A 131,395-nucleotide genomic window follows, 5' to 3' on the forward strand; every position below is an offset into this window, starting at 1 on the left:
TAGCCAGATTGCAAGATTTGAGGGTACAGTCCCCAAGACTTCTGACATCAATTGCAAGTTTGGAGGAGGGTCTCCCAAGCCACCCTCAGGTTTGATAATTTGCTAGAAGGACTCAGAGAGCTCACTGAGATCTGTTTTACTCATGGTTATGGTTTACGAATGTCAGCCAAGGGACGAAGTGCACAGGGCAAAGTCTGGAGAGCTCCAGATGTGACCCTCCCAGCACTGGAGTGTGGCAGTATCCATGGAGTGTTGTCAACCAGGGCAGCTCCTCTGGCATTCAGAGTTTATACTGGGGCTTCATTATTAGGCATGATTGATTGATTGCCCATGTGGCTAAAGGCAGAGTCCAGGTCAGCTGATAATGCATGACAGAAGACTTCCACCTAAATCACATGACTGGTCTTTCTGGCATGACCACCCTAAAATCCAGTTTGGCCAGCCCTCATCTAAACAAGGACACTTCTATCAGGTCTGAGATAGAATAACTCCAAGAAGCCAACGGCAAAGGCCAGACCTTCTCCTGGGGCAAGGCCATCCATCCAAAGCTCTTCTACAACAAAACAAATATATGCCTAACATTTGAAGGAGGCAGTGTGGAGTAGGGGGTTCTTAATTCAATTTCCCAACAGATTTGACCATCAATATCAGTACTGCAATCTTGCTGCTAAGACGATGCCAGTGTTACATCATATCGAGGTGTGAGTAGTAAACAGAACCTGAAAAATAAGAGTCAAAAGATAGCAGCACATTTGCTAGAGTTTCACTCAGTCATCAACAACTGGTCAAGCTTAGCATATCATTCAATCAAAATGTCTCCCAAAGCAATGCCACTCAGGTTTGCAAGTTTCCATCCGACTCTATGCGTTTCCCAAAACAGGAGTGATCTTCACCCATCCAGACATCTTCTAATTGAGCTCTCTTCAGAGACTGTATCATCTCTTGCTCAAGGCATTTATGTAGCTTTGGATTTTCCTTGTCACATAATCTGTTTATTCATTCCTTTCCCCTTGGCTACCAATTCTCCTTCTATTTGTGATTTACTTTTACTCAAACTTTTCCCCGTTGGAAAGGATATTATGTTCAGCCTAGCACTCTGCTGTTCTGGACTGCTGGCACGAACACTAGTCCAGCAAAATCCTCCTCTCAGTCCACTCCTACCCATCATATAGGGCAGGGTGACACAGGCACACAGCGAGTGGGCTTTGCCAACCACTAGGCAATACAGCTGCATTCATGATCAATCCCAACTGTGTCAGGTAGAGTGAAGGCATAATTCACTCATCAGCCCCTTAGGAATTCTGGTGTAAAGGTTTAAAAGTATAGTTACAATTTCTTGCTTGGGGATCATCCCTGATTCCAGCATCCACAGTTGGAGCCCTGGTGCTTGAGACCACTGCATCAGGCACAAAAATAAGAAAGTTGAGGCAATGTGGAGAAAAGAGAGAAAAGTGTAGCCGTACCACCATCTTGCTTCCACGGAAAGAACTGCAGAGGCATAGCAGCATTCTCCCCCACCCCTTCGCCTCTGGAACCCCCAGAAAAGTGGAGAAATCTACCTACTGGGGACCCTTTCTTGGTTTTCCTCATGGTAAGTGTCAGCACACACTCATGAAGGCATGTAAATCTGCCCCTCCGCCCCCATTTGAGACTACAAACCTTTCAATTGCCTGTTCCAATTCTCTATTAGACCTTTACTCTGAGGATGGTGCACAACCTGGTACATCCATCTGATGTGATAGCTCCTTGCCCATCGTTGGACATTATGGGCTTATTTTTACTTTTTTTTCCATTAAAAACATTTTAAAATTTATTTTATTTTATTGGACACTATGGGTTTAGTATAAAGTGTGTTCTTTGATCTGAAGAAATGTAACTTGGAAGTCCAAATTCATGCAATATCTTCTGGTCCAGTCCTTTCATAGTATTTTGAGCATTTGCGTCTACCTCTGGGCATGCAAAGCCCAGTCCAGAGTATGTCTATCCCTGTCAAGACCCATCTGTAGCCTTCCAGGGCTACCAGCATCAGTCCAAACACCAGCTCTGTGTTGAGCCTTCCCCCCTGGGGAATCTGCCCCATAGCCATCTGCAGCCCCTGCCATTCTTGTTGGCAGATAAAAAAAAAGTTCTTGGCATTTTGTGCCCCAGAGGGTACACGAGGACAAGGTCTAGATTCAGCCCATCTTTGGGCTGCAGGCCCCCATACCCACTCTTTTCAGGTACTCAGGTGGCCACCTCAAGTGGGCACACCAGGATATCCACTTGCTGGTTCCAATCACCTTCTGATCCTAGAAGGAGGTTCTTCTAACGAACAGTGACATGCTCTACTTTAACATACCCCTTGAACTCCCATAGTGATTTCCCCAGGGCCGTGCCCCCTATAGGCATCTCTTTAATAGGCCAGTTTTCTGTTGCCCTCCTACCCAGCCACATGGACAGGACGTTAGCCGCTGCCTATGCGTTGGTTTGAAAACCCAAATCTAGGGACTCACAGCAGGTAACTCAGCCCACCAAGCTGATGTTTTCATCTTTTCCAATCAGAGTTGTAGCCTTTCCAACGCGATGCTGTCTGCTCACCTCGAAACTGCCATCCATAAACAAAACAGCTCCTTTTTGGTCAACACAGAGCTACTCAGACGGCACTGCCCAGGTAACTACAGGTTCAGCAATTCCTCAAGTGGTTCCAAAGTCGGTCCTAGGGCAAAAGAGTCTACCTGCTTTGAACACATGTGCACCTCTCTGCATTTCCCTGGGCCGTGTGCCTGCAAAACCGGTTCCATTTTCTAATGGAACCCTTCTGGGCACTGTCTTCTCCATTAGAGTGCTTCTTTAACATCACCCAAGACAACATGTGTATTTCAGGTTTCAAGATTATTTTTATGTACTTCAGTCATTGGGGCAGTTTCCATTAATGTCCAATAGCAAGCTAGTAATTGCCCCTTAAATGGCAATTCTCTGGTCTAAAATCTCAGCAGCCATTGACAGGTGGCGCTCACAGCCTTTTGCCATAAGCCCCAGTCTGAGTAAAGATTCCAGGATTTCTTTCAAATGGTTTTATGGAGAAGATCTAGCAACATTTCCAGATGAGGAAATATATGCACCTCCAAAATTCAAATAAACCAACTAGACACCGTTCTTATAACATGTTTTGTCAACCAGGTAACCCATACTGGTTGTTTTTTTTTTTTTTTTTTGAGGGGGGGTGCCCCACGAGACTTGTAGAATCTTAGTTCCCAGACCAGGGATCGAACCTGGGCCACCGGCAGTAGAAGCACGGGGTCCTAAACACTGGACCGCCAGGGAATTCCTTCCCATACTGTTTACAATTAACAGCCTGTGTGGGCGCAGGCAATGTTATTGGTTCCCATTTAGCCTGGTCAATCAATATTGAAGGGCAGAATCACCTGCCTTCTGATTTACAGTGCGAGGTAGGGGAAGCTTTCCCCAATCAGACACAAAATCCATCCCCAGAGTACATTCACGTAAAGGAGACACAACCACTTCACACAGAGTCTGCCCCAACATTCCAATTTTCATCCAACCTTTCACCTTAATTCTGTCAACCTCTGTAGCCCCAGCACCTCTCACCCGAACTGTAGAACTGTAGTCCGTGTTGGGACTTCACCAACAGGTTTTAGAACCACCTAAATGTCCATCAATGAATGAATGGATGAAGAAAATGCAGTAAATGTATAAAATGGAATATTAGTCAGTCTTAAAAAATAAGGACATCCTGCCAGTTGTGATAACATGAATGAACCTGGAGGACATTACACCAAGTGATATATGAAAACATTTCACAGAAACTTTGCGACGCAGAAAGACCAATATTACATGGTCTCACGTATACATGGAATCTAAAAGAAAAAAAAATCCAAACTCAAAGTAATAGAGAACAAAATGGTGGTTACCAGAGTCTGGATGTGGGGGAAAGGGGAGATTAAAATTTTTTTAAAAAGAAAAAGAAAAGAGAGACAGTAGAACGCTGGTTTCCAGGGGCTGGGGGAGGAGCCATGGAGAGTCACGGTTTCATGGGTACAGAGTTTCAGTTGTGCAAGATTAAAAGAATTCTGGAAATGAAGATGGTGATGGTTGCACAGCAATATGAATATACTTCATACCACCAAACCGTTCACTTAAAAATGATTGGTAGTAAATTTCATGTTAGGTGTATTTTATCACCATAAAAAAATTTGGAAAAAGACAGTTCTCCCCAGACTGATATACTGTCTCAATGTACTTCCTATCAAAATCCCAGCAAGATTTGTTTTTGTAGCTATAGACAAGATTATTCTAAAATTTATATAAAAAGGCAAAGAAACTAGAATAGCTAAAGCATAAAAAAAAAAAAAGTGGGAGGAATCAGTCTACCTGACTTCAAGACTTATTATTTAGCTACAGTAATAAAGACAGTGTGGTATTGGCAGAGGGGGATATACAGAGGTCAATGGAAGCCACACTAATACACCCAACTGGTTTGTGACAAAGGTGCAAAAGCAGTTTGATGGAGGAAAGGTAGCCTTTTCAAGAAATAGTGCTGGCAGGGAGATCAGCTCGGTGCTTTGTGACCACCTAGAGGGGTGGGATAGGGAGGGTGGGAGGGAGACGCAAGAGGGAGGGGATACGGGGATATATGTATATGTATGGCTGATTCACTTTGTTATACAGTAGCAACTAACACAACAATGTAAAGCAATTATACTCCAATAAAGATGTTTAAAAAAAAAAGGAATGGTGCTGGGAAAATTGGACATCCATCGACAAAGAAAGGAAACTCAACCTCAACTTTACACCTTCTGCAAAAATTAACTCAGGTGGTGTGATGGTTAGTTTTATGTGTTGGCTTGATTGGACCACCAGGTGCCCAGATATTTGGTCAAAAGTTATTCTGGGAACTTCTGGGAGAGTGTATTTAATGAGACAAACATTTAAATCAGTAAACTGAGTAAAGCAGATGGCCCTCCCCAATGGGGGTGGGTCTCATCCAATCCGTTGAAGGCCTAGATAGAACCAAAAGGCTGATCCTACCCCAAGGAAGAGATCATTATTCCTGTCTGATGACCTTTGAACTGGAACATTGCCTATTTTTCTTGCCTTTGGACTTGAGTTGAAACACTGGCTCTTCTTAGGTCTCCAGCTTGCCAACTCACCCTGCAGATCTTGGGATTTGCCAGCCTCCATAAACACGGGAGCCAACTTCTTATATTTTATATACATGTACATGTATATACATATCTTCTATCTGTTCTGTTTCTCTGGAGAGCCCTAATACAGAAGGGATAATGAACTTAAATGTAGAACTATAGAAAAGAAACATTGGATTTAAAAGAATGAAGATTTTGGTCAATTAGGAAAAAAAAAAAATCAGGTCATTTGTTTAAAAAGGAAATCAGGCTAGTTTCAGATTTCTCCACAGTGACACTGAACATGAGAGAACACTGATACATCTATAAGATCCTCAAGGAAGGAATGTTTTCTATCCAGCTAATCTGTATTTCACCCGTTGAACATGTAATCATTAAGGAAATATTTTTCCCATCAGTGCTTCTTGAGAAAAGTATTAAGGCTATTATTTTAGTCTGTTTGGGCAGCTATAACAGAATACCATAGACTGGGTGGCTTATAAACAACAGAAATCTATTTCTCACATTTCTAGAAGTTGGCAAGTCCAAGATCAAGGCACTGGCAGATTGAGTGCTTGATAAGAGCTCACTTCCTGGTTCACAGATGTGTCTTTTCACCGTGTCCTCACCTGGAGGAAGGGGGAAGGGAACTCTCTAGGGTGTCTTCAGTGAGGGCCCTTATCCCGTTCATGAGGCCAAAATCACCTCTCAAAGACCCCACCTTCAAATACCATCATGTTGGGCCTTAGGATTTAACACATGAGTCTGGGAGACGCAAACATTCAGCTTATAGCAGGAACTTCAACTGGTCAAAAGATGACTGAGAAAAGTATAGTAAAAGGACTGTCTTTTGAGAATTCGGCAAATGAATATGTTTAACTGTAGAACAAAGACTAAAACAAATGTAGGGTCTAGGGTAAAGATGGTATATAAATGTTATACACCTTAAAAATGTAGAAATAATAAAAGAAACATGTTTTGGGAGGGGAAGGAGGAAACACGTGGAAGGTAGGGTGACTTTACTAATTGCCTCATTTATACCTGACTTCCAAATATACTGGTTAAAATAGACAAATCAAGTAATAGAAGTATAAATATTTACCACTATAAATGTAAACATTAAAAAATATATTATTGACTCAAATCAGGTGAGTTGGGTAGGAAGAAGTATATAAATTTTATCGTTGCTTATGGTGAAGGATTAACAGATCCTATCAAAGGAAGCAGATATGGGGCTAAGTAAGGTCTAATCATAGAGGCAAACAACTATATTAGAAACTATCCTAATGAGAGGTTCTTTACAAAGGCAGAGGGAAAATAACACTACCACTCTTCATAGATGAGGATTACGTTCTCTGCTGCCTTCCACAGCAAGTGCTGTTTCCGAGTCTTGAGAATTCCCCGTGTTATGCAGGACCGATTGGCAAACATCAGGCAGTACTGCCCTTTTCACTCTTAGTTGAGAGCAGTGCTTCTCAAATTGTGTTGAATGTCCAGGTTCCTTTTTTATTTCCTTTCCGTTGCAAACCAGTTAGAAAAATGAAATGAAAACAAACCAAAACAAAGACATGCAAAATATAACCTTTAACGATTTACTATTAAAGTCAACAGACTTAAAAATACATTAAATAAATATTATCTGAACAAACATAGAGAAAAAGAATGACACACTGTATAGGCTGTTCATAGAAAGTATGCATAGGGGCTTCCCTGGGTTGAGAATCTGCCTGCCAATGCAGGCGACACGGGTTCGAGCCCTGGTCAAGGAAGACCCCACATGCCGTGGATCAACAAAGCCCGTGCGCCACGACTGTTGAGCCTGGGCTCTAGAGCCCGTGAGCCACAACTACTGAAGCCCATGTGCCTAGAGTCCATGTTCCGCAACAATGAGAAGTAGGTGCACCGCATGGAAGGGTAGCCCCTGCTCACTACAACTAGAGAAAGCCTGCAAGCAGCAACGAAGACCCAACGCGGCCAAAAATAAATCTATAAAAATTATTAAAAAAAAGAAAGTATGCATAAAAGTGGTTAATATAGAGAATTATTTTTGCAACAAACTATATTTTCCAAAGACGGCTGCCATGATATCTCCAATCCATATGTTCTTTTATAATGTGACCTTGATGCTCATTCCACTGAGTGGTGGGGTCTACGTCCCCTTCCCTTGAACCTGGGTGGACCTTTGCGACCGCCTTGACCAATGGACTGTGGCAGAGGTGACACTGCGGGCCTTATAATTATAGCTTTGAAAAGGCCGTGTAGCGTCTCCCTGGTTTTCTTGGGACAGTAGCCCTTGCATTTGATCCATTGTCCTTGAGTAAACTCAAGCAGTCTGTGGATGGGTCCATGTAAACAAGAACTGAGGCCTCCGGCCCACAGTCCAGTTGACTCCCAGCCAGTAGCTGACGCCAACTTTACAGCCATGTGAATAAGCCATTTTCAAAGTGCATCCTCCGTCCCCCAGTGACAATGCATGGAGCCCTATCCATATGGCAGATTCAAGAGCAAAAGAAATGGTTGCCGTTATTTTGAATCACTGAGTTGTGGAGTTATAACTGGTGACAGAAGTAACAGAACTGAAACACTATTACACTGGCAGCTTTCTATTAGTTTGCTTTGATAACAAAATTGAGTGAAATAGCAGTGACTCACATTACATGCCTATAATCACACTAGGTAGCATTTTTATCGTGAGAAATGAGCTTTCTTCTTTCTTGTTAACTTATCTAATGTATTATAGGTTGAGTTACCAACAATGCAGCTCATAAGGGATAATGTTTACCAAAGCTATTTGAAGGTTTTGTTTTAATACATGCTGCATTAATAAGCTAGATACTAAAGGGCAAATGTTGTAGATTCCGTTTATACGAGATACTTAAAATAGGCAAATTCACAGAGAAAGAAAATAGAATAGTGGTTATTAGGGGCTGGAGGGAGGAGAGAATGGGGAGTTATTATTAATGGGCAGAGAGTCTGTTTGGGTGGAAAGTTCTGGAAACAGTGTTGATGGTTCTGCAACATTGTGAATGTACTTAATGCCACTGAATTGTACACCTAAAAATACCAAAAAATGGTAAATTTTATGTTATGTATATTTTACCACAATAAAAAAACGCTCACTTCATAAAACTTAGAAAATAAGAAAATAAAGAAAAAATGTTTAATTAGTAATTCTACAACTCAGAGAGAGTTGTTCTTAGCTCTAGACTTTCCTCAAGACGCCTTCTTGGGATGACCTCACAATACGTGGCAGGGTTATTAAGATAATTTTTTTCTATTTTCTCTTCCCTTGTTCGAAGATAGAGGGCTTTCTTTGTATTTTGTAAACAGGCAAAACATAATCTCCTGTACAATATTTTCCTTTCTTCTGGCTCCCCCTACCAACAAATCCTAATCTCTCATGTCACTAAAGAGATTAAGCGAAATACCTTTGAGTGCAACGGGAGAAAAAGGAGATTTTGCAGGCTACCGGCAGGAACGGGGACAGATTTTTCACCTCACATCTGAGGGTTGGAGTGAAAGGCTCCCCCCAGTGGCCAAACTTCAAACAGGGCGTGGCACTAAGATTTTCAGCTTCAGCGAAGATTCTCTCCTGCGTCACTGGTGCGGAAGGGGATAGCAGAGGGACGTCTATGGACTTGAATAATAAAAATGTCAGCAACACTGTTGGACTGGGGATTTATCTCCTGTTCTGAGCACTATGTAAGCCTTTTGGACTTTAGTACAAGCCTTGGAGGAAGAGGTCTAATAAAGACTAACAGTGATTTTCCTGACAGCACAGCAGATTTAGGTTTGATTTAATGATAATGTAGAAATATGATATTTTAGTCTACTGGAGTTTGTGAACGGAAATTTAGACTCGCCATTAGCGAGTTCCCATAATTTCAACATCCCCTAAAGTAACAGGAAAAATTGTTAACGTGTTTTCTCTACTTTGTAGCCAAACCTATAGCAGAAGGAATCTGTGAGAACTAATGTTCTGCCTCTTAGAGGAAAGGGGTGTGTGTGTGTGTGTGTGTGTGTGTGTGTGTGTGTGTGTGTGTGTGTGTACTTTTATTTAGATTCTAGACATATTGCCTTGGAGATTAACGGCTGTTGAGAGCAGACAGCCATGCTGATTGGCCAGGGCTGTGCCCACAATATACCCGTTGTTAACCATTTTTATCATCGCCCTTCCCACTTCCATGTGGCTGCTACCAATTTCTTCCATTTTCAGTTTTAAAGTTTTTATTTCATAACCTAGAGTTCCTTTGATACTTTGTAATCACTTTTTAATATGGAATGTTTAAAGGCTTCTATAAAATTGTCAGTGGATTCTTAAAGGAATTATTTACGGCCTAAGACATCATACGTTGCAACATTAAAAGGCTTTCGTGTACTTAATTGCAACGTATGATGTCTTAGGCCGTAAATAATTCTTTTAAGAATCCACTGACAATTTTATAGAAGTCTTTGGGAAAATAGGATATAAGTCTTAAGAGTTTTGGCAACTTTCCAAGATACAACTATTCCCATATCAAGAATACCTACATTCAAATGCTTAATCATTTCAGCCAGAATGGTGATCACTTGTATACAATAAGCACGGTTTCATGACCTTGTTCATAGATAATTCGTGGGTCTGTGTTAAGTGCTTGGGAAATATCAAGATCAGTCAGTGATGGATTCTACCACTACATGTTTTTAAAGTTGGCTCTTAAATTTCATCTCCTCCAGAAATGACCTTTAATCCTTCAGTCCTAGTTATTTACTTAGTCACATTTGCTTTTTGTGGGGCTGTGAATGTGTGTATGTGCAATTTCAAAGTAAGTTGCAGACATCATGGGACTCTTGTCTCTCATCCCTGTATGTCCATAATTCAGGACATATCACCTGAAAATAAGGGCCCCAGAAACACCCACAATAACCACAATACCATTATCACACCCAAGACAATAGCAATTCCATATTATCTGATATCTAGTTTGTATTCATATTTCTTCAATTATATCCAAATTGTTTTTTTACAGCTGTTTTTTCAGGTTCTCATATTGCATTAAGTTATTGGGTTATGTGTCTTCAGTTTCTTTTAATCCAGGAAAAGTCCTTCAACCTTTTAATCTTATTTATTTTTTGTTTAACGACATTGACTTTTTGGAGAGACCAGACCAGTTGTCTAGCAGATGTTCCACATTCTCTTTGGACTGATTGGTTCCTCATGATGTTATTTATTTCTCTCTCCCCTGAATTTTCTGTAACCAGCAGTTAGGTCTGTGGTTTGACTGGATTCAGATTACATATTTTTGGTAGGAGCACTTCCTAAGTGTATTTGGTATTGCATCCCACCAGGCAGTGCAGTCAGGTTGCCCACACTCAATTTGATTTCTTGGGTAAGGTGGTGACAACCGTATATCTCCTGGTAAAGATCATGTTCCCCTCTGCAATGAGCAAGTACTCTGGGAGGGACACTTGGAAATGTTGGTAGATTGCCACCACCAACCCCTCCCATTCCTATTTGCAATTCCTCTACCCCCGACAAGAGGTAGAATCTATTTCTCATCCCTTGAAGCCGGATTGGCCTTGTAACTTGGTTTGACAAATATAATGTGATAGAAGAGGTATTTCTTTATTTCTGGTCCTAGGCTTTAAGAGGCCTTGAAGCTCCTTTTGCCCTCTCGGGATTAAGCCACCAAGTAAAGGAACTCAGGGTGGACTCTGAATGATGAGGGACCACATGAAGGGGAGAGGCCCAGCCAGCCCAGCTGGAGGCACCAGACGTGAGTGGAGCCATCTGGATCCCTGCGCCCTGGTCAAGCCGCCCCCGCCAAACACCACGTGCAGCAGAGGCAAGCCCTCTTCAGGGAGCTCTGCTAAACTGCAGTCATGAGAAATAAGACGGTGTTTTAAGGCACTGTGATTTTGAATGATTTGTCTTATAGGAAACAGATCTCATGTAAATATTCTTTCATTCAATAGTTTTAGCATCATCGATGATCCTTGCCTGGATCGACTATGTCATTGGGGTTGCCAGAGGCTAGTTTAAAATCTGTTATTCTCTGTACATTCATTAGCTGGCTTGTTTTATTGAGAGAGAGAGTGAGTGAGCAGGGGGAGAGGGGAGAACGCCAGCTTTCCCTCATTGACTAGGTATAAACTAACTGTACTGTACTTTCTGAAATGAGGGTAAATGCTTACTCTTTCCCATTAGCTATTAGTTTCAGAATTAAAAGTTCATGTAATATTTACCTCCAAGGATGATAAATCACGTTCTCTCCAATTCTTTTCCTCTGGTCTTCTTTAGATGTCTCTCCTCCATAGCCACATGGCACCCTATGTATCGCTCTGTCACTGAACTCCAAGTGTTGCAGTGTATTCACCTGTCTATCCTGTTAACTGGACTGGAAGTTTCATTGTTTTTCTTTTCTGGCTGCGCCATGTGGCATGTGGGATCTTAGTTCCCCGACCGGGGATCGAACCCAGGCCCCCTGAAGTGGAAGCGGGGAGTCCTAACCACTGGACTGCCAGGGAATTCCCTGGACTGTAAGTTTCTTGAGAGCAGGAACATTGGAGGCTCAGACTCAAGTACACACAAAGTTCTCATTGAAACTAGATTTCTGCCGTACTTCTACTTTCAGTTTTTTCTTCATGCATATATCTTGCATAATTTAGATAATAATTTATAATTTTTTTATCCTGCAACTGTTTTTGTCTTGGTTATCTAGATTTATTGACCTTAGACATGATTCTGTTTCCTATTTGATAGATGAGCCCTTAGCTCACTTACATTAACCCTTCTCTTCTCCCTCCCAATTTTTGATAGTAAATATCACCATTTAGAATTCTTTTATTAGTTACATTTGAAACTTTTAATATTTTAAAACCACTATTTCTTCATCAATTTTTGAAACCTTGCATTTCTACCCATTTTTTAAGATTAAGCTTATATAATGTCTCCATCCTTTTTTTAAAAAGGATTTAAGATATGGGGATATATGTATAGCTGATTCACTTTGTTATAAAGCAGAAAGTAATACACCATTGCAAAGCAATTATACTCCAATGAAGATGTTAAAAAAAAGGATTTAACTTTTCTTTTTTTAAAATATTTTATTTTATTATTATTTTCTTGGCCGCCCCATGCAGCTTGTGGGATCTTAGCTCCCCACCACGGATTGAACCCGGGCCCTCAGCAGTGAAAGTGCGGAGTCCTAACCAGTGGATCACCAGGGAATTCCTGTCTATATCCTTTTTAACACACCTCTTTCAATACTCAACGATCTCAGATGTATCTTAATGAAATATTAGGCAAATAGAAGAACATAAATATGTAGGCCCTGATACTCTCTAAAACTCACTTTTCTGCAGTCCATCCTGAGGAGTTAAATGGGTCCCTGGTAGATGACACCACACAGCATCTTCCATGTTCTGAATAGTGGCACGAATTGGTGTGATTTCTCCTAGGTCTGTAAATACTGCTTTACTGCTTTTTCAGGAGGGGGGCGTTCCAGGGGCCCTTCTTTTCCCATTAACCTTCACTCCTGGGGCCGGGGAGCTGCTGTGGTGAGGATACTTGTGCAGAGTTCCACTGGGCCTGCTGTGGTGCAGACTCCAGTCAAAACTCCACCCCACTTATCACTTGCCTCCCATAGATGCTCTCTTGAATAGTGGACCACAATGACTTTTTGATTCTCTGGTAAAGAATATTAGCTCAGGGACTTCCCTGGCGGTCCAGTGGTTAAGACTCCGTGCTTCCAATGCAGGGGGCATGGGTTCGATCCCTGGTCGGGGAAGATTCCACATGCCGCATGGCACATCCAAAAAAAAAAAGACCACAAAGAATATTAGTTCAGAGCCAGTGTTCAATAATCCTGTGAGTATTCCCTTTCTTTATTTCACGGTAGCCTTAAGCAGCATCAGACCCTTTGGGGAAAGCTGAAGGGAAGCTCCCAGTGCACCTGAGATGTTCCTGTAGGATCCTTCCTCAACAATACAGAGTCTCCACTTCTTTCAAGTGGTGTAGAGTCTATGACCGGATTGTGGTCTGGAAATTGAGTGGGGTGCTCCATCATGATGGGAAGACCTCTGCTTACCAGCTTTTTGGTTATACCAACACAGCAGCCCTTAGTGAAGATCCTAAGGACCCTGCCACCCTTGAATCACTGGTCAAGATCTCTGCAGGAAAGACCACGCTGATTATCATGCCAGCCCTGCAGCCTAATGTGGTGACCAAGTCCACCCGGCTTGTGCTGGCTAATTGCCACTACTTGGCTTCTGCAACCAAAAGATCGTTTCCAGCTCCAATGAAATCAAGGACCCAAAAAACCACTCTGAAATGCCTTCATCTATCAGTGCCTTGGTCAAGGGGCTGGGTTCTGGGTCTTCTCCAGGAACTTGTGGCTTTGTGAGTGATTCTCATGTGATATATCCACTCCAGCATTTCTCCTCCTAGATACTGGGTTCTTTCTTTCACATCATCTTAACTGGAGTTCAGAGTGGTCGACTGTCAAGTTCAGTTTCTTCAACCAGTAAAGCAAACAATTAAAATCACTCTTGGCTGCTCAAACGAAAATTCTAAATTCAGAATCTGTGTTGACTGAACCCATACTGATAGATTCAATCATATCTGAAGTCAGACGCTTTTCTTGGCTGATCGCCGACATAATCCATTCCCACACATAGTTCTCGAGATACTGCCTGATACTCAGAATCCCCCAAGCTCTCACAAATATACATATTTCGATAGTATGGATCCTACTCTACTAAATTTCCTTACGTTCACATAAAATAATCTTGGTGAACCTGTGAATTCCACTGATATAATTTGGCAACCTGCAGGATCAAATACTGAGTTTTGCTTTTGATTACTTTAGTACTCTGAATACAACAAATGTTTCTTTTAGCACAGTCACGGAGGATCCCTGGGTTTCCAATTAGCAGTCCTTGAAGTTCTCATGCCTTCATTTTGTTGTACAGCAGCTGCAAAGTAGTTCCCCAATGTCTTGTCCTCACTGGACACTTCATTCCATGAGGCCACAGACAACGACGTAATTAGCCGTTTCACCATCCGGTCAGATGCTATTGATGCCGCTGCGGTCCTGTTCTTAACGTCCTGCCATCTTCGTGGTGCTCAAGATTGAAGGGCCTGGGTGGCAGCACCTGACAAACCAAGGCTAGTCAAGGGCCCACATGACGTCTGCCACCTAATGAAGAAAAGTAGGATCTCCCCACTTTGGTTCCTATAGCAGGAAGCCAGGGCCAGTCCCAAAACCAGGTAGGTGATTTAGATGAACATTCCTCCAAAGAACATTTGTTTGATGAATATCTTTTCTGTTCTTCCTGACAGGGAAATAGGATTTACCGGCGGGCAGGAGTAAGGAGGGCATGGCGTCAAGGCGCTCAGGAGCGCAGGGCCCACCATGTGTCCAGGGCCACGACTAGGGCTGTGTTCGACCCCACAGTCTTCCAGGGTCATGAGCTGCTTTTCGGCCACCATGTTTTCAAATTCATCCACATGAACCTTAGTATATCCCCGCTTCTTGGAGGTGTGGATCTTCTGGTGGCCAGGGAACTTGAACTTGGCCCTGTGGAGGGCCTCAATCACATGCTCCTTGTTCTGCAGCTTGGTGCGGACGCACATTATGACTTGGCCAACGTGGACCCTGGCCCCTGTGCCCTCGGGCTTTCCAAAGGCCCCGTGCATACTTGTCTGGAGCCTAGACTGGGGACAGCATGCTAGTCATGAATGTCGACTGGAAAGGGCTGTCTTCAAGGTACCTTAGGGTAACCTGTACAGGCAACAGGCTGCACACACTACCGAGGAGGCTGTTTGCAGCTACTGCACACTGGGCGCCCATGGGGAAAAGAGCACAGTCGGCTGAATTGGCTGCAAATGCTGTCCTTTTTTCTTCTCTCTTTCTCTTCTTAAAGCCTCTTCTGTTATTTCATAGAGTTCCAGAGGAGACAAATTCCTGTGATCAGTTGTCAAGCTGACTGCAATTCTTACTTAAAAACTTTTACTTTAATTTTTGGAAATTAAAGTATTTAAAGATATAAACAAAGAAAAAAATAAGTATCCATATTTCTATCATGCAGATTTAGCCACTGTTAATTTCTTGATGTATCTGTCTTCATTCCTAATTTTCTTCTCTTTTAAAAGAAATAAAAATTGCAGGGTAACAGGGAGAGAGGCAAAAACTATACATGCTCATTGTAAAGTATTCAGACTTAGAAAAAATACAAAGACTCATTCACTCAAATATTTATTGAGCACCCATCAGGCACCAATACTGTTCCAGACACTGAAGGTACAGGCGACAATAAAAGACAATAAAATCCCAGCTTTCATGGAATATACATGTTAGGAGGAAAAATTACAAATAAGAAAAGTAGTAAATTATATAGTACGTTGGACGATGATAAGTGCTACAGAGAAAAATAAAGCAGGGATTGGGGTATAAGGAGAGTCAGGACGAATTGTCATTTTAAGTAGGATGACCAGGGAAGGTCTCAGTGGAATCTGAAAATAAAGGACCTGAAAGGGTGAAGAAAGGAAAAAAATCAAGCCAAATCTCACTACCCATAAATAACATAATGAACGTAAGGTGAAAGTAATTCCAGATATCTTTCTATGTATATGTACAGATATCTGGATGAATGGTTATGATGAATGTACAGAAAGATACAGCTGGGAGAAATATACTGTTATAAAAAATGAATTCACACTATAAAAGATTTCTTTTCAATCATCAATAATCTGTTTATTAAGCACCTATTTTTGTTTCCAGAGACATACATATCTACATACATATATCTGTATCACCCAGATGTGGGTTTGGGATTGCATTAAATCTAGAATCAATTTGGTTAGAAATGATATATATATATATTTTAAAAATTACTTATTTATTTATGGCCTGCAGGACCATAGTTCCCCAACCAGGGACTGAACCCAGATCCCTGGCAGTGGAAACACGGAGTCTTAACCACTGGACTACCAGGGAAGTCCCAGAAATGATATTTTTCTAAGTCTTCCAACTCATGAATGGGTCCCACCACTCCATTTATTCAGGTCTTCTTTAGTTTCTTGTGGTAATGTTTCATAATTTTCTATGCTGAGGTCTTACACATCTTTCAGATTTATTTGAAGGTATCTGATGCTTTCTGATGTTACTGCAATCAGGATTGTTTTTTTCATCAGTACTGTTTTAATTTCAATTTCTAATTATTGCTAGAATATAAAAATACAATTATTTTTATGTATTAGCCTGTATCCTGTAATCTTCTTAAATTCAGATTCTTTTTTTATTAATTTGGATTTTCTACATACACAATCATGTCACCTGAGAATAACAATTTTGTTTCTTCCTTTTTAACACTGGCTAGAATCTCCTGCACAAAACTGAAAAGGAGTGGTGACAGCAGGCACCTTTGTCTTCTTCCTGATCTCTGGGGAGTTAAAGTTTTCAATAATTCACAATTAAGTATGATGTTTGTTAGAATTTTTTTGTTTCTTTAGTGGATGCTCTTTATTAAATTCAGAAGCTCTCTTCAATTCCTAGTTTGAGTTAAAAAAAAAAATCACAAACAGGTGCTGGATTTTATTAAATGCTTTTTATGACTCTATGAAGATAACTTTTCCCTTTTATTCCTGTAAATGTGGTAAATATTAATTTTTCAATTCTAAGCTACAGTCCTTGCTTTGCGTTGCAGCATGTAAACGGAAACTTGCTGGTTTCTGTGGCGTAAATCACTTCCACCATGGCAGGTTTCAAGCTGCCAATGAGGTGACTGAAGAGGTGGGCAGCAATGTGTAAAAATGGTTCTTGTGAGCCAGTATGAGCCAGCTCTGGCACACCTCTGATTTCAGTTCCCAGTGACGAAAATGTACAACTTCACTAGACCAGCAGGAACAAAGCAACTTCAAATTACCTATTTTATTAAAAGCCTCAGAGACAATCTAGGAAGTAGATAAAATATGGATATAACTCCCTTAGTTTTTTCAAGTCTTTATTAAGTACCTAATAAACAGTGTCTAGAACTATGCTAATGCAAAGGAAAACATAACTATTTGAAGAGCTTACAATCTGAACGATCTAAACAAAATTAACAGAGTGTGCTTGACACTTGGAGAAAAATCTTAAGATAGTCACAACTCGGTGCTAAAGAAATCCAAAGGTTGGATGGGGTAGTCTAGGAATTCTTCCTGGAAGAGGTTAGATGGGTCATGAGCTAGGTCTTAATGGAAATCACGGGATTTGGACTAGCAGAGGAAAGAAGAAAGGAGGCAGGAGAGCACCCGGTACCTGTGGGAGCTCACAAAGCTGGGCGACATTCCCAGCACTGTGCTGGGAAGGTGTGCCTCCATTTTCCACCTGTGCAGCTGCAAGTGGCTAAATGATACTTCACATTAGTAATCAAATACACTCATTCTGTCTTTCTGCATGTTGATGACAGTAAACTCAAAAACCAATTTTCTACTGAAATACTTTTATAATTAAGGTCCCTATAGAGTTTTCAGACTGAGACCAAAAAATGTTCTTAAACATCCAGGGAATAGCTAGCTCATAGAGTTGCTCAAGTAGGGTTTACTTGGTGGCTCAGAAAACATCTACCCAAAATCAGAATGGCCAAGGTCCAGACAGAGCCCGAACATTGTTTCCTCTTGAGTATTTATCTGCCCATAAAGAACACATGGAAATGACCTATGCTCTACCATTCTAAAATAAGTCTAAAATTATTAGATTCTAGAAAGAGTTTTAAAAGCAGAAATGTGGAAAATGGAGCTATGGCTAGAAGTGACATGGATACTGAGGCACGGTTCTCAGAGCATGTGTAAGAACTGAGTGATGAAGTATCCACTCATCATCAACACTGGACTTACTACTTGGCCAATTTAAGTAAAATACTTCCTCAAAACAAACTTTGGATTCACAAAAACATCTGGATTTCAGCTATTAGTTATAATAATATAGTTATGTTAATTATCCTAATGATATGATTAATAGCAATACTGTATGATTCTGAGGTGGATAAAGTAAAATGTCTCGTAAGACATCTGCAAAGAACTCGGTGTTGGTGTGCCAAGTTAATTCCCAACTCTCACACAGTAGTTACTGAAAAATAGAATTTTCATGCATACATCCTTAATTAATAATTTTTAATGATTTCTTTGTATCTAATCAATTTAGATAATATTTTCTCCTATACGGAAGATCCCAAAATAAAGAAGCACACACAGAATATAGCCAATAGTAGGTTGTATCAATTTACTTCACGTAAGAACAGCATATTTCAGGCCTACGACTTCCATTTAATATCAACGAAAACAATCTGTACAGAAAACCCAAAGGCAACCATATAGCACAATATGTAAAATGTGCAAATATACTTTAAAATGCAAGTTATCCTATAGCATTTTCAAGGCAGAACTTTATAGTAAATTAAGGAATTTACCTCATTCTAGCTGACTTAATAACCCTTTGCATGTAGAGCCAATGCAAATGTACAAGGCACAACTTAGTGTTGGTGCTCAAGTATATAACCCACACCCTCAGATTATTTATTTGAAGATATTAAAATAATACAATATCATGTTTGTATTTTATTATTTAAGGAGACATCAGCTCATTTCTAAAGCTTCATGAAACATTACACTGATAACATACGTGTGGCCAGGACAAGCTGTTCCCTGAACTTAAAAGGTAAAAGACAAGACTCTAGCTAACCTATATTAAAAAAAATTTATATATATGTACACACACACCACCCCCATCACACACAAGAAACTTCCCATAATCCAAAGGGAGGCTGTTCCTTTTAGCAAAGGTTCCCATTACAGTATTTCATGGCAGAATTATTTAAAAGGTACACATTTATTAACCACCTGTTTTGGTCAATCTTGCTACAAAAAGACACTGAAATAGACAATTTTCTTCTTTAAGATACAGACAATGCCTAATTTAGAGAGTCTTTCTCTTGAGATTGCACAGTAAAAGGTATTACTTAGTTAAATATAAAAAAGCTTGCTGCTTTTATAGAAATTATTTAAATCTACATGGAGAAAAAAGCCAACCTATCAAAAAACCAGTAAAAGCCTTGGCTAGAACACAATTCAAAACCTTTCAAACCCAATCAGTGCTCTTTGCTGTTTTACTGCCCATCCCTGAGAGTAAATCATTTTTAATTTTTTTAATAAAGTAAATAAATTTCATATTGAAAAGAATGATGCTTAAGTTTTTTTTCAAAATATGAAATAAGCCCCACTTCATTTTAGTTAAAAAAAAATGAATGCTCTTTGCAAAGACCACTATTTATAACAATTTAAAATATTTGTATCTCAATCAATTTTAATCTTCTTTTTACTAGGTAATTTCTATGTTTTTGCTATTTATGTCACTCATTTGCTTATAACCCATTATTTTATAATTTTTGTTAACAGGAGGATTTAATTGGTAATGGAGCAAAAGTACATATAAAACTTAAATGAATGCTGAAGTGAGATCTCTATTTTCCTGCAGTAAAAGAGTTTTACTGGAAATAATCTGACTGCCATCCAAGAAAGGCAAAAATACCTATGAAAGAGAGAACACACATGGTAAACGTCTTCCTTGTTGTCTTTGGTCTAGCCTTCTTGGCCAAAATCTTCTGTAAACTTCTTTAATTTCAACAAGTCATGCTCATTGACTGTGGGCTTTGTGCTACATAGTGACCGTAACATATCCGACTGTCAGGAAAAAGAAGGGGGGAAGTATTAGGAATAGATTTAATGGAATAAAAAACATTTCATTATCAACATTCCTAACTTTTGCCTAAGGTTAAACCTGAAAATCTGCATCATGCCATAAACTACTGACAATAAACTCTCTTGTTTTCCTGAAGGACATCTTTGACCAAGTTATTCCTTTGCTTATAAACTTTCAGTTGCTTGCCTTGTCACGATCACAACTTTCAAAGGCTCCTCAGCACCCTAAGGAAGTACAGTCCTCTTAGCCAGATGATCAAGGCCTCCAGAATTAAGTCCCCGATCGCTTTTCTGGCCGTATCTGTTTATTCTTAAACAAGAGAGCAGTTGTCCAAGTGCAACTCAAAAGGAATACAGTCATTCACTTATACTTATGTGAAACAGAATAATACCATTTAATCAGAATCAACTAATCAAAAATTTTAACTGTTAGTTAAAATTACAATCAAAATGGTAAGAAAATATACAAATATCAAGGATTCATTAAGAAATTAACTTCTAAGCCATGTCTCCTGTAAAACAGTATGGCAAACAGTCAAAAGAACCAAAACTTTAAAAAATAAACCAAGGATTGCAACAAAAAAGGATTTCTGAATAATTTCTCAGATAAGCATTGTGGTTGATTAACACATAAATATATCTATGTTTACAGATATATTTCTCTCTATATATGCATACAAACTTATATACATATATGTACATATTTGTCTATATATCTAGGTCTACACATCATGTGAAAGTTTCCCCTTTGAAAGTTACTGCTAATTTTGACATATAGATTTGAAAATCTATAACTAAAGCAGAAGATTTTTAAAAATGACTGTTTATCAATAAGAAAACATAAACATAATAAATGTACCTTTTCAATCACAGTAAGTTCACTAAAATTAATATGGCTTACAAAATAATAAAGTCTTATGAATTATTTTATTTCTTCCAATAGAAACTACAGCAATGTAATTTTTACGAATATTTTAATTCCTCTAATATAAACAGAAATGTAATTTTTTATAATAAAAATTTTGTTTTCAGAACTTTTTAAAAGAGTAGTGCATTATTTAAACTTTCTATGAAGCTCTGAGAAGTAAAACAGGAAAATACTATTATGAATACTATGATTCACGCATTAGCGTTTCTGGATATTTTACAAAATCTGAGATTCAGGGGAAAAAATTTTAACCAATCCCACCATTTTGGTGATAATATCCCAGCTATAAGACCTATAATGTCAGAAACCTGTATGTTTTTAAAAATAGCTTATTCACTTAAAATTTCCTCGAAGCCCAAGAAAACATTTTAAAGATAATTATTTTTTATATTTTACATTCAACTAATCTTTAAAACTTTTTAAGCAGTTAGTATTAACCTTTCTGAACTAATTTTACAAAACTGAAAATTTTATCTGACAAATTATAAAATATAATTTTTTTCTGGCTGCACGGTGCAGCATGTGAGAGGTTTAGTTCCCCAACCAGGACTCGAACCCGTGCCCCCTTCACTGGAAGCATGGAGTCTTAACCTTAACCACTGGACTGCCAGGGAAGTCCCCATAAAATATAACATTTTAAAATTTTTCTTAAAAGCAAACAAAATGTCAAACCATGCAAACAATTGGCTCCAAAAGTTTATCCCCAGGGACATCCATCCACGTCATCTCAATGGCACCAGGATCACCTGGAGAACAGGGCGTTAGCAGATCATCTACTATGTTGTTAGGATCAGCTTGTGAAGGTCCGCAAACCTGGAATAAACAGTACAACAACAGAACAAATTAAATAAACATTAAGATTTAGACCAGGGCTTCCCTGGTGGCGCAGTGGTTGAGTCTGCCTGCTGATGCAGGGGACACGGGTTCGTGCCCCGGTCCGGAAAGATCCCGCATGCCGCGGAGTGGCTGGGCCTGTGAGCCATGGCCGCTGAGCCTGCGCATCTGGAGCCTGTGCTCCGCAATGGGAGAGGCCACGGCAGTGAGAGGCCCGCATACCGCAAAAAAAAAAAAAAAAAAAAAAAAAAAGATTTAGACCATTATCAGGAAATCTGAAAATGTACTATTATTTTATGTTTTGTTAAAATGCTTACTTCTGAAAATAAACAGAAGCGTATATAACAAAAAGTGCAATTAGCTCTGGGTGATGGGATAGATTTTGCTTGATTTTAATTTTTTTCTTGGATGATTTTCCATATTTGAAATTTCCTACAATAAATTACTTAGATGATCATAGGGAGAAAATAAGTTAAAATAAAGAAACAATTACCTGTAGCTAAAATTTTCTTTTTTTTTTCCTAATGATTATTAGGTGGTCATAATCCTAGAGACCAAAAATAGACTTACTTAACACACTGCTATATTTAAAATAGATAACCAACAAGGACCTACTGTATAACACAGGGAACTCCACTCAATACTCTGTAATAACCTAAATGGGAAAAGAATTCGAAAAAGGATACATGTATAACAATCACTTTGCTGTACGAAACTACCACAGCAATGTTAATCAACTATACTCCAAAAAAAAAAAAAAAAAGACCTACTTAAAAATTCCTTTAAGTTACTCTGTTTTCCATAGCCAAGAAATTTCTGTGATCTTTGGAAGGTTTATTATTGTGAAATCACTGAATCTTTGTCTTTCCCCACAAAAACTCCTTCTTCAAATATAAGTACAAAATTAAATGCTGAATGTAATTTCAGTGCTATCTTACAATTCATAACTGATTTAAAAGAAAAAGTTTTAATAACATCCAGAAAAAGAAACTTTGTGACATAGAGTCACATATAGTATTTAGAAGGCAACACACTTGTATCAAACCAGGGACTGCTTTCATACTTAATACTTGTTTTACAATGATCAATCTTAAATACTGTCTCAGGATTGGGGCAGGGGTAGAGAAATAAATATTTTCACTTTGCTATGTGTATTTTATTGTCTGTCTTTGCTCACAACAATTTCAGTGGCAGGGATTTTTGTGTTTTTTAACTATTGTACTCTGACTTACCTCTGGGCCCAGATTAGTACTTATACATTTAATAAATAAAATACACAGGCAAACTTGTTCTTGCTAATTGAAAAATGGAGAAGATGGAGCCACAGAAAGATCTACTATAGTTGGTGATACAAACGGCCTGATGTTAAAAGAGATTTGCCTGGGACTTCCCCAGCGGTCCAGTGGTTAGGACTCGCTGCTTTCACTGCCGGGTTCAATCCCTGGTCCGGGAACTAAGATCCTGCAAGCTGTGCAGCACAGCCAAAAAACAAAAAGAGAAAGAAAGAAAGAAAGAAAAACGAAATTTGGCTGCTTCAACTCTATCCTCCTAACAAGGGCCTGGCTTTAGGGTCATACAAGCCATCCCTAGTAGTTATACAGAGAACTGAACGGAAAGTTCTGAGTATGAAAGGACTGAGTTCCTTCTAAATGGCCAAGAGAATTTAAGAAAAAACACAACGGTTGTGGCATAAACTTGATTCTGAGCTAACCATATTTCTCTCAGTAATGAAATGGCTGAAGAAGAGATGAGTAATATTTACTGGGCTATTCAGGTACCATGACAGCTGTTTTATGAATATTCCTTCATTTCATTTTCATAAGAGCATTTCAAAGTAGTAATTATCATCCTTACTTAAGAGATGATAAAAACTGAGACTTAAAAAGGTAATGCAATTTGGTCAAGGAGATAAAACAAGTAAATTGTAGAGTCAGACTTCAAATTCAGGTTTTAATTCAAGCTCCTCATTTAAAAAAAAAATTTTTACTGTGGTATATAACAGACATATATGTGTATCAGAGTCATGACATATTAGTTTGTCATATACCGATGGATTAGGTTTGCTAACAGTGTTTCAGGATTTTCATATCTACGTTCATGAGCATACTGGAGACTGCTGTCCTCAGCAGGAGAGCTGGTCCAAATTACCTAGTCTACTGTTACTTAAATTGAATATCCCAAGACTACAGTCTTTTCACAAAATTCTCTCTCAAACCATATACACTCAAGTCATTCATGCAGACCAAACAGTGCATGGGAGGAGCAGGAGAGAAGAATGGTTGAGGCTTCTGAAGTACACCTTACCTAGAGAAAAACCACACCTCCAATCCTCTCTAGCTGTACCTTGGCAAACTGTTAAAAACATCCAAGTCCCAGTTTAATCATGTTAGTCTAGGACTAACCATCAACAGGTGGCTATATGTACCTTTTGTAGAGCTTCCGTGAGGACCAAATGAAATAGGAAGATGATGGAGCAAACACAGTGCTGGGCACGTGAATATTTAAACAATATTAGCTATTATTATTTTTACTTTATTGATGAGGTGTAAACGTACCAGATTCTGCTCGAGGACAGTCTAGTTACATCAGAGACAATCATAGATTTAAGTTTCTATATTTACATCAAAATAATACTTCAAAAATCACTGCATACAAAGTTTTAAAACACTTTGGGAGAGCTTATTTTCAATGAAATGGAAACATAATCTTTTATGTAAATCTACTTATTTATTATACAAAACTGAAATCTTCCTAAAATTCTTCAAAGACAAGTCAATCATGGTCTCAAAGCTTGATTTTAAAAATATATGAAAAGATGGATAAAAGTTCCTTACCTTTTTAAAATGAGTAGCTGACTGTACTTTCCTAACTGGCTGCATAAGTGCATCACGTACAATGACACTTATGTCTGCCCCTGAATAGCCTTCAGTTTTCTTCCCAAGTTCCCGGACATCTGCTTCTGTTAGACTGTTCTGAGTGGTCCCCAAGTGCAGTTTAAACATTGCTGCTCGGGCATGGGCCTCAGGCAAAGGAATATAAATTCGTTTCTCAAATCTTAAGATGAAAAAAAAAATTACATCAAGAATATTACTATATAATACTGTTTAATTTCTATTAAAAATTAGTTTTTCAAGAAGAAACAAGGTATTTAGATATTCTCATTTATACAAAGTTAAGCTGAATAAATTAAGTGGGCCCATATCCATCAGAGTTACAGACACATATTTAGGTTAATAAAGGGGAAATATCCAGAACACATTAACAAAAAACAAATAAAACCAAAATAGCCAGTTTTTCTCACATGATTTTTGAATTATTTTGGCCAGAGTGTTCACATGTCTGGAACTCATGACATGACATGTCCTACAGGATTACAATTTCCTGTAGAATGACACTCTGAACTCCTGATCAAGGGATTAATATGATTAAAAGTGTGAAATAAGAGATGACAAAAGAATTACCTAAATTCTAAGGAGTAAAATCACTCAAAATCTTATAATTTTGCTTGCCTTCTTAGAATTTCAGCATTTGGAGATAAGGAGGAAGCAATGGGGGACAATTTAAATGGGTCTGTGAAGACATTTTCTTCTCCAGGTAATTATTCTCTGTGGCAATAAGAGGAATTTTAAAAGTTTCCACCACCTCTAGAGATGGGTTTAGAATTAGGCCATTTTTCAAAAATAACCAGCACATTTCCTTTCTTGATACTGGATGGTAATCTAACATTCTGGCAAACCATCAAGTGAATGGGGTAAAAGCAGCAAAAACTGAAGTGTTCATTTTTACCATGCACAATTAAATCAATGCGATAGGGAACTGTGAAGCAGTGAAAAGCAAGGAGTCTGTATACCTTTCCTGTAGCTCAAGTTTCATATTCAGTTAAAAAATTATAGACAGAATTTTTTAAACTGAAACTATATCTTTCTTAGCATACTTTAACTTGTAGAATTGTCATTTTGCTAAAATTTTATATTTAGCAAAATGGAAAAACCTTCAATGGAAGGTTTTTCCATTGAAATATCAAACTGTATATATAAATTTCTGAAGCATCAGTGCACCTACTAAGCTTAATTAGAACTAAAGTAAGCATTAGGTAACATACTTTCAGACGTGAAAGATTCCAGTAGGTGTTAAATCTTGGATCTCTAACACAGCAGGCAAACAAACAAGTGCCTGCCTCTCTTCCCCAAGGCAGGGGTCAATAGGGTTCGAGCACATTAAAAAACATTCTGAAGTTATCAGAATGCCTCCTCAACTAGAGAGAATGGGAATTAATATTCACTTATTATATTGTAATTAGAAATAAGGTATTTACTGTATTGTCATACCTTCGCCTAATGGCAGAATCCAGAACCCAGGGTATATTTGTAGCTCCCAGAACCAAAATTCCATCGTTGTCCACACCAACCCCTGCATCAAAATAGGTAACGTTTTAAATAATTTGTCATTTCAAGTGTTCTTTGAACATCATATGTTCTCTTATGAACGTGGTACTTTAATGTTAAAATGCCTCATCTTGAGACTTTCTCTCTGAAAAAAACTGTATTTAACCACATTTCTTATTACTAGAATATGATGCAAATATTCCCTAGAATCTCCTAAACTGTGGGAAAATACTATTAATATTCTTTTCAAAATATTTCTTGAAAGATTTAATTTGAAGTTTATATATTCCTTTTATTGATATTGTTTCTGGCATGTTATAAGTGAATATATTAATCTCTTCACTATTTATACCAACGAGATGATTACAACTGGGTAAAAATTATGTATGCATGTGGATCAGAACGAGACATGGCATAAGACTTGGACTATAAGAACGGAGAAATTCTGCTTGAAATTTTTTCCATTACTATCATAATAATGATTATACAATAAAGAGAAACTATTTTAAAAAATCAGTAACACTACCTTGCATTTGAACTAGGAACTCTGTCTTAATTCTACGTGCAGCTTCACTTTCATTTTCACTTCTTGAACCACACAGAGAATCAATTTCATCAATGAAGATAATGGAAGGTTTATTCTCTCTGGCAAGTTGGAATAAGTACTTAACTTGCCTAAAAATAAATAAAGGTTTCAATTTCTAAAAAAAATAGTAAATGACACATGACAATGAAAAACCTAAAACAAAACTATATACCAATAGTATAGGAACTCTACAGATTAAAAAGTCTCATCACGTTTTGATCTCTAAAATAAGATTACTACATTTGGATAATTCATTTTATGATTTACTAAACCATACACATATCATATATGCTATCTTCTCCCTATGAAATAAATTCCAAACTAGGGACTAATCTAACAGAAATGAATACCACCTGTATTTATAATAGCACTTTTTTTGAATGTCTATTAATGATATAAGAAACCTATTACTTTATAGACTGAAATAGTGACTACCAGGCAAGGAAAAACTTAAAAAAAAAAAAAATCAATTTACTACTTACTTTTCACTTTCACCTAGCCACTTAGAAACAAGGTCAGACGAAGATATTGAGAAAAATGTTGAGTTGTTTGCTTCTGTTGCTACAGCTTTGGCCAAATAGGATTTTCCTGTTCCAGGTGGCCCAAATAACAGGATTCCCCTCCAAGGTGTTCTCTTGCCTAAAATTTGCATTAGAAAAATAACATGAGACTTTCAAGACTGTTGACTTCAGTTACCAGAGACATCATCCACAGTGAAGAATACCGTGAGGAGGTTTCCACTCTAAAGCTAGCCGTAGAATAAAACAACATTTAAATAAATCAATCTAAGGTAAGTATGTCCTAAGTGTACTTTGCTTTTTCTAGAGACCACTGTGTCAAAACTGTGTTTATATAGCTATAATCCTTCTAAGAGGAAGTTTATTTGCTTGCTCACTCATTCAACCACTACGAATTGAAACCATGACATGTAGGCAGAGAACTATGAATACAAGGATGTCTGCCTTCCAAGGCCTTCCAGTCTATTAAAGAGAAAAGAATTCAGTTAAAAGGTACTTCCTGATCATCTACTACGTGCACTGCTCAACATCAGAATATTGTAGGAGAAACTATACTCACAGGGGAAGGGCAGCTGGAAATATTCTTTTAAAAATATTTATGACCTTTGGAGGAGTGAAACTAACACAGTTTGGATGACTGGTGAAGTTCTGCTCAATTCCTGATTCCACAAGGAAGCACAGGTTATTTCAGGTGGCAGATTCCCATTCCAGTGCTTGGGTAATGATAAGCAGACTCTACCTTAAATACTAGTTTTGCCAAAATATAATAGCAAGTGAACAAGTAAATTCTTTGTATCTCAATTCTGCTAATGAGAAATTATAATGCTGCCTTAAATAAACCAGGCTGGGTTACAACTGGCAATAAAATATCAAATACACATTAAAAAAAACCTACTAGGTGTAAACTCTGGGTGGACACATGGTGTCTGTAAAAGAATGATATACAGATGACTGATGGCAAAACTAAATATCATGTTTATTGTTATGAAAGCCTCAACTTTTACTTGAATTCTATGTGCCTATTTTAAATGTCTGCAATTATAAATCAGTGTTCCCTTAAGTGTGGTACATATACCACTGGTGGCAATGAGATGCTTTTAGGTGGTATACAAATACTTTTCAATTAAGTAATTTTTAAAATGCATTCTATAAAAACACTAATTTTTCCATTTATAGAGATACAAAGAAGTCTTCTAAAATAAAGTTACTAAGTAAAAACAAGTGAGCAAAACAATCTATGGTATTAGAAGTCAAAAGCGTGATTACCTCTGGGGAGGAAAGAGGCAGAGAGGGATTTCTAGGTTACCAGCAGTACTTTTTTATCTGGGTGATGATTATACAGGTGTACTCTGATAATTTATGAAGCTGAATACTTATGGGTTCCTGCATGTCTTTGTATATTATGTTACAGTTTAATAAAAAGTCTGCTCTAAAAGTGAGTGATTTAAAGAAAAATATTTAAAAAATAATGGTACACATATATGGAAAAATTCATGAAGATGACACATATAGGACTCATGTTTGGGAAACACTGGTGTAAGTAACACAACATAAAATGAGTTCAACCGTATTTTTGTACCTTTATAGGATTATGATGTCAACTTTTACACTGTTAGTTTCATATTCCTGAAGTGAGGTTGTGAGTCGTACCTCGAAGCTAGGTGGACAACGGGTGGCCCACGGGTCCTTGCTCTTCATCACTGCTCTATACGACATCACTGTCTGGACCTGTTCAGTTTGAGGCCAATATCACAGATTTGCTCTCTACATAAACCAGCTTGCTTTTAAAAGGAAAAACCTCTGTTTCACTGTTAGACTGTGGGTATAGCCATATCACAAACACAGGCTATCAGTCAAAAAAAGGACAATGTGAAGGAACGGTTCAGCACAGACAAACCACCTACTGCTGGAGCTGTAACTTCAACTGTACCCAGATGGTGGGTTAGCAATATTCTCCTAGCAGTGATAAAGAGCTACTAGAGGATACGTGCTTCATATGAAACTGTTCAATAATTTTAACTCCTCTGTTTAAGAAATGGAAATACTCTTATAAGACTAGTACATGCCCACTGCAAAAAAATTCAGATCAAAGTCAAAGGAGAAAGTAAAAATCACCCATAATCTCATCTCCTAGACATACATTAACATTTTTATGTCAATCTTTCTACACCTATTTCTCAGCACACACATTTATTTAACAACGTGGAATCATACTATACATACTATGTAACTTGCTTTTTGATCTTTACAATATAGGTGGACATTCTTCTATGTCAATTATAATGTAGATCTAAATTTCTTAATGTAGATGGTATCCTATACTCTAATGAGTGCACAGTATTCTACTGTATGTTCATGATTTACCCTATGCCCTACTGTTTGACATTTAGGTTTTTTTGCAATAAATATATTACAAATATGTATATGCATATGAAATAAGTATCTGTGTAAAGGTATATCACTGCCTTACAACAGAATTAAGGTAACAACTCGTGATATAATGACAAGAATTCACAATACTTTACTTCAGTCATCAACACATTTAAAAAAAAAATCATCAAAAGTAATTATTTAAAAGTCATCTCACCTGTAAAGAGATGAGGAAATTTGATAGGCAATATCACAGCCTCTTTCAGTGCTTCTTTGGCTCCTTCGAGACCGGCAACATCGCTCCATTTCACATTTGGTCGCTCTATAACAATGGCGCCTACAAAAAATTAGGTCATCTTTAAAGAGGACTATTCCATCACATTTAGAAGACAACAAGAAATAATGATGAAATACAGAAATGCATTATAACTTTGTCTGGAAAAGTTCTATGTATTAAAAACATTTCTGAAAGTGTGTGATGAGGACGAAGTTGTTAGGGAGTAGTGAGGGGGAGTCAGGACCTGGGGTGGGGAGCCAGATAACCTGGGGTAAAGTCACTTAACGTTTCTACCTCCACTTCCTCATGGTGAAATAAAAACAATACCATCTGCCCAAACTACTTAGGTTAGTAGAAAGATCAAATGACGTAATGAACATTAGAGTGCTAGGAAGAGCACCAAACGTTACAAAAAGTAGTTGTAATGTTTGAGTACGTTGATTCTGGAATAGCTCCTATTTCTCTTTTTTTTTTTGCGGTACGCGGGCCTCTCACCGCTGTGGCTTCTCCCGTTGCGGAGCACAGGCTCCGGACGTGCAGGCTCAGCGGCCATGGCTCACGCGCCCAGCCGCTCCACGGACCGGGGCACGAACCCGTGTCCCCTGCATCGGCAGGCGGACTCTCAACCACTGCGCCACCAGGGAAGCCCTATTTCTCCTTTTAATCAAAAGAAGCGGTGATCTAATGCTCTCCTTAACTACAGAAAGAAAATATACTTAACGACTTTAACTGAAGATAGGCAGATGGATGGATGGACAGATAGAGGGAGAGGGGAAGGGAGGGGCGAGGAAGGGACAGGGATGATGGAGAGGAGAAGGTGTACTCTTACAGACATGCAATACTTTCCCAAGGTTTGCCAAATTTTCTATCCGGCTTCTAAATAGACCTATTTACAATTTTTGTACATTAACAAAGTCATTCAAATGATTTAGTTTTTGGACACAATATATTCAAAAGCCATAGCAAACTGTTGCAGTAAGGAGAAGTAAAAATCAGTAAGAGTCCACAAAAGATTTCTCTTACTATAGCGTGCTGGCAAAACTTTCCAGATCTCTTATCAAAATCTTTCCCAATTTTCAGTATATAGAAATTGCTCAACTACAAACTACAAAGTAGCCTGTTCAAAGGTGATGTGTAATTGTTTTAAGTATAATATCACCACTCACACAATCTACTGATTACCTATGATATTAGTTTTATGGGTATTTTTTCTTGTTTTGAAAGATCATCTATTATTCTAAGAATGCTATACTCTGCAACTTACTTCCCTAAATTATGAAAATCTTTAGCTATACATTAAAATGAAATGAGGGACTTCCCTGGTGGCACAATGGTTAAGAATCCGCCTGCCAATGCAGGGGACATGGGTTCGAGCCCTGGTCCGGAAAGATCCCACATGCCACGGAGCAACTAAGCCCATGTGCCACAAACTACTGAGCCTGCGCTCTAGAGCCTGCAAGCCACAACTACTGAGCCCACGAGCCACAACTACTGAGCCCGCACACCTAGAGCCCGTGCTCTGGAACAAAAGAAGCCACCGCAATGAGAAGCCCGGGCACAGCAAGGAAGAGTAGCCCCCGCTCGCCACAACTAGAGAAAGCCCGCGCACAGCAACAAAGACCCAACACAGACGAAAATAAATAAGTTTATGAAAAAAAAAAAGAAATGAAACCATAAACACTTTTAGCATTCTAAAAGTTCAGACTAAGTATAAATTAAGAAAAATAGCCAATTCACTTTTTTTCTATGTCCCATACAGATTAGTAACCCTACATGAGGAAAATATTACATCATCTGATAGAATTTTGTGTCAGTTAAACAAAAGTAAATTTATATATAAGCATTATCTGGTCAACTAAAATTTTTTGTTATGAATTTTCTAAATGTGTCATAATTTATCTTCACATTTAACTAATACTTTTCTCTTTAAAAATTTAAGCTAGGTGACTTTGGAATGTTCAGTGATAAAAGACTATTTAGACAAAAGTAGTATCAATTATTAGACACTGATTAACGATTTTTAAAATTAAAAGAGAGGGATTATTAGAAAATAAAAGCCAAATCATTTGATAATTCCCAATTGTACAAATTTATCCATTCTTTTGATTATACCATTTATTATACTAATATGTTATTTAACCTCAAAGTCACTGAATATCAAAATTAACAGAAAATTCAAATCATGAACTTTAATTTTAATAATAAAATATTACACTTAATGTCATAACCTAAAACAGAAGTAAAAAGATTTGGAAAATTGTTTCAGAAAAAATGAGGAAAGATTCAAAAAAGGATATTATACGATGAAATCCATCAGCAAACCATGAAACTAAAAGATGGAGAAAAAGGATTCTCAGATACGAAAGGCTAGGACTCCTTCATATTCTATTTCATCCTGAAATTCCAAATAAATTTCCTCATTTAAATGTTTTAAGCATCTGTATTTTTATACATCCTTGGGCCTTATCATCACTCATAGGAAATGTAAAAAAAAATTCCTTATTAAAAATTGTACCTTTTTCAAAATTAAAGATACAATCCAATTTTTACTTCCGTGGGGCAGAGCCAGAGAGAGGAGGAACAAAACCAAAAGGACAGATAGAAAAAAGCTTTTTGCCTTACAAGTAAAATAAAGCCACTTGGCATGGACCACTGGGTTGCCCAAAAATACTTACTGAGGATGAAGTATGACCACACTGCTCGAGGCAGTGGAAACTCAGTTACTGCCCTTGGACTACTCCCACCACTGACGCTGGAGTGTAAAAATACTCTCGTTAACTGTAGTGTTTTCAAAATACTATCCTTATAGTATTACCCTATACACCCCAGAGGGGTCGGTAAGACAGAAATATTACCAAAATGGAGATCAGAATGGCAAGATTAAAGGTCTGGCCTTAATGGATATCTCTCCCAGATATGTGTGCTATTCAGCAAGATTCAAATGAATAAAATACATGTTACCAGTGACTGAGCATAAAATTCAACTTGAAAAATCATTAGATAACATATCAAAGAACAATCAAGTCTCAGTAGCTAAAGAAGCCAGCAATTAAACAGATGCCTTTTTAGATACACAGAGCTACTATTTACTGAGTCCCTCGTACTGTCAGATGTAATATTAGGCAGTTTTTACATTGTCATTAACCTTTTAATTGCCCTGAAAGTATTCTTAACTTCCACTTTAGAGGTGGGTCTCAGACTCTGAGAGGTTAGGGAATTGCCCAAGACTAGACAGATTTAGGCAGCAGATCCCGGAGTAGAATCCAGATGTGAACGCAGCTACAATCTATGCCCTCTGGATCATGCCACTTCACCACAGTAGGGAGAAAGGGCTTTTATAGGTGTGGAAGGTAAAAAACTGAAAGCCAAAAGAGGGAAATGTAAATGGGAATGCTGAAATGGGATAAAAAAGCAGATTAGGAAGAGCAGGTAGGAAACATGAAAAAAATAGCATCAACGAATAAGCTACAGCAACAGCAATAAAAGCCAAGTGTGAGTCCTAATGCATTCTGTTCCTCTGACAGGAAATTTCAACACCATCAGATTTTATAGTAAGCTAATAGTATAACTGCTACCCTCTCTAAAAGGGGGCAAATAAGACAAAATGAAAGAGAGTAAGCTTTTTAAGGCAGATATAAAATGAAACAATACTTTTACTGCATGGAAAAAAACCAACCCATTAGAGACCCTATAGAGCAAATCTTATAAAAATGTTCTCAACAAAGCCAGCATGTGACCACTGGGAACCAAAGCCAGTTCTTGAACCTCATTTAAATACAGGTGGGAAAAAAACCCAATTCAAATAGACAATTCACTATGAGCTTTTTAAAAATAAAATAGTACATTTAAAAATGAAATCTAAAGCAACCTTGAAGTTGACTCTGTAGTTTCTTTTTTTCAGGGTCATCAGATTCTCCTTCCCCATCACTGTCATTCCTAATAAAAAGAATTTAATATATTCAAATGATCACTCATTGCTATCAAAGTAAGGCAAAAAATAAAGGAAAAGATTAACCTGAAATATCCGTAATTTAAGTGGCAAAGTAAGACATTCACATTAAAAGTTAAGCTTATTTTTACTTTTCAGAATATACTAAATAAAATAGTAAGCAGGCATATTACCCATCAAAATGGAATCATGAACAGGAAATGGACAAAACGACCAGAATGAAGTCAGGAACTAGCTCCAAATTCCCACGACATACCTATTTATGTACTGATATTAATTCATAAATGCATGATCCACACCTCATTCCACAAAAGATTTAAGATGAATTACAGGAGTGTTGTAAACAATCAACAATAAAAAAAAATCAGGACCAGGCAAACTATATATTAGAACAAGAAGCCATAACTAGGAGGAAAAAACCCCCCAAAATATCAACTATTTAAGGTACAAAGGTGCATAACCCTTAGCCTAGGGGTTCCAAAGGATGGATGAAGCTTTTGATGAAAATGAACCGACCCCAAAGAACAAGGAGATCAATGCACACATTTCATATCTAGGGATTTATTCTAAGGAAACAATTTTAAATGAGTTCAAGGATTTGACTACAAGGATAATCATGCCCATATTGTTTGCAATAGGGAAAAAAACAGAAATAATGTATATTCAATTATAAGGATTAGCATGTGACAGAATACACTGCAATCTTCAAAGCAAAAAATATGGCATTACATTATTTTTCATATATAAGACATAAAGGGGAGTAAAAAGATTGACAGGTTTTATCTCAGAATGGGCTTGCTTGGTTATCACAGGGTGGTGGGGTTATTTATGGGTAAGGTGGAGACTGCAAACTGATTCACCTTGACATTCACTCCAACCTTCTCCTACTGCGTTTTCTTGTACAGTAAAGACTGTACTTGTTATAAAACTGCCCTTCCCAGGCTCCCCTGCAGCTGAGGCTCCACAGGAGACCAAAGTCCTGCTGGAAGGCAGAAGCAAGCAACTGAGGTAGGGGCTGCATGCGAGGAGACGCCTGTAGGTGAAAGCACTGCTTTGCTGAGGGCGCTGTGGCAGGGCCTACTGCCCACTCCCCGGCACCGGAATGCGGGGCAAGGGAGCTGGCAGCAGTGGGATCCCTGCTGGAACTACCCTGGTGGAGGGGGGCATTTCTCCTAGCCATGCGGAATCCAAACTTGACTCCCTGGCCCTCGAATTCTGTAAGGGAATGCACTACAGGGATCCCTGCTTTCCCAAAGTTTGCTTTATGCCACTTTGCTTTTACAAAAGACCTACATTAGTACCTGTTTTCAGTAACTGAAAGATATCCAAAGACGATCATCGCTTTAATGAAGGCAAAAAACGAAAATAGCATTTAGCATTTGTTTTACAGTGCGCTCTTATGAGGCAGCACGCACCCTGAGCAGTGAGAGAGGCCCCGCCAAGAGCCTTCCGAAAACCACACTCCATCTCATCACCAAGCTGAACTGTGTCAGCTTTGAACTGTGTCTGTGAGCATCTGTGCTTTATCTCCATTTATTTTTGTGCATCCATTAGCAAGAGGTAATTGTTTCTTTGCTTTACCCCATTTCAGCTTAAAGTGGGTCCCGCCATCCAACACAGAACTGGTATCCCCCTGCTAGGCAGACATCTTAGGAGGGACATTACACGGTCTCCAGGCAAGACCAGGAGAGGCTCAACTCCCGGGGGAGAGGACGTTTCTGCGGGCCAGGGGGTCTCAGCGAGATCTGGGGGTCCAGGTACTTGAGGTCAACTGATCCTTCCCAACAGCTTTCATTTCATTTTCATCTGGAGTCCCAGTCTTACAATACATGCCCCAACTTTCACACAAGAAACCCAGGGAGGTTCAACTGATTTTGAAATCCAATAAGCTATGAGATCAGCTGGGGTCTAATTTTTGTCATGCCAATGCTAGAGCTATAAGATAAAATATTCTTAGGGTATCAAAGGAACTCTCCGGTTCCCCGACCATGTCTTGAACAGAGAATATAAAACCTTGAGCTTCTATGTTTTTTCAAACTCTCCCATGTAATTTGAGGCAGGCTGTCAACTCTAGTTCTCAAAATGGCCTTTCGTAGTAGCCACAAAGCCCCCAAAGCACTGCCTCCAGGGCACTCCATGCCTGGTGACCACAGGGGTTATCTAAGTTGCTTGTACCACTGCTTACCATGAACTGTAAGTATTACATCCTATAATGCTAACCAGAATTTCCTGCCTTCATATCCAACGAGGCCAGATGACCCCACCCCAGAGTCTTGTTTTCTCCGAGTATGTTGTCACTTGGAACCACTTCTGGCTCCAATTAATAGAATGATCAGAGGATCTGGGTAGAATATGTTCCCACTGCTCAGCACAGAGCCTGACATGCACACATTAGGTGTTGAATATATAAATTCTGCATCTGTAAGTGATATATCCCCCATCTAGGAAGACATTTCAAAAATGAGTTTTGATGTTTATATAAATTATGCTGTGTCGCTTTCTTTACAATGATAAAGTAAAGCAAATCTGATGCGAATCCACATCAAAAAACTTATATATCCAAAATTTGTTTTACATTACCAGAGTTGTTTTTCATTTTGTCCATGTGCTTAGTACTAAGTCAATGCTACTAGTCAAAGATTCAATTCACAGATTACTCCTACAATTTTAAACTTCATTACATAATGGGCAGAGGGTAAAGAATTGAGTAGCATTCCTACCAAATGTTTTTTCTACTACTACCAGGCAGTCAAGGAGAGCAATTTGAGGTATATCACCCCTGAAGCTTGGTAAACTAGGGGTCCACAAACTTTTTCTGTAAACGACAAGACAGTAAATATTTTAGATTTTGTAGGCCATACGGTTCCTTGTCACAACTACTCAGCTTTGCTGGTACAGCACAAAAACAGCCACAGACAACAGGTAAGTGAAGGCATGAGGCCGTGTTCCAATAAAACTTTAGTTACGAAAGCAGGCAGCAGGTCAGATTTGGCCCATGAGTCACGGTTTGCCAACACCTAGTTCAAACAAAGGAAATTTCCTTCACAAATTAAATTAAATTTTATCCTATAATTCGATACAATACAATCTCACTCTAAAATACATACCCCTTCTCATCAGCTGGACTTGGCTGTCCCTCTTTCACTGGCTTCTGTGGTTTTTTCTCCTTCTTCTTCAGGTACTCCTTCAGTTTTTCTGCTCTATCAAGATACTCTGTACACTTAGCCCTGATACTTTGCTTGGCTTTATCACCCTGTGCTTCATCTATTGAAGGGAAACGAGAAAGATTTTTCCTTTAGTATTCTTTACAGACAGGTATAAAACTCCTAGACATACTTTTCCAAAAAGGAAAATCTATTTTGGAGGAGAGAGAAAAGATCATCTCTAGCTCATCATAATCCATGATTATCAATCTTTTCTATTCCTTCCTCCAGCAGGGTTGGGGGCCAACAGTGAGCGTGAGTCAGAAAGAGTTCTGAGCAAGACACTAGGATATCTTAAGTTAATGTTAAATAATAAGAAGAAATTATTTAATATTCTGTGGGCTTCATACTCTTCCCTTACATTCTGTGCAGACAGCTAAAAGCTGCTTATCTCATACAAAACCAATTATAAGACAAATAGAAGTAAAGCAATATTAACCATTTCCATCAATGTCTACATAAGCTTTATTTCAGAGTATAAAAAGTGACAGAAATCCCATATATTATGAGTACCACCAGTACAGTAATTTTACTAAAGGCCCCTGTGAGAGCTGTTTGAAAAGGAGACTTCAGCAATATACGCAGTGTATGGGATTAGCCCCACCTATCTTATATGTTATGATTAATTCTTAGTTTCACTTTAATGTGACAGAAAAACCTCAAAATTAAACAGGGAAGCTCAAAAGAAAATCCTAAATTATCCAACTGCTAAAATTTTTATTTAAAAAAAACCCGAAGTTTGCCAGAAAGACACTTTTTCAATGTCTTATTTCACATATGTTCAGCATTAGGTTTAAGATCCATGAAGGCAGGGGTCGTTATCCATTTCTTCCTCACTGCTGTATCTCAGTGCCTAGAACAGAAGCTGGCAGGTGGTAAACACTGAATACATATTTGGAAATACACAAAATGTCTCCCAACCTATTTTTGTTTGTTTCTGTTTTGGCTGCGCAGCACAGCATGTGGGATCTTAGTTTCCCCACCAGGGATCGAACCCGCGCCCCCTGCAGTGGAAGCGTGGAGTCTTAACCACTGGACCACCAGGAAAGTCCCCCAACCTATTTTTAAAACATCTATTTTCAAAGAGATGTTTAGAAAATGAGTAGGTCCAGATTACATAATCTGGGTACATAACCAGTAAAACGAAAACTTTTTCCCACTGACTATATGGCATTTTAATATGTTTAGGTGTACAAAGTAATAACTATGACAGCTGTGCACATTTGTTGGTTGAGTACTTAAATACTACTAAGAAGCTAGTGGGACTCTTTTGCAAATTGATGGTTTATAATTTTCTGGCATTGTACTTCAATTTTTATAAATGAAATAGAATAATCTTTTTAGTGTTTTTAAATAAAAAAACAAATGATGACCTTACATTTAACTACATGGAGAAAATACTGTACAGCGTGTTGGTAGAGTTGAAGGGCTTCCTCGTAGTTCCCAGCTTTGTCTTCCTGGGCTGCTTTGCTAGCAAGATCTATCGCTTTCTGTTTGAAGGGAGGCAAAACTATACCATCAAAATCAAAGCATAGCATAAGTTTGAAATAAATAATCACGTTGAATGTTTTCTTTAAAAATGAAAGCAACCTTAAAACAAATCTACCTTTTTTTTCTAAATCACAACTGTATTGTATTATAAATTATAATTATTTATAAAATGCAAATTACATTTCTTCTATAGGTAAATGCTATCTGAACACCTCTTTATCTAGTACCAATCACTGAGATTCTCACATAATTTTTCACTCAACAAAAGTCAAGCTCAGGGCTAGTAAGGAATAATCAAGTAACATGAAAATTCAAGTTAAAAGCATTTATGGAAATTCTCAAAAATCAAATGTCTAAAGCATATGACAACAGTAAAATTTAAATGGGGTAAAACCCCTTCAGAAGCAATAGCGCAATGAAATACCAAGAGTCTGAAAAATACCCAAATCTTTTAACTCAGGAATTAACTAAAAGGTTCACTGAGCAAAGACAAACCAGAGAGGTCTTTTGAAAAAACAAAAACAAAACTTGAAAACTTAAATTTTAAATAGCGAAAAGATGCCACACAATATAAAAAGTAGAATTGTTAAATATTAAGCAGTATTTGTAATATGGAAAAATGAATAATGGAAGTTTTTAAAAAGCATTATACAATTTTTACATATAGCATGAGATCAAGTATTTGAAACAACAGCAAACAAACAAATAAATAAACTTTTAAAAAGCACAGAAGAAAGATGGGAAGGAAATTTCACAGAGCTTATCTTTGATAAGACTCAATTTTTTTCATTTTCTACTTCTTCACATCTTCCAGAAATTCCATAATGAAATGGGCAACTTTTGTAGTACTTTTTTTTTTAACTTTTTATTTTATATTGGAGTAGAGTTGATTAGCAATGCTATGTTAGTTTCAGGTGTGCAGCAAAGTGATTCAGTTGTACATATACACGTATCTATTCTTTTTCAAGTTCTTTTCCCATTTATGTTGTTACATAATATTGAGCAGAGTTCCCTGTACTATACAGTAGGTCCTGGTTGGTTATCCATTTTATTTTACTTTATTAAAACTTATTTTATTTTTTTAATTTTGGCTGCATTGGGTCTTTGTTGCCACGTGTGGGTTTTCTCTAGTTGTGGCGAGCGGGGGCTGCTCTGCGTTGCGGTACGTGTGCTTCTCACTGTGGTGTCTTCTCTTGTTGCGGAGCGCAGGCTCTAGGCTTGGGGGCTTCAGTAGTTGTGGTGCGTGCGGGCTCAGTAGTTGTGGCATGCGGGCTTCAGTAGTTGTGGCGTGCGGGCTCAGTAGGTGTGGCTCGCAGGCTCTAGAGCGCAGGCTCCGTAGTTGTGGCGCACGGGGCTTAGTTGCTCCGCAGCATGTGGGATCTTCCCACACCAGGGCTGGAACCCATGTCCCCTGCACTGGCAGGCGGATTCTTAGGCACTGCGCCACCAGGGAAGCCCAGATCCATTTTGAATACAGCAGTGTGGACATGTCATCCCAAACTTCCTAACTGTCCCTCCCCCACCCCTGCAACCATAAGTTTGTTCTCTAAGTCTGTGAGTCTGTTTCTGTTTTGTAAGTTCAAAAGTTGTAAATAACTTAAAAAAAAAACCCCACACACAACTACCAGAAATAGATCCATACAGCTACGTCCAACTGAATTTTGACAAAGATATAGAAAGGCAAGTTAATGGCAGAAAGATAGGTTTGTTTTTTTTTTGTGGTACACCGGCCTCTCACTGCTGTGGCCTCTCCCGTGCGGAGCACAGGCTCCGGACGCGCAGGCTCAACGGCCATGGCTCACGGGCCCAGCCGCTCCGATGTGGGATCTTCCCAGACCGGGGCACGAACCTGCGTCCCCTGCATCGGCAGGCAGACTCTCAACCACTGCGCCACCAGGGAAGCCCCAAGATAGGCTTTTAAAGAAATGGTTCCAGAGCAAATGAACATCCATAAGTCAAAAAAAAAAGAGAGGGAGAACACCTCAAACTAAACCTTGTACTCTGTACAAAAATTAACTTGAAATGGATCACGGACTTAAATATAAAATGTAGGGCTTCCCTGGTGGCGCAGTGGTTGAGAGTCCACCTGCCGATGCAGGGGACGCAGGTTCGTGCCCTGGTCCGGGAAGATCCCACATGTGGCGGAGCGGCTAGGCCCATGAGCCATGGCCGCTGAGCCTGCGCGTCTGGAGCCTGTGCTCTGCAACGGGAGAGGCCACGACAGTGAGAGGCCTGCGTATCACACACACACACAAAAAAGTAAAACTATAAAATCCTTAGAAAAAACAAAGAGTATCTTCACCATCTAGGGCTAGGCAAAGGGTTCTTAGACTTGACACCAAAAGCACAATATATAAAAAGAAAAAATAAAAACAGTATATTGGCATAAAAAAGACACATAGATCAATGGAACAGAAGAAAGAGCCCAGGAATAAACCAACACATATGTTCTCAATTAATTTACCACAAAGGAGCAAAGAATGTATGATGGGGAAAGAACAGTCTCTTCAATAAATGATGCTGGGAAAACTGGACAGCCAAATGCAAAAGAATGAAAATGAATACTATCTTATACAATACACAAAAATAACTCAAAATGGAGTAAAGATTTGAACATAAGACCTGAAACCATAAAACTCCTAGAAGAAAACACAGATGATAAGCTCCTTGACGTTGGTCTTGGTGATAATTTTTTGGATTTGATGCCACAAAGGCAACAAAAGCAAAAATAAGTGTGACTACATCAAACAAAAAAGCTTCTGCACAGCAAAGGAAATAATCAACAGAATGAAAGGTAACCTACTGAATGGGAGAAAATACTTGCAAATCATATATATCTGATAAGGGGTTAATATCAAAAAATATAAAATACTCATACAAATCAAGAGCAAAAACCAAAACAATTTGATCAAAAAATGGGCAGTGGATCTGAATAAACATTTTTCCAAAGAAGACACACAGATGGCCAACAGGTACATGAAAAGGTGCTCAACATCATTAATCATCAGGGAAATGCAGATCAAAACAACAATGCGTTATCACCTCACACCCATCAGAATGGCTATTATCAAAGAGACAAGAAATAAAAAGTGTTGGTGAGGATGTAGAGAACAGGGAACTCTAGTGTACTGTTGATGGAAGTATAAATTGGTGCAGTTACTATGGAAAATAGTACGGAGGTTCCTCAAAAAATTAAAAACAGAACTATCATATGAGCCAGCAATTCCACTCCTGGGTATTTATCTGAAGAAAATGAAAATATTAGCTTGAAAAGATATGTGCACCCCCATGTTCACTGCAGCATTATTTACAACAGCCAAGATATGGAAACACCTAAGTGTCCACCAAAGGATGACTGGATAAAGAAAAAATATATATATCAAATATTATTCAGCCATAAAAAAGGAAATCTTGCCATTTGCAAAAACATGGATGGAACCTGAGGGCATTATGCTAAGCAAAATAAGTCAGACCGAGAAAGACAAATACCATATGATCTTACTTATATGGGGAATCTTAAAAAAAAAACCCAAAAAACAAAAACAAAAAATGAGCTCACAAACAGAGAACAGACTGGTGGTTGCCACAGGTGGGGGGGTGGACGAAATGGGTGAAGGGGGTCCAAAGGTACAAACTTCCAGCATAAAGTAAATCAGTCATGGGGATGTCATGTGTAGCATGGTGACTATAATTAATAATACTCTCTTACGTATTTTTGAAAGTTGCCACAAGAAAAATATTTTGTTAACTATGTATGGTGACAGATGTTAACCAGATGTACTGTGGTGATCACCTCACAATATAAACAAATATCAAACCATGTTGCACACCTGAAACTAATATAACATTATATATCAATTACACCTCAAAGGAAAAAAAATAATGATAAATTGGACCTCATCAAACTTAAAAATTTTGGGTCTGTAAAACAGCCTGTTAAAAGGATGAAAAGACAAGCCAAAGAGTGGGAGAAATGTTTGCAAACCACATGTTTGGGAAAGGACTAGTACTTAGAATACAGAAAGAACTCTCAAAAATCAAGTTTAAAAACAACTGAAGTAGAAAATAAGCTAAAGACATAAATAGACATTTCACCAAAGAGGATATACAGATGGCAAATTAGCACATGAAAAGATGTTCAACACCACTAGCCATTAGGGAAATGCAAATTAAAACCACAGTGAGATATCACTAAACACGTATCAGAATGGCTAAAATAAAAAATAGTGACAATGCCAAACAGTGGTGAGGATACAGAGAACTGGATCACTTATACATTGCTGAGATGTAAAAAGGTACAGTCACTCTGGGAAACAGGTTTGTTTTTTTTACAAATCTAAACACGCAACCACCACATGAATCAGCAACTGCACTCCTGGGCATTTATCTCAGAGAAATAAAGACTACGTTCACATAAAAACTTCTTGTACTTGAACATTCCAGATGCCCTTCATGGTTAAACCGCGGTACACCCAGACCAGGGAGTACTACTCAGTAACAAAAAAGAATGAACTACTGATATACGCAACTTGGATGAATCTTGAGGGAATTAAGCTAGGTGAAAAGAACCAATCCCAAAAGGTTACATACTGCATGATTCCATTCATATAACCTCAAATGACAAAACCAGAGGTGAAGAGCCGTTTAGTATTGTCAGGAGACAGGAATGCGGGGGGAAGAGAAAGGGAAGTAACTGGTTATAAAAGGGCAGCGAGAGGGATCCTTCGGGAGAGGATCATGTATCATGATCTTCTGTATCATGACTACGGCAGGGGGATACAGGAATTAACTCGACGGAACTCTGTGTGCACAGACACACACACACACACACACTTAAGACTGGGGAAATGTGAGTAAGACAGTAGAATATATCAATGTCAACATCCGGGTTGTGATACTGTACTATATAGTTTTACAAGATGCTGCCATTGGGGACAACTGGGTGAAGGGTACACAGGCTCTCTCTGTATTATTCCTCCCAACTGCGTGTGAATCTACAATCATCTCAAAATAAAATTTTCATTAAGAAAACTATCTTTAATATTTTAAAATATGCACACACATACAAATTAAGAACAAGCATGATTTACTGAAACATTCCACCTGTATTAATTTAGGTCGTAAAACTATTCAACAGAAATAAGAGCCAGTAGAAAAAAATAATCATGGCTATGCTATATTAAAAATAAGCATACAATTAAGATAAGAAATTATTCAAATAATCCAAAAACTAATCATATGTTGAAAATATTGTATTTTGAAGCAGTTGCTCATGGACTGCATAGAGATGGGATAAATGGGAGGAAGAGGCCTTCCCTCTGCTGTGGCAGGAGGGAAGAAAAATAAATGGTGTGTCTCAGAACTGATAAAATGTAGCAGTACATGTTTCACAGTTCAAATAGCCTGAACTTGGAGCTAAATTTCCAAGTTTGGTAAACTCAGCAGGATATAAAGGGTGGAGTCACAGCACCTGGTCAACAGGTGGTTTGGTGTACCTGGTCTTATAAAAATTATCCAGAAGGCTCAGAGGCTAAGTCATGTAGCAGAAGTAAGTTCTTCCTTTTTCTGGCTATAATTTCCTTCTTACGCTATTTTGAATTGCTGTGCCACCCGCCTCTTCAGCTATGCATTCCCCTCATTTGCTGTCAGCCCTCTTTTAGGAGCCAAAATGACATTTGTTAAAACTCGTACAGTCAGTATTTAAAAATCTAGCTCCAAATATGGTACCAATCACTTTAAAGCAGCCTTTCTCTGATGATGGATGCATCTGTATTTGCACTGTCCAATACGGGAGCATATGGCTTTTGAAACTTTTGGCTAATGTGACTGAAGAGTTTTAAGTTTTATTTAAGTAAAATTTAAATTTAAATTGCCACATGTGGCTACCATACTGGACAGCACATGTTAAACCTTTAATCAAAGATGATGATTGGAGGATATGCATCTGTTTTTCCCCGGATGAATGCTCCACTTCACCCTTGTTTCTGTTAGCATTTTTCATTTGAAACAAAATTAACCATGTCTTGCATGGTTTGGGAGTGCCAATTATTCTTTCAGAATAGAACCCTGACTGTCTCCATCGCTACCACCCTAGCTCAATCCACTATCACATCTGTCAAACCTACCGCCTAGCCTCCTCTAAGCCGTCAGCCTGCTTCCACAGTTGATACGGAAGTCCACACAGCACCAGTGAAGGGCACCCTTTGATGGCTTCCCACTGCAAACAATAAATCCCAAATGCTGGGTCATGATCTACCTGGGCCCTGGCTCTGTCTGGGTCTCACCTGAAACCCTCTCGTCCTCCTTCACTCAGGCAGCCTGTGGACTAGGACCCCTCTGCCCACAATACTCTTCCCTGCTCTTTCCCCAGATGGATGCACAAGGGTCTCATTTTCAGTCACAGTTCACATGCCAGGTCCTCAGAGAGGCCCTCCCTCCTCTCCTATTTCAAAGGCTGCGCCCCACCCCTGATCTCAGCCCTCCCCTCACCCTGCACTTCTATCCCATTGCTGTGTTTATCATTGTTCCCCTGCATACTCACTTACTGGCCATCTCCTTTAGTGTACAGGGAAGCTCCACAAGGAAGGGGACTTGCACCGCAGGCATGCAAACAGCCCTCCTTCAGCTAGCCCTGACACTAAAACCCCCTTCAGGTTGGTTCTGCTTCTCTGCTACCTTCAGAACCCAAACCTCACCAGCGCAGTCTCTACTCTTTCCAGTTCCTTTTTTTCTCCTTCCCTTCAGCTGCCAATCTGGGCTTCTGTCCCTTATCTTATCAATAAATCTGCTCATATCAAGGTTCTCTGTGGTGCCAGATCCAAAGACCAGCTCTGCGTCCACCTCGATCTCTCTCGACAGTATTCTACAGCAGCATCACTTCCCTCTGGAGCGCTGCCCTCTGCCGAGCTCCCAAGCACCACTCTGCCCGCTTTCCTCCCGCCGCTGACAGCTCCTGCTCAGTTTCCTTTGCTGACTCTCCTTCTTGAACCTGACGCTGAAGTATCAGGGCTCCTCAGGGCTCAGGCGTCCTTCTCTTTCCTCCCTCCCTATGTGAGCTGTTCTCAATGACTGAAGCTGATTATCTTCAGGCTGATGATTTCCAAATTTATTCAATTTTAAAACACGCCACTCTTCTGTTTAAAATCCTTCCAGTGGCTTGTTTCTGTGCATGTAGGTTTTGTTTTGTTTTGGCCTGTCCTCTCCCACTAGAATATAAGCTCCATGAGGACAGGAGTCATGCCTGTTGTACTGGCTTTTTTATATTCTGGAGTCTTGCAAAGAGGCTGGCACAAGACTGACTGAATCTCAGGGTCAGCCAGGATCCTGTCATCAGTATGGAGGCACAAAGGCTGGGAACACCTGGGATTGTCCTTTTCAGATTAGGAGACCATGATGTGCCCACGCTAGAAAACCCTGGGAAACTGGGTAAATTCCAGACCCACCCATCTCAGGAGGAAAGCTGTCCCAGCCCCTGTCTTTCAAGGCTGATTCTTTCCCTGGTGCTCTGGAGCCCATTCCTACCTTCCTCCTCAGACATTCAGTCCCCTCGATTTTAACAGCTCAACTGTTCTCCCCAACCTAACCTTTCCCTTTTTGGGGGAGCATTCCTTAGCATAAAAATGTATGCAAGTTCTATCTTAGACTCATAGCTACAAAACACCAACGGAAACACACCAGCTCTCCCCAATTCTAAGGTTCCCATGTAGCTACCATCTTATTCAATACTTGCCTCTTCACCTCCACAGCAAAGCCCCAAAGAGAACCCGAAGTTCATCTCGGTTTCTTGATTCCTCCCATGGCAATGCTTCCTGCCCCTTGACTGTGAGATCTCTCACTTACCTAGTTATGGGTCACTAGGTGAGCACTTAGCCCTCGTAAGAGACACCTCACATGGCCTCCTTTGGCCATCAACGCACCATCCTCTCCAGGTTTGACTCTTGGCTATGTCACGATTCTTTTTCAGGCTCCCTTTTCTCTCTCCTTAAACGCTGACATTCCACTGGGTCTGTGCCTTGGTCCTTGTCTTTCCTCATTCTATACTTTCCAAGATGGCCACACCTCTCTACCATCCATATGCTACTAACTCCCAAATCCTTACTCCCAGCCTAGCCTAAGTTCTATACATATGTACCCAGCTGCTCAATGGACAGTTCTACCTGACTGTCCCCACAAGCATTTCAAGCCCCAGAAGGTCAGGACCACCCTGGCCCCAAATATGCCCCCTCTTCTTGTAATCCCCACTGTCAAGCTGTGCCCTGTACACACACAATGGTTTCATTCTAAAACAAAAACGTGAGCTTACTGCCTTCTCTGACTCCCCTCTGACAGCAGGATGGGGACCAATCACCTACATGCAGCACACACTGCTCCTTGTCATGTGGCTTAACTAGGCTTGACCCCTCACCTGGCACACTCCGTTCCCGTCACACCAAACTACAGGGACAACCCAGATGGCTCAGACTTCATACCCCCGTGTACAGTGTGCTCTCCACCTGGAATACCCTATCCCATTGTCCAACACTCAGCACAGTCACTGTGGTCCTCCAACTGCAAAGTCCTTCCCAGCACCCCCAGGAGGCCTAGCCTCTGCTTCCTCTAAATTTCCACTGCCTCTTGTACATCCTTCCAAAGGTCACAAAGTATCCTAGTAGTCCCTTTATGTCTGATGTTTTCACATCAGAATATAAGCCCTTGGAAATCAAGGATGATCCATTTCTTTTATGATTCCCCAACATGTAGCAAAATGCATGACATAGTAGACACTCAGAAAAGTAAATATTCAGGACTGAGTAAACTTTGAGTTCTATACACAATGAACCTGCAGTTTCTCCCAACCCTCTGCAAGGTTTATTACACTTCTAGACTGAGGCATATGTTGTTTTTCTCTGCTTCGAATGCATCCCACTTTCTTGTCCAAGAAGGCATGACTTCATAGTGAAAAAGCACAAACTTATAAGCAGATAGACCTGGATTCAAAACTAATCCAAGTCTTCAATACTAATTAACTGTATGTCTTTGGGCAAATCATAAACTTAATAAGCTTTGGTTTCTTATACTGTGAAACCGGAGTAATACCTTGAAGAGTTGTTTTGAGGACTAAATGAGGTCACATCAAACACCAGGCAGAAAATTAGTGTCAGTACCTTTCACTCTTATCTAAGCTCACATCATCTTCTCTGCGGAACATTTCTCATTTATCCTTGAAGAGTTACACAAGCCCTTCCTTTCTGCCCTCCCACACTAACGTTTAATTCTATTAGAGCATTACTGCATCTGGCTATGGGGATTTTGCCTTGTTCAGTGAGAAATCGATTCGTTAGTTGAATATTCTTCATCCAAATTTCCTACATTAGAAGGTGGAAAAGGTTGAATGAGAAAGCACATCTGTGACCCAACCACTGATAAAAGTATAACTCATTATCTCTCCCTCTGTTTAACACTATCAATTATGCCTTTAATATGGGTCAATCTCGAGCTGATTCACTGAAGAACATCCACAGTCCAATCCAAATATGACGCAAAGGATTACAGAATGAAACTGCAAATGTTGAAAAATAAAAATGATCAGTAAATAGATGAAAATTATATTGTAGAATGCCCAAATCACATGCAAACTCTTGACAAATAAAAGTTGGTGTACTATGTATAAAATAGATGAGCAACAAGGATATATCGTATAGCACAGGAAATTACAGCCATTATCTTGTATTAATTTTTAATGGAGTATAATCTGTAGAAATACTGAATCACTATGCTGTACACCTGAAACTAATATTGTAAATCAATAAAACTTCAATAAAAACATTTTTTAAAGATGATGGAATAAAACTATGCAGTTAACTGACAAACCAACAAGGATGAAAACAAGGCATTTCAAAAGAAATCACCTTTGATCCTCAAAGGAACAACAGTTTTATCAAATGACCAATACTTTTTCCAAGTACATTTACCAAAAAAACCCCTTCTGAATGGGGCTACAAAAAACTAATGTTAAGTGAAGATTGTTGCATCTTAGTTTAATGAAATCTTGTTGGAAAAAATACACATAAGTCAACACATGACTTATTCTTTATTCTAAGAAATAAGTCACGTTGCAATTATATTTTGTTAAAGACATAAAACATTTATTTTCATAATCTTTTGGGTTGATTTTCAAGATAAAAGTCCCAATCAAGTGCCCCACCTCCTTTTTGGTGAAAATTTGATCTCGATTTAAATCAGTCTACTTTCAGTGATTTTTCTTCAGGATCAATTATCCTGGGCTCAGTAGATCCTCTATTAATTATCCCAGGTGCCTATACCAGGCACTCAACAAAAGCCTTTTCAACTGCAAGATCAAGACAAAGATTCAATATAGGGATTCACGCTACTCTTTTGTCCCAAACTTGACTAGTGGACTGGAGCTCTCGAGGTTAAGTCATATTCTAAACTCCACTGAAGCCCCAGATCCATTCTAGGGATGGGAGACACTGTTTGAAAAATTTCTCATCTCCATGAATTCCATTCCACAGAGGTCTAACAATTAAGTCTAAAGTATCAAGATTACATGCTTTATGAACAAAACACTGAACTCACTGCGGTAGGGGTGGGAAAGTGAAGACACAAAGGAGTTTAAGAAAACTCCATGATCTTATTTATATACTATATTTTGGGAGCCATTAGCGTGCACCTGAACGTATAGCTCAATGAATTCACGGATTCCTCAGATTCTGAGACTGTGCTCACGTTTCTATTCACCCGACAGCTCGAAAAGAAAGGCTTTGCTACACCAGCTTGAGGAACTAGGAGAGAACTCGAATCACCCTACTTTCAACTAGTCCAGAGTAATGCACTGGATACATTATGTTCTTTCCTCTCTCCCTTACACTGACTGCAGCGTTCGTGCCTCTGTTCAAAGCTCTGCCCAGCTCGGTTCAAACTCGGCTGGTTTGAAAAGGAAAAAACAAATACAAAAGCCTCAACAAAAGTCAAAAGTCCCACAAAGCCAGTGGGCTTGGGAAACCCCGGAAGCATGCGGAAAGCGTCCGATTCTCCCACCTGCCTCTGGGCCGGCGCGCCACCGCTTCCTCCCTCTTCCCCGCCCCCCACTTCCCACCCCACGCCCAGCGCCTCCCCTTGGCTTGGGCTCTCCAGGGGGCGGGAGGATGGCGATACCTGGAGGTTGCTCGAGGTGGATGCCATGGCGGAGATACGAGGCGGTTCCTCGAGGAGGAACGGGGGCAGAGGAAACCTACAGTGGCAACGTCGAGTCGAGCCCGGAGCTGCCCCAAACGTGCGCAGGCCGGTGGCTCTTGGACCTCAAGCGGCGGCCTCCTTTCCGGAACTTGTTCCAAAACAACACTGCGTTTCAAAAGCCAGCGGCCCCCCCAAACCCTCACAAAACTTCCGTAACCCTGAGCCCCTCCGGGCTCTCGTCCGGCCTCTAGCCTCAGTACTTCCGCTTTCGTCATCACCACGCGCGCCACCCAGTCCAAGCCAGCCGAGGCCTGGCGGAAGTCAGGCTGGGCGCAGGCGTACTGCGGCTCCGGCCTAGGGGCCGGGAGACCGTTCGGGGTTGAGCGCTATACTCTTTTCTTCCTTTTACGGAAGTCTTATCCTTTGAGATGAGTTATTGTTTCTGGCTTCTTTCACTTGACGGAGAATGGAGAGTGCTCTGTCAATCTTGTGAAAAATGTTATCCCGTCTCCAAGACCCGCTGGTTGGGGACTTTGGGTCCGTTACCATTTACTCCTGTGTAAAGTGGGGGTAATTAAAGTACCTACCTCAGGGTTGTGGAGAATGCTAGTGCTGCGCGGTTAGGCGCACTGCAGAGTGATAAGCGAACACTTCATCCCGCAAGCATTTTCTCAATGGTTATTGTCATGGCTCTAGGAAGCCCCGAGAATTTCAATAAAAGTTATGTATGGCGCTGCCCTCAAGGAGATTATGGCAGTCTGGTGGGGATGCAGGCTTCTGAACACAAGTCTTGTGAAACTGTTAGATCAGATATTATTTATTCCAGTTAACGTTACAGGGAAGGTTAATGGCTTGAGCAGGTGAGTGCTTTATGCAGGACCACAGATGTCAGGGATTAGTGGCAGAACTAAAAGAAGACCTTTTTCCAGCATTCTGTTGTTTGCGGGCACAGTCCTCTTTTTTTTCTTCCTTTCATAGTTTAGCTTCTTAAAGGAAAGCGAAATAGATGTTTAATCACTCCAACGTTTTACTTCCCACTCATTCTTTCCAAACATCTGGTGTCTCCTAAATAGAGAACTTCCCTCCTTTGCTTCTTACTTAGTATTGTCAACTACCCAGTTCTTGAAATCTCTTCTGGATAGTGTCCTAATGTCCTTCCTCTAACCTCTTCACTTTCTCCCCTTCTTACTCTTAAGGGCAGAATTTCCTCAAGAGTCTGACATCCTCTTCTTTCTCACTACGCAAGCTCTGCTCATCTTATCCCCTTCCTGGGCTCCAGGTAGCAATAGAATAGAAATGGCTTCAAATTTAAATCTCTAGCCTGCCCTGTCCTCTGCCTAGCATTTATAGCTACCTCCCAGAGAGCTCCAAAAAACCATAGGGTTTTCCCACAAGAAAAATTCAACACGTTAAGAGCCATATTAATTATCTTAAACCCCAAACTTCCTTCTCTGATCTCTCCTTAGAATAATATATCACCAAATCTCCATCATGCAGGCTGAAAGCTAAAGCCCCCTCTCTGCCTGCATCTATCAATTCTCCTTCCTACCCACCCTATCCCCTTCCAGTTACTGATAAAATACTATAGGGACTCCAGCCCTTAGAATATCAGCACATAATAGACATTTAATAAATATTAAACTATTTAACTGAGCTGCTTAAAATAAGTCGCTGGTTCCTTAATGACTTTCAAGCTTGATTTTGCCTGAAGATACAAGCAGATTCCAATTAACCTTTCAATTCAATCCCTAAATGTTTACTGAACACCCACTGAAGACAAGTCTACTGGGCATTAAGAACCTACAAAGACAAATAAGGTGTGGTCTTTGCCATTTAGGATTTTACAATTTAGTGGAAGGCAAGACATGTAATAATGAAAAGAGAATTCATTTGAGTACCACAGTTGAGTACCACCATGTGCCAGGCTGTTTTAGGTGCTGGATATGAACCAAAGAGTCAAAATTTCCTCTTTTATCACCAATACAGTAATAAGTCCTGTTGATACCATGTGCTCCCTGATATGCAATGAGGAGAGTGTCACCTGCGGTATTTTAAAAGATCTATAACCTCAGTCTCATCATGAGAAAGTACCATACAAATACAAATTGAGTTTTTTTTTTTAACTTCTACAAAATACCTAACCAGTGCACTTCAAAAATGTCAAAGTCATGAAAAAACAAGGAAAGACTGAGAAACTTGTCACAGATTGCAGGAGACTGACAACTAAATGCAATATGGGATTCTGGACTGGATCCTGGAACAGAACAAGACAGTGGAAAAACTGATAAAATCTGAATAAAGTCTGTATTTTAGCTAATAGTATTATACCGATGCTAATTTCTTAGTTTTGATAAGTATACCATGGTTATTTAAGTTGTTAACAGTAGGGGATGTTGGGTGAAGCATATATGGGAATCCTCTATATCTTTGCAACTCTTTTGTAAATATTATTTTAAAATAAAATGCTTCCTTAAAAAGTCCTGTTCTTTGGGAGCTTACCTTCTAATGGAATAGAAACTTTTTACCTTTTACGTGTGTGAGATAAATAGAAAATATATATTGGTCTCTGCCCCTGGTTCCTGGCACAGAGCTCCTGAACCCTTGGAATTTCCTGGGTGATCAAAATGTCTTTTGTTCTAATGAGGTGATGCTGGGTGGGCTCCTGGATGAGGACTGTTCACCATAAAGTCCAGGCCATGATTAGAAACTTGGAATTTTCAGCCCCCCACCTCCATCCTCTTGAGAAGGCAGAAGGGCTGAAAATGGAGTTAATGATCAATCATGCCTATGTGATGTGATGAATCCTCCATAAAAATCCCCTAAGTATGAGGTTCAGGGAGCTTCTGGGTTGGTGAACGTAGAGGTGCTGGGAGAGTGATGGGCTCCGAGAGGGCATGGAAGCTCCTCGCCCCTTCCCAAATACCTCGCCCTATGCATCTCTTCTATCTGGATGTTCAACTGTATCCTTTATCGTAACCTTTTATAATAAACCAGTAAGAGCAAGTAAAATGTTTTTCTGAGTTCTGTGAGCTGCTCTAGCAAATTAATTGAAACTGAGGAGGGGGTCATCATAACCTCCGATCTATAGCCAGTTGGTCAGAAGCACAGGTAGCATCCCTGTCTTGTGACTGGCATCCGAGGACTGTGTGTGTGTGTGTGGCAGTCTTGTGGGACTGAGCCCTTAACTTGTGGGATCTGACACTCTCTCCAGGTAGATAGTGTCAGAATTGAATCAAATTGCAAACCACCCACCTGGTGTCGCAGAGAATTGCTTGGTGTGAGGAAAAGCCTTCAAGTATTTGGTGACCAGGAGTATCAGAAGTGAGGTACAGCATGTGTAGGTAAAAAAGACAGGCAGGGAAGAAAGACCTAGCAGGAAAGAACTGAGTTTTTCCAGTGTAACATGTTTAAATATGTAAATGTAAAAATGTTATATTCTCTATGGTTTACAAAGTATTTTCACATGTATTTTCTCATTTCCTAATTCTGTGAAGTAGATCATTCTGTGAAGTATCTCATTTTTACAGATGTGGAAACCAAGTCTGAGAGAGATAGAATTTCCCCAATCCATGTAGCTCTTAAGTGGCAGAGCTGGAGTTTGAACCCAGGGAACCTGACTTCGGGTCCAGTATCAGAAGATGGACAGTGACAAGTGCTAGAACAGAGGCAGGACACATCGTGGTGCCACAGAAGGGAGAATGCTGAATTTGGAAGGAGTGGTCAGGAATTTCTTAGGGAAGGGATCAGTTAAACTGAATCTTCAAATCTTAAAACTGATTTTGACAGAGGTTAGGCCATTTCAGGCAGAGGAAAAGCATGAATAAAGGCATGGAAGGGTGAAGTATATGACGTATTTGAGGGATGGCTGGAATGTAGGGGAGCTGCGGGGAAGGAGTGACCGGAGAGGAAGCTAAAAAGGCACCCGTGGGCACTGCCAGGTGTTCAAGGCTTTGGAGATAAGGAGTCTGGACTTTGTTCTGTAGGGAGTAAGGATTCATTGAAAAGTTCCCCGCCCCGCCTTTGTCCCTCCTTCCCTCCCTGCCTAACTTTGTTCCTTTTAGAAGAAAGTAGCTAGTAGAGTCCTGACTTGGTCAGATAACAAGTTTCCCCTGCTCTCTGAAAGCAGAGTGTTCCTATGAAAGCTTCATAAGCCAACACGGCATAAAGCAAAGAAACCATCACCTTAGGGCACATCTTGCTAACAGACACACAGAATAAATCGAGATAAAGCACAGGGGCTCACAGACACTGTTCAAAGCGATGGCGGCTCTATGCTGAGATGCTGAGCGTAGCTCCGGGGAAGGAGTTTGGCGGTGCTACTTTCCGTGGTGGTAACTCTGTAACTCACTGTGAAACAAACACTGAACTATATTTTTTCCTGATTTTTCCATAAAAGCAAAAATCCTCTTCAGATTTCTTTCAGTTAGCAAAAACAGGTACTAACTCAGGTCTTTCGTAAAAGCGAAGTGACACAAAGCAAATTTTCAAAAAGCGGGGGAGATCTGTATTGGTTTTAGGAAGATGAGTCTCGCAGTTGTTTTTGTAGGAGGGACCAGGGAGAGAGAGGAGGCAGGAAGATGAAGCAGGAGGCTACTGCGACAGTCTTAGCTTTTAGAAAACAGAGTCTGCAGAGCCAAACAGCATAGTCCCCGTTCCTGAAGCACAGCTGCAATTTGGACTTTAATTAATACATCCTCCTTCCCTCAATTGCTTTCACCAATTCAACCTGTTAAAATCATACCTATTCTTCTAGTGCCTGTTCCAATGTCGCTTGCTCAAGACACCTTCAGAACCTCTCTGAACTCATAGCACTGTGGGACCTTGAATTGTCCTGAGATAATGCAGGCTAAGTGCCTAATACGGTGCCTGGAGCATAACAGATACTCAGAAATTGTTAGCCTCACCCGAATAGTGTTCCTTCTTTCTAGACTGTAAGGTCACAAAGGCCTAAGACTTCATCTTATTCTTTTTTTTTTTTTTTTTTTTTTTTTGTGGTACGCGGGCCTCTCACTGTTGCGGCCTCTCCCGTTGCGGAGCACAGACTCCAGACGCGCAGGCTCAGCGGCCATGGCTCACGGGCCCAGCCATTTTGCGGCATGTGGGATCTTCCCAGACCGGGGCACGAACCCGTGTCCCCTGCATCGACAGGCAGACTCTCAACCACTGCGCCACCAGGGAAGCCCTCATCTTATTCATTTTTATAACCCCTCCCCCCACCCCATGCCCTCACTCTCCACATATACACACAGAGTATGTGCTTAAGGAGCCAAGGTGTGTTAAACAAAATGAAGTCTCCTCGTGAATGATCTTTGGCTGGTAGGTGGCATCTGTGGATTCATCTTTCCACAGGGTCTCACATCCAGCCCATTCAGGACCAAATCCATCTCAGACCATCTTAAAGGAAATGCATAATCTTGAAGGCCTCACAGCAGGAGTGGGCAACCTGCTCATGTCCACTCAGGAGTCAGGTCTCTGCTTGTTGTGTCACCAGCTCCCTCCCTGCCCTGGGACAGAGCAGTAAGGAAGGCAAAGCACTGACAGGGCTGATCATGTGAAGGAAGTGACTCATCGGGGATCTCAGGCAGAAAACCTGTTCTCCATATCAGGCAGCATACCATTCTGAATGTGCTGGTCACCTGGAGGCCCAGCCCTTTCCCACTTATTGTTGTTCCTTTTATTCATATGAAGCTACAGAGAGTCCCGGCTGGATAGGTGGGTGTGGGAACCGACCTATCAACATCAGTCAGCCCTCTGAGGATGGGCCTGTGGACTGAGGCATCCATTCTTCATCACGCGTTATCTAAGGTGAATATCCTCTAAGGCATCAGCTCAGAAGAAAAGGTGAGGTGCCTGCCCTCTAGAAGTTTGCAAGCTAAGTCATCATCCCCCAGACTGTGGGTCCTTGGACCACAGATAATGTACATATGTACAAACTGCTCAACACAAGTCTCTTCCTGAACGTTTTCTCCAAGAACGTCTCCTTTGCTCTTGTGCTGGATTCAGTATTCAAGTGATTTTGGCCGATAGTGTCTTACTTGTTGAAGGAAGGTGGAAAATATTTGATCTCTTCTCAAAACTCCCTTTTCCCTCTCAGAGTAGGAGCTATAGTTTTTTCAGCTTTCTCCCTCTCTCAAATTCCAATTAATTGATCTTTACCAATAGAATAGGAAACAGCATTTTATAGCCTTAGATATACTCTCTGATATATTTACAGATGAAATGACTTGCTTCATAAAAATGCAGTGTAGCAGTGGGTAGGTTGGTGGGGGGGAGGGAGAGTGTGTGCATGTGTTATGAGTGAAACAAGAGATGGTCTGTTGACCATTGTAGCTGTGAATAAGTGCAGAGTGTGAGGGGGTGTTCACTGGACCAATTTCTCTGCTTTTCTGTATATTTTAAATTCTCCACAAGAGATTTTTTAAAAATTGCATTTCACATTTGTGTCGAACTCCTATTTAAATTCTTTGTCCAATTTTCTACTGTAGTGTGCATCTTTTCATCTTTCTCTTACTGATTTATTAGTCTTTTGTATATTAAGGAATTTCATCTTTTGTGATATGTGTTGCAAATATTTTCCCATTTTATTCTTTCAGTTATTACCTGTTTTGGGTATGAGAATGTAAGTTTCAATATAGTCACATTTATCATTCTTTTTCTTTTTGCTATGTTTAGAAGAACCTTACTCACTACTAGGTTACCGGACACCACAGTATACCTGTGTGTTCTTCACGTACTTTCAAGGTTTCATTGTTTCATTTAAATCCTTGACCTCTCTGGAATTTATTTTGGTGTAACAATTAAGCTCAGGGTCTGGTTTTGTTGTTTTATTTTTATTTATTCCAAATGGGTGGTCAGTTCCCCCAATGTTATTTACATCCTTCTTTTCTCTACTCATTTGAATGGCTACCTTTATCATATACCAATTTCTCACAAGGATTTGTTTGTCTGAAACCTTGATTTTTAAAAATATTCCTTTTCACCACCTATTCTTATGCCAGAAAAACTGTTTTTATGACAGTAGCTTCGTAATACAGTATCTTGTGGAGCTGCCTGCCTGATTCACCCTAAGCAGAATGGAAAACTAGCCAAGGGCTCAGGCTCTGATGCTAGAAGGCTTGGTTCAAATCTTGGCTCCAGCAAGTGTCAGGCAATTACTTAATCTCTCTAAGCTCCTATTTTTGCATCTATAAAATGTGGAAATAATACTACCTGTCTAATGGGGGAATTAAATGAAACTAGCATATGGCAGAACTGGGCTTGGAACATGGTTAACACCCACTAAATGTTAGCTATCAATAATTTTCTAGGTAGTTAAGATTTTCTTATATTTACTTTTCCATGTTAACTTTAGTGTCATTTTGTCAAGGTCCACCTAAAAAGCTTATTGATTTTGTAACTGAATTGATAGATTAGTTTAAGGCAGTTGGGGATCTTTAAAATATTGAACTTCCTTCAGGTTTCAAAAACATGTGATGCCTTTTCTGTCTTCTTGTATGCTTCTTAGTAGAGTCTCATTTTTTTTCTTCAGATAGTTTCTGAACATTTCTTTTAGGCTTATTTCTAGGTGTTTTATTGTGCTATTGTTGCCATCATAAGTAGTATAGTTTCTTCTCATATTTTCTAGCTGGTTATGGTCTATAAGTAGGAAACCATGGGATTATATGTAGGTTAAATTGCCAGACATGTTGCTTCTAATAGATTATCAATATACTCTCTTGGAGTTTCTAGGTAAACAATGACAACATCTGTAAATAGCCATATCTTTGCCTCTTTCCCATACAATGTTGAAAGTGTCAAGAATAGTCATCCTTGACTTTTTCCTAACTTTAAAGGAAATGCTAGTAGTGCTTCATAAATAATCATTTTAAATGTTATTGTGTAAGTTTTCTATTGCTGTGTAACAAATTATCACAAACTCAGCAGCTTAAAACAACACATTTTTATTATGTCGCACTTTCTGTAGGTCAGAAGTCCAGGCATGTCCTAGCTGGGCTTTTGCTCTGGGTCTCACAAGGCTGAAATTAAGACGTAACCTGGGCTGTGTTCTCATCTGGAAGCTCAGCTAGGGAAGGATCTACTACTTTGAAGCTCCCTGAAGTTGTTGGCAGAATTCACGATAGCTCACTTCATCAAATCCAGGAACACACACACACACACACACACACACACACACACGAGTCTCGGCTGCTTCAAGTTTCTGACTCTAGGGAAGGGTCAGACCCTCTTTTAAAGGGCTTTCCTGATTAAGTCAGAACCACCCTGGATAACCTTCCTTTTGATTAACTCCAGGTCAGCTTATTAGGACCTTCATTATATCTGCAAAATCCCTTCACCTTTGCCATATTCTGTTGGTTTGAAGGAAGTCACAGTTTCTGTCTGTACTCAAGGGGAGGGGATTATACAAGGGTATGACTCATTGGGTGTCCCTTAGAGTATGTCCACCACAGTAATATTTTACAAGACATCTCTATAAGGGAGATAGGAAAAATTAATATTTTAACATAAGAGAAATATGTGAGATTTCATATTATAAATACTTTATAAAATTTTTGTTGGTTCTCTATCTATCTAATTTATGTTTTACAGGACTTTCATAAGTATTACATTCATTAAAATAGGTAATTAGAAAAATGGAGTGACTGACAGAGAAAGAAAAATACTGTATTTTATCACATATATGGAATCTAAAAAATAGAACAAATGAATGAATATAATAAAACAGAGGCAGACTCATAGATATAGAGAACAAACTAGTAGTTATTAGTGGGATGAGGGAAGGGGGAGGGGCAAGGTGGGGAAGGGGATTAAGAGGTACAAATTACTATGTATAAAATAAATAAACTACCAGGATACATTGTACAGCACAGGGAATATGGTCAATATTTTATAATAACTTTAAAGAGTATAATCTATAAAATTTTTGAGTCACTATGTTGTACATCTGAAACTAATATAATACTGTAAATCAACTATATCTCAACTAAAAAAAAGAAAAAAAGTGGAGTGGCTAAAGACAGAAGCATATAAATAAAGGCTTAATGAAATATCTATGGCTTGCAAAATTGTATGGAGTAGGGCATTTGGTTTAGAAAGAGGAATCACCTCTTTGTTCCTTAGAGAGATGCTGACCAATACATATTCTAGCAGCAAAATTGGTTTAGCTATAGAAGCTCTTATTGTCCACTGAGAGCTCCTTCTCCAGAATGACTTGTTCTTGTTGTCATTTGAGCAGGGAAAATCTCCCAAGATTGCTACCACCAAATCAACAGAGATCTGGGGTGAGATTGTGGGGATGGAATCATTTTTAGTTCAAAAATCAACCTCCATGTACTTCTCATGGACTAGTTTTAGGAGAAGGATTTAGGAGTGTTTAGGTTCCATTTCTAATAACACCCAGCATGGGATAGCACGATTTCCCAAATGACAACGTTAACGACATCAAGTAATGACTGTCTAGATTAGCAAAGGAATTTTGCCTGTCGCTACCTAAGCCAAGATTTTCCCAAGAATTACAGCCTAATTTAGTTGTTCATTGTCCCATTTGATTGCTAAATTAAGTCAACTCTACAACAAGATTAAGCAGAAAGAAAATGAATACACTATGAGAGTAGCAACTATGTGTTTTACAGGAGAGGACTCAAATATGATGTCTGTTTACTAGTGTTTTTTTTCTTCTTCTGAAAATAGTGGAATGCTCTCTTCACTCCTTTATAAACTCATTATTATCAACTTTAAGCAAATCTGTTGAGACCTTAAGCTTTGTTTCCATCTTCCTTTTCAAAGTGTGTAGACTTACATCTGCAGACATTTTCAAAGAGATATCATTGTGTCAGAAAAAAAAATTGGTTGTGGTTTTGTGTACGTGTCATGATTTAATTACTAGCTAAACAGTAAGTGGCACTATGGTAAATTTCTGAGTAATGATGAGCGTAATACTCTGGGTAGAGAGGGGTGTTGAGGCAGGATTGGGGACCCCTGAGTAAGAGGTCAACCTGACCACTGTAAGACAAAATAAACGGGGCTTCCCTGGTGGCGCAGTGGTTGGGAGTCCACCTGCCGATGCAGGGGACGCGGGTTCGCGCCCCGGTCCGTGAGGATCCCACATGCCGTGGAGCGGCTGGGTCCGTGAGCCATGGCCGCTGAGCCTGCGCGCCCGGAGCCTGTGCTCCGCAACGGGAGAGAGGCCACAACAGTGAGAGGCCCGCGTACAGCAAAAAAAAAAAAGCTGGCAACTTTCTTCCTTGTGATTTATCTGTAATTAAAAACAGATTTGAAAAGGATACATTTCAATGGTGAAATGAAAAACCAAGAATCGCCAAACCTAAAAAATGTTTTATGGGCAGCTGTTGTTTCAACGCATCTTGAGGTCAATATTTTAACTAGATAAGTCATTTAATACTCCTGTTTCTATTCTATTTGTAATTGTGTTGGTCTTGGGAATTAAAGTATGTGGGATGGAATTCTTATTTATATGTGTAAATAAATGTAAACCCTGGGATTTTAAGAGGAAACAATAGAATTGGTGATGTACCTATGTTTGAAACAATAGTACTTTTCAATCACTCAACCAGCTGGTACTGACTGAGCTCCTATTAAGTAGTCAGACCTGAATCTGATGTTTCAATGAATCCAAATGAGAAGTCAAACATGACCCTTTCTCCGCAAAACTTCTAATATAGTTGGAAAATCAGAGCAGTTACAATCAGGAAGCCGTCTTCACTGGGCAAAATGAATACTAAATACAATGTAGACCTTATGAGTGAAAAAAAAAAAAGTGGTGAGAAATGCTGTCTGCTGTGATCATAGAAAAGGTTGGGTCTGAATTGTGCCTAGAGAGGGCACTTTAGAAGCAATGGAGGAATTTACATTTGTTCATAAAAAACACTCTGTGGGGCTTCCCTGGTGGCGCAGTGGTTGAAAGTCCGCCTGCCGATGCAGGGGACACGGGTTCGTGCCCCGGTCCGGGAAGATCCCACATGCCGCAGAGTGGCTGGGCCCATGAGCCATGGCCGCTGAGCCTGCGCGTCCGGAGCCTGTGCTCTGCAACGGGAGAGGCCACAACAGAGAGAGGCCTGCGTACCGCAAAAAAAAAAAAAAAAAAAAAAAAAAAAAATTTAAAAAAACACTCTGTGCCACTGAGGAGGGTTGTCCTTTCTCATTATTCAAATTATAATCACAAAATGGAAGTCTTGAAAGCTCAAGTGTTTATTCACAGTCTTGGCCAGATTCCACCTTGGAAGAGTAAGCATAGGTTAAAAACCACAGCCAATTCAATTATTTAATTTCACTGTATTAAAGCTCAAGGTTGCCAAATGATCTCATTACCAAATTATATCCTAAGGTCATGCTGGGAAAATAAGCTATTCTACGCCAGACAAACTACTCCCAAGGGCAACTCCTGGGCAATGATATTTTTGAAGTTGCAAAATGGCTGTGTTTTTCATTGCAAAATTCCATCCTCCACCCCTGGTACTCTTGGAGGGTTCCTAGGCTTACCCAATCTAGTGAAACAAAGCGCTGGGCCAAACAGTTATTTAAAAGACACTCAGTAACACATGAGTGACAACTAGTAGCAATCTGAAAAGCAACTGTGTAATAGACTTTACAATTGGACAACTTAGGTCTGTAAAAATTAGAGGAGAAAGCAGCAAGTCGTAGCATTAATGCCAAGTACCTTCCACATATTGTTATGATCAGGTATTTACCGGTTGTTAAAACACTCTAGTAAGAGATGTCAAGCTAGGGGAAATTACAAATAAAGATGTGAAAAGACTGGAAAGTTCAGCTTTCATTCTTCTCGTTTTAGGACCTGTTTTTAAAATGGTGGGACTTTGTAGGAGCAAAAAGTTCAGGTTCCCTCTTAAAAGAGAAAGTATATACCCCTATCAAGGCAAGGAATACCCCCAAAGAAAGTGGTTTTATTGTGCCAGTGAGAAATTCCAGAAAAGGGATATTATAAGAGCCCCTAAGGAGTAGATTCAGGTCAGGGGAAATATATACCTTGGAGAGAGATGGAGACATTAACTTATTTAGAAGCTGGCTCTCTTCAAAGACCCCAGAGTGTAAAGTATCATGTAATTGATCCAAGTGGACAATATGTCAATCAACAAATCTAAATTGAGTTGACTATTATGTGAAAGGCATCTAACCCTCCAAGCTCCTTCTAAATTTTCCAAATGAAAAAGGCCAGCATTGTGCATTGATTGTCTAAGTAATGGGTATTACGACGCAAATGTGTTTGAGAAATGCCCGCAGAGATGTTGTAATTTTACTGTGTAGTGTCTGCACATTGTCGTGTGGTAGAAAGAGCTCCCTCTGGGCTTGAAGTCTTGATGTCCTAGGTTCTAATCCTGACTCTCCCACTCAACAGCTTCGTGGACTTTCTTAGAGAGTTAAGAGAAGAGTTTGGATGAAACTCGGTGTGATTTAATCAGAAGACCCCAGGTCTATACTCAGCTATGCAACTCCTTTGCTTTTTGACCTTAGGAAAGTCATTATTAGCTTCTGTTGTTTTTAGTTTGCTTGTTTGTGATGAGGATGAGCTAGATCATCTCTAAAATCTCTTATTGCTTTGCACCAACCTTTCAAAGTGTAGCATAATTATATTACTCAAAATTACTGTGGATGCTTAGAGATTTATCTCTGCTTTTATGCCAGATTTTTGAGGCACTGTGATATAACATTAAGTATTAGAGATTTTGAGGTGAGACCCAAGGACAGGCACTTAACTGCTCTGAAACCTAGTTTTCTTATCTTTAAAACTGGACTAATAATTCCTACTTTACAAGGTCTCTGCAAAGGTAAGAGATAATGAACTACAATGTCTGGCCCATTGTGGACATTCAATAAGTGGTGGTGTTTTTTATCTTCACCTCCGTGAACCACTTGATGCCAAAGTGTAGCATTATTCCTGTGGGAAAATAAAATAGACTTCATAACAATCTACAGTTTCTAGGGGAGCTTTGTGGTAGACAGCATAATACTATCTTTTGTAATGGAGATGGTGATCAGATATGAAATTTTAGGAAAACTTACTAATGGACTCCAGTAAGAGTCCATTACTTTACAAAGGTATTGGATGTTACCTCTGTAATACCTTTTACTCAGATCTTAGAGTTAATTCTGACACTTAATGCCCATGGTTTCCACCGGTAGTTAGCTCCAGCAGGCCCCAAATTAACTTAAAGGGCTACAGTGTGGACTGGATGAATCTTCTCACCATGGCATTTTTCTTTATTATTCTTTTCAGGCTTCTATTTTTTTGCCACCATTCCTGACATGTCGCTTCACCTCTGCTCTGTGCTTCTACATTTTAGCCACATCTGGATGCTTCCTCTTTCTCGCAGGCAAACACAGAACAGCAGGCAGGTTTCTGCCAACCTCGCCACTTCCCTTCATCGTGTTTGGAGCAATAGTGATCCTTGTAAGGTGCAAAGTGAGAAACGCTTCACATTTTACAGAGTGACGCTCGATTCTGGAATCAACTTTGAATTAATTAACTTATTCCACTTTTGAGCATCTGTCATTCTCTGTTCTTGAACCTGGGACTTCTTGTTGGTTCTCATAAGTAGGCACTGATTCGTACTTGCTTTGATTCTTTCGCTGGCAACCCCCTGTATAAGGCACGATCCCTGTTCTCAGAGTTTATAATCCATTGCAGTATGCGGAGATTAGGAGTAGACAGTCCCGAGAGACAAGTGTGAGCTGAGTGTTACAGGGAGCGGATGCTGCAGGCACGAGAAGAGATTGCTCTGGTCTGGACCGGGCTGCCTACTGAGATGCATGAACTCTTGAGCTGGTCCTTTGCAGCGGGAGAGGAGAGGCCCGGGCCAGGCGTGGGGGCAGGATGGTGCCAACCACATGGTTTGTGCACAGAAGTTTCACAGAAGGTTCTTATTATGCAATCAGTTCATAAGCTCATCTCTGCTGTGGACATTCTTCCTAGCCTAACACGGGAGAAAAGTGGGTGTCATGTACTGGATACGTGAACTTGGTTGGATGATACGTCCATGTAAAGTCCAATTTCTTCAACAGTTACAGCCAACATCGAGGGTTAGTGGCACGTTTCAGATGGAACACGTTACTGGGAGAGAGCAGCGCCTCAGTATATGTGAGGTGCCACCTCTCCCTCTGCTGCACGTAAATACACATATGCGACGGGTGGGTTTGGGGCATACTTATCTCTACAGCGTATTCATTTTATGTAAGAACTTATTCACTAATCAATTCTCCTACTTATGTGAATAAATCCAAATGTAGTAAATCTGTACATTTCCTGGCTGTTCGTTATTTCTGGAATATTCCTGTGATGGATTGGAAGACATTAAAAAATACTTGTAAAGAAACCTTGTCAGATGTCTAAGCACAGAAAGCAGGAGATTGAGTCTGGGGCTTCTGGCGATGCAGCTCCCAAGCTACTCGTTCTCGTTAAGGGGCTCCCGGTGTTTCAGTGTCCTGGTGCTGCTGTAGCCAACTAGCCCAGACTTGGTGGCTTCAAGCAGAAGAAATTCATTCTCTCGTCAGTTTGGAGGCTGGAAGTCCCCAGTCGAAGTGTTGGCAGAGGCCTGCTGCCTCTGAAGGCTCCAGAGGAGGATGCTTCCTTGCCTTTCTTAGTTTCTGGTGGTTGCCTGTAACCCTTGGCGTTCCTTGGTTGGTAGACAAATCACTCCAGTCTCTGACCCTGCTGTCACATCGTGTTCTCTTTTTTAATTTTAATTTTATATTTATTTATTTACTTATTTTTGGCTGCGTTGAGTCTTCATTGCTGCACGCGGACTTTCTCTAGTTGTGGCGAGCGGGGGCTGCTCTTCTTTGTGGTGCATGGGCTTCTCATTGCGGTGGCTTCTCTTGTTGCAGAGCACGGGCTCTAGGTGCATGGGCTTCGGTAGCTGTGGCACGCGGGCTCAGTAGTTGTGGCTCATGGGCTTAGTTGCTCCGCGGCATGTGGGATCTTCCTGGACCAGGGATTGAACCCATGTCCCCTGCATTGGCAGGCGGATTCTTAACCACTGCGCCATCAGGGAAGTCCCACATCATGTTCTCTTCATGTCTGAACCTCTGTGCCCAAATTTTGTTTTTCTTATAAAGACCAGCCATCTTGGATTTAGGGGCCACCCTAATCTATTAAGACTTCATCTTAATTTTTTAAAAAATTGAGATTTATTGACATATAACATTATACTAGTTTCTGGCACACAACATGATGATTTAATATTTGTGTATATTGAGAAATGATCATCACAGTAAGTATGGTTAACAGTTATCACCACACGTAGTTACAAATTTTTTTTTTCTGTGTACCTCATCTTAATCTGATTACACTTGTAAAGCCCCTATTTCCAAATAAGGTCACCTTCATGGGTACTGAAGGTTAGGACTTGAACACATCTATTTTGGGAGGACAAAATTTAACCAACAGCCTGCAGGTTGTCCAAGCAGAAGAGGGGGGCAGGGCCATGCTCCTCCACGTGGAGGTGGCTGGCGGGTAGGGGCACAGTCACCCTGGTGGACAGAGCATGTGAACTTACAAACTCAGCTTGGGCTTTCTTGTTTGAGTTTGGGATCCTAAGCAGGTGGCCCAAAGCAGCGAGGTCGGACTCCATAGACAGCCAGCTGTGGAGTGAGTGGCCCTGTGTGTAGCTATGGCACCCGGGTCGGTGACAGGGGGGTGGGGGCGTTTCTGGCCTCCTGTGGTTCCTGCTTAATTCCTGAGCTGAATTCTCTGGGCTTCCCTTCAGTTCTGTCATCGTCCTTATACCTTTTCACCTAATTCCCTCTCCTTTGTTTAAACTAGACAAAGTCAGTTTTTCCTGTTTGCAAGAAAGAACTCTGAGTAATAGCAATATCAAATTAATTTATTGTCCAAACATTACCAGAAGGTTCCAAGGGGCAGCAGAATCCGGAGACAATTAGCTTCAGAAGAGTAACTGCCATTAAGAACATTAATTGTGGCAGGACATTAAATATTGACTACCAGGTCACCCTTTTGTAGTAAATATTTTATATACAAATGACAAAGGACAAAGCCCCTTTATAAATAAAGGAGTTACATCAGGAAATTTCAGAATTTTACTCTTCAGTATCCAGAGGTCTGAAAGGGAAATGCAAATCATTTTAAAAATCGTAATTCTAAGAGTTTATGGAATCAGTTCCCCAATGGCAGGTCCATCTGCAAATTTTAAAGAAATTCTTCCACTCAATATGAATTAATTAATTTTCTTAGTTCAACCAATCTATCTGTTAATCAATTAACAATCTGTTAAAATAATTGATGCTCCAAACAGATTTCCCAGTTTTTCAGTCCTAAGTGTGGTAAGAGGTCCCTCTACTGGCTACTCACAGAAACTACAGCTCTCTACCCACGCGGCTGTAACACAGGAATTCAAAAGTAAGCAGTTTACCTTTTGTTGTAACCCCCTCGAAAATTGTCTGAGGTAGTAGCCTCAGGGCAGGAATAAGAAAAGGCACTGATTAGGAAGCCAGCTGTGAAGGAAATCTTGGCCTACAGCTCTCTGAAAAATGAAAATGAAAATGAAAAATGCATCCCTATAGAATAACGCTCTTCAGTAGAAAATATTGCAAAAGACACAAGTGTGAGCCATGTATTCATTTTTAAATTGCTTAGTGACCACATTAAAAAAAGAAGTAGGGCTTCCCTGGTGGCGCAGTGGTTGAGAATCTGCCTGCTAATGCAGGGGACACGGGTTCGAGCCCTGGTCTGGGAAGATCCCACATGTCGCGGAGCAACTGGGCCCGTGAGTCACAATTACTGAGCCTGCGTGTCTGGAGCCTGTGCTCCACAACAAGAGAGGCCGCGACAGTGAGAGACCCGCGCACCGCGATGAAGAGTGGTCCCCACTTGCCACAACTAGAGAAAGCCCACGCACAGAAACAAAGACCCAACACAGCCAAAATTAAATTAATTGATTAATTAAAAAAAAGAAGTAAAGCAAACAAAGTAAAATTCATTTTAATTATGTATTTTTATTTAACCCAATATACCCAAAATGTTATCACTTCAGCTTGTAATCCATATAAAAAATTAATGAGCTATCTTGCATTCTTTCGTTGCACTTAATTCTTTGAAATCTGGGCTGTACTTTCCACCTGTAGCACATCCCAGTTTGCACTAGCCACATTTCAGGTGCTCCATAGCCCTGTGGGGCTAGTGGTTGTTAATTAGACCGCATGGGACCAGGGAAACTCCAATAGCAAGGACAGGAACTCAAGAGATAAGATACTAGCTGTTTCATAATTTACAATTCATAGCTCAGGGTGACATCTCACAAGCTGTCCAAAACCCGTTTAGAAAAGGAACGTCAAAGATGAATAAACTGGCTGTCAAGAGCTTAAAGGTTCATGTTTTCTTTGTATCGCTGTTGGTGATACTTGGTACAAAGGGCTCTGCATAGTGGTTTGACATCATGTATCCGGAGCTTTCAAACATTCAGAACTTCCAGACCAGGGTTTACACCTGTGGGAATGGTAGCAGGGGAATGTGAGCACAAGCCGGCTCTGGGTATTAAGTTCCTGCTGGACAGTTGTTACGGCTCTTTGTCTTTCCATCTGGCACGTCTCTGTGGGCTCTCAGGATGGCTGCAGCCCTCAGTGGTAGAACTCTACCCATGACCTGCAGGAATAGCCTTGAGACTGCCCGCCATCACACTCTTGGCTGGCTTTCCTTCCCCCTTCTTGTGGGGTCTGAGGCTGGGTGGGCTAGCGAAAAGTAAGATGCATACATAAAATTAAACTGATGAATTAATGTATATAATTTAATTAATTAAAATAAGTATATAATTAAACTAATTAAATTTACTATTGATTATGAAAGTTTTTGTCCTCAAGGGCATTTTTGGTGGGTCCGATTAGAAGGAACCATGGGTTCCAGTGGAAGAGCATGGCTTTTCCAGTGGAGGTGGTCAGAGATGCACCGAGATTCCTGGATGAAGCTGTTCAACACGCCTGACGTTGTTAGGGAAAAATGGAAACAACTTATTCAACAATAGGCAATTACTTAACAATATATCTCCATAGAATGGATATTATGCAGCTTTCAAAGGAAGGTTTCAATGAATGCCTTTCCTCTTTATATTTATTTTTCGGTTTTGTCAGTGTTACCCAAGTTTTGTATGGTTTGTTGTGAAACTTCAGCCCCGCCCACCGTTTCTTTCCATTTTCCTCTTCCCACGAGGGAGAACAGGGGAAATTCACCTTCCACTAGAGAAGATTATAAGGGATGTGGTGTCAGTGGGTAAAAGGCAAATTCCAAGTAATTTAATGTATGGAGCTAGAACAGGCATACAAGGAAATGTTTGAAGATACAGGATAAATTATGCATGTGATGAGATGAATTATCAAAAATCAGACATTAAAATTGTAACTATTTTGACAACTGAATTTAGCTCTAAATATAGAGAAAAGAAAATACTCTGGCTTCTTATAAGTCAATTCAGCTACATTCAGTAATGTGGGGGGGACATTACTGATTTAAAACTTTGTCACACTCAGAACAAACTCAGGCACAGGCAGGGAGTATCCTGGGCACTCTTCCTTTCCCCAGGATAGATATTAGGCTGAGATGGCTTTGTATCACAGCTGTGTAAGGTCCCCGGAAGAGGGTGACCACGGCTTTTCAGATGCCCTCCTGTGCCTGCACACACTGTCGGACTGCCGTTTCCGCTGCAGGGATGCCACGAGCTGGTAACCCCAGCGAGAACCGCTCTGTGGGGCTTGCTGTATCCCTGGGCCTCCTCCAGGGTTTGAGGCCCCGGCCCTACCTGGCCCTGGATTCTGAAGCTTCGAGGGAGGTTTTATCTCCCTCTACCTCCAAACGACCCGCCACGGGCTAGAGAGCTTGTGGGGTTCCCAGGCTGAACGTGACCTGCTTGCTTCCTTTCCTGGCCCCCTCCTTCTTCCTCCCCAAATGAGAGGGTCTTCATTTTACTGGAGTAGGGGTAGGGCCTAAGGGACCTGCGTCTGCTCTATGATTTCTATTTTCACATCCTTTCTGCCTTACTCCTTTCAACCGCTTTGTTCTCTAGTTCAGGCCGTGCTGGGGCTGGTGGGAGGGCCAGAGAGTGTACCTGACAGATGCACATGAGCGTGGGAGCCACATGCAACGACATCTCGCAAATCTCCCCCTCCCCTCCTCTGTTCACCAAAGCGTAGGGATTCTGAAGTGGCCCTGTGTGGTAGGGTGGTGGTGGGTCAGGTGACATGGGTCTTGGGGAGCACTAGAGCTAGTCAGGACAGAGAGGCCAGCCTGGGAAGAAATAGGGGCAGAAGTCTGCACCCTCAGCGATGGCAGGTGTTGGAACTGAGTCAAGAGAAGCATCGTGGTAGGACAATTCAGAGTGGAAAGAACTTAACCTACGTTTATGGACCATTTGTCCCACGAGTCTAAAAGTTTATTTCTTCTTTTTCATTTATTTAACTTAGAAAGTGATGTGGTTGGAAACGGATTGCTTATTATATCTTGGGCATTAAAACTTACTTTCTTTTAACCCTGAGTAAATGCCTAGACACTTGAAAATGCAATAAATTAAAAGCATGTGGTGGCTTATAGAAATATTCTCTCTCTCTCTCTCTCTCTCTCTCTCGCTCACACACACACACACACACACACACGCACACGTGCACACACCCCCAGTATGTCTGAGCGGGTCAAGTTGAGGGAATGTCTCTCCAAAATGAGCTGTCTGAGGTGGTGATGATGTCACTCACTGGCAGTGAACTCATGGGGGCCGTCATCGAGGCTGACAGAAGTTAGAAAAACGAGTCCCCAGGGAAACACGTTGCTCCGCTTCTAGTTCCTTGGGATGTAAATATGTCTCCGAAAACGAATACGTCTATGCGTTCTCTCTTATCACCACATAAAAATGTATCCCTGAGGTGGAGTGAATGTCCTGATGGATCTGTGCACTCAGCGTTCCTTCCTCAAAGGTGCCGCTCGGCACCCTCATTCCTGGGGTGGCTGGGGACCTGAAATGTGATCTTTTTTTAAATGTATCCCCAAATTCCTTCCCCGCCCTTCTTTAAAGTGTGAGTTCACTGTGTTGAGCCAAGATTCAATAAAAAGTGGCTTGCCCCACACCCTGATGAAACGTTCTTTTTGAATGTGTAACAGAAATGCAATCATTTCTAGAAACTGGAAGCCGGTGATTCTCTTGTAGAGGCTTGCTGGGGTGATCCTTTATTGGAACAAACCTCACTGGGAACTGTGCCCAGTCCCTGGGCAGAAAAGCTGCCCGATCACACTTGCATCCCAAAGCCAAATATGTTGTCTTATCAGGAAATGAATGAGGTCTCCTAGACTTTTTATGGGAGCAGCAGAGGGGGTGGATTTGACCAAGGTGAGAGAGAGGAAGGAAGACTTGAAGAAAGAGAGGAGCAGATCCTCACTGGTTTAGAATTATCCAGAAAAAATTGAGTTTGGATAGGGAAAATTCTGAATTATGGAATACTTGAAACATACTTTAATGTTTTGAAACGCTGTGTATAACAAACTAAAATACCAATGGTTAGTAGTCAAGTAAATGAATAATGGACTTTTTGGAGTCCTACATCATATATTAATACATGCTAACTATAAAAAAATTATTTTTAACTTTTAAGCAAATATAATCACAGTACCGTATCTACATGAGAATAAGTTTCAAATTAGTGAAGTCAAAATCAATGGAGCTATTGGGCTTATTACTAATACTAAAGTGATTATTGCCTAATAATCAAAATGAGAACTGCTCTAAGGTCTTTGAAAAGACATTTGAGGGGTGTTCCCCTTTCCAATGGAACAATTTGAATTCAAAGGTCTGTAAGGATATACCCTATTGGTAACAGACTCAGATATCAGGAGTGCCGACTCATATGATAAGGGTAATTTTAGTGTTTGAAGAAACTACCACACTGTCCTCCAGAGTGGCTGTGCCGTTCTCCATTCCCGTTAGCAGTGTATGAGAGATCTACTTTTTTCCCATCCTCACCAGCATTTGATGTTGTCACTATGTTTTTCTTTTAGTTGCTCTAATATGTGTGCAGTTCCACTAAATCTTTTATAATGCAACAAAAACATTGTCCCACTGAAAATAAAGTTTGTGGGATCTGTGGAGAATAGGGAAACTTGACAAATTCAGGGAAAAAAATCTATAGGAATGTAATGTGATAGATGTCAGTCTGTAAATGTGAAATGCAAGCATTTCAACAGAAGCCCATGCTTCCAAGTGGAGCGCTTCCCTGAGATTTTCTTCTTCCTTCAGTGAATCTGGCACATCATACATTTCGCTTTCGAATCTCTTTAGCCTCCTGCACTGTGTAAACGGTCCTCGGTCCTCCTTAGTTTTCCTGACCTTGACACTTTTGAAGATGACAAGCCAGTTATTTGGTGGAATGTCTCTTAGCTTGGGTTTGTCTGATGTTTCCTTATGATTGGATTCAGACTTTCTTTTTTTGGCAGGAATATCACAGAAGTGATGCTGTGTTCTTCTCAGTGCATCCCACCAAGTGGTACATGTTTGTCCCATTACTGCTGATGTTAACTTTAACCCCTTGCTTAGGCCGATTTAAAAAAATATTTTTTAGAATGGTTTTCGTTTCACAGCAAAATTGAGAGGAAGGTGCAGAGATTTCCCACATACCCCGTCCCCACACATGCACAGCCTCCCTCGTTATCAACATCCTTCACTGAAATGGGACATTTGTTATACCTGATGAACCTACATTGACACATCGTAATCCCCCAAAGTCCAGAGTTTTACCTTAGGGTTCACTCTTAGTGCTGTACATTCTGTGGGTCTGGACAAATGTATAATGACATGTATCCATCATTATAACATCATAGAGGGTATTCCCACTGTCCTAAAAATACTCCATGCTCTGCCTATTCTTTCATTCGTCCTCCATCCCCCCACCCCCTGGAAACCACTGATCCTCTTACTGTGTCCACAGTTTTGCCTTTCCCAGAATATCACATAGTTAGAATCATACTGTATGTAGCCTTTTCAGATTGGCTTCTTTCACCTATTAATCTGCATTTACTTTCCTTCATGTCTTTTTGTGACCTGATAGCTCATTTCTTTTTAGCCCTGAATAATATTCCATTGTCCAGATGTACCACAGTTTATTTATCCATTCACCTGCTGAAGAACATTTTGGTGGCTTCCAAGTTTTGGCAATTGTGAACAAAGCCGCTATAAACCTCACATGCAGATTTTTGTGTGGACGTATCTTACCAAGAATACCAAGAAGCATGATTGCTAGATTGTATGGTAAGAGTGTGTTTAGTTTTGTCTGAAATTGGTCTGAAGTTTTCTTTTCTTGTAATATCTTTGTCTGGTTTTGGTATTAGAGTAACGTTTGCTTCACGGAATGAGTTAGCAAGTACTCCTTCTTCTTCTGTCTTCTGGAAGAGATTGTAGAAATTTGGTATAATTTCTTTCTTAAATATTTGGTAGAATTAATCAGTGAGCCCATTTGAGCTTGGTGCATACTGTTTTGGAAGATTATTCATTATTGATTCAATTTCTTTAATAGGTATAAACGTATTCAGATAGTCTATTTCTTCTTGTGTGAGTTTTGGCAGATGGTGTCTTTCTGGGAATTGGTCTATTTCATCCAGGTTATCAAATTTGTGGCCAGAGAGTCTCTTGGCCTCAGTAAACCCATCTGTAAAATGGGGAGGCAAATTGTTGCCTGCCTGGTTCATGAAGAGGGAGGATTGTGGATTAAGAGCATGGCCTTCTTACAGCAAAGGTGTTACATACATACAGGTCTTATTATCATTAGTGGTAACACTATGTGTTTTCTTTTCTTTCATTGACTTAACATGAAGATTAAAATTTGCTTCTCCCTTGTCTCGAAGAGTCCTGAGCTTAATAAGTCTTCACATGAGAGGTACTATGCGTATGGTGAATTGCAAATACTGGGATGCAAGAGAGTTAGATCCAGGCCTCCTTCCCCATTGTCGAGCTGTCTGCACTTGGACAGCTGCTTGATTTCTTTGGATCTCAATTTCCTCATCTGTAAAGTAAGGAAAATAAGATTTTCTCTACTTGAAGGTGGTGGCTGGTCCAGTCTATCTGTTTTTTTTTCTCTTCTATTTATATTTAATTACTGAAATATATTTAAAATCACATGTTATGCAAAACAACGTATTAATTTAGAAATATCGCATTTTTCCAAACACATTTTGGAGAGGATTTTATTCAAATTCCTGCACAGATCTTTACACTGACATCCTCTTCATCACTAGAGCCACTTCCCGAGTCACACAGACTGTCTGAAATGCAGGGTCTGTCTGAACTATGTTGAAGTGGTAGCTGGACTCCAAGCCCAAGGACCTGTTCACATGACTGACGAGCTTTTTCATCTGCTTTATACATATGGCAGCTGTGACCTCCACAACGTGACCGCCTATTTTATTGCTTACTTTTGAAATTTAATTTTCATTTTTATCAAAATAACACACAGGCATAGTTTAAAAAGTCAAATTGTATTCACATACTCACTAAAGAAAGTTCTTACTACCCAGAAGCAACTACTTTCAACTCTTTTTGCCTCCATTGTCACATGGCTGACATCCTGGGATATCTTCCCATCATCTTCCCTCTGTACATGTTTCTGTGTCCAAACTTCCCTCGTCTTATAAGGATACCAGTCATATTGGATTAAGGCCCATCCTAAAGATGTCATCTTAACTTGATTACATCTACAAAGATGCTATTTCCCCATAAGTTCACATTTAATTACTGGGGGTTAGAACTTCAACATACCTTTTTTGGGGACACAATTCAACCCACAAGACTGAATGCCTTCCTTTTATAATAGATGAGAATTTTATATCTCTTATGTCCTCACCTTATTTCCCTGTCCACAACTTCCCAATATATCACAATTCCTGGTTAAATCTACACTTGTTGCTTTCATTATCATAGCTATACGAATATTGTTCATAACTGAAGCAAGTATATATGCTATAATTATATTTCTTGTAACTCGTCTTGTTTTTCTTAGAGTTTATTGACTCTTTTTAAATTTTCTTGTTTTTTTTTTTTTTTTTTGAATGTCTGGTTGCTTTCCTACACCCTCCAATGGCCCTGGCCCCACAAAATGCTTCCAATTAAAATTTTCACTGTAGTCAGAACTGTCCAATTATCAGTAAGTTCATGTACCAGATTTTGAAATCTTTCTGGACTTTTGCTCTGTGGTTCTAGTAATTCCCTAGGTCTACTCTCAGTATTTTGGGAGATGTATCAGACAATATTTTGTTAACTGAAAGCGTGCCTTGTAAATGCCTAGCTCACTCCCATGGGTAGCTTGTAAAAACTGAACCAGCATTTCCTGAAGGTAATACATAGACTGTTGACCACAGGAGAACAATTACTCCTTGTGTTATGTTCTGCTGAATGCCAGCTGAGGGTGTGCAGAGGGTAATGACTTCTGCTCCTGGTGGGGAGAGGGCAAGGAAGAAGACTGTTGGGCAAGGCACTGTAGAATGAAGACTTCTCCCGTGAGCTAGACCTTAAAGATGAGTAGGTGTTCACTGGCGAGGAAGGGGAAATGAAATTTTCCTGGTGTACTGAGGGAAATGGCACAAAAGCAGGAAAATAAATGTTTTATTTGGGGAACAGGGCATTCCCCTTGATCAGAAGAGGGGTTCCAGGTCAACTTGCTGAAAACCAATTCACTGCAGGATTAGTTCACTAAAGGAATTAATAATTATTCTTGAATAAATTCAATGAGTAGATATATGTATGATATATATGTATGTATGAATGTATATGTATGTACATGTATATATATGTGTGTATACGTGTAGATGTAATTCTAATGGCTATGTTGGTGAATATATTCTTTTTGAATAAATATATTACTTTTGTGTCTTTTCTCTCCTTGAGCCGGAGAGGCGGAAGACGTTCAAAAGAGAGGGAAGGTAGGGAATCCCAACATATTATCAACTCACATTCCTTCCCAACTGAATAGGCAGCTCTGTCTCCCATCTAGTCTTTCATGTTGAAATGTGATAGTTAAATTGGTTTAGGAATGTCCTCATCCTGAATACAGATTTTGGATCAAGTATCATTCAGTTGGTCCTTTCTATCTGAATGATGGAAGTGGTGAAAATCTACATAAGTGATCCCCAAACCTCAGAACACTTGAAAAGATACAACAGAAAATCATCTTTTCTGGGGGTGAGGCTCAGAGAACCGTTTTTTCAACCAGATTTGGAAAACACTGGCTACACCCCAACACTTCTGGTCTTGAATTTCAGTATACATTCTAGTTAACTGGGGAACTTGTTAAAGATGGAGATTAGGGGGCTCCTCCCACCAATTCTGACTCAGTAGGCACAGGGTGGAGCCACGCCCTGGAATCCTCATTTTACAATCAACCCTGGTGATTCTGTCAAAACTGACCCCTAGGGCTCCCCTGGTGGCGCAGTGGTTGAGAGTCCGCCTGCCGATGCAGGGGATATGGGTTCGTGCCCGGTCCGGGAAGATCCTACATGCCGCGGAGCGGCTGGGCCCGTGAGCCATGGCCGCTGAACCTGTGCGTCCGGAGCCTGTGCTCCGCAACGGGAGAGGCCGCAACAGTGAGAGAGGCCCGCGTACCGCAAAAAACAAACAAACAAAAACAAAAAAAAACTGACCCCTAGCGCACAATTTGAGAAGTGATTCTCAACCCTGGCTGCTATTTAGAATTGCCTGGGAACTTCTAAAAAATACTGATGCCAGGGCCCCACTTCTGGATCAATTACATCAGATTTTCCGGGAGTAGAGCTAAGAAATTGTCTTTGTTAAACGCTCCCAGGTAATTCTAACATGTAGCTTGAAAGAGGAGGATCCCAGCTAAACCAGGAATGTCTAGGGAGAGGTTCTCGTTTGACTGCATACACAGAGAGCTTGGTATTTATTTACAATCTAAGATGTTTATTTACATCTCACAACTATTCTGAGTTCCCATTTAATAGATGAAAAAAAACAAGGCTCAGAAAAGTTGTATAATTAATCTGAGGACACATATCTTATGAGTGTTGGAACCAGCATTGGATTCTGGGGCCAAAGATCTCTCCTAATACATCTTGCTGCTTCCTTCCATTGAGAGATGCTGTGGAAAAATGAGAACAAGTTTGTTTAATTCAATTTTGGAATTAAAATTAACTGATGACCAAAATGTCATTTTATAAGGCATATAAAATGTTTTATAAGATAAAGTGGGTCGTGTGCATGTAATGTGATGAATGATTAACCAATGGGACACAACCCTAGTCAACTGCTGATTTACAGGCATCTTGACCATGTGAAAGAGAGTGAGGTCTGTTCCCCCCAGACATACCAGTGACTTTTGCTGGTGACCCCCTTCCATGAAAGTCAGTCAGTTCCTCCCAGGCAGGGGCTGCCTAGAACAATTACCACTTGCTCTCTCCAGTCCATAGTTGTTTTGAATCTCAGTGGAACATTAATTCATGCATGAAAATGGAGAATACTTAATCCCTTGTCCCGTCCTTTGCAGTGTGGCACATCTGCTCTGACACAACCTTTATGGAGGGGTGTAACCATAGCCGTCATCCCGTCCTCTGCCTCGCCTGTGATGTCACTGGCTGCCAGACTAATGGGGCTTGGCCTTGACTTTGGGCAGATTCATGCTTACTCTCCAAGAGCTCCCAGTAGGCTGGGGCTTTTTGGACACCGCCATTAACTGCCCCACCCATTACCCACTTAAGTCACCTATTAAGGGAGGGACTCTCTATGGGGTACTCCTTTAAATTAAATATAGGACTCGTATATCTTCTGCACTCACATGAGTTTTGATTAGGTGCCTTTTTCTTAGTGGATCACAACACAAAAACTTTGATTTTGAATGTAGACTTTGAGTTTGAAAGAGGGACTAGGGTTATTCCAAGAGCTAGGAATATTCTAGGTTTTAGATTTTTGAATAGTACTCCAAATAACTAGAACGTTTCTAAGAAGTCCTATTTTTGTATGACGTGTAATTGCAACCCAAACCACCCCCCAATGCCTGTATGTCCAGTGTAAATTTCTGTTTCCTCCTTCCCGTGGTCTAAAGTGACAACTTCAACCTGAGGGCTGAACGGCTAATCCTGCAGCCCACGGGCTCCCCCATTCCATCTTCTAGTGACTGTCTCAGCATTACCTTGTCTCATTCCTTATCTTCTCTTCAGAGCCTCTAAAACAGCCCCTGATTCTATCAGGGAGTGTCCAGCAAAGCATGATTTCCTCTAGCCTTCAGTTGGCTTAATACTATTATTTATGTCTCATTCGGACCTTCCCTATAGGATTCTTTTTAAAAAATAATAGCTTTATTGAGATATAATTCACATACTATAAAATTCACTCCTTTAAATTGAACAATTCAGTGTGTGATTTTTTTCAAGATATTCACGGAGTTGTGCTACCATCACCGCTACCTAATTTTAGACGTTGTCATCACCCCTAAAAGAAACCCTGTACCCCTCAACAGTCACTCCCCATTTCACTCTAACCTCCCCTCTCCTCTTCCTAGACAACTATTGATAGACTTTCTGTTTCTATAGATTCGCTTATTCTGGGCATCTCATATACAGAGAATCATACAATATATAGTCCTTTGTGATCGACTTCTTTCATTTAGCATGTTTTCAAGGTCCATCCATGTTGTGGCATGTGTCAGTACTTCATTTCCTTTCATGGCTGAATAATACTCCATTGTATGAATATAACACATCTTATCCCTCCATTTATCAGTGGATGCACATGTGGGTTGTTTTCATTTTTGGTGTTTATGGTTAATGCTGCTTTGGACATTCATGGGTGAGTTTTTGTGCACATTTTGGGGGGGTATATACTGAGGGCTTAATTGCTGGGTCATGCCTTTAACAATCTGAGTAACTGTCAGACTGTTTTCCAAAGCAGCTATGTCATTTAGCATTCCAACTAGAAATGTATGAGTGTTCCAATTTTTCTGCATCTTCAACACGTTGATTTTTCTTCTTTTTGATTATAGTCATCTTAGTGGGTGTGAAGTAGTATCTTGTGGCTTTTGTTTGCATTTCCCTAGTCACTAATGAGGCTGAGCGTCTTTTCATGTGTTTATTGGTCATTAGTATAACTTCCCTGGAGATATATATATTTTTAAAGTCTTAGCCCATTTTTAAAAATTGGGTAGTTTGTCTTTTTATTGTTGAGAGACAAAAATTCTTTATACAGTAAATCTCGTACATATGAACCTTTAAGTTGCAAAGTTTCAAAGATGCGAACGTGCATTTGCACGTACAATCGTGTAAGTTAGTTCATGTGTCTGGTGTACATTGTCACGTGCGTGCATCCTCTACAAGCGGTTGTGCTTTTGTGTACTTCACAGTACTGTAGAGAGTACAGCAGTACAGTATCTCTATTTCAAGCTAGATCTGCAAGAGGACGACTTCATTGAACTCCTTGCTGTGCAACACGAGGAGCTTACTAATGAGGACCTGATGGAATTGGAGTCCCAGAGAAAGGACCAAGAGAGACAAGAGGAAGAAGTAACTGAAGAACTGAAGAGATTCTCAATGCAGGAATGCAAGGGGATTTTTTTTTTTTTATTTGAGGGAGCACTGTTAGTTTTTGAGGCAAAGAACCCAAATGTAGAACGGTACACAAAGGTTGCAGCAGTTGTTCAGAACACAATCCAGTGCTACCATGTCATCTATGATGAGAAAAAAAAGAGCTACTACCCAGACATCACTGGATCGTTTTTTCAAGAGGGTAGATAGAATTGAATCCAGCAAGGAACCGGGGCCTGTGCCATCAATGTCAGGCGTGAGTAAAACTGCAGCTTCCTCCGTCTCCTACTGCTGACGATGCTTCAGCTCTACCATCTCCCACCTCCTCTCCCTTCTCCAGTCAGTAACTCTTCTTGCCTGTTCACTGGATGCCAGCCCCTGTGTGCCAGCTGTTGTACTGGACTACTGTACTTTTCAAGGTACTCTTCTGTAAGATTAAAACTGTTTTACTTTTTGTGTTTGATTTTTTAGGTATTATTTGCGTGAAAAGTATTATAAGCCTATTACAGTACAGCACTATATAGCCGATTGTGTTAGTTGGGTACCTAGGCTAACTTTGTTGGACTTACGAGCAAATTGGACTTATGAATGTGCTCTTGGAACGGAACTCATTTGTATGTAGGGGACTTACTGTATATTCTGGATACAAATCCCTTTTCTGATTTGCAAATATTTAGTCCCATTCTGTGGAGGAATTTTTTGTTCTGTCTTTTTCGCTTTCTTGACGGTGTCCTTTCTAGCACAAAATGGTGATGAAGTCCAATTTATTTATTTATTTTTCTTTTATTGCTTGTACTTTTGATGTTATAGCTAAGAGACTGCTGCTTAATCCAAGGTCACAAAGATTTACTCTTATGTTTTCTACTAAGAGTTTTACAACATTTGCTCTAATATTTAGGTCAATGAACCACCTTGAGTTAATTTTTGTATGTGGTGTGAGGTAGGGAGTCCAACTTCATTCTTTTGCATGTGGATGTATACCTCTCCCAGCACCATTTGGTAAAAAGACTATTCTTTACCCCACTGAATTGTCTTAGTACCTGTATTAGTCAGCTTAGACTACCCTATCAAAACAACATAGACTGGGTGATTTAAACAACAGAAATGTGTATTTCAAAGTTCTGGAGGCTGAGAAGTTCAAGATCAAGGTGCTGCTCCATTTGATGAATTTGTGAAACAAATTTTGGAATGTGCTTCCAAAATGTAATGGTGGAACAGGCATAGGATAGACATCCCCATTCCAAAAGGGAGAAATAGGAAAGAAGAAAGGGCGATGGGTCCCAAACTAGTCCAAGATCTAACAAGGCAAATTCCATAAGATTTTAAGGCTTATAAACAATAGAAGTTTGTTCCTCACAGTTCCAGAGGCTGGAAGTCCAGGATCAAGGTGCCTACAGACATGGTGTCAGTGAGAGGAACTGCTTTCTGGTTCATAGGTGGCTGTCTTTTCACTGTGTCTCCACATGGTAGAAGGGGCTGGGGAGCTCTGTGGGACCTCTTTTGTATGAGCACTATTCCCATTCATGAGGGCTCCACACTCGTGACCTGAACAACTCGCAAGGGCACCACCTCCCAATACCATCACATTGGGCGTTACGTTTCAACATATTATTTTTTGGAAAGAGAGGCATAAATATTCAGCCCATAGCAACTAGTTAACTCAAGTGCTTCTCTGCGTGGCACACAATTCCGACTATATATGTGTATATGCACATAATATATATAATGTTTATATATCTATATAATGTCTTTCTTCATCGTTCTAAAATTTTCTTTCACACTTGAACATTTTCTAGTACTATGAATTACTAAACATTTTGGCTCTAGGTAAGATTACCCAAAGGTACTACACAACTTAGGTGAAAATCACAGCTTATACAAATTGGATTTTAGTTATTGACAAATGTGTTTTAGATTAGAAAAGATACTGAGAATCCATGGGTAATCACTGTGGCTGCCTACACCTTTCCATGCACACGTTTATAATACAATGATTTATGACATCAATAGCTCTTTCGTAGCTGTTAAACATTTTAAACTATAGCATTGTAAAGATGAGACCTAGATTTTGCTTCCTCTATGTGTTCAACCTAATATATAATCATTTGTCTCAGAGAAGCCTAGAAAGAGCTTATTTTCATATGCATAAAGGACTCCGGTAAGTTTGTGTTCTAGCTTTACATGATATTTTTCCATTGTTATAACACATCTAGGTATTATTTTGACTAAAATTGCAATTAGTAACTATAACACATACATTTTTATCTAGAATACCTTCCTGAAAGTATTGGTTTCTCTTCTTGTCACTTCTGCTATGGGGTCTTAAAAAATTATAAAAACTGTATATGTTAATTGAAATACATTGGAAATATAAGACAATGAAGAGAAAAACAAATATCCTCTAAAGAGTGGCTACTCTTGACCTTCCTAAAATTATATTGCTTTGTTTACTCTCATCCTTATCGTCACAGCCTGGTTCCAGAGCTTCCTTTTAGCACTACAGTGGGGTAAGGGGATCAGGGAGGGGGAATGGGGGGTTGGAAAAAGGAGCTTGATTCCTTCAGAGCTCGGCTTTGGGTGGGAACGACCAGCCCCTGATTTGCCACACCACACTCTTGTTCATTGGAAGGGACAGTTCTTCAGACCCTGACCAGTGGACCATCCTGCTTTCTTCTTGCCCAGGTGGGACCTCCTAATTCTTTCTAGGCCAGTTCTAGGGCTCTGCTTATTTGAATATTCTATCTCAGCTTCACAATATCTGATTTGTTGTTCCCAATTTAATTGTTTTACTGTATAAGTGAAATAAAGTCATTACTAAAATTTTAAATTTCTACCTATTTAAAGTTGCTCAGATAGATTGTTTTTAACCTTTTCCGCCTTATGGAATAATTGCAATAATAATACAAAGACTTCCCTTGTATGTTTCACCAAGTTCTCCAAATGTTACCATTTTACCATATTGCTTCATCATCTCTCTTTCCCAGTTGAGAATAATCACAGACATGTTGCCCCATTACCTCTAAATATTTCAACGTGTATTTTCTCAAAGACGTTTTCTTACATATCCATAGTATGACTATCAATATCAGGGAATTAGCATTAATGTAATACGGTTACCTAATCCATGGAGCTCATACAAAAATTTCCCATTGTCTCAAAGTCTCAATAATGTCCTATAGAGCTCAAGAAAAAAATATTTCCCACCTCCTTCCTCCCTCCCTTCCTCCCTCCCTTCCTTCCATCTTTCTTTCCTTCCTTTCCTCCTTCCTTTCTTCTTTTTTCCAGTTCAGGATCCAATACAGAATCACACATCTATTCAATTAGCTGATTGGATTTTTATAAATTACCTTTATTGAGATATAATGTATATAATACAATGTACTCACTTTTTTAAATGTATAGTTCAATAAGTTTTGATAAATGCATGCTTCTGAGTATCCACCACTACAATAAAGATATGGAACGTTTTCATCACCACAAAAGGTTGCCTCTTCTCATCAATCTGCTGCTCCTGGTACCAGGCAACTACTAACTCTTTCATTATAGATTAGATTTATCTTTTCTATAGTTTTGTGCAAATGAAATTATACAGTATGTACACTTTTATGTCTAGCTTCTTTGGCTCCGTATGTTTTGAGATTCAACCATGTTATTTCATGTCTTCACTGTTCATTTAAAAAATTGCATAGTATTCCTTTGTATGGCTATTCTAATATTTGTTTATTAATTGGCTGATGAATATTTGGGTTTTTTCCTTTCGGTTTTGTGGTGACAAATAAAGCTGTTACAAATATTTTTGAACAAGTCTTCATGTAGACATATGTTTTCATTTCTCTTGAGTGGAATTTCTGGGTCAATGCTAAGTGTATATATTTTTTTTATAGGAAACAACCACATTGCTTTCTAAAGTAATTTTACCTTCCAATCAGCAATGTATGAGAGTTTCAGTTCCTCCACATCCTTGCCAACATTGATGTGTCCACTTGTTTTAAGTTTAGCAATTCTAAGAGTGTATAGTGGTATCTCGTGGTTTTAACTTATGTTTCCCTTATCATTAATAATATTGAGCATCAGCTGATTAGATTTAAAAATCTGTAACTAATAACAATAACTTTTATCATACATCAACAGTAGGCTAAACCATGAACACTTTACTTGTATTAATTCATTTCATCCTCACAATAACTCTATGACGTAGGTACTATTATCATTCCCATTTCACAGATGAAGAAACTGAGACTCAGAGAGGTTAAGCTTTTGGCTCAACTGCTTCTCTTGAATTCTGGTTTTCTCCCCGCCACCAAGCCCACCTCCACTCCTGCTTAGTTCTGATCGCTCTGGTGCTACTCATCCCTGAAATCGTTCCTGAATTGGAAAAATGATCTGTCTTCAAAATTAACTCATTGTAACTAGCAGTTTCCCCTGTTTCTTGCATCCAGAGGCTGTATACTTCTCTCCTTTTTAACTCTTAAATTCTTCCTCTCTCTTTCTTTTTAAACCTTAAGTATGGACTATTTCAAATGTATTTAAAAGTAGAGAAAATACTATAATGAACCCTCATTTTATCTGTAAAAATATGAGGCAGTATCTCTGCTTGAGAAAGATTTTAAAAAACTGTAACCCTGATATAATAATCACACCTGAAAAAATTACATCTGTTTCTTTAATATCATCCGTATCCAATTAGTCTTCAAATCTCCTCTTATTATCACTATCATTATTTACAGTTTGTGTGAAACACGATCCAAATAATTGTGATTACTTGACAGTTTCTTCAAATTAATAGGTTCCCCCTTGAACTCTTTTTGCCCTTGCAGTTTAATTGTTGAAGAAAATAAGTCATATGCTCGTAGAGTTTCTTGTAGTCTGGATTTTGCTGATGGAATCTCTATGGTATAAAGTTCTCTTTTATTTCTAATATTTCCTGAAATTTGTAGTTAAATCTAGACGTTTGATCGTATTCAAGTTCTACTCGTTTTGGTTAAACTACTTCACAGGTTGATGCTGTGAACTTCCATCCAGAAATACACAATGTCTGATTAAGTCTTCTTTTGTGATGGTATCAACCATTGATGATCATAGCCTAGATGTGTTAGTTTCTTAGGAGTTATAAAATGGTGTTCCAGTCTTATAATTTCTTCTTTATTCATTAGCTGGAATACGTCTATAAAGAGAAAACTCTTTACCAACTATTTGGTTATCTGAGATTTGCATAGGAAAGGCAAAATAAATGTTGGGTTCTTTCTCTTTTACATCTGTGCTCAAAACAGTTGGTTAGGAGAGTGTATATTCTTTAAGAAGAATGCAACTATAGACTGTTTGCTCATTTGCCAAGAATTAACCATACAAACTCTTTTAGTACAGTCTCATCTTTGGTTTTCCTGAAGAACACATCATTGCAAATGGAAAATTCACATCTTCTGCCAGACAATGAGCACAAAGAATAATGTGGTACTTTTCGCCTTCAAAGCATTTCAGGGCTAATTATTTCTCCCATTTCCCCAAGAAGTAGATGTTATTAACTTCATTTTAAAGGTAAGAAAATGAAGACTTGAAGAAGAGATGAGAGTAACTTGCCCCAAGCTAAGCGGGTGTCACCATGAAAGATGAGAATATAATTTGTGTATGGCTTAATTTAAAGTTTCATGCCGAGGAAGAGAGATACCAGGAGAGTCAGAGAAAAGGGGAGCTAGAGACCACTGACTCAATTCTGACACCATAAGTTGTGCAGTGTGCAGAGATTCGAGGACAGTCTGGGCCATGGGGATTATCAATGAAACATTTGATGATGTAATGTCTGACAGATGGTAAGTGATGTGCAAATATTTGTCAGATGACTAAAAAATAATTTGCCACACTTTGCCACTATGGGTATCCATATAGTGTGACAAGGACAGAAAGCTTTCCACTAGATTCCAACTCCTCAATGATTGTACACCAGCAGTTGGAAGACGATAGTTGTTTTTTCTCTAAGTCAGAAGTATTTAGTGTATGCTGATTACCTCTTATATAAAGCAAAGATAGTATTTGCACTAAACTTTGAATATGCTCCGTTCAGGCTGACAGATCACATGTAACTGTGAGGCTCCATCAAACAAGAGATGATATAATTCTCGGGAAGAGTCTTCTTAACTCTGGGGTTGGCACTCAGATTTTTCATGGTAGAGATGTTGAAGTTAAAATAATGCCAGGGCTTCCCTGGTGGCGCAGTGGTTGAGAGTCCGCTTGCTGATGCAGGGGACGAGGGTTCGTGGCCCGGTCCGGGAAGATCCCACATGCCGCGGAGCGGCTGGGCCCGTGAGCCATGGCCGCTGAGCCTGCGCGTCCGGAGCCTGTGCTCCACAATGGGAGAGGCCACAACAGTGAGAGGTCCGCGTACCGCAAAAAAAAAAAAATAAATAATAATAATGCCAGCACTTTGGAGCTGGAACATACAAAATTTGTGTTCTCCACCCAGATTAATTGCCCCAACAGCCTATATAACTGCTTAGACCTTGTATAAGATTGTCTCATTAGCACAAACACTGCTGTCTATGGTGGGAGAGTGAGGGGAAAAGCAACATAAGGTGTTTTTCAAGACGAAGAAACCCAGAAGCCTCTTTCTGACATTAGGTTTGTCTTATTAGTCACCTAAAAACACCTCCTAACCTAAAACCCATCTGATGATCTTTTTTTTTTTTAATAAATATTTATTTTTGTCTGTGTTTGGTCTCTGTTGCTGCTTGCGAGCTTTCTCTAGTTGCGGCGAGCGGGGGCTACTCTTCATTGCGGTGCACGGGCTTCTCATTGCAGTGGCTTCTCTTGTTGCAGAGCACGGGCTCTAGGCGCACGGGCTTCAGTAGTTGTGGCTCGCGGGCTCTAGAGCGCAGGCTCAGTAGTTGTGGCGCACGGGCTTAATTGCTCCGTGGCATGTGGAATCTTCCCAGACCAGGGCTCAAACCCGTGTCCCCCGCATTAGCAGGCAGATTCCTAACCACTGTGTCACCAGGGAAGCCCCCATCTCATGATCTTTATAATGACTTGGTAATTTATCTCCTCCTTGAAAAGACCTGCTAATACCTTCTGTGTAGTGTAGATTTTAAATTCAGGAATCAAATGCTAGGTTTGATTTATCGAGTAAGAAATCTCAGTTTAATTTGTACCTCGTGTTTCTTCTTTCTATTTAATTCTCGACTCATGTGCCAATAATCCTATTTACTGATTTTTTTTTAAAGGAACTGCATTCCTTTTTGGGTTTTCTTTTTCCTAACTGAAAGCTAGCCTTGCTGTTATGGCTGCTCAGCTATTACAGGCATCCTTGTAATCTTTTGGGCAGGTAAAGAGGATGGATCTTGCCATTCTCACACAACCTCCTTCTACTCCAAATCTACTCAAAGACTCGCTCCACTTTCCTCAGGCTCCTCCTTCTCTGGCTAATGGTCTCTTCCTGTGAAGCCAAGACTGGTAACAGTAGGTAAATACTAGTATGCTCATCAAATTCTGGAATACTAAGAGCTTGAAAAACATAGGTGTAAAACACATATGAACGACGCATTATGTCACACAAGGAGAGTGAATGCAGCATCTTTGTAATACTAACAAGTGGTGTAGCTGACAATATAATTCCGTTTAGGGGTGTGCAAGAATCCGGCTCCATAATAGGGACGTGTGGGAGTCACTATCACAGAGGGCAGCCTTGACCCTCTGCCAATGAATGGCGCTGAGCACAGAGCGGCAGGACTGGGCTTGATTCTAACCAAGTGAACAGGATGGTGGTTCAGCTTGTGGTGAGTTGTCACTTCCCCTTCAAAATCTCCTTGGAAAAGAAAACTGATAATAAAAGTGGAAGGTATTTTCTTTGTTTCATTAATTTTCTTCCATTCTTGACTCCATATTTATTTAAAAGAAAATTTTTTTACGCATTAGAGGGCAGTGTGGTATTTGAGCAGGCTTAGTGTTTTGAGTCTGAGATCTGGGTGTGAGCTGGACTCTATCTCCTACTATTTGTTATTTAAATTTCTTGTTTTTGTATCCGTTCAGCCAGTCTGTATCTTTTGGTTAGAGCATTTAATCCATTTACATTTAAATTTCTAACATCACTTTCCTCACTTGTAAAATTGGAATCATAGCCCATAAGTGACTTTGAAAGAGATAATATACATACAATTTCTGTGGGGAAAAGGCTGGGTATGCAATAAAAACCTATGAACTGCAAAGATCAAAATATAAGTCGTCATAGTGATAGTAATGAAAAATGTCCATTATTTAATATGAAATATTAGAGTCCCCTCTTCCAGGTCTTCATCCTCCTCTCTCACTATTAGTAAATTCCACTTTTATTTTTGTTTTTCATATTTGTTCCTTTGCTGTTGCTCTTTGCTGTTTACAAGACACCCAGACCTAAATGTAGAAAGTGGAAATTGCACATGAATTGTGTTTGTATGTGTGTGCCTATGTGTGTGTGCTTGTATGTGTGTGATACAGTCAATTCTTAATTTCTCTCAAGTTTTAAGACTATCAATTTTTCTTCCAATTAAAATAAATCTACCCCTTTTTTCCTTATGTTTACTATGTGGGAAAAATAATCTCTCTGAGATTTATAACTTCTCTACAGTTTTTAGAGAGTAGAAATCATGATAGTTAATATTTACTGGACATTTATTGGTGGCAGGCACTATTCTAAGCACTTTACATGTATTATCTCATTTAATTCTCATGAGGAGTTGCTAATGTCACCCCCATTTTACAGATGCGGAGACTGAGGCAAAGGGAGATTTAGTAGTTTGCTCAAGGCCATGGAGTCTGTAAATGGCAGAACTGGGATCCAGGCAGTCTCAAGTCAGAATCAGCACTACTGGGACTTCCCTGATGGTCCAGTGTTTAGGACTTGGCACTTCCACTGCAGGGGGCTTGGGTTTGATCTCTGGTCAGGGAACTAAGATCCCACAAGCTGTGCACTGCTCAACGCTATTGGATGGCCTCTGTCAGTGTGTAACGTGCCAGAAGCCTGTAATTTTGAAAGCATGAGCTGTGAACAACCAGTTTTGAACCACTGGGAGGATTTCTGATTCCAGGGCCTAGACGCATCGAATCACAGTCTCCGGGGATTTGGGTCTGGGAATGTGCAATCTGATTGTACTTCCTCTCCTGATTCCGCACTCCCCACCCCTACGTGATTCTGAGGCACGATGATGTTGAAGAACGAGTAGCATAAACATTTTGATCTAATTGGGTAAAAAAGAAAACTTTGATTTACCTACTATAATTTTTAATTCTTTACGTTCCTAAATATTCAAACAGCAGCTTTCTTTCTTGGAAGTGGACACCGTTTCCTTTCATAATGATCACTGTCTGCACCATACCTTTGTTACAAATAATGTATTGCTTTCTACTACTAGATATCCTCTCATGTGTCCTTTTACAAATTTAAGATGTTTATTTAATGTTTAGTGTGCAAAGCACTGTGTCAGTTCTAAGGGATGTATAGATAAATAAAACGCGGTCCTGCTCTCCATGTGGCTTAGGGTCTAGGGAGGGACCAGGCTCCAATGCACATAAGAAGTGGGTGTGTATGAAGGGGTACAAGTACAGAACAGGGCACAGTGAAGAAATGTCTGGTCTCAAGTTTTTCATTGAATGGATTTGGAGCTACAACAAGCAAATCACAGAGTCCTCCAGGTGTGGGAACAAGAGGACACTGGATGGAAGGAATCACCCTTAAATCCCATCTTAGGAGGTAGAGACCAGGGCTTAACAGTTGTCTTCCGAAGAGCCTGCCATGGGGCCTTACATACTACACAATGTAGGTTGATTCATACATTTCTTCCTCTTCCCCCCAATTCCTTGGAAGCCTCCTTGAGAATTTCCTCCTGTTCCATGTGAAGCTAGTTGGCTTCATGTTTTTGAGACGTGTGAATTCTTACATTCTCTCCTCATTTAAGCGGTCCTGTCATCACATAGGACTAATGCTTATTAGAAGAAGGAGTATTTCTTATATCCCACATAATATAGCCCACACTCCTCATTAAATGGGTACATTTAATCTCAAATTAAACACAAGACTATGGTGTTTAATACAAGTGTGCTTATTAAGAGCACTCCCTGGATTTAAATCTGGTTCCACCATTTACTAACGTTGGGACCTGGGGGAAGTTACTCAGCAGCCCTGTGCCTCTGTAGTTTTTTCCTTTTCAGTTATAAAATGGAATAAAAATAGAACTTATGTAAAGTGGTTATGACAAGTCATGTAGTTAAAGGTGTTACTCATATCGCTTTTAAACATGTGCACACAAGACACTGTGGGCTTAGTTTTCGCCAGGTGCAGACAAGGGATTTGGTTATTTATTTATCTATCTATCTATCTATTTATTTTTTGGTAACAGCTTTATTGAGATACAGTTCACATACTGTACAATTCATCCATTTAAAGCGTACAGTTTAGTGACTTTTAGTATATTCACAAAGTTGTGTAACCATTGTCATGATTAATTTGTATAACATTTTCGTCACCCCAGAAAGAAACCTCATGCCCTTTAGCAGCACTACCTATTTCCCCCAGTCTCCACCCCGAGTCTAGGCAACTACTAATCTACCTTATATCTCTATAGCTTTGTCTATTCTGGACGTTTCCTTTTAAAAGCATATTATGCTTCTTTCACTTAGTATAGTATTTCCAAAGTTCACCTACTTTGCAGCGTGTATCCGTAATTCATTCTTTTTGTGGCTGAAAAAATTCTATGGTATGGATATATCATATTTTATCCATCTGTTCATCAGTTGATGGACATTTGAGTGAGACAGGGATTTGGACTTGGTCACAGCCAGGTTTCCTTCAGAGTTGACCATCGCTTCTCCTTGAATGCTTTATTGCATCAGGTAGTGAGGCAGAGATCACAGTGGCAACTGAGTCAGCACGTGGGCTGGTGCTGCGGAAGAGGAGGAAGAAGGAGGAGTAGGAGGGCCAGGTGTGCCCCACCTGTGCTCCCTTCCTGCTGGGGGATCCTGTGCCCCAGACCCTCGGGCTCCGTCTTCCCTGACCTGGCTCATCTTGAAGGGGTCGGGGCTGCTTTCTGGTCTGGGGTGTGACATCAGCTTCTGCTGGGCCACTGAGCAGTCCTAGACCTCATCAAGGGAAACTCTGGAATTACTAACTTCTTAAGAAGCACAACTTTATTTTTTTTTTTAAACCTGTGTATCCCTTTATCAACAACTAAAACAGAAGGTATCTGTTGTACGACACAGTAGTAATTGGCTGATGGGAGATTTATTATGCAAAGGCCCAGTTGTGACAGACAGCTTTTGGAAAGTAACTTGTCAAGAAACATAACTTTTGACATATATACACTAATATGTATACAATAGAAAACTAATAAGAACCTGCTGTATAAAAAATAAATAAAATAAAATTCAAAAGTTCCATAAAAAAGAAACATAACTTTTTAATCATAAGAAATGACATATGATGACTGTAGGAAATTTGGAAGATACAGGAAACTATAGAAAGAAAATAAAAATACTCTTTAATTTCATTAGCCAGAAATAACGACAGTTAAAATTATTTTATGCATTTTCTTTGCCTTCTGAGTACACACACACATGTAATTTCTTAATATAAATCATACAACCTTAAGTGCATTATGGCATGAAACAAAAGTTTCCATATACATATTTAATATATATATATTTAACCTACTCTTAGACAACTTAATTTTGTGAGTATTTTTTTAGTTATCTGCTTATTGATGGACATTCAGCTAGTTTCTAGCTTTTCTGTTATAAATAATACAAACGTGGACATTTCTGTACGTTAATCACTGACCTTATCTGTAATTATTTCCTTAAGAAAGATTTCTAAAAGCTGTATTCTTGGGTTGAAGGAGATGATTACTAATAAGGTAACATATTGCTAAATTATTTCCCAGAAGAGTTGACCAATGTACATTCCTACCAGTTGTATTGAAATTCTTATTTCTACTGGATACTTTGGAAAGGTTGCATTTTGATTCTTCTATTTGTTCCTTTTGTCCTATAAGAATTACATAAGAAAAGAAAATGATAACATAGTGTATATATGCAAATATTTGAACAGCTGAATGTGAAGTCACCAGATCATATAGCTCTGTTAGCTAATGAATTAAAACCCAGTCACTAATGAACTATATGTTTAATTTTTATTTCATTTTTATGTCACATCCAAATGTATTCTATACTCTCCATTTTCAAGAGTAATTGAGCTCTGTTTGGTTAGGTAAAGGCAGGCTTTCACTCTTTGACCTTTACATCCAAAAGGAACATAAGGACAGCAGGTCCAACACCTCCCTCCTTTTTACTGTGAAGGATTCCGAGGCCCAGAGAAGTTAAATATTTTGCCGGTGATTAATACCCAGTGAGCAATGGAGTGTGGCTCAGAATCAACTCCGAGATGAATTCTCTTTCCCACACTGTCATCTCTCTTTTCTCTACATCCATCAACCAGATCTAAGTGATGTGAATTTTCTGCTTCGCTTATGCCTTTACACAGAGTATTAAGGATTTTAAAGGCAAATTATTCCACCTATGCCATCTGGTTGTCTGTGGTTTATCTCTGGAGTACTGATCTTGATTTTTTTCACTTAGTTTTTTTCCCCCTTAAGTTTGCATCTTAGTAAAATTCATGTAAATTCATGTACATTATCAGAATTCATGTAAATTATTTTCCAGAAAAGGTTGTTGTTTAATATAAAATTTCTTCTAGATGGAATTTTAGGCTTCTCAAACACTAGATGATGATAAGACAAGAAGTATGAAAACATGTTAAGCTGCTGGATTCTCGAAATGGACATAGTCAGGGTTAAGGATTATAAATCTGGATTTTGGAAACTTTTTTTCTATCTCAGAAACTCTAAGGTGAAGTTGCCATATCTTTCCTGACTCAGTTTCTCCATGTGTGGAAAGGAGATTATAGTCCTCAGTGAGTAGAAGGGAGCCTTTACTGTGCAATGTCTGTAATTTGTTGAAAACGTGTAAGATTCGGCTTATTCCTCTGTTGTACGGGAGAGCTGTCATAGGCGTCAGTGGGAATAACACTGATCAGTGAGAAAAAAAATCCACTTGATGATTTGTAGGTATTTGGGGAGGGTGCTTAAGAATTTGCGGCTGAAATTCATCTTCTTGGAAGAGAAGAGAGAGAGGGAGAAAACGACTCTAAGCGTGCTGTAACAACACCCCTCTGAGTCATTCTGGGAGTGGCTGGGCGTACCAAGCCACCGCCGCCAGGATGCTGAGCAATCAAGGTACAATATTTGGAACATTTCAACCTACAGGTAAGGAAAAGAACAAACAAAACAGTCTCCTAGGTTATTAAATATTTGAGCTGATGGTTACTGTTGTTGAACTACAGGAAACTATTGCTTGATAAAGTTGTACGATGAATGAATGGCAAATTCATTTTTTGAGCTGTATTTTGTCCCTCCCACACACAAAATCTACTCTTTTAAATACAAAGTCAATAACATGTTATGTTTTGTGTGTGTGTGGCACATAAAAGAGAGAGAAGACAGTTATAGATTAGTTCTGGAATTATAAAGCAAATGCTTCTTCCTACAGTTATATCATTTCCCACTAAATATTTTTAAAGAAACATTTATTTCCAAGAGTCAGAGTTACGTTTGGGCTTCCTTGGGTATTGCTGAATTCCTGTCTCTGGAAGTGTTTCTGCCCAGGTTAGACAAGCCCTGAACAGGACAGTTGTAAAGGGAATTCAGACATCAAAAGAGACAGTGGACAAAGATGTCTGTAGCAAGCAGGTACCAGGTGTTCGATAAAATATAGCAGTGAGTTAAATGTGAATATCCTGCACCAGCCTTTTGGCCATTATGATTATTCCCTGAGCCTGTGCCTGCCTGGAGAATAGGCAAAATGCTGATAATAACTACATGCTATAGGCCAGACACTTTATATGCATTGTCTCTTCGTGTATATATGTGTCTCATTTTACAGATGAAGAAACTGAGGCTACTGAGGTTAATCACTTTGCCTAGGATTTCTCAAGCAGTGAGTTGTAGAGTCAGTTTCTAAATTTATGATTCGGCCCGTTAAACCCACGTTTCCACACCACAGCTGGATAGTGTCATTTTCGAGTGGTATCCTGCCCACATCACCCTGTTATGACCTTCTTACCGCTACTTGCTCCCCTGATGCCTAAATTTCTACTTTAGGAGTTCAACTCATTTAGTTTATGACTTTGATCCTGGTTCATAATAAAACACCCAGGGCATGGAGAGAAGGGAAGCTATTAGTCACTCTTAGTTGAGCAAAATGAGTGGCTCTCTTTCATTTAGTCAACAAGCATTAATTGACCGCACATTGTCTATCAAGACCATGTTGGCATGGTTACAAAAAGGAATGAGGCTTGGTCCTTACCTTCAAGATTCTCGTAGCGAGATAGAGGAGATCGTACAATAAAATAGATTATTATGAGACAATGTGGTAAATGAACAACAGGGAATATTAAATGAGCACAGCAGATAAGTAATTGGCTCAGTTTCAGGTCATTTTCCAGAGAACAGATTCGGTTGGAAGGGAGGAGTTCCCACCGAAAGAAGGAGCTGTAGGAAGGCAGGAAAACTCTGGAATATGCAAAGAGCAGACTCCGCAAAGAGATTCCAGGGCAAAATAATCTTTTTTTTTAAAAGGCTTTTTTTTTTTTTTTTGATGTGGACCATTTTTAAAGCCTTTAATTTATTAACAACAAATTTGTTTAGTCTTTATTGAATATTGCTTCTGTTTTATGTTTTGGTTTTTTGGCCGAGAGGCATGTGAGATCTTAGCTCTCCCACCAGGGATAGAACCTGCACCCTCTGCATTGGAAGGCAAAGTCTTAACCACTGGACCTCCAGGGAAGTCCCTAAAGCTGGGTAATCCTAATCACAATATTTTATTGGGAACCCCATCAACAATTTCTCCCATCAATTTGGTATTACATATTCTGCTAAGTCTAATGTATTTAATTTATATATTCTTTACTTTCTTTTGTGATCACCTTTCTGTTTAATAGGTAGCTAGCTACCTCTTTGGCATCTAGCAGAATGAGCCATGGAGGTGAGGGTGCTTTCTGTGGCACCACCATACTTGAGAAGTATGAATTATTACAACCATCACATATTCCTTCTATTTTATATAATATTTCACATTCCGGTCCCAAGTGGGCTACTAGGGTTGCCCTTCTGTATGTATGCGTGTATGCAGCCTAAGGCACGATCCGCCGACAGCCCTGTCCTGCCTGAGCATGTTGCAGGCCTTTAGAAGCTGTGCAGACAACAGCAACTTCAGCGTGAATCATTTTTCTCAATCACGGACAAGCTGCCAAGAGGCATGAGTAAGGGCCTGAGCAGAAGTGGGCGGGACGGAGGGAGGGCAGGCTGGGCGTGGTCACAGTGGGCGTGGCCCCGGTCGGCATTCAAGTGAGCAAGCAGCGTGCTTCTGCCCCACATCAAGGTCCTACCGCATCTGGTTTTCCTTTTCCTTGGCCGTGCGATCGCTGTAACTTCAGGTAAGCAAAGTGCAGGTAGCAAGGTGGTGATTTCTCTCTTTCTGGCAAGTCTTAAAAGAAATTAGTTCTTTGAGATGGTGAACACAGTGGACAGAATGGCTTATTTTCAAGAGTAGGCTGTCAGCTTCAGTACGGCTATCACCCCCTACATGGGCAGCATTTCCAGCGCCCAGTCCTTTGGGAACCAGGCATGCCGCGTAGGGAGCAAAATTACTTAAAAGTACAAGGTAAGAGCATGAAGAAACAGCGTGGCCGGGAGGTTTTGGTGTTGGGAGTGCCCAACAGTGACTCGCAGAGGAGAAATTATTTCCGAGGACGTTTCCAGCCCTACCTTGGAACTCAGAATGAGTTTTGCGGTGCTAGTTTCAGAAAGGGTGTGGTGCCCCAAACCTGAAGAAAGTGGAGACGCACAGGAGTGTCCGGCTCACCTTCTTGGGTTGGCACTGTGGGCTGAGATTCAGACTGCGGAACTGCTGTTCTTTTTGGCATTTTAAAGCATCCAGTGGGTGTCCATTTACTTGCAACTGCGTTCTTCCAGGCAGGAAGTGTTCTCCCTCCCTATTCCTAGGCTTCAAGATACTTGAAGCAAATTACAGATTTCAAATGTATGTTCCTGGACGACTTTTCGAATAGGTTGGCCCATAGTTTCTTCCTCATAGAAGCTACTGTTTTGATGGCTTTCTTTAAGCATGTCACACTAAAGAGCAATTTACAGTTTACTCAGGCTGATCTGCAGGCTCGTGATCAGATGAGGCTCAGATTCCCAGGGCTGAGGGGTCTTACACATCGTTCGGCTCCCATCTCCCCCACCCCCCATTTTGTGGGAGATGGGGGGAGGCTCACGGAGGAGAAGTGGCGTCCAAAGTTCCCTGGCTTACATGGGGCAGGATGAAGCGGAATCCAAGTCTTCACACTCACGGCTCCTGGACTTTTCCAGGTCACCATGAATCTTCTTAACAGCTTTGTCACCCCTACATTACCGAAGAGGTTTTGAATAGAATTGGGTGCGTCAAAACCTCAGTCCCCACCAATATACGCAGGTGTTTGATGGGTTCCTGGGTGGGTGGAGAGATGGAAGCTTGTCTGAAGAAAGGATTCTCTATGTGAGTCAGTGGGTTTACATCTTTGCTTCTTAGTACCTGAATTCTGTCACTTCAGTCCCTCTGGGTTGTGGGTTGACTTTGAAGGTACGAAGTCTCAGCAATCTTGGTCGTCCTGGCGTGGTGAGTCTGGCCCTGATTTACTGTTTTAGGCAGCGGTGGGATGGCTCAGCGGTCAAGATCAGGCTTCTAACCAGATGGGAACAGGTATGATGGCTCAGAATATCTGAGCAAAGCAGAGGCTCCCCTGCCATTGGAAATTAAGCAGTTGACCTTATTACTAAGAGCCACATTGTCCTTTCCCGCTGAAAAAGCACTTTTCATGTACATTTACTCATTTCATCACCTCATTAATCCTCATGCTATCCCTTCACACGGCAGAAGCTGCAGGATGTCCTATTGTCTTAATCTGCCTCTGACATTTTTCCTTGTGAGGTGAGAAAGTGAACAGCACAGACTGTGTTTTTAGACATTCCATTGTAGTTGTGGTAATAGGCAAAGGTATTGCCTAAGGATTGTTTCCACCAAATGGTCTACAGATGAAAAGTTTGGGGAATATTGGCTTGGATGCATTAAAAATGTTAGAAATCTTGATGCAGGGGCCAGTGAGCCCCTGTGAGTCGAGAGAATTGACCTCCCCACGCCTCCACCCACCCCAGCGCACATGTCTGCATTCATCTGGGGTCTGCCTGCTGTCTCTGAACTAGCAGTTCTCTCTGGCACACATTTCTGCATGGCTAAGTCCTCCTTATTCTTTAGGATGCGCCCGTAGTGCGACTTATTTGATGTCACTGTCTCTGAGGAGAGCTCACTGAGATTTCTGCTATGAGTGCGCTGTCTCCCCTAAGGGCTGCATGATAACTTGTGCCCCCATCAAAACACCCATCACGCCTACAGCACATACCATGCCACTAGGTGACAGCTCCTCGGAGGCGGGAACCATGCTATGTTCACTTTTGATTTGTTAATGTCTAGATCAGGTGCCTGACATGCATTATTAGGTACTCAGTTAATACTTATTAAATTAAAGCAATATAAGATTGATAGTTGACAACACAAAGAGTGGAAAGAGAACATGAGTTTCTGCCAGTTGGAAAATCAGGAAAAAAAAGTTTTGTGTTGATTTACAAAAAAGAAAACATGTAAGAAAAAAAAAGAAGAAAACATGTAAGGTATCTTGGTATGTCTAAAGGGGTAATCCAGGACACGTAGGATTTTTGGAACTCTATAAAGACTCCTGAGAGAACAAATGTCAGCAAAGACACAATTACCAAGAAGGAAGGTGGTAGGTGTGGTCAGGAGCTACCAGGCTGGAACATAGAAGAGTGAGTGCCAGGTCTGGTTTGACCACTCTCACTCCCCGCGTGGATGGCCTGGGAGAATCACTTCGTCTCTGTGTGCCTCCCTTTCCACATCTGTAAACTGAAGAGATGGGGCCAGACTAAATCCATCCAAGGTCTTGTCCCCCTTTAAAGGTGTATGGCTTTAGGATGTATTGCAAACAATAAAAACAAAACAGGCAACTTTACAATTAAACTCTTACAACTTCTTGTTGTTTGTTGCATTTCTTTGTTGTTTATTACTACTTAAACTTTCATTTCACGTTCCCCTGATTAAAAGTGGCTTTTAAACATTTAAATCAATAAAAGATGTGGTGTTTTCTATGTTGATGCTGTAAATTAAATTCTCCTTACTTGCTCTAATCATTAGAAGGTTTTCATGAAAGTGAAAGAAGTTATCTCTGTAACAATGGAATGATACAATGAAAAGAATCTGCCGCGATTTTAACACCCTGAACAGGTCATTAGATGTGAAATTTACTACGCAGGAATTGCTAATCTCTACTCTTGTACCCATAATTTTTATAGCATTTGCTCGTGCAAAATGGTCTGCATAGGAACCTGACCCATTTTCCTGGGTGTGTATTGCTAAAGTTGGTGAGATTTGTTTAAATGCTTCATCTTGCACCACAGTGAGGTGGCAATTGGCTGTGGCCAAAATCATCCCTTGAACTATCTCAGACCAAATCAGCTTTACAGTGTTTTTAGGTCACTTGCCACTAATCACCAAGGAACTGATTAGATTTACCAGGCAATATTTGATTGATTACTTAGTTGGTGATCATTTGCCCCCACAGACACCTCAGATGTTGGGTGTGCCCTGATTTACATTCTCCAACAGGGACTGAATCTAAGCCTTGAATTGCAACAAAGTGTTAATTATATCGTATAATTAACTGTACTTAAAGCCACCATGATCTTGTATTCACATAGAGCCATTTAGATGAAACAAATTGCAAAATGTTATAATGAATGAATGAATAATATTTCAGTGGAACAAAATGGCATTACCTTACACTTTGATCCACTTCTAGGATCCACTTTTAGGTGTCTGCCGTCAAATTCCCTCAGCAGATTACTGCAAGGCCTTAAAAACACAAAAGACACCAAACTTCAAAGTCTGTTATAAATGATGCAAAATTATTCTAATTTCTCCTCCTGGGTGGTTGGAAATATGGGCTGGGAAGAACTACTTGGGCTTGATAAAACATAATTGGTACGTTTTCATACTATCATTGGTGTGGTTAGGCCTTGAGCTGTTGAAGCTTTGAGAAGTTCGCAGGGGTTTGGGTTTAGGTTTCTCTATTTGGTGAAGAAATACCTCATTTAGGCTTTTCTATTTGGTAGAGAAATAACTCCTATTGAATTTTAGTCATAGATGAACTCAGCATTATCAGTGTTAAACTTGCTGCCGGAGAAAGCCAGACTTCTTGTCCTGAAAGTCTGTTTGGGATTCCCCAAACGTTTTAGGAAGTTTCTTTTAATTTCCCTGTGGTGGACACATGCTTCTGTTTCTGCCTCATTGCCCTCTGTGTTCCTCATGCTCGTCTGCTTCCCCTGAGAGCTCACTCTCATCTCATGGCCCCCACCTCTCCCCAGATGAGAGAGCATAAGGCAGTAGGCCTTGAAGAACTGTAAGATGCCCGCCCTGACTTCAGGTTACCTTACTGTAGGTGTGTAATGAGAGCACTGAGTTCACTTAGCTGTGCTTTTTGGACCAAGGAGGAAGCAGTCACTGGAGATGACCAGTGACCACGAACAGGTCAACAAAACTTTTTTTTTTTTTTTTTTTTTTTTGCTAATGAGCTTGTTTTTACAGATTCCAAGATATAGTATAATCTTTTTGATTCCATCCTACACACAAGCCACCTGTCCCGTAAAAGGGAGAATTCCAAAGAACTATTTGAAGATCAAGGGCCCATTCCTTGATCTTATTCTCACGTCTTTGCATTTTGAATTTCTGTTCAGGTATAAGGTGCGAAATTGAGATCCTATTCATGCATTTGACTTTAACACATCCTTGAGTCCCGATTGAGGGAAGCCCTCTGTCTTGAGTGGTGATGCTTTGTCTGACACCGGGGAGCACATCCTGCCTGACGACCTTCAGTGTCATGTCTTCTAGGGGTAATGAGAGCGAGAGATCTCAGTCAAGACCAGAGGCTCGCTGCTGCCATTTCCACTTCACCCAGCTCCGCATTTTTAGATGAAGCTGCCCTCTCTTTCCTTTAACTCCCATGTTACTTGTTCCACTGTTCACGTGGCATGGCATTCTGCTTATACATATCTGCCCAAAGAGATGGAAAACTCAGAGGAAGGGAGGGGGTACTCAGGTGATCCTTATAATACTTTTCGTTGTGTCTTCCACATAGTAGATAATGTACTAACAACAAAAACAATCATAGCTATTATTTATTAAATATTGCTATGTGCCAGGTGCCCTACTAAGGCATTACTTACTTTATTAATCTTGTAGGGCTGCTGCAACAAAGTACCACAAATTGGGTGGCTTAAAACAGTGGAGATTTATACTCCCACAGTTCTGGAGACCAGAATTCTGAAATTAAGGTGCTGTCAGGCCCTTGCTCTCTTGGCAAGCCCCAGGGGAGAATCTGTTCCGTGCCTTTCTCCTGCTTCTGGTGTTGCCAGTGAACCTCGGTGTGCTTGGCTTGTAGAAGCATTGCTCCAATAATCTCTACCTCTGTCGCCGTATGGTGTTCTCCCTTGTGTCTCACGTCATCTTCCCTCTGCACGTCTGTCTTTGTGTCTTTTCCCCTGTTCTTAAACGGACACCAGTCTTATTGGGTTAGGGCCACCCTGATGACCTCTACTTGATTCAATCTGCAAAGATCCTATTTCCAAATAAGGTCACATTCACAGTTACCCAGAGGTGGGACTTCAACCTACCTTTTGGGCGGTGTGGGGAGGGGGGACACAATGCAGCCCATAACACTTACGAAATATTAACTTGAATCACACAAAACTGCTGTGATTTGACTATTTTTGATACAAAAAACTCAATTTTGTATGCTTTAACCTAAATCCTAATGGAAACGATATGGATAAATAAAACCAACTGATTTTGATCAGTGCTGTCCATTGTTCTGACCACGTGCAGAGGCCATCGTAGCCAAGTGGGCTCCGATTTGGAGATTCCGGGCAGAGCTGTACACACAGAGGACCTCACATGTTGGGTGTTCAGATCTTAGGACATTTGTGCAGGAGTTTCTTTACCACTGGCTTTTAAATTTGCATTTACTGAAAGTTCCTTCCTTCCTCTCTTCTACCCAAGACCACGAGTTTGTTTGACTAGAATTCTTATTGCGTTGGCGAAATGCAGTTGGGAACACTTTAAAGGTGATTTAGAAATAACCTCACTCTTGTTCTTTGTTCTAGGCCCACAATGGATGCCCTGAGACTGGCAAATTCGGCTTTTGCCGTTGACCTGTTCAAACAACTGTGTGAAAAGGAGCCAGCGGGCAATGTCCTCTTCTCTCCAATCTGTCTCTCCACCTCTCTGTCACTTGCTCAACTGGGTGCCAGAGGTGACACAGCAAACGAAATCGGACGGGTAAGCCCCATGCCTTGTTTCTGCTTTGAGTGGAAGCAGAGTTATAAGAACACACAGGTGGTGCCTGGGGAAAAAGGAGTGAGGCTCTGTGGTCGGAATTGCTCAGGAACGAGAGTTTTGACATTTCCAGCACTCTCTTAATCTATTTTTAAATGTGAAAGCTCATTTATGTGTCCTGCAACCCATGTTTAGAACAGGCACTATGTTGTTGTGGAGAACGCGGGGATCTGCTAGGCAATCACAAGTTTTCCGCTAACAAGTGGCCTTTGGCAAGTCACCTGACGTCTTTCTACCCGTTATATTGGAAGCATCAGTCAGGATGATGTTTGTTAAATGTTCCACTGCAGATAACCTGACCAGAAGGAGTGTAAATCTACACCCTCCTGTCTTATGCACGAAATTTATTTACAGCATCATCCTTTATATTAAAATGCAGCCTGAACTATATTCTACTCTATAATATATTCTACCCTATTGGATAGATAGAATATATCCATGTTTATTTCAATACAGAAATAATGTTTGAAATTATCTACCTTTAAGTAACATGGATAAATAAGAAGATGGATTGTGCTTACTTATGTTTTAGAATACTCCCTGGGATTTGAATATCCCATTTGAGAAGAATGGACTAAGATGATGTTTTACACACATACACACACACACACACGCATGCACACATATATAGGAGTATGTATATATATATGTGTACACATATAAATAAAAAATTTTTAAGAATTTCCTTTTGGCTATGGCTGAGTATATCTGTAAAGTTCTTAGACCTTCAAATGAGATGATTTTCTATACTGTTACCTTTTAAGTCCTTATTTACTTTTATTATTTAAAAAAATTGAGGTATAATTGACATGTAACATTATATTAGTTTCAGGTGTACAGTATAATGATCAATATTTGTATATTTTGCAAAATGATCACCACAGTAAGTCTACTTAATGTCTGTCACCATACACAGTTACAAAAAACATTTTTTTTTTATGATGAGAACTTTTAAGGTCTACTCTCTTAGCAACTTTCAAATATACAGGATTATTAATTATAGTCACTATGCTGTACATTATATCCCCATGACTTATTTTATAACTGGAACTTTGTACCTTTTGACCTCCTTCCCATTTCGAGCAGCTCAGCCTCTTACCCGCTGCCCCCCAATCCTTGCCATTTACCTTTAGACAATAAGTGAAAACCCTTCTAATTCCATTCCGTTATTATTCTTCCATTGATCATTCTAGTTCAACAGAATCTCTCTTTTCATGAGCTCATAAGCATTTAAAAAGGGAACTTCTTTTATCTATAAATCCCCAGAAAATATGACCCACAAAATGTTATTTGTGTCAGGATGGCAAATTTACGCTTGAAACTGAGTGGAACTTGAAAAGGAAACTTCCTTTGTGGGAAGAGAAGCTGTACCTTTTTGTCCGTCCTCCTCTTTCAACTCCACCCCACAATCCCTACCCCATCTCTCATTCCTCATTTCTCATCTCCCATTAGAGAAGAAATAGAAAAGAGGACTTCCTGGTAGTGGGTCTGTTCCTCAGTAATAATAATAAAGGTCTTCTCAGTACATGCAATTGTTTCCCCACGGTGGTTACTTGGGTTCTTTAATTTTCTGGTCTTTTTGCCTGTCATTAGGCATGAGGGTTACGTACAGCCTCGGACCAGCCAGTTTGACCCTGCAATACGGAGGCTGTGTGACTCGTTGGTGCAATGTGCCCATTTAGTGATCACCTGAGGTGTGGCATCAGGGCATGGTTCTTATGAGTTAGGAGAAAATCACCTTATCCTGACATCATGTTTTGGGCACCATGGAGCAGAGGAGATGCTGAGCTATTGGTTGAAACAAAAGAAAAGTTAGGAAAAAAATAAAAGGATTTAGGTCTTACGGAAGATAGCATCCTAGTTTTAAGTGGCTTAGAATATTACTATAAGAATACTTATTAACATTTTGAATCCATACGATATTTTAGGTGTCTTAACATATAATATCTGTAATCCTCATAGCACGTCAGAAGAGTAGGTATTCTCAGTTCATTTTACAGAGGGGAAAGTACAGTTCTGAAGAGTTGGGCAAGATGACATTTCTAGTAGGTACAGGGTGGGATTCAAAGGCTACCTAACTGTAGCCCATCGATGGCATGGCAGCTGCCTACCATAAATGACATATCAGCCCATTTGGCGCTTGTTAGAGCAACTAAAGGGACTGGATAGGCTCTGGCTAAGGACACCTCTATCCTGGAATCTGATACCTGGCTAATGATTGTCTCTCGGTATTAATTTCTCTCTTCTTATCTCAAAATTGGATAGAAATTATAACCCAGCTTCCTTCTTTTCCAAGTTTGGAAAAGAGCATGGAGGCATCACTTGGAAGAAAGGGCGAAATTTCCTTATAGTTGAATCAAGAGAAGTGTATCTTTATAGTAGTGTTTCTCAACTTGGGACAATTTGCCCCTCCCCTCCCTCACCCCTCTCCCGGACATTGGACAATGTCTGGATACATTTTTGTTGTCACAAATGGAAGAAGGAGTGCTACTGACACCTAGTAGGTCAGTGATACCCAGGACAGCGCCCGCCCCCGCCGGTCCCTGAACATAGAATTATCCAGTCTGAACTGTCAACAGTGCTAAGGTTGAGAAGCCTTGCTTCTGGGAACAACAGAGCCAGGAGATACTCAGGACCAACCCGAGGAGGTTGACCATGACCATGTGTCCACCGCAGTGGGAAAAGGCAGTGCTTCACAGATAATGGATTTTTTTCTCCTCACAGGTCCTTCATTTTGAAAATGTCAAAGACGTGCCCTTTGGATTTCAAACAGTAACATCGGATGTCAACAAACTTAGTTCCTTTTATTCCCTGAAACTAATCAAACGGCTCTACGTAGACAAATCTCTGAATCTTTCCACGGTAAGCGGTTCAGAGCAATTAGCAAGATTCAACTGTTTATCAGGGGTGACATGTTCTCATGGTTAGACCAACAACTTTTTGTCAGTGAAAATCATTCCTAAGATGCTCATTTATGATTTATTTAAAATAAATTAGTCCTAATGGAGAGGTTGAATCTAGAGGGAATCAGTTGCAGGCACATATTTTAACTTAAAATATAAAGAAGCTGTGAGTTTCCTTTTCCCTCTAAAACACCCACAGATCCCACCCTTCTTCTTAGCTTCCTCACTGAGAGAAATGGGGAATGGGATTATTACTTTCTTATAAATGTGCCTCTATAGATGCAAGACAGCTCGTGATTTAAACATCTTTGTTCTTAAACAGCAGGGCATATAGCCTGGGACAACATTTTAAGTTCTTTACCTTATTTTTTCATGCACACAATGTTCTCCTGATGTTTCTCAAAATCAGTGAGAAAAATCGTAACTGTATGAATTAAAAGTTTTCATCGGGCTTCCCTGGTGGCGCAGTGGTTGAGAGTCCGCCTGCCGATGCAGGGGACACGGGTTCGTGCCCCGGTCCGGGAAGATCCCACATGCCGTGGAGCAGCTGGGCCCGTGAGCCATGGCCGCTGAGCCTGCGCGTCCGGAGCCTGTGCTCCGCAACGGGAGAGGCCACAACAGTTAGAGGCCCGCGTACCGCAAAAAAAAAAAAAAAAAAGTTTTCATCGGTCATAAACTGGTTTTGTTTGTTTTATGAGGCTGTTCAGGTGGGTATCTATACAAGGTAGAAGTGGTAATTTCAGCTATTTCTTGAAGGAAGCATATAAAGAACACATATATATTTTTAAATTTGATCCAGAGTATATCATAATACTTTAAAAAATATGTATTTGAAACACATAGCCAACATCCTTGGGTGCATAGTGGTCATTCTCTACTGTAGTAATAACGACTTGATTCAATTTGTGTTTGGATGGTCAGAATTTCAAGCTTTCCAAATCTAAAAGGTAGACTGCCAGTTAAATATTTTGCCATAGTTTTACTACTTTCTGCAATAGGTGTTTGTTTTCCTCGTGGGGATCTTTTGAGGACATAGGTCATTAGATGTTGTTGTGAGTTTATTCTTACTGCTTAAAGACACATATACACAGCCATTCTTCTTCCAACAATCACCTGGGGAATTAAAGAAATACTGAGATGTGGGTTGGGGCCTGGGCATGCAAAGAATTTAAAAACTCCCTAGGTGGTCCTTAGTGATGCTTAACGCATTTTGTTGCTGGCAGTGAAGATAGTGGAGGCCCTTCATCTTGCTGAGTCTCTGGAATGTTCTTAGCTCTGTCAGTAAATGGTAACACTCAGTCCCAAGGTTGGGTTGCAATGAACAGAATCAAATTGGGCAAGCCTGTAGTTGTTCTGAAAAAAGTCCAAGGAGCCCTGTGCTTAGGAAGTGAAGTGACGTGACATTTAATCAAGCTGTGTTTAGTTTGGTTGACCTTCCACTCAACATTTTGAATTATTTCAAACCGAGAGTTGCAAGGAATTTTTTAAAAGGCTGATTCCATTGTTCCTGTTGGTTGTATATCATCTATAATTTTACTAGTAACAGTACAAACAAGTGTGGTCTGAGGAGGGCCACCTGTATCAGAACTACCTGGGTGTTAGAAGTGCAAATTCCTGGCCTTGGTTCACTAGAATCAAGATCACCAGGGACCGGATTTAGGGTTTTCCGGTTTTTTTTTTTTTTAATGCCTTTTCTTTTTTTAAAATTTATTTATTTAATTTATTTCGTTTGGTTGCGTTGGGTCTTCGTTGCTGCGCACGGGCTTTCTCTAGTTGTGGCGAGCGGGGGCTACTCTTCGTTGTGGTGCACGGGCTTCTCATTGCGGTGGCTTCTATTGTTGTGGAACGCGGGCTCTAGGCACGCGGGCTTCAGCAGTTGTGGCATGCAGGCTCAGTAGTTGTGGCTCGCGGGCTCTTGAGCACAAGCTCAGTAGTTGTGGCCCACGGGCTTATTTGCTCCGAGGCATGTGTGATCTTCCTGGACCAGGGTTCGAACCCGTTTCCCCCGCATTGGCAGGCAGATTCTTAACCACTGTGCCACCAGGGAAGTCCCGGGTTTTGCATTTTTAACAAGCATTATAATGAGAAGAACTGCTCTGTTCCTTATGGCACTGTGTTTCAAACTTTATCATGCAGATGAATCACCTGGGAATCTTGTTAAAAATTCAGGTTCTGATTCTGGGGTGGGGCTTGAGATTCTGCATTTTAACAAGGTCCCAGGTGATGCTGCAGGTCTTGGTTCTTGGACCACACTTTGAGTAGCAAGCATCTTTAGAATATTTATGTATTTCAGTGGGGATAAGATTTTTCTTCTCATAGAGTTCTCTTTTCTGTACATTTCTTCCATTCTAAGACATACATATATAAATTTACATTTTATCTGTATGTACATTTTAATGTTTCTGAAATTGGAATTCATATTATAATTGTTGTGTGCATGTAGCATAATGTTTCTTTTCTCCCCCCAAACTGATGCTAAATTGATGGAGGCATTTAACAATTGATATTGTCTTAGAATTGAACAAATGAAAGAATACAAAGAAAATTCATTGATTTTTTCATAAGGTTTCAATTTATATAGTGTTACAGATTTTGAAGGAGTATCCACGTAATAGAGATTTAAAAGTCCTTGTGCTAGAATTGTGTACCAACATAATGGTTTAACTACAGACTTTAAGGACTTCGTGATTTTATGAACTGGATGTTTTTCAGGAGTTCATCAGCTCTACCAAGAGACCCTATGCAAATGAAATGGAGACTGTTGATTTCAAAGATAAATTGGAAGAAACAAAAGGTCAGATCAACAACTCAGTTAAGGAACTCACAGATGGCAAGTATCCTTTACTTATTCTGCTATAAATCACTAAGTAAACAGACCATATCGTCTCATGAATCTGCTAAGTATAAGATTGAACATCTGGAGGATTCCTTGAATGGTTTCGGTATACAAGCTAAATTCTTGTCCATCAAGCCATTTCAACCACTTGGATTTCTGGATATCATCAGTTGGCAGAAATTCTGAGTACTTCAGGTTTAGTCTGCTAAAATGGGCTGCCACATGCCCTTCTGGAGGCTTGGATGTGTCCCCAACAAAGTAAGGCTCTGGGCCAGTTTCAAGGCTGGTTTTTCAATCTGGAAGTGAAGGGCTTGGACTATAACTTGATGATCCCTGAGGCCACTTTTGGCTCAAAAATTCTACAAATTTGTCAAGGAAAAAAAGACAAAAGGTCTTAGATAATCAAATACACATGTAGAAAAAACAGAACAAAACAAACCATGGTGGAAGCTTGCCCCAGGTCTCACAACCCTCCTTACCCTTGGCCCTCTGATAGCCCCGGGGCCGGGGTCTCTTCTGCAGCTTCCACCTGGTCCTGCCTCTTGCTCAGGCTTCCCTCAGGCCTCTCCCTTTCCTGACTCCTCCCTCCATTAAAATTCTCTGTGAGTTGTGCTCCTTGCTAGAAAGTAATTGGAGCTAAGATGAGCTTGGGTGCAAATCAGTGTTCACATCCCCCTTCCCAGGGGACATATTTGTACAGTTTTTGTATAGGGAGGTAGCTATTGGGACAAATGAATTTTCTTTGGCTTCATATGTAAAGAAAAATCTGGTCTAACTAATACCAGGTTAGGCAATTTTAAAATGTATATGTGAAAGGCAGCTCCCATTTAAATTGCTGTGTGACGGTTTTGCTTTTTTAAAAATTTTTTTTTTGGCCGCCCACATGGCATGCGGGATCTTATTTCCCTGACCAGGGATGGAACCTGTGCCCCCTGCAGTGGAAGCTCGGAGTCTTAACCACTGGACTGCCAGGGAAGCCCTCCAGTTTTGCTTTTAAAATTGTTAACGAATTGCATTTTCTCTCCAAGGGACTCTGTTTAAAAATCTTCATAAATTTGAGTTTTTTACTGGAGAACGTAGTTTAGTGAAAAGACTTCTCTGAATTTGAAACCAGAAGCTCGAGGTTGAAGTTAACCAGCACTTACTAGCTCCCCACTTCTTCAGTCATGCTATTACATATTCGACCCATCATATAGCACTGGCAGGACAGGTTACATCGTTTGTGGGTCCCAGTGCAAAATGAAAACACAGGGCCCTTTATATTAAAAACCGCATTAAGGATTTTAAGATGGCGACAGCAGAGCATGAAACAGTGCAGGGCCCTTCACACCTAGTCACAGGCCCAGGAAGTGGGCCTGAGCAGTAGTGTGAAGATCTGAGAGATTAGGTAAATGAAATATCCTTAGCCAAAAAGTCAACGCTCTTCAAAGGCGAGGACTCCATTTTATTAAGGGCTTATCACCACCTGTTTTGGCTGTTGGGGATTTGACACTATGGTCATTACAATTGTTATGGAGCTTATGGTGGTAATTATAGCTGACCAGGATGCAAACAAAGCAGTGTGATTTGGGGAGGGGGCAGTGAGCTGCAGGGTAAAGTGGGGAGCACTGACCTGGCTTCAGACGTGCTTGGCAGCTGAGTGAACCAGGAAAGCCACTTGGCCTCTCTGAGTCTCAGTGTCCTCAACTGTGAGATGGGGATAATGACCTTTGCCCTACAGGATCATCATAGGGAAGTGAGATAAGACACGTGACCGTTCGGAGCACAGGGCCCGGTGGAAAGTAAGCTTTCTTGCATTTTCCTTCCCGAGCACAGGCTCTGGAGTCACAAAGACCTGGCTTTGAATCCTGAATTCACCCTTGCTCGTGCATCATCTTGGGCGAGGGACTTAACATGGAGTCTCAGCTTCCTCATCTGTAAAGTGGGGAGCAATGCACGATACCGTGCCTGTGCATGGCTAGCACATTGCCTCGGACCGAATGGGGACTCCACAGTGGTAGCTTGTGCATTTCTTCTTGCTCCTCTTGCGTCTTTTCCCCCCTCCCTTGTCCCCCTCACTCTCCTCCCCAGGTCTCTTTGGAAAGTCTGGTTGAGGCAAGATGCAAGGAGAAAAAGGGGTCCTTCTTAAATGAGATGGTCTGGGCTACCAGGCCGTACGTGGTGCGGCTCTAGCCAGGGTTAAATGCCCAGTCAGTGGATTCACATGGGGACATCAGTGGTGCTTTGCGAGCATAACCCCGTGCAATTTTGTGGTTTCCTACCGTTGTTTGCAGGCCGCTTTGAGAACATTTTAGCTGACAACGGTGTAACAAACCAGACTCAAATCCTTGTGGTTAATGCCGCCTACTTTGTTGGGAAGTGGATGAAGAAATTCCCTGAATCAGAAACCAAAGAATGTCCTTTCAGAATCAATAAGGTATGTGGGCTGCGTGTTGCGGTCAGAGGATCCCAACTATAGACCTGAAAAGTTATAGCAACACAAGGGACCCTAGGAATTCACTCCAATGAGGAAAATTAAGGCACAGGAAGCAGTGGGCTTTTCCTTAGACAACAGCGGGGAGGGGCAGGGGCTGTTTAAGTGTAGGAAAAGAACCATAAGAGAGAGACTCTCACCCTTTTTCCAGAATGTCCTCAGGGTCTGATCTGAGTGAGAGTTTATAGAGCTTCTAACACAGTGGGTAAAGCTAAATCACCAACCGGAAAATAACTACAGATGTTTGGGACCATTAGTAAGAAAGGAAAAGAAAAGAAACAAACCAAATCCCAACATTAGAGGCCTTTGGATCATCACGAAACATTGACCATTTGGGAATCTCATTCCAGGTTAATGAGCTCCTCTGTGATCTCATTTCTCACCTGTTAATAGTGAAGTAAATGGTTCTGATATTTTAATTTAAAAGATGCTTTGAGAGGGCTTCCCTGGTGGCGCAGTGGTTGAGAGTCCGCCTGCCGATGCAGGGGACACGGGTTCGTGCCCCGGTCCGGGAAGATCCCACGTGCCGCGGAGCGGTTGGGCCCGTGAGCCATGGCCGCTGAGCCTGCGCGTCCGGAGCCTGTGCTCCGCAACGGGAGAGGCTGCAACAGTGAGAGGCCAGCGTACCACAAAATAAATAAATAAATAAATAAAAGATGCTTTGAGGTACTCATTGGCTGTGAAGGAAAAAGCATAGCTTACTCGTCTGCAGTGCTGGGACTCATTATGGGGAAGAATTACAATAGAAACCTGTATCGCAGGGAAGTCTCATGAATACTACTGAGTGAATAATGAAGCCATATCCCATGCCAAAAATAATTCATATAAATAGGTAAAGTGCCTCCTCTATAAATGAAACCAAAGCACTGAGACTGGAAAACTGACCCATTTCGTTAGAGGACCTAGGATACCCCGGGTATCTATATGATGGTGTGATTTGGTCTCATTTGATGAGATCTGGCTTGTGTCAAGAATGCAGACTCAGAACTGTGCGTCAGTCAGCACAATCTCGGAAGGAAGCTTATTTACCCTGTAACTCTTATGCATCAATTCTAATTTTCAGGTCTCTCCCAGCACCTAGAGTACTTAGCATTAATCACTTTTGTTTTTGCCAAATATTATCATTGTACTTTCTTAGTGCTAGAACCCAGGAAGAAAAGACCTTCAAGATACAGTCTATACCTGAATTAACTGGACTGGTTCCCATGACTTTTTGTTTGTACTCACAGCATTTGCATTCATAGTCCACACCCTCCCCTCCCAAATCCCCTGCTCCAGCTGTATTTTCCACACTGAAATCGAATTATTTATTTACTTATCTGGATCTCTTACTAGTGCATGGACTTTTAAGGGCAGGGATAATGTTTTGCCCATCTCAGTTTCTATAATTCCTGGCCCAGTCCCTGACACATTAGTAGGTGCTCAGCAAATGTTCGTTGAAAGAATGACCGATCTGGAAGGATCAGTTTGATTAAACAGCCAATAGCAAACAAAACCTTTTTGGCTTTTGGGACCGCCATGGGTTCCTGTGCAAGATCCATGGGCCGTTTTCCCTGGGAGAGGACGATAATCGCTGAGTGTGCTCCTTACCTACTCGAAACCTCCATGGTCCTAGGGAGGGAGCCAGGTCCCCCTCTACTTGCTGTTCCTCCATTTGGCTTCCCAGATTACAGTGGTCTTCTCATTACTGCCTGCCAGGGCCAAGACTGACCCTGCATACAGGGCTCTGTCTCAGACACCAGGCACCAAACAATTACTTCTTTAGACTCTGTATTTTTCACAGATGGGTCCCTGAGTTGTAAACACAGCTTTTTGACTTTCTTAGTGTTGCCTTTTATTTGGAGCTAAAGTTGAACATGACTGTACCTAGCCTTTGCTGTGAGCGGGGACCAAGTGTTGGCCCCAGTGACCCTCACACCGAGTGTCCCCTCCAGAGTGGTTAGGGTTGGCTCTCCTCCCTGGGAAGGGCTGGCAAAGGGGCCTTGAGAATGTTTAAGTGAAACCTGAAACACGGTGCTTCTCATACCGGCTGCAGGGCTAGCCCAGAACATCTTCAGAACCAGGTAACAGTGAATGAATTCACCATGGACTTTTGTGCGGACCACCCTCAGATTTGTGGCTTTTACATTTAAGAAAATGTTAATGGGTGTCTTTTATAAAGGGAGGAAGAATGTGTGCAATTCCTTTATTCTTGTTGTTAAATCATAAAGCTAGGTCATATCATGTCCTGGAGACTCAGACTCTAGGAAGAGAATTAATAAGGATTTTAAATGCCATTGATCTCTCAGCGGTTCACCAAACAAAAAAATAAAACACTATTCAAGGCTGCGTGGGGATATACCCTGCTTTTGAATGCAGGCGCTATTACTTTTCCTTTGTTTCCTTTGAATTGCTTTTGTCAGCTCCTGAACTTTTGGGGTGATGTTACTAAATCTTTTCTCATGTCCTTTGGTGTCTCTTTTAAGGGTTAGACTAAATTGATGAAGTTATATTATTAAAAGTTTAGTACAGGGCTTCCCTGGTGGCGCAGTGGTTACGAATCCGCCTGCCAATGCAGGGGACACGGGTTCGAACCCTGGTCCGGGAAGATCCCACATGCCACGGAGCAACTAAGCCTGTGCTCCACAACTACTGAGCCTGAGCTCTAGAGCGTGCAAGCCACAACTACTGAAGCCCGTGTGCCTAGAGCCCGTGCTCTGCAACAAGAGAAGCCACCGCAGTGAGAAGCCCACACACCGCAATGAGTAGACCCCGCTCGCCACAACTAGAGAAAGCCCACTCGCAGCAACAAAGACCCAACGTGGCCAAAAATAAAATAAATTAAAAAAGAAAAGTTGAGTACAGTACCTATCCTGACAAAGGTGGACACACACACTCATGTGCGTGCACACACACACACACACACAAACACACACACACACTGTATTGGATATTTTCTGGGATGGTCATTACTTAGTCCTGTTTTCAGAAGATACATCTTAATTTATGTTTTAGAAAATGGGATTATTGTATCCATAGTCAGTGCTGATAAATGAAATAGATGACCGTTTTTGGTGGTCACAGCTTCTGTGAATTCAGAAACTATTAGTACTCTAACCTGATGGAGATTTTTAGACAAATCTATACTTCTTTGAGGGAAATACGTGGAAGAATCACCAGTTAATTTCAAAAGTAGTATGTTTATTTTAAAATCATAATTTTGTTTCTGGTTATACATAGAGTCAAAGTCTTCAATTATTTATCAACCAAATATTTAGTGAGCAATTACTATGTGCTGGGACATACCAAGATAATAAGACATGGTTTCTGCTTTGACTGTAGTCTAGTTGGGGTGGGGGTGTCACATACATACATTTTCTAACGTTGTGACAAGTGTTAAAATAGAGGTATGTACAAAAAATAAAATAAGTCTAGCTTTGCTTGAAAATAGTGCTGGGTAACACTATTACCATTCGAAGATCCCACATAAAAGCTTTACTGTAATATTATTCCTGCAGACCTGATACGATGTTTGAAATTTCCCTACAAAGAGGTTCGGTTAACAGGCAAATATCCCATGGGAGGTATAAACCAAGACAATAAATTGCACTAAATTACTATCAGTCTTTTACTCCTTAGTATGAATTAATTTTTCTTCAGAAAATGAGTCACCTCTGTAGCACAGATACAAGGTCAGATATTAATGGGGACACAGAGGAGAAGAAAAGTCCTGGGATGCTGCCTGGAGAGAAAGGCCTGAGTGATAGGAGCTGGAAGGGACTTAAGAGATAATATTGTTTGTTATCATTCTTAATTTTTAAAATCATGAAATATTGCAAGCATACAGAAAATTATAGAGAATAGTATAACAAACACCAATGTACCAACAACCACCTTTGTAAAATCTTTATATTTTACCTTATTTCAGATATTTTAAAGAAAAAATATGGCAAGAATTGCACTGTCCTGTGTAGCCCCACCACCCCTCCATATCCCTGCTTCCTCTCCAGAGAGAACCATCATTCTGAAATTTCCAATTCCCTCATTCCACTGACAAGGAAACTGAGGCCCAGAGAGGTTAAGTGACTTGCTGAAGGTCACAGCGTATGTTTATGTCACATTTGAGACTAAAACCAAGGTTCTTCTCTCTAATCAGATCAGAGCAGGAAGAGAGGACCGAGGGCAGGATGACTAAAACCGAAGGCGGATGGAGAACAAAACAAGCATGGTTTTGTTCTGCTATACGTTAACTTTTCCATATTAGGCATTGTATAAGGAAAAGCTACATAAATGGACATGTGGGTTTGCACTGGAATTTACTTTCAAGTGAGCTCTACCAGGAATGGTTTAAAGATCTTGTAATTACAGGCATCTATAAGGGCTAAGTTAAAATTTGCCTGTATTTCCAGTCATCCTGTCTTATTTTTAATGTTTTATATATGCAAATACAGTATTATATTATGGATAGATCCTGTAATTACAAAGAACATGGATAACTTTTCAAAGGAAGTCATAAACTCTTGACAGGACAGTCTCTGATGGTGTGGATTACCTGCCTGCCTCTTTAAGCCATAATGACGTGGAACTATATCAGGAACAAATTTATGAGTATGTGTGTGTATAGCTGTGTGTGTATAGAGGGGTGTGTGGGCATGTGTGAGAAGAACAAGCAGAGCAAATTTCTTCTCCTTTTTTAGACGGACACAAAACCAGTGCAAATGATGAACCTGGAGGCCACGTTCTGTATGGGCCACGTCGACGGTATCAACTGTAAGCTCATAGAGCTTCCCTTTCAAAACAAGCACCTCAGCATGCTCGTCCTACTCCCCAAGGATGTGGAGCACGGGTCCACGGGCCTGGAACAGGTGAGGAGGGAGGCGGGCGTCCAGCCCGCAGGCACAGCGGAGCCAAGGAGATGCTTGGGTGGTGCTTGTGGGGCTGCGGCAGCCTTGCCTTAACGATTCACTTGCTCGATGGTCTCTAAGGGTTTCACGGCTCTTTGGGGACCTTTCTCCTCAATGTTAGAACAGTTAATATTTATTTGGTACTTATAACGTGCCAGTAAGTAAGTCAAGGTAGCATCATTCTCTGTTGCACATGTATTTCTCCTCTAGCCAGTGGGGAGGCTGGAAGGGCAAGGAGCAATTTAAGATTTGCTCAGTGAAGAATTTTATGTCTAAATCATTTTATGTGTCATTGCATATCTCTCACTTTAAAAATAGCCAACTGAAATAGATGCATTCTTCACCTATGATCTTAAAGGATGATCCTAGACAGTTCAAATTCTCATTTTAAAAAGAGTAACTTTAGCTTTAATTTGAGTTATGAAATTTGATACCATGTCTAGGGCACGAATATTCTAGATTTCCTAGTAGAGAAATCAAGATAAGCATTCAATAAATATTATGCATAAAAACTTTTCTAGTTTTACATTTATTTCACTATTATCCATGCAATATCATAATCCATGCATTCATTTCTATAGAGCTACTCTATAGTTAAAAGAAATGCCCTCATAAATTTCAGAACAAAGGGACCATTTTTGTGGAGTGAGTGGAGGAGAACAATGCTAGGTAGCTGGGTAGACCATTTTTATTTTTAATTAATTTTTATTGGAGTATAGTTGATTTACAATGTTTTGTTCACTTCTGCTGTACAGCAAAGTGAATCAGTTATACATATAGATATACCCACTCTTTTTTAGATTCTTTTCCCATATAGGTCATTACAGAGTATTGAGTAGGGTTCCCTGTGCTATATAGTACGTTCTTATTAGTTATCTATTATATATATAGTAGTGTGTATATGTCAATCCCAATCTCCCAATGTATCCCTCCACCTGATTCCCTGCTTTCCCCCTTGGCAACCGTAAGTTTGTTTTCTCCATCTGTGACTCTATTTCTGTTTTGTATATAAGTTCATTTGTACCATTTTTTTTAGATTCCACATATAAGTGATACCATATGATATTTACCTTTCTCTGTCTGACTTACTTTACTCAGTATGTCAATCTCCACGTCCATCCATGTTGCTGCAAGTGGCATTATTTCATTCTTTTTTATGGCTGAGTAATATTCTGTTGTATATATGTACCACATCTTCTTTATCCATTCTTCTACTGATGGACATTTAGGTTGCTTCCATGTCCTGGCTATTGTAAATAGTGCTGCTATGAACATTGGGTTGCATGTATCTTTTTTGAATTATGGTTTTCTCTGGATATATGCCTAGGAGTGGGATTGTTGGGTCATATGGTAGCTCTGTATGGGTGGACCATTTTTAAGAGAACCTAGTCACACACCAAAACTGCAGGGCTGATTCCATCTTTGATGGACCATCTGTACTGCTTCCAAATAGGGCTCACCATGACATTTTATGTTTTTAATCAAGGAGGATCTTTTACAATTGGAAATAAAGAAAAACAATTTCCTCTCCTTTTTGTCCTTCAGGTTGAAAAACAACTCAACTCAGAGACGCTATTGCAGTGGACCAATCCCAGTGCCATGGCCAATGCTAAAGTTAAAGTCTCCATTCCAAAATTTAAGATGGAAAAGATGATTGATCCCAAGGCTAGTCTGGAAAACCTAGGGCTGAAAAACATCTTTAATGAGAATGCATCTGATTTCTCTGGAATGTCAGAGACCAAGGGAGTGGCCCTCTCAAATGTCATTCACAGAGTGTGCTTAGAAATAACTGAAGAAGGCGGGGATTCAATAGAGGTGCCAGGATCACGAATCCTGCAACACAAGGATGAATTCAATGCCGACCACCCCTTTATTTACATCATCAGGCACAACAAAACTCGAAACATCATTTTCTTTGGCAAGTTCTGTTCTCCTTAAGTGGCAGAGCCCAGGTTAAGTCCCACCCGACTTCTCTGTAAACTCTGCAGCCGAGAATCCTTTTCTAAATACAATAAATTGTTAATATTGCTGGATCAGGAAGCTGCTCGTATTCACACTAATAGGCCTTTCTTCCAATTTTTTTTTGTTGTTGTTCTTTCCCTCCCACCCCCTTAAAAGACGATACTTTTAATGAAAAGGAATTACCTTAGAGAAAAAATATGTATTCATCATTTGTCAAACTATCTAGGGTTTTTGGCAGGAATACAGTCTTTCACAAAGAAAATGCCTACAAGGAGGATCTGGAGAGGATTTTATTACCAAAGCTTAGCCTTCCATCACTGGGATACAGAATGTTCTAGACATTTGCTTTTCCCTGAAAGACTGAAGAAACTGGTACATGGGCTTTGCAAAACTTTCCTGGAGCCAGTGAAACTTGGACATACGTTCAGGCTACTGTACGTCCACAGCGCCTTATATTAAACCCTGCGGGACAAATATTTCCTTCAAATTCTGATTTTTGGAGATTTTAGAAAGATAATATGTTGCACATACTGTATGTTATGGATCTCCATTGATAGAGGCTGGAGCAGAACCCTATAAATCAACACCTTAATATTTCTGCCACAAAATGTAGGCTATCCGCACAAAATAAAGACTCCAGGTAGCCCATAAGTATCAGGTTTTGCTGCCAAATCAGTGTGCCACCTACTTATGAGAAAACTTTCTTTTCAGAACTTTTTGAAATTTTGGAGTGTTGGACCTGTAGTAACCAAAGGGCAGCACCTCAAGGGGAAGCTCAGATCTTATTAAGAATTCACTTTCACTGTTGATAGAACCCCTACCTGGTTGTTGGGTTGGTGAGAGACCACCGGCAGGGAATTCTAACCGACTCAGAGGCTGGTGGATGTCTGACCACCAGGGCTTAAATGCACAGGGACTTTCACAGCAGACAATAAAGGAATTTTACGAGTGTTGAAGGGACTCGTCCCTCTGTGTACTGTGATAGTGGGAAAGGGGGAGGAACTTCACGCTGCTAGGAAACGTGACTAAAGCTATTGATATGCTCGCACTGCTGTGACTTGTGTTTTTCCAAAGCCTATGGCTTTAGTTACTGTAGACAGCTAGCTGGGAACCTACAACAATTGCAGTTTTTCAAGATGTTTCTGAGAAGTTATTTATGTCACCAGTTCACGTGTTCATTCACTACAGAAACAGGACGGCGTGGAAGATTGGGATCTGGTGACAGCACCCCCCTCTTTCTCCTCTGGCTTTGTTGTAAATAGGTTCAACTTTCTTCTTACTCCGAAGGTTCAATATTGAATTTCTTTTATGCTGTTGACAATAAAATATTATTGAATTATATGACTTGCTTTTTTCCATGAAGTTAGGTTCACCATTTTGAAATAGAACCAAGCCCTCCATTGGCAAAATGCTTTGGGGATGGGGATTGATGTCGAATAAAAAGGAATAAGAATAATGACTGCCCCTATTTCCTGGTCTTCCTTCCTGCCCACCAGCTCTTGCTTCCTCCTTCCAGCCCCTTTCATCCTGGGGAGGGAAGGACCAGGGAAGTGGTAGAATGACTCCCAGAGACATAAAAGTGTATCATGAAAGCAGAGGCCTTGTAGGAGGCCACAGAACTTTTCTCCAGCCTTTCCCACTTTCGGCCCTACCTCAAAATGTAATTTTATCAAGTTAAGCTGTATATGCCTAAAATGTTTTCTTTTCTTATTAAGTACTTTTTTTTTGTCAATGTCATGTACATTTGTTTTAAATCAATTATGGTATCTGTGAACATAATATTCAACACAGCCCTTTTCCTGTCTCTGCAGAGTGCTCAGATAGAATGTTCCCCCCAACCCTGCAATAAACGTTGAGCACAAAAAGTGACAGATGCCTGCACATTCTAAAAAGAAAAGACCATTTGTGTGGGATTTCTGGGGGTGGCCGAAGCCAGGATTTACCACCGTTGGCTCGTTATTCCCCTTCTCGAGGCTGTGAAATAGAAGGTGTGGGATGACTGTGCAAAAGCTTAGCGAGTGTTTCGAGGAGACGAGAGATTAGTGCCTCTTTAAACCAAGTAAGTGTTCAGGGAACTTGACGTGTCTCCTGGAATTTTTCAGAGCACTGAAATTTGGACTTAACTCTTGCCTGGGATAGTCTCAGCCAGTGGTTTTCAATCAGGAGCAATTCTGCCCCCTAGAGGTTATTCGGCAATGTCCGAGAACATTTTTGTTGTCCCAGCTAGAGGGAGGGGTGCTACTGGCATCTAGTGGATAGACCCGGGAATGCTGCTAAACACCCTACAATGCCCAGAACGGAGCCCCATAGCAAATGGCACTCGAACGGGCCGATAGCGCCGAGGCTCAGAAACCTGGGACTCTACCTAAAGCACAGATGCTGGCTGGAGGGATCCCTGAGTCAGAGCAAGGGCAAAGGTCTCCAGGGGGAGCGGAGCCTGCTTGCTGTCAGTTACAGTGAGATGTAGAGGTAGCCAGGCTTGATTATTTCGAGACTTTGCTCAGACGGTTGGCCCAGGGAAGGTGTGGGGTCTATAAGAGCCCAGCAGAGCACCCTGTGAGAGAGAGTTACTATCGGACACTTCTCCTGCGAGATCCTGGATTACGTCTTCACCTGTCAAGTTAGGTCCTTACTTCCTTACCTCTCCCTCCTTCCTTCGCCCCCACGAGTCAGGTGCTGTAGGGAGGGGCAGAAGAGCCAGGTAGGTAAGTGATGGTCAAGCCCCCCTCTGCTTCCTTTCCTCTGTGGTTAGTGCACCCAAACCAGACCCCAACTGTGATGGATGGAGAAGCTTTTAATCAAAAGACAGATTGGAGTTCTGATCTAGAAGACTTCTGGTGGCTTTTTCACTTCTGAAATTGTGTGTATTAATACAAGACAGTGACTGGAGAAGTGTTAGTCTAGGGCCTTTAGTTTAGGGGGTTTGGTCTAGGGGATGGTGAGGATACCTTCAAGCCCACGCTCCCCCCAGCAGAGTGGGCTTGAAGGCATTGGAAAGAAAGAATTAAGCGCACTTTCCTAGCACCTGCTGGGTCTAGTTCACCATTAAACCAGTTGTAGCTGTATTATCTCATTCAATCATCAAAACAAACAGAGGAGGAGGAAAACCACAATCCTATCGCATAAATAAGGACACTGAGAGACACAGGCTGGATATATAATCGGCTCAAGGTCACAGAGTTAATGGAAGCCAATGGCTGGATGTGAACTCATGCAGCTGGGGGCCAGAACGAGGGGGCCTAACATCTGTACTCAATGGCGCCATCTTCCAGCTGGTACCAACCCTCGACAAATGGCCACCGGATGCACCCAGAAGAACTCCTCTCTCCTCTATACCATCTCCATTTTGGAGTTTCCAAATATTTATCTTATCTCGGCAGTCCTTTTCTTGTCAACCAAAGCATCCCTAGATGTAACCGGCCCAATTGGGCCCATTTTTTATGGGTCATGTATTGTATGTGAAGATGCTTTATGGATGTTACTCCAGTTGCTTATTCTCACAATAACCCTAGAGATAGGGGCTATGCCCGTCTATTTCACCAGGAAACGTGGGATCAAAGGAAGTGGGTAAAGCCTCCAAATTGGTAAATATCAGGGTTGGGCTGAGCTCTGTGTGATCGCACAGCCCATACTTCTTCCACTGTGACTCAGGGCCTTTGGACCATGACTGGGGAAGGCTCTCTCTGGATGGCTTTACTGTGATTGATATATCACATGGGACCTCTGGCCGCCCAGTGTTGCCAAAGCCATCAGTCTGTCCCTCTCCTTCAGGAACACCAAACCAACACTCTAGGCCAGCCCCTGTGCAAGTCCCCGCTAGGACCCCAGGAGCAGCAGGACCTCCCTCCCGCCCTGGGGGAGTGCTCAGGTTACCTGGCGTTGGCTGGCAGGTTAGCATATTTCTGCCTGAGGTGGCTGCACCCAGATAGCATCGAGAAGGAAGTGGGATTTTAGAAGGGCCTGGAGCCTCAGTCCAGATGTGGAAAGACAGAACAGAGGCAGGGATCTCACAAAGGAGATGCGTGTGCCCGTTGGCTATGGAAGAAACAATGAGGAAATTTGTGGGAGGGCTCAGCGTGGTTGTGGAACCTGAGGGGAAAGGCAGGAGCCCAGATTGAAACTGCGACGGTGCCGGGCACTGGTGTCCAAACGGCCTGCTGACAGCAGTGCCCAGGGCTGTGGTGTGGACACCAGAGCTGCCTTGTTATGGGTGTATATAAAAATAACGCATCTATGTATTTACACACACACATAGACACACACATCCCTGGGGATGGCATTACTGAGCCATAGGTTATGCAAGTATTCAGCTTTGGGAGATACTGCCGAACGGTTTTCCAACGTGTTCTACCAGTGCCTCTCTATTTTTCTTTATTATTATTATTATTGTTACATCATTACTGTTAATGATTATTTTTTCCAACTATGACTCTTAACAGCCCCACTGCCATTCCTGGAGTAATTATGAGCCAGGCACTGTGCTACATACGACGTATATTATAATTCAGCCTCCACAACAATCCTATGAGGATCTGTTTTAGGTGAAAGGAACCGAGGACCAGAGACATGAGGAAACTCGCTGAGCACATGAGGCTAGTAAGTTGCGTTATTAGGATTTAAACCTCAGCTCTCTGACTCCAGAGCCCATGTTTATAATCTCTATGCGTTTGGTTACATTAAAAAATTTTCACTTGGTATCATCTGATACCGCTTATATGTGGAATCTAAAAATATAATACAAAGGAACTTATTTACAAAACAGAAATAGAATCACACACATAGAAAACAAACTTACGGTTACCAAAGGGCAGGGTGCGGGGATAAATTAGGAGTTTGGGAGTAACATATACACACCACTCTGTATAAAATAGATAACCAACAAGAAAAGCACAGAAAACTGGATTCAGTATCTTGTAATAACCTAATAATGGAAACTAATCTGAGAAAGAATATATATATGTGTATATACACACACACATACATACATATATATATGGCACTGAATCACTTTGCTGTACCCCTGAAACTAACACAACATTGTAAATCAACTATACTTCAATAACAATTAAAAACTTTTTTTCACTTGGTGAATTAAACCATTACCTTCAAGGGCAGATTTTCTTCTGTTTACATTAAAATGAAGTATTATGTTAAATATAAGACAAATGAATAGTAGGTAAGGAGAAACCTTAGCTACATATTTACATAATAAGCAAGTCTTCTAGGAATGTTTACTTTTCAAACATTCCTGGTTAGCTAATACATTTTTTGAAAATTCTGTGCTTTTTCCTTAGGGGTCGAATTCAGTCAACTGCATGCCATTTGCTATTTAACACTACATTTGTAAGCCTTCTCTTTTTTTTGCTCTTAGACCTGAAACTGCTTCTACAACATCCTTGCCCTCAATCCCACCCCCTATGGTGGGAAGATTTAGGAGATGGGCATTCCCCTGTTCAATGGCTTCTGTCCCGGTCACCATCATCCACCCCAACAATAATAGCTGCTCCAGTTTGTGAGGGCTTTCAAGAGGGGGATCAAAGTGTTTTCACCAACCGTAAATGACTATTTCTGACCCCCAGGTCCTGCCACGAAGAGTGTAGATGGCGTTATTCTCCTCTAGAGATGGGATAGATCCTGATGTGCCCCTGGAACTTCTCCTCGCCTTCCAGAAGCCTGGCCAGACCCATGTAGCTCAGGCCAGACCCTGAGCTCATGAACTGAGCCCTCCCTGACTCTACCACAGGCTCTCTTGTGCCTCCCACAAAGGATAAATAGCAATACATGCTTCTGATTGATGGGAAAAAAGGCATCTGCTTGGGCAGGTCCTGCATGGGTTTGAGTTGCCGTGGCTGTCTCTTAGACCTAACAAAGGCTTCTTTGCTGTCTTAAAAAAAATCACTCAGTATTTCTGAAAGTGAGCCTGGAAGAACAGCCGTTCTGTGGAGATGAGAAGCTGATATGAAAATCGGAGTCCATGGTTAAAAAGTCTTGAAAAGTTTGGGTTGAACAGAGTTAACCAGGGTCTGCAGTCCTTTCTCAGCTTTTGAGAAGTCAGTCAATGTGCCTTGTGACTCTCCGGGGGAGGCATGAAGACTGGTTTCTTAAATTTATAGGACCTCTGAACCTGGTGGTCATACTGCACCTTGGAGGAATTTTGTTTTTTGGAGGAAGTTCTGGGGAAGGTAAATTTACCAATATCAGCTTGAGGAGGAAACCTCGATTTGTCAAGTTGCCCTGTGGGCGGGAAGCCTGGATTCCGGCTCCAAGCCACTCACCCTTTCGAAGCCTGGGGTTCCATTCGAATATGAGGAAAGGCGTTTATCTCAATGATCTCTGAGATTCCTCTTCCTGCCAGTAGTTCACCGCCCGAGACAGATCTTGTCCGCCTGAGCCAGCACTCGCCCTTCCATGCACACGGAACCCACCGTGCCTCCATTGCCAAAAGCCTGGGCGAGGGTCTGACTGAGCTGACTCTCCTCTTGACATTGGAACCAAGGTCGGCCTCCCCACAGTGAAGAGCATGATAGCTATGGCCCCCCACTATGGCAGGAAGAAGGAAACCCCTGAGGCAGAGACTCTCCTTGCCAATTCTAGGACCTCCATCAGTTGTGAAAAGACTCCCCTTCCAGCAGTCCCAGAAAGGAGTTTATTAAGGGAGGCGGAAAGGGGCAAGACAAGAAAACAGGCTTCCTGACATCGTGTGGTTGTTTTTTTCTGTCTAGTTATAAGCACAGACCTGCCTCTTTTCCTGCAGGCTATCCAGTCTTCTACTCTTTATTTGGGTTCCCCCTACATGAGCACCATTGCGTACTGTTCTGTAGGTTAGTCACTGCACAAGGACACCCTACAGAGAGGGTGAGAAAGGGCTGAAATCAGGCTGGCATTCCATTCATAGAGCAGTGCACCAGGGGGTGGGGCTGTGTCAGTCTGAGGAAGGGTCACTCTTTTTAATTCACACAAGGCACTGTATAGGCTACTAGTGGCCTCGTTCAGTACTCAGTGAAATGTGCAAGAGAAATAAAAGCATGATCACATCGTCTTTATTACCACTATTATAATTACTGTTGCTGATATCATCATCAAAAATTCAATATTTTGCTTTGGTAAGATAATGATCCTTACGTAAAATTAGGCCAATTAAAAGTAGATAGATTTTCCCTTGTACTCTGTTGGTGGGAATGTAAAATGGTGCAGCCACTAAGGAAAACAGTATGGAGGTTCCTCAAAAAATGAAAAACTGAACTACCGTGTAATGCAGTAATCCCAGGTCCGTGTATATATCTAAAAGAATTGAAATCAGGATCTCCAAGAGATATTTGCTCTCCTATGTTTATCGCAACAGTATTCATGATAACTAAAAGATAGAAACAACATAAATGTCCATTAGTGGATGAACGGATAAAGAAAATGTGGTATATACATACAATGGAATATTATTCAGTCTTAAAAAGAAGGAAATCCTGCCATATGTGACAACATGGATGAATCTTGACATTATACGAAGTGCAATAAGCCCGTCACAGAAGGACAAATACTGCATGATTCCAATTCTACGAGGCATCGAAAATAGTCAAACTCATAGAAGCAGAGAGTAGAATGGCAGTTGACAGGGCCTGGCGGGAGGGGAGCTGGGGGAGCTGGTGTTACTGGGTCTAAAGCTTCAGTCGTGCAAGATGAATATGTTCCAGAGACCTGCTGGATAGCATCGTGCCTACAAGTAACAACACGGAAGTGTGCACTCAACAATTTGTTAACAGGGTAGATTTCAGATCAAGAGTTCTTACCACAATGGAAAAAAAGAAGTAGATAGATTTTAGGAGCAAATAAGCTGATGAGAAATAGGTCATGTTTATGAGGATGTAAGTGCCCAGGAGGAGAGGGCTGGTGAGGAGTGAGGAATCTCGGTGTGTACTGAGCACCGGAACAGCCGGGACTGTCGCAGCGAGTATCCCACTGGCTGTGATGACAAGCTGAGACCGGACTTGATTCCTTGGCTTCACCCTTGTCTCCTCCTCAGGCAGCCTGTGGTCCAAAAGTGGTCATTACCATCACTACCCCTAGTCCCGGCACTGCTTAGGGAGGACGCGTGGATAAAGGGAGTTCTCTGCCTGAGGACGAGTTCTCTGGACACCGCAGGAGTCGGCACAGCACCCAAATAAACAGGGCTCTTTCCTTTCTGAACAGCCTGGAGTTGATGGCTGAGTTTGATCCAACACTGAAGGCAGGTGATAGGGAGCTGGGATGAGCTGTTTTCCCTTGTCCTTAATTCTTCTTCTTTGTTGACTTAGGGGAAAGCAGGAACTAAATGAGTAGGATAATTAGGTCAATGGCTTTCCAGGTAGAGAACAGGCTTTCCCATCCCTGAGGAGGCATCATTGCGAAGTGGCAGGAGAGTCAGCCTGTCTGAGCTGGCGAATGTGAGACCTTGCTGAGTGTGGTTTTCTTTGTCATAAAATTCATCCCAGTGGGACCACGGGCACCAGTAATGAATGGAGTTACAGTAGGCAGTGAATGAGATTTGCACTTCTCTTTTCAATAATTTTAAGCACGTCAGGCTCGAAAATGAAATATTTCTTCATTAAATAAAATTGTGTTGAGCATCTAGTAGGCAAAACTGTTTGCCCACCTAACTGTGAAACTACCTGACCAGACTATCATGTCCTATTCCCATCCACAAAGTTATCACGAAAACTTTCATCGACTCAATCGTTCATTTATTCATTGGATAAACATTTATTGTCTTAGACACTGGCCATGGGATGAAAAACATGAATAAGGCACACAGTCATACAGAGAATGAACAATCAGGGACTTCCCTGGCGGTTCAGTGGTTAAGACTCCGAGCTTCCACTGCAGGGGGCATGGGTTCGACACCTAGGGGGGGAATTAACATCCTGCATGCCGCGTGGTGTGGTCAAAAAAAACACAACACAACACAACAAAACGAAAAGAAAGAAAATGAACAATCAGCTATGGTAGGATTGGTGGGGGAATTAGAGCACAGAGGGAGGGTGCCCAGCTCAGTCTGAGGGACCCTCCAGGATCTGAACTGAGTCTTCCAGCACCAGCAGGCATTATTAAGGTTAGGCAAACAAGGGAGGGAACAGCATATGCTGGGCAGATCAGTCTGGCCTCAGGCCTGGCTGTTGCGCAGAAAGTATGTGAGGGACTCGTGAGAATGGAAGCTGCCTACTTCACTCAGCACAGCGCCCTCCAGTCCAACCATGTTGCAAAAGGCAGGATTTCTTTCTTTTAAGGCTGAATAATATTCCATTGTATATATACACCACATTGAGAAGGGACTTATATGCAGCACCCTGGGAAGTGTCAGTTTTCATTCAATCATGTGAATATTCTTCTAAATTACTGAACTCATTTTCAAATTCAAGGGTTTTGTGTGTGTGTGTGTGTGTGTGTGTGTTTGTGTGCACAGAGGCCAAGGAAGCACTAGCTCTAGATGCTTCAGTTCCATTAGAAGAAGAATGCCCCAAACAGTTAAATGATGACAGCTTTCTATCAGTGTCAGGAGCTGTTTCAAATAGAAAATCATTTATGGTAACTTCAATCGTGGCTCCCTTTTTCTTTTGCCTGGTTCCTAAAGCTTTTGGGATTTCCACCTATCACATGAAAAACACCTGAAGTATTATGAACTCAATAACAAATTTAATTAAAAAGTTTCAGCATTAAAGATAAACTTATTTATTTTTCTAGTGAAAACAAATAGAAACTTTGGTGACCTCAATGGTATAATGAAAACAATTTTCTTTTCTAAATTTAAGAACACCCAAGTGAAATAGCAGTAGAGCTGAAATTGGTTGTGGTCCTCATAAAATTCATAATTGTGTCCAAATATGCTGTGTTATTCTACCAAAGCAGAAGTTGCAGTTGTAAAAGGTATACATTTTTAAATGTATACACAAAGTAACTACAGAATTTTTTTGTAAATCCACCGTCAGTTGGATTTTAGAAATACTTGAATCTTTGAAGAACTATGCTGTAAACCAACTCATGTCCTACAATAGTCTAAAACTTTTGTTCTTGTTTTGGAAAATGAATCCTTTACCTTTTGGTTGCATTATGTTCACTTTTGGGGGAAGTCCCTAATCAAAGTGTATAAGGAAGAGACCTCCCCACAAACCTCAGCTTTTGGTGATTTGGGCTAATTGTAATTACTGAACACAAAACTTGCTGACAGGAAGACATTTAAATTAATTCCTGAAAAAGAAAGGGGGAACTGAGCAAGTTTAAGAACAAGAGGTGCTCAAGTGTGTACAAGATTTAATTTTGAAATTCTGTAACTGCACTTGTGGAAAGTATCTTTTGATAGAACTTTTTTTAAAAAATTGGATACGTTTATATTTCTTATCAAATAGAATAAAATGGAAGCTGTCAATTTTGCATAATCTACATTTGATGAAACGTTCAAGAGACTCATAAACTGAGATAACTTATTTGACACATTTTGGCTTGTAGAACAAATCTTCTCTGAATAGAGACACAGAGACTGTCCCTGTGACAATACTGGAGCTGGATTATTTAAGCGTTGCAATAAAGTCTGAATTCAGACTATTCCTCATGTAGCAGAATTTGCTCTGAGCTTAACAGGTACTTCAGCACCTAGAGAGAGACTATTTTCTCAAGAATTTAAATTTTATTAATGCATTTTTATTATTTTATTTATTTTATTTTATTTTATTTATTTTATTTATTTTATTTTATTTATTTATTTATTTTATTTATTAATGATTAATTTAATCAAATGCAACTTTGAAGGTAATTTCTGGCAGTTTTATGAAAGAGTTAAAAATACATCATACTGAAAAACTACAATCTTCAGAGAAATACTAGTGACCGATTTAGAGACCAATATAATTAAGACAACGTTTAAACTACACGACAATAATGATTCTGCTTATGTTTATATTATTTTTTTAACGCTCAGATAATCGATTCTAGGAAGTTTTTTCTTTCTCCTATTTTGCTTGTGTGCACAGACACATGTTGCTTTAAAATAACATTTTATTTTTGAAAGTAGTTTTTGTACAGAAATCTTGCAAAGCCCACCAATAAAATAAAATCAGTTTGTCAAGTAAAGATTTCATATATGTATATGTATGTCTGTATTTTAATTAGTTTTGGTGTCCTTTTCACTTTCAGAAGTGTCTGGTTTGGAAGATTAACTATATGGTCACACTTTCTATAAAAGACAGTATGAAAACAATTGTCTGCTCTGAAAGTGTCAACAAAGACAGAAAAGATAAGGGGAATCCATGTAATGTGATGGAATAGTCAAAATACTGTCAAGAAAAAGCTTTCTAATGCCCAGTTCTTCATCTCCGCATTGGCCTTGGGTGAGGTGTTCTTCATTTTTGCTGAGTGAGGCTGTTTTTGATTGTTATCTCAAACCTGGCCCCATGGAAAGGGTTTGTTTCCATGTCTGGATTGATGCCAAGGCTGAGGTAAAGGAACAGCCCTATGAAGTAGAGTTGAGGATAAGAATTCACTGGAGGAAGATTCTGGAACCGGAGGTGTCTGAGAATTCATATACGCCTTGGGAAGGCATTGGACATTTCGCAGGGCAGGGAACCCGGATTTGATCCAAAACTTGTGCAGGTCTTAAGGAGCTGAGAGACACCAGGACTCCTTGGTCCTGGTTAGTCCGGGTCCGAGTGCTTTCTGTCATCAGCAAACACTTTGGAGGCAGTTCAGTGTAAAGAGGCTACTGGCTTGGGATCTGACAAGCCACGTACTAGTCCTAGCTCTCTCACTGGAGAGCTGGTGTAAATTTTGGGGAAATCAAACTTAGCCCTTGTGGCCTATGTTTCCTCTGTACAATATTGTTTCTAAAGTTCCTTCCAACTCCAACAGACAAGAAAATCGGTCTTCTCTCGTCTGTTCCTCTTATCTTCCACTAGATGGCGCTGTTTGTCGCACTCTAACGGTGCCGCTCAGGACCTCAAACTTATCAGTTGTAGTAGCTTTTAAGACACGTCCACTCAGGCAGTGCCTGAGACCTTCTGCCCCTGCTTTTCTGGGGACGTTCTTGAAGTGCTTGCTTCCCCTTGCCTCGAAGACACAGCATTCTGCAACTTTCCCTCTGCCTGCCCCTTAAATGTTAAAAATCCTTAGAGTTTTATTGTGGAGCCCCATTTCTTTCCCATTTTGTTTTTGATACAATTCCCTGGCTTCAGTTGCTAGGTCTCCCTGCTGGGTTCCAGCCGCATATCCAGCTGCCACGTGGACACCTACAGGTGACACAGACACAGCAATTAAGGACCCACGCTGAATTCACCTTCTCTTTTCCTGTTCTCTTTCTTCGTATGTGGCCACACCATCCACCCAGCGGTCCAAACTGGACTCATATCATTTTCCACAAGAGTTTCCCGCCTTCGCCCCACACAACCAATCGCTACATTCTGATATGTCTCAAATTCACCTACTTCTCTGCTGCTACTACCCTGATCCAAACTCCATGTCTCTGTCTCTCCTCTGAATAATAGAAACAGACTCTTAAATCGCCTCCTGTTTTTCTTTTCCTCCATTCGTTCATACTGCAGTCATATATAGATATTACATATGTGATATACACACACATGTCACATATGCATCTATGTATACATATATATTCTTGTATGAAGAGATATTTGTAAAGAAATGTATGTAAATATTTTATTTACAGGTGTCTACTTCTCACCCCAGTGTAAGGGCCACGAGTGAGGTATGCGGGCCTCTCACTGTTGTGGCCTCTCCCGTTGCGGAGCACAGGCTCCGGACACGCAGGCTCAGCGGCCATGGCTCACGGGCCCAGCCGCTCCGCGGCACGTGGGATCTTCCCGGACCGGGGCACGAACCCGTGTCCCCGGCATTGGCAGGCGGACTCTCAACCACTGCGCCACCAGGGAAGCCCCATAGTTTCTTAATTGTTCCTCCTTTATTTCTGCATTCCCTCACTTCCCTAATTAACAACTGTTTGAATCTGCCCTTTGGTATTCAGGAAGGTCTAGGAGGCTGAAGTCTTTTGCCTGCAAATAAGACATGGAAAGAAAGGCTTTTGTGCCCAGGAGAGCTCCACACAATTCTACTTGGTTTCACTTCCAAGTTATAATTACTGTACACATTTTTTAGCTCCCATGGCAGGCTTCTGGTGGGACAAAGCATAGTCTCCATCATGGTGGAATGTGTTGGGGAAATATAATTAAAAATATAATCCTCCTCCAACCCAGAAATTCTTTCCACAAAGAGAAAACACTTTTATTATTAAGTAAGCATTAAAACCAGGCAATTCGGTAAGAAATTGCCAAGGCAGATACTGTTATACAACCAAACAGATGCAGCACATTACATATATATTCTCAAACAATAACAAGTTTTCAAGTAAGAGACTTCACGGCGCCATTTGTCACACAGAGTTCATCCTAGACTCACCTGGTAATTAGGGTGACCATCTGGGTTAGCTAATTGCTTTTATCCAGAGGAAAATTAAACTTCTCCTATCTTTAGGATGGGAGGTAGTTTTGCAACTTGGCCCTTTGATTTCAGTGCCTACCCTTCAACAGAAGCTGGGAGGTAGGGTTGCTATCTGCCCTGAAATTTCCATTTCAAACATAGAAAAAGACATTCCTCTCCCATAAAGCTAACAAAAGGCTTATTTAGTCTTCAAAAGGAGATATATATATATATATATTTCAAAGAGGAGAAAGTGCTTAGAATTACAAATTTCCTAAAGTAAATGCTGCGAGGAAAAGGAGGGGAGGGGAATCTCTTCTTTCATTTTCAACGGGAAGAATTAAGCCTCTTATTTTTAATTTCTATTTGTCCTTACAATTGCTACGGTGACCTTGTGTTTTTTCATTTAATGTTAAGGCACTTACCCACAATCTGATTAACACAGCTGTCATATCTTACTCAGAAATTTATGTAAAATAATATGGTCATTAATATGCTTTCACTTCTCTCTTTAAACCCATGGCACTGTTTTCCTTACCATTGTTTTTACTGTCTTGAGCTAGTACTACCAGATGTTTGGAAATACTAGTCACCAAAACCACTTATTAGAATTACAGAGTATAGAGAATAGTGAACCTTTGTAGACAATAGGATAATTGCAGAGCATTCTGCTTTGTTTAATATGAGTCATGGTTTATTCCAACAGCAGTGGTTTATGTTGTACTCTGTGTTCCTAGCCAGTGGATAAGTCTATTAATGCAAATTGTGATACTGCTCTAAAAGCCATAGTAAGGTCACACTAGATCCTTTAATATCTTTAATCTTAGTTATTTTAAATTGGGTCTGTGATAGTTCCTACATACATCTGTATCATCCTGGAGTCTGGTTCTGTTGATTGCTTTGTCTCTCTGCACAGTGGGTTCTTTTCTTCTTTGTGTACGTTTGTGAGTGTGTGTGTCTCACAGATTATTATTGCATATCAAATTTTGGGTGTGGTACAGCAGAGAAAGAGGGAAATAGCCTTTATGCTCAGAATGACTCTTCTTTTGCCATGTAATTAGCATGGGGTATGGAGTCATTCTAGATAGGATCTGAGCTGAGTCTGGATTTTGTTGTTACGATGGTTGCCTTCAGTGCTGCCCTGGCTTTCAATTCCTGTGGGGTTACACTGTGTTTGGGGTGGAGGCCTGACTGCTGGAAGGTTTCCCTGGGGGTCTGCACCGCTGCTATGGGAGTGACAAGGCTTGCTGCCCTGTCTCAGAGGTTAACGACTTCTGTTTCTTGGGGGAGAAGAATCAAGTGGGGCTTTTGGCCTTCTTGCAGTGGCAGCCCCTTCCTTCACCACTGAGTGTGCCCTGTACCCAGTCTTTCCCTTGAACACCCAGTGAGCCTCTGGGGAGAAGACTCAGTGGGTATAAACTCCCTGCGTGGCTGTGGCTCTGAGGGTCTGTACCCTTACGCTTGTCTGGGGCCCTGCCTTCCCCCATGTCTGCCCCAGGCATGTCAGTGTTTGCATCTGTCTCTCCTTGGGGGCACAGTAAGTCCTCTACATATGAACGAGTTCCGTTTGAGAGCGCATTCGTTAAGTCCAATTTGTAAGTCCCACGACGTTAGCCTAGGTACCCAACTAACACAGTCAGCTATGTAGCACTGTGCTATAATAGGTTTATAATACTTTGCACACAAATAATACATTAAAAAAACGCATAAAATAAAGAGAACGCTTTAAATCTTATGATACAGTACCTTGAAGAGTACGGTAGTGCAGTACAGCAGCTGGCACACAGGGGCTGGCATCGAGAGAACAGGCAGGAAGAGTTACTGACTGGAGGAGGGAGAGGAGGTGGGAGATGGTAGAGCTGAAGCATCGTCAGCAGTAGGAGACGGAAGGCAAGCTGCAATTTCCCTCACGCCTGAACGCACGGTTGCATCTTTGAAAGTTCTCAACTTGAAGGTTCCTATGTAGGGGACTTACTGCACTTGTTTTTTCCTTAGATTTCAGGCTGGGTAGTTGTCTTGCACCTGTGGCTTTCTGATGAGTTCAAGCATTTGTGTGTTATCCAGACTCTCCCGTTAGAGGAGCGGCTCTCTTTCCAGCTTTCTCCATCACTGCAGAAGCTGGAAGGTTGCTAAGCCCTCTCTTCCCTCTTCTTGATTTTCTCTTATTTCGTCCAGGGCGTCCTGCTCAACCCCAGTTGCTTTCACCTTTGGCAGCCTTTACATGAATTATGAGTCCCCAAATTTTACCCGACTTTATTGAAAAAGGAATCTACAGAACTACCTTAGATTAATTAACTTTTGCTTACTACCATCTGCAAAAGAGAAAAGATACTCATATACAGAGCCATTTTTTACGCTGGAAATCTCATTTTAATTTTTTCTTTTTCTGCATTGGCCCAGCAAGTTTCTTATTTACAACTTGAGCTGTGAACTTAAGCAATGGAAGAAGTTTCCAGGGATAACTAGCCATAAACTTACAGTACGTTTCCCTCTATATACGAATACATTGACATTCTGGATGTGAAATATGTAAATCAGACACTTCTGGTTTTGTGTCAAGTGCAGCTCTCCTCCTGGAAGCATTGTTTTCCTGCCCCTCCCTAACTATCCCACACAATCCAGTCCTCCCAAAGTGCTTGGTGAAGCTTTTTCATACTGTTAACTCTATCGTATTGAAATTTTCTGTTCAAATGAGTCTCCACCACTAACTGGACTCACCTTTGCATGCTCAGCATGTAGATCAATGTCTGGGAATACAAGTGCTCAAGAACCTGGTCAGTTCCTGGTCCCTGCACATCTTATATCCAATGTTCTAGCTACCAATCTATTGGAGGAGCAAGGAGACAGCACCCAATGGAAACTTAGTAGCATCGACATATATACATTACCGAATGTAAAATAGTTGGCTGGTGGGAAGCAGCCGCATAGCACAGGGAGATCAGCTCGGTGATTTGCGATGACCTAGAGGGCTGGGATAGGGAGGGTGGGAGGGAGGCTCAAGAGGGAGGGGATATGGGGACATGTGTATGCATATGGCTGATTCTCTTCGTGGTGCAAGAGAAACTATCACGGTATGGTGAAGCAATTATATTCCAATAAAGATCTATTTAAAAAAAAAAGAATACAATTGCCCTAAAGAAAATGGAAGTGTTTAACTCCCATGTAATCTGTTAGGTATGAACCACAGGGCGATCAGCCCTGGGCCTGTTGATGATGACCAAAGGTGA

General features: G+C 40.6%; 2 protein-coding genes and 1 non-coding gene across 7 annotated transcripts; 1 reads left to right on the forward strand and 2 right to left on the reverse strand.

Moving 5' to 3' along the window:
• Positions 1 to 14,859: 14,859 nt before the first annotated feature.
• LOC115803016 (small nucleolar RNA SNORA70) lies at positions 14,860 to 14,991 on the reverse strand. The gene has a single exon (XR_004023607.1). It is a non-coding gene; the product is annotated as a small nucleolar RNA SNORA70 (small nucleolar RNA).
• Positions 14,992 to 18,343: 3,352 nt separating this feature from the next.
• Positions 18,344 to 49,864, reverse strand: VPS4B (vacuolar protein sorting 4 homolog B). 3 transcript variants are annotated; one of them, XM_089895286.1, is made up of 11 exons: positions 49,618 to 49,864; positions 38,271 to 38,382; positions 36,797 to 36,953; positions 33,609 to 33,676; positions 29,681 to 29,800; positions 27,058 to 27,214; positions 26,516 to 26,664; positions 25,933 to 26,014; positions 24,439 to 24,658; positions 21,443 to 21,583; positions 18,344 to 19,824 (listed from the first exon to the last, which is right to left on the reverse strand). In XM_089895286.1, the coding sequence occupies exons 1-11, from the start codon at positions 49,831 to 49,833 to the stop codon at positions 19,723 to 19,725; spliced, it is 1,524 nt and encodes a 507-aa protein (XP_089751412.1). In that variant the 5' UTR covers positions 49,834 to 49,864; the 3' UTR covers positions 18,344 to 19,722. The 3 variants fall into 3 exon arrangements, with proteins under 3 accessions (XP_089751412.1, XP_022440030.1, XP_089751413.1); XM_022584322.3 differs by having other exon boundaries at positions 49,538 to 49,733; XM_089895287.1 differs by lacking the exon at positions 49,618 to 49,864 and adding an exon at positions 40,009 to 40,059.
• Positions 49,865 to 55,272: 5,408 nt separating this feature from the next.
• On the forward strand, positions 55,273 to 116,063 carry SERPINB5 (serpin family B member 5). 3 transcript variants are annotated; one of them, XM_089895297.1, is made up of 7 exons: positions 55,273 to 55,363; positions 99,434 to 99,608; positions 102,390 to 102,527; positions 105,281 to 105,398; positions 107,678 to 107,820; positions 112,554 to 112,721; positions 114,306 to 116,063. In XM_089895297.1, the coding sequence occupies exons 2-7, from the start codon at positions 99,441 to 99,443 to the stop codon at positions 114,696 to 114,698; spliced, it is 1,128 nt and encodes a 375-aa protein (XP_089751423.1). In that variant the 5' UTR covers positions 55,273 to 55,363; positions 99,434 to 99,440; the 3' UTR covers positions 114,699 to 116,063. The 3 variants fall into 3 exon arrangements, with proteins under 3 accessions (XP_089751423.1, XP_022439971.1, XP_089751422.1); XM_022584263.3 differs by lacking the exon at positions 55,273 to 55,363 and adding an exon at positions 93,492 to 93,600; XM_089895296.1 differs by lacking the exon at positions 55,273 to 55,363 and adding an exon at positions 93,611 to 93,827.
• Positions 116,064 to 131,395: the final 15,332 nt, after the last annotated feature.

The sequence above is a fragment of the Delphinapterus leucas genome, chromosome 14 (assembly GCF_059928025.1).
Source record: "Delphinapterus leucas isolate spDelLeu-1000000601 "Yukka" chromosome 14, BTC_Dleu_Yukka2, whole genome shotgun sequence".
Lineage (NCBI taxonomy): Eukaryota > Metazoa > Chordata > Mammalia > Artiodactyla > Monodontidae > Delphinapterus > Delphinapterus leucas.

Excerpts from the sequence above, each read along its gene's own strand:
- VPS4B (XM_089895286.1), bottom strand. The coding sequence starts at position 49,833 with ATGACGAAAGCGGAAGTACTGAGGCTAGAGGCCGGACGAGAGCCCGGA. Across the intron at positions 38,383-49,617 it reads CTCGACTCGACGTTGCCACT|AAAGCGATAGATCTTGCTAG; the intron begins GTAGGTTTCCTC and ends CCCTTCAAACAG. Across the intron at positions 33,677-36,796 it reads AGTCCAGCTGATGAGAAGGG|GAATGACAGTGATGGGGAAG; the intron begins GTATGTATTTTA and ends TCTTTTTATTAG.
- SERPINB5 (XM_089895297.1), top strand. The coding sequence starts at position 99,441 with ATGGATGCCCTGAGACTGGCAAATTCGGCTTTTGCCGTTGACCTGTTC. Across the intron at positions 99,609-102,389 it reads CAGCAAACGAAATCGGACGG|GTCCTTCATTTTGAAAATGT; the intron begins GTAAGCCCCATG and ends TTCTCCTCACAG. Across the intron at positions 105,399-107,677 it reads AGTTAAGGAACTCACAGATG|GCCGCTTTGAGAACATTTTA; the intron begins GCAAGTATCCTT and ends CGTTGTTTGCAG.